Source organism: Oncorhynchus clarkii, chromosome 5 (assembly GCF_045791955.1).
Source record: "Oncorhynchus clarkii lewisi isolate Uvic-CL-2024 chromosome 5, UVic_Ocla_1.0, whole genome shotgun sequence".
Taxonomy (NCBI): Eukaryota; Metazoa; Chordata; class Actinopteri; order Salmoniformes; family Salmonidae; genus Oncorhynchus; species Oncorhynchus clarkii.
Genome location: NC_092151.1, coordinates 13,365,261 through 13,496,977, shown reverse-complemented (window position 1 = coordinate 13,496,977; position 131,717 = coordinate 13,365,261). Strand labels below are relative to the sequence as shown.

The window sequence follows — 131,717 nt, the reverse complement described above, 5'->3', positions numbered from 1 at the left end:
AATCCAGGGTTTATTTACATCATTGATTTCAACACACTCATACATTGTCAGCCGTCCAGACAGACATATCCAGGGTGACAGCCAGTCCAGGTCAGGAGGGTCGAATCCAAACATCACCAAGAGTTTCATAAGCCTCAAAGCTGAGAGATGAACCACCTGCACAGTGTGAGGATCGAAGACCAGGTGGACGCATACCTGTGTGTGTGTGTGTGTGTGTGTGTGTATAGACCTCTTTTAGTGCTTGCATACCGGTGTGTTCACATGTGTGTTTTGTCTATGTACTTGTGGATAAAGGCTTGGGTGCAGCACACTAAGAATCTACAGACTTTATTTTCTGGGCCACAATTTAACAACCTCGCAGCGTTGTGTCACAACCACTTGTTTTCTATGTAAATGTTCCACCCACACAAAAAGCTAATTCCTTCTCCTCTGTTTTACATCACAATACAAGTACAACAACAAAACAAATGGGTGTGAAATTACCATAGAAACCACTGACTGACAAGTCTGGTCGGTGGTGCTACCAGTCAAAGGACGTATTCGTGACAGGCACAATAACCCCCCTCCCCAAAAGAAACAAAAAACGCCCTCAATCAAATGATTTCAACACGGTTTGTGAGATGGAGCGGTTAGGAACCAGTCAGGAAACAGGCTGTTATGTTTAGGATGTGGAAAAGAGGGCCTTTCAGTCTCCCTGATGCTGACCTTGGTTTGAGTGGCACTCTTCATGTGTAGATAAGGTACTGGAGTATTTTTGTGTAGATAAGGTATTGGGGCCTGAAAAACAGCGACCTGGCTCTACGTATTTTAATGGGTTGTGACTCACTGACACCGCCCCCAGTCAAAGGGGAATAAAGCAACCCAAGTGTGAACACACACAGGAACTTTATTCACACACACAGGAACTTTATTCACACACACACACACACACACACACACTGAGGAAGATGAACATGGGATGTACATTGGGAAAGGTAGTGGAATGATTGTTTCTGTCCATTACAGAACCACTGAGGTAATGAATACACACATACCAAATGAATACACCAGGGAAAGAATGCACAGATATATTACTGCTTTATTCTGTAAGCTTATGTATGTCAAATGACTGTATAGATTGCATATGCCACCTGCAGAGTATTACACAACACAGTAAACTCAGAGGGTCAACATACAATAGGCAATAGTAGTAACTAACTATGAAGAACAATGTACAAATGTCACACAACTCACTTTGGGCACGCACACCATCCCACACGTCCAAAGATATGAGTGAGTCCAGTTGTTGATGGGCAGAGACAGAGATGTTGCTCTCTACCACTGCTTGAGGATGACTGACAGTACTGACAGTGTGACCTGCAGAGTCAAGAGGACAGGCAGATGTCCAGCCCACTAGTAACCTCCCTAGCAACCTACTGTATCAGGGCACAGGACACATAGGTCAGGGTGAGTTTGAGAGGCAGGTTTATGGTTCCCCTGAGACTCTCAGGCTCCGGTCCTAGAGGATGGGCAGTGGAGTGTGCAGCTCAGGGTTGTGAGGTGCTGCTAACAGTCATAGGCAGGGAATTTGTAACAGCCACCCCTAGAACTGTTGGAGCTAGGAAAACAACATTTCACTACACCCTCAATAACATCTGCAAAATATGTGTATGCGACCATTGTGTCCATTGCTTAGGAGGAGAGAGGAGAGCAGGCCCAGCGGTGGCAGGTCCCCAACAGGCCCAGCGGCGGCAGCTCCCCAACTGAGGCAGGCCAGGCCCCAGCAGTGGAGAGCAGGAACAGAGGTGGTTCCCCCACAGAAGTGGGCTGTGCCCCAGCAGTGGAGAGCAGGAACGGAGGTGGTTCCCCCACAGAGGTGGGCTGTGCCCCAGCAGTGGAGAGCAGGCACGCGATGTGCTCTCAGTGCAGGAACCAGAGGAGGGCCCAGGGCAAGCCTTGGAGCAGGCACCAACGGAAGATCCAGGGTCAGGGCCAGATTAGGAGGCAGTGCTGGTAAATCCAGGGCAGATGGTGGATCAGCTTGGACCCCAGGAGCAGGAATGGGTCGTGCCTCTGGGACAGGTCACAGGGTGATGTCTTAGTGGTCACCCCAGTAGATTTGGCTGGTGATGATCTGGTGGTGGTGAGAAATAGGGTCCAGTCAGCAATATAGGCTCACTATCGTGTGGCGATGCTGCAGGAATCTCATAGGCCGCCCAAGTTGGGGAGAGGGTTCCCCCAGACTCCTCGACAGCGGAGGGAGGATCGGGAATGATATCTGGTGTGGGCTCAGTCTCCGTAGCAGGTGACTCCTCAGGACCAGAGGGGGCCGAGGTCCCTGCCCGGTCTCAATTGCAGCCGTGTCTGACCACATAGACAATATAGTCACACCTAATAGTCACAGTCACACCTGGCAACGGTTCCGGGGCAGATGAGACAATAATAACCAGTAGTACAATAATAACAGGACTGTATCTAATAGCCAGTAGTACAATAATAACAACAGGACTGTATCTAATAACCAGTAGTACAATAATAACTACAGGACTGTATCTAATAGCCAGTAGTACAATAATAACAGGACTGTATCTAATAACCAGTAGTACAATAATAACAGGACTGTATCTAATAACCAGTAGTACAATAATAACAGGACTGTATCTAATAACCAGTAGTACAATAATAACAGGACTGTATCTAATAGCCAGTAGTACAATAATAACAACAGTATAACCATACAGTGAGGCTATACAAATAGGCAACATAAATAGCAATTATTACACATAGAAAGTACACTAAAAGGTAATAATAGCCAATACTAACAACAACTTCAGCATATAACATTGTAATAGCTACATAGTGAAATTCAAATCAAAGCTAAACAACAACAACAACTTACTTTGTGTGCACGCATCCCATGTACATAACTCCTCCCATGATCACACGTCAAGCTCAGGGGAATATTTACACACTTTGAAGAGCATTCAACGGTCCCGACTGGCCAGTGCTGAGCTAGATATGAGCATCTGACCAATCACAGGATGCATGGGCAAAATGTGGGGTGCATGGGGACAGTCTGATTGGCTGAAGCCATGAGCTGGAGGTGATAAAAATCTCTCACGTGAGGGGGAGAACTAGACTAGATAGTGCCAGCCAGACATAAACAGCAACACACACGCTGAAAATTAGTCCCACAGCGCCCTTGGCAGGGAAATTCTGTAAGAGGGCCTCTCTGTGCAGATAAGGTACTGGGGCCTCTCTGCGTCGATAAGGTATTGGGGACTCTCTGCGTCGATAAGGTTCTGGGGACTCTCTGCGTCGATAAGGTTCTGGGGACTCTCTGCGTCGATAAGGTACTGTGTCCTGGAGAGGGAGAGAGAATGCAAAACTAAACGCATGCTCTTCAACCGATCACTGCCCACACCCGCCCGCCCGTCTAGCATCACTACTCTGGATGGTTCTGACTTAGAATATGTGGACAACTACAAATACCTAGGTGTCTGGTTAGACTATTAACTCTCTTTCCAGGCTCATATTAAGCATCTCCAATCCAAAATTAAATCTAGAATCGGCTTCCTATTTCACAAGAAAGCATCCTTCACTCATGCTGTCAAACATACCCTCGTAAAACTGACTATCCTACTGATCCTTGACTTCTGCGATGTCATTTACAAAATAGCCTCACACTCTACTCAGCAAATTGGATGTAGTCTATCACATTGTCACCAAAGCCCCATATACTACCCACCACTACGACCTGTATGCTCTTGTTGGCTGGCCCTCGCTTCATATTCTCCACTGGCCCCAGGTCATCTTTAAGTCTTTGCTAGGTAAAGCCCCGCCTTATCTCAGTTCACTGGTCACAATAGCAGCACCCACCCGTAGCACGCACTCCAGCAGGTATATTTCCTCCTTTGGCCGCCTTTCCTTCCAGTTCTCTGCAGCCAATGACTGGAACGAATTGCAAAAATCACTGAAGCTGGAGACTTATATCTCCCTCACTAACTTCAAGCATCAGCTGTCAGAGCAGCTTACCAATCATTGCACCTGTACATAACCCATCTGTAAATAGCCCACCCAACTACCTCATCCCCATATTATTATTTGTTTTGCTCCTTTGCACTCCAGTATCTCTACTTGCACATTCATCTTCTGCACATCTATCACTCCAGTGTTTAATTGCTAAATTGTAATTATTTCGCCACTATGGCCTATTTATTGCCTTACCTTACTACATTTGCACACACTGTATATAGACTTTTCTATTGTGTTATTGACTGTATGTTTGTTTATTCCATGTGTAACTCTATGTTGTTGTTTGTGTTGCACTGCTTTGCTCTATCTTGGCCAGGTAGCAGTTGAAAATGAGAACTTGTTCTCAACTGGCCTACCTGGTTAAATAAAATGTGAAATAAAATAATAAAACAAATTAAAAAAGGAGAAAGGGAGGGATAGAGAGAGAGATGGAAGGAGGAAGGGAGGGATAGAGAGAGAGATGGAGGGAGGGAGAGAGGGATAGAGAGAGAGATGGAAGGAGGGAGAGAGGGATAGAGAGAGAGATGGAAGGAGGGAGAGAGGGATAGAGAGAGAGATGGAAGGAGGAAGAGAGGGATAGAGAGAGAGATGGAAGGAGGAAGAGAGGGATAGAGAGAGAGAGATGGAAGGAGGAAGGGAGGGATAGAGAGAGAGATGGAAGGAGGAAGGAAGGGAGGGATAGAGAGAGAGATGGGAGGGAGAGAGGGATAGAGAGAGAGATGAAAGGAGGGAGAGAGGGGATGTGTCCCCCCGTGAAGCTGTTAGGCTCGACTGTGAAGGACTGAAGGCCCCACAATTCCCAATGAGTCCCTCATTAAGTCTCACTTCAGGGAAGAAAACACATTCGCGGAGTAGGAAAACTATTCTAAGATGGAAACAGCCTCACAGCAAGCTCCAAAATTAACTCCTTAAAATATGTATCTTCATTGAATCACCTTCAATTTCTAAACACCCCGACCAGTCTTGCATCAGTAACGGTGGTTCTATGATATTGTTCAGAGGTGCACTGATGTGGAAAATATGTGGCGCTCCCGCCAAGACAACCGAGCAACCGTTTCTTCACCGGAATTTCAGAGGTCACTTAAAATACCATCGGCAGATACCGGAGATAACTCAGGATCATTAAGGAAGCTCTGGCGTATTGTAAGCAACGTTTGCTCCATCTTAATTTATGTGATGTGCTCCTGACCATAAAAGTATTGTTCTAGAGAAGTGAGTGCTCTATCGAGTGTTGATCCCTTTTTTACAATGTTGACGCTGGGATAGGTCACTGGGCTTATCGAAGACTCAATAGGAACTCAAGTAAACTGTGTGAGTACATGTGTGTATGTATCAGTGGAGGCTTCTGAAGGGAGGACGGCTCATAATAATGGCTGGTACGGCGCAAATGAAATGGCATCAAACACAAAGAAACCATGTGTTTGATATCATTCCACTTATACAGCTCCAGCCATTACCACAAGCCTGTCCTCTCCAATTAAGGTGCCACCAACCTGCAGTGGTATGTATGTTACACAAACCTGCATGTGTACATGCATGACCTTCTATATTCCTGTCTGAGTATTATTCACTCATAGTTGTGTTCATATGAAAGGGTATATAGCATCTATGTATGAAAATGTCCACATGCCATCTCAGTATCTCTATTTATTAGGGATCCCCAGGAGTCTGCAAAGCTGTCATCAAGACAAAGGGTGTCTGCTTTGAAGAATCTCACATATAAAATATAATTTGATTTGTTTAACGCTTTTTTGGTGACTAAAAGCAGACCTCTTGGTCTCTGTTGGGTTTCAGATTCTGCCAACATTTTCTTCCTGTGGTGCTATCCTCATGCCACAGAATCAACAACAAAGCTTAATTCACTCAGTCATTCACAGACTGAGTTAATACATTATTCCATTTGTTTATTTCATGGTTTATGTCTTCACTATTATTCTACAATGTAGAAAATATTAAAATTAAAATAAAAAACTTGAATGAATAGGTGTGTCCAAACTTTTGACTGGTTCTGTACGTGTGTGTCGTGTGCGTTCCATAAGGTACTCTATATATTTTAAAATCTGGATTTTACTGCTTGCATCAGTTACCTGATGTGGAATAGAGTTCCATGTAGTCATGGCTCCATGTAGTACTGTGCGCTCCCCATGTCTGTTCTGGACTTGGGGATTGTGAAGAGACCTCTGGTGGCATGTCTTGTGGGGTATGCATGGGTGTCCATGCCCCCCCTTGCATTCAGCTTGTCAACAATTCTTACAAAAACAAGTAGTGATGAAGTCAATCACCAGTCTCAACGTCAACAGTGAAGAGGCATCTCCGGGATGCTGGCCTTCTAGGCAGAGCTGCAAAGAAAAAGCGATATCTCAGACTGGCCAATAAAAATAAAATATTAAGATAGGCAAAAGAACACAGACACTGGACAGAGGAACTCTGCCTAGAAGGCCAGCGTCCCAGAGTCGCCTCTTCACTGTTGACGTTGAGACTGTTGTTTTTCAGGTCTATTTAATGAAGCTGCCAGTTGAGGACTTGTGAGGCGTCTGTTTCTCAAACTAGACACTCTAATGTACTTGTCCTCTTGCTCAGTTGTGTACCGGGGCCTCCCATTCCTCTTTCTATTCTGGTTAGGGCCAGTTTGTGCTGTTCTGTGAACGGAGTAGTACACAGCGTTGTACGAGATCTTCAGTTTCTTGGATTTTTTTTTGCGTGGAATAGCCTTCATTTCTCATAACAAGAATAGACTGACAAGTTTCAGAAGTAAGTACTTTGTTTCTGGTCATTTAGAGCCTGTAATCGACCCCAGAAATGCTGATGCTCCAGATACTCAACTAGTCTAAAGAAGGCTAGTATTATTTTTTAATCAGAACAACAGTTTACAGCTGTGCTAACAAATTTACAAAAGGGTTTTCTAATGATCAATTAGCCTTAAAAATTATAAACTTGGATTAGCTAACACAACGTGCCTTTGGAACACAGGAGTGATGGTTGCTGATAATGGGCCTCTGTACGCCTATGTAGATATTCCATTTTTTTTTTTTAATCTGCCGTTTCCAGCTACAATAGTCATTGACAAGGATTGGCCCCCTTTTTTCCATTTTCACCTAAAATGACATACCCAAATCAAACTGCCTGTAGCCTAGGCCCTGAAGCAAGGATATGCATATTCTTGGTACCATTTGAAAGGAAACACTTTGAAGTTTGTGGAAATGTGAAATTAATGTAGGAGAATATAACATGGTAAAAGATAATACAAAGAAAGAAAAAAACTGTTTTTTTGTATTTTCTTTGTACCATCATCTTTGAAATGCAAGAGAAAGGCCATAATGTATTATTTCAGGTAGTGTCTGTCTGCATGTACAGTATATGCAGAGTATATAGGTCCCATTTGGCTGAGTTGGTAGAGCATAGCTCTTGCAATGCCAGGGGTTGTGGGTTCGATTCCCATGGGGGACGAGTACAAACAATTATGAAGATGTGCATTCAGAAAGTCTTCAGACCCCTTGAATTTTTCCATATTTTGTTTCGTTACAGCCTTATTCTAAAATTTATTAAATTGTATTTTCCCCTAATTAATCTACACACAATGACGCAAAAACAGGTTTTATAAATTTTTGCAAATGTACTAAAAATAAAAAACTGAAATATCACATTTATATAAGTATTGAGACCCTTTACTAAGTACTTTGTTGAAGAACCTTCGCCAGCGATTATAGCCTCACGTCTTATTGGTTATTACCCTACAAGCATGGCATACCTATATTTGGGGAGTTTCTCCCATTCTTCTCTGCAAATCCTCTCAACCTTAGTCAGGTTGAATGGGGAGCGTCGCTGCACAGCTATTTTCAGGTCTCTCCAGAGATGTTTGATCGGGTTCAAATCCGGGCTCTGGCTGGGCCACTCAAGGACATTCAGAGACTTGTCCCGAATCCACTCCTGCGTTGTCTTGGCTGTGTGCTTAGGGTCGTTGGAAGGTGAACCATCGCCCTAGTCTGAGGTCCTGAACGCTCTGGAGCAGGTTTTCATCAAGGATCTCTCTGTACTTTGCTCTGTTCATCTTTCCCTCGATCCTGACTAGTCTCCCAGTCCCTGCCTCTGAAAAACATCCCCACCGCATGATGCTGCCACCACCATGCTTCACAGTAGGTTTCCTCCAGACGTGATACTTGGCATTCAGGCCAAAGAGTTCATGCCAATCTTGCTTTCACCAGACCAGGGAATCTTGTTTCTCATGGTCTGAGTCCTTTAGGTGCCTTTTGGCAAACTCCAAGCGGACTGTTATGTGCCTTTTGCTGAGGAGTGGCTTCCGTTTGGCCACTCTACCATAAAGGCCTGATTGGTGGAGGGCTGCAGATGTTTGTTCTTCTGGAAGGTTCTCCCATCTCCACAGAGGAACACTGGAGCTCTGTCAGAGTGACCATCGGGTTCTTGGTCACCTCCCTGACCAAGACCCTTCTCCCCGGATAGCTCAGTTAGACCAGGCGGCCAGCTCTAGGAAAAGTCTTGGTAGTTCCAAACATCTTCCATTTAAGAATGATTGAGGCCATTGTGTTGTTGGGGACCTTCAATGTTGCATACATTTTTTGGTACCCTACCCCAGATCTGTGCCTCGACACAATCCTGTCTCAGAGCTTTATGGAAAATTCCTTCGACCTCATAGCTTGGTTTTTGCTCTGAAATGCACTGTCAACTGTGTGACTTTATATAGACAGGTGTGCGCTTTTCCAAATCATGTTCAATAAATTGAATTTACCACAGGTGGTCTCCAATCAAGTTGTAGAAACATCTCAAGGATGATCAACGGAAACAGGAAGCACCTGAGCAGAATTTCGAATCTCATGGTAAAGGGTCTGGGGACAATAAAAGGCCACTCTAAAACTATGCACAGTTGTGTCACACAACGCAGATGTCTCAAGTTGAGGGAGCGTGCAATTGCCATGCTGACTACAGGAATGTCCACCAGAGATGTTGCCAGATAATTGAATGTGAATTTCTCTACCAAATGTCATTAGAGATTTTGGCGGTACTTCCAACTGGCCTCACAACCGCAGACCACATGTATGGTGTTGTGTGGGCAAGCGGTTTGCTGATGTCAGTGTTGTGAACATGGTGGCTGTGGGGTTATGGGCAGGCATAAGCTACGGATAATTGCATTTATCGATGGCAATTTGAATGCACAGTGATACCGTGATGAGATCCTGAGGACCATTGTTGTGCCATCCATCCGCCACTATCACCTCATGTTTCAGCATGATAATGCACGGCCCATTGTGGCAAGGATCTGTACACAATTTCTGGAAGCTGAATATGTCCCAGCTCTTCCATGGCCTGCATACTCACCAGACATGTCACCCATTGAGCATGTTTGGGATGCTCTGGATTGATGTGTACGACAGATTATTCCAGTTCCCGTCAATATCCAGCAACCTCAAACAGTCATTGAAGAGGAGTGGGACAACATTCCACTGGCCACAATCAACAGCCTGGTAACTATATGGGAAGGAGATGTCACGCAGCATGAGGCAAATGGTGGTTCTGATCAGCACCCCAAAAACTTTTAAGGTACTTCTGACCAACAGATGCATGCATATCTGTATAGATCCATAGATTGAGGCCTAATGAATTTATTTCAATTGACAGATATCCTTATATGAAGTGTAACTCAGTAAAATCTTTGAAATTGTTGCATATTGCGTTTATATTTTTGTTCAGAATACATGAGTCAGTGTGTGAGTACGTGTGTCAGCATGTAAATGGTTGAGTCTGTGTCTCCATGTAACAGCATAGTTGGGGAACACAGGTGCTGTCTGGCACACACAAGGCTTTCTGTATTCACAAAAATCTCTACCATGAGAGGCTAATGCATCAAAGCTCTTCCACAGTAACTAGGGAAATGTCTGGATTCACAGCGCCTCAGAACGGGACTTGACTGGAAATCTGTAGCAGCAGCAGACGAAGCAACCACAGGTTGCAGGTTTTAAAACACAATTACTGTTCAAATGGGAATTTACTCAAGTTTATACCAGATTAATTCAAAGCCCAAATCGCTTGCAGCCAATAGGATAGCTGCTGTACCATTTCACCAGGTTGACCTGAAGATCCGCAGAGGGCAGCAATAAGGGCAACAATGTCCAATCCAAGCACATTAGTATTTATAGCGGTAAGGCTAAATTCACATCATGCAGGGATGTCACCTTCCTGAAACCTGAAGTACTACCATGGTTCTGATGGGACGCTAGCAGTGAAGAATTATTCTTCAGTAATGTCCATAGCTTTGTGGAGTTCATTGTGTTTTTGAGAACGCTGGTTCAAATCTCAGGTTCGCCATGGCAGTGGTGAATCACCTTCTCCAGCTGATGACACCTGCCTTGTCCAACCACACCTAGAGGTCCTCCTCCTCATAGCCTTCCAGGTGGGACTAGGACACGAGCACCTGAGGGTACAATGGAAGCCTTCATTTAGCCTCTGTCCTCCAATCCTTTCCCAATGAGAGTTTTTTTTTAAGTGATATGACACTGCAAGTTAAACTGTAGGCTATACATACCTTCACCCATCTTAATGTAAGCGATGAAAGCTGAGGGGTGGTGAAAAAGCTTCCTTAAGTCCCCAACTTTCCCACCCCTTGCACGGCCATAGACTCCCTATTGTGGGGTGAAAGTGCCCAGGTGTGCTCCTGCAGCTGGTTCATTAGTTAAATGGACATTCCATCAAGCGTTTAAGTGGCATGGTACAAGATGAACGACCACATTGGAAAAAGAATGAGTTTGAAGAGCAAGATGGAGGAGGACAGAACAGTGACAAGGTAATGGAAAGGATTGTCAAGTGGGCTACCCATGGATGCCAGTATCCTGTAAAGGGTTAACTCTGCAATGGTCAAGCTCAAGGACCCAGATGTATAACCTGCATTGTGGCCATATTGTTTTCTCAGTAAAGTAAGGTGAGGTGTACCTTGTTTACTTGGAGGTGTACCTGTGGAAGTATTTCAAGGCCCACGTTCAAACTCAGTGCCTCTTTGCTTGACACCATGGGAAAATCAAAAGAAATCAGCCAAGACCAGAAAAAAATGGTAGACCTCCACAAGTCTGGTTCATCCTTGGGAGCAATTTCCAAACGCCTGAAGGTACCACGTTCATCTGTACAAACAATAGTACGCAAGTATAAACACCATGGGACCAGACAGCCATCATACCGCTCAGGTAGGAGACGCGTTCTGTCTCCTAGAGATGTACAAAAGTATCTATATCCACAGTAAAACGTGTCCTATATTGACATAACCTGAAAGGCTGTTCAGCAAGGAAGAAGCCACTGCTCCAAAACTGCCATAAAAAAGCCAGACTACGGTTTGCAACTGCACATGGGGACAAAGATCGTACTTTTTAGAGAAATGTCCTCTGGTCTGATGAAACAAAAATTTAACTGTTTGGTTAGAATGACCATCGTTATGTTTGGAGGGAAAAGGGGGAGGCTTGCAAGCCGAAAAACACCATCCCAACCGTGAAGCACAGGGGTGGCAGCATCATGTTGTGGGGGTGCTTTGCTGCAGGAGGGACTGATGCACTTCACAAAATAGATGGCATCATGAGGATGGACAATTATGTGGATATATTGAAGCAACATCTCAAGACATCAGTCAGGAAGTTAAAGCTTGGTCGCAAATGGGTCTTCCAAATGGACAATGACCCCAAGCATACTTCCAAAGTTGTGGCAAAATGGCTTCAGGACAACAAAGTCAAGGTATTGGAGTGGCCATCACAAAGCCCTGACCTCAATCCTATAGAACATTTTTGGGCAGAACTGAAAAAGTGTGTGCGAGCAAACCTGACTCAGTTACACCAGCTGTGTCAGGAGGAATGGGCCAAAATTCACCCAACTTATTGTGAGAAGTTTGTGGAAGGCTATCCAAAACATTTGACCCAAGTTAAACAATTGAAAGGCAATGCTACCAAATACTAATTGAGTGTATGCAAACTTCTGACCCACTGGGAATGTAATGAAAGAAATAAATAATAAATAATTCTCTCTACTATTATTCTGACATTTCATATTCTTAAAATAAGGTGGTGATCTTAACTGACCTAAGACAGGGAATATTTACTAGGGTTAAATGTCAGGAATTGTAAAAAACTGAGTTTAAATGTATTTGGCTAAGGTGTATGTAAACTTTCGACTTCAACTGTATACTGCTCCCCATTCACTCTTACTGGACTAAATACACACAAAACACAAACAAACACAGACACACCAAAAGGTTAAAGGACTTAAAGGGTTGGAGCTGATGGTGAGGTTGGTCAACAGAGGACGTTATGTTAGAGGGAGGGAGAGATGAAAGAGGAGTATCTACTTACCGGAGTCTGCCTCTGTGGGTTTGGCTGAGAGGGCAACATGGAGCTCTGAAGCACTCATTAGCATGAGAGAGAGAGATTGAGAGTGGGATGCAGATAGAGAGAGAAAGCACCTACACAGGGGAACATAGAGCTATCCTCTACTACTGATCAACAAACATACCAGCACATAATATAAACCTTCCAAAACCTCAGTTACCAACTGCATATAATGTAACGTATAATGGGCTCCCGATCGAAGCAGTGGTCTAAGGCACTGCATCTCAGTGCTAGAGGCGTCACTACAGACCCTGGTTTGATTCCAGACTGTATCACAGTGGTCTAAGGCACTGCATCTCAGTGCTAGAGGTGTCACTACAGACCCTGGTTTGATTCCAGACTGTATCACAGTGGTTTAAGGCACTGCATCGCAGTGCTAGAGGTGTCACTACAGACCCTGGTTTGATTCCAGACTGTATCACAGTGGTCTAAGGCACTGCATCTCAGTGCTAGAGGTGTCACTACAGACCCTGATTCCATTCCAGGCTGTATCACAACCGGCCATGATTGGGAGTTCCATAGGGCGGCACACAATTGGCCCAGCGTCGTCCGGGTTTGGCCGGGGTAGGCCGTCATTGTAAATAAGAATTTGTTCTTAACTGACTTGCCTAGTTAAATAAAGGTTAAATAAAATTTATAAAAACATACTTAGTATGTTCAGCTTAAAAATATATCATGTTTTGGATGGAGTAATTCAAACAATGTCAAGGATGACATGAAAACAGTAAGCATATACACTGGTATATTAAACACAGAAACATGTATTTCTGTCCAGCATGTTGAAGTCCTTCACTACCTCGCAGCCCAACTTGGCACCGAGGGAGAGGGCAAACGTGAAGCTGTTGTTCCGCGCATCAGCAGGGGCAGCCAGGCATCGGTGGGCATCGTCCTCCCACCGTCGGTTGGTTTGTTTGTTTAGTATTTCAGAGAGAGGGCCAGCGCCCCACCTACAGTCCAGTACGGAACACAGATGTCCCATTCACTCGCCGGGGGATTAAAAAGCAGAGAGTTTGTTAACACCAAACACTCGCTTTCCTTTGAGGGCACTGCTAAGCTCAATGTCTCTCTGTATGGCCTTGGGACTTCTCATTAGGGGAGAAGAGCAAGCACCTTTGACTGGGGCTACAGACGACTTCCTTGGATCAAAACATTGGAATGTGTCTCAGAGACACTCATACACATACACACGACCCCCCACTCGTTCCCAGGCTCTGGTGGGGTTTCTAGGTCGAGGGTCCTGAGGAGTATGTGTGTGGTGGGAGGATTGTAAGAGGGGACTGTGCTGATGGCATCACTCCTGCTGTAGTTCCCCTGCTAACTGCCTTGTAAACGCTGTTGCCTTAGTTCAATATGCCACCTGGGGAGGCCTCAGGACGAGGCAGATATGGACTTTGATGTATGTTTCACATGAACTTGTCTTCTCAGCCATCACATTTAATATGCCAAAATCAATGAACGGCTAGATGGATGGGTAGGGGGATTGATGTCACCGATGTACTCCAACCAACATGCTACCGGCAAGTTTCACATCTTCTACACACAAAAGCCTCACAATGTGGCCCAGGGGGTAACAGCTTACCTGCACCAGTGCTACTGGACTGGCCAAGTGGTCATGTTTACATGGAATATTCATTTCACATTTGCTTTTTAAATGTTTGGCTGCCTAAGCCTGTGATGAAGCCTGTTCCAAAATGGACATACCAGTTGGACTGGGTCCTCGCAGTGCCAAGCTGTGTGGTGCCCTCTCTGTTTGCCCGCTGACACCCACGTCAACCATCCCATCCGGAGGAAAGCTAAATGTTTGTGTGGCGCTGCGATACACGCCAAGACACGGTAAAGGTACAAGGCTAGGTTGACCACAGGACGTCCAGAGCATTCCGCGAGGAAACACGCAGCGAGAGGCCTTTACCTTTCAACAGGAAAAATAACACTCTGGTGTAGCTCTGTGTAACAACATACAGTTAAAAGAGGGCAACCTTGTTTTCCCATTAGAAACAATAGTTGTTTAAATGTAAATGTTTTCTTTATTAGACTGCCAAGCCAGCTTGAATTGCGCTCGGACATAAATTAATTTTGAAGAGATCGATTTTGGCTAGCGTCTTCGCTGTTCACTCAGATTGGTGAACAACAGCATAAAGTGTAATCTCATGTTCCACTTTCTCAAGACAGCTGCCGCTATAGGGGAGAATTTAATGCACAGGCAAGTTTGGCTGCGATTTTATGGGTTTCAAATTGTGGTAACCAAAAGAAAATACTTCTCCTCCATCTTTAGGACAGATGTTTGGCCCCAGATCAGCCTTGAAGTTTGGCCTAGTTCAGCCTTGATGTTTGGCCCAGTTCAGCCTAGATCAGTGTCATGCAAGATCTACTCTAGCGATGTGCAGTTTCAGCACAAGTATTATTATTTTTTAACACTTTTTCAGTTCACTTAGAGATTTGAAAATGCTCCCACCAGACAGCCATTTAAATATTCAAGTCATACACATCAACAGTACATGTTGTCTACAGATAGTATTTCCAACCACAACCTGCTGGTCTGAGGTGGCTTGAAAGGTCTCACGGTCACTGTTTCCTCTTAAATTAGCTGAAATGCATAATATTTCTCCCTGATGAACAAAGTATCTTTCGGTGGCCATTTTGTCTTCGTTGTCAGGGTGGGCCTTGAAAATCTTTATTTGACCCCTCTGGGATTTCCGCAGCAGATATTTTACGCCAGACAAATGTACAGACAGTCACGAGCTTATTTAGGATTTTTGTTCAGTCAGCCCGCGTCCTGAGTATATGTATTGAAGTTGGTTGATGAACAGATCTTCCTGTTTCTATTCAATCTAGTCTCTGCAGAAGGTGGGGGAGGAAGTGATTTCAGACTTCCTTTCTCTCCTGAGGAACGGCTAGACGGGAGAGAAGGTCAAATAAGCAGGCGGGCGAAGTTAAGATGATACAAAGATGCTATTTCTAGGTTGGGCTTATTTTATCTTCCTCAAATCAACACTAATAGTGAGTAATATCACAGTAATATCAGTAATATAATACAATTCCCTCTCCATGCACGTAATCGATCAAACGGGCCTATACATCTAACTTAGTATACTGGTGTAAGATTATTTAATGAGTTGTTATTTAAAACCAGCTTCCCTGTAGGCTATTCTGATTGGATAGTGCAGTGCCTACCGGGTAACTCTACTGATGTCATCTACTATAACTCAACTAATTCATGTATTGCTGATCCAGTCACACTGAATCATTCAGTCAGAATGACACAAAACCCTCCAACTACACTAGCATAAATCATTGGACTTAATGAGAATAACTACAAGGATCGTATAAAGCTTTTTGGTTTTAAAGAGGCAATTCTAAAATCATCAGGCGGTTTTGGAATGACAATTTAAACACTGGTAGGGCACTCCCCAATTTTTCCATTGTTCCATATTGAATATAATCATCAAAGGAAGACTTAAGTGACCAGCATTGGGCTTTTATTGTGGAATCTCGTAACAATTTACGAGGCGTAATTACCATTGTTTTCTAATTATGAAATAAATAAAGGAGGCATGGTGGAGGCATTAAACTGGTGGCAGAGGCTTCATAAAAATGTTCTCCATGTTGTCACTTGGTTGACATACCCCTCCCTTAGTTCAAAGCTCTGGTTCAAAGACTCAACATAAGCTCAAGGAACGATCATTAGTGTGTGTGTGTGTGTGTGTGTGTGTGTGTGTGTATGAGAGAGAGAAAGAAAATTAAAGCATACTTAGGGGGGTTTGTTTTGAAAGGCCTATCCTCACTCAATGGTGCATTGTGGGTACTGAGGGTGCAGGGGAAAAGGTAGCATTGTGGTGAAAAAGGAGGGAAAAGTTTACATCATCCTGCTTGAGACGTTACTGCAGTTAGGATGGGTCTGTGAGAGAGAGGAAAAAAACAGCAGGAGGGAGGACCTCTTGATACTGTTTGATGGAAAACCTGTTAAGGGCTGTGGTTTACTAAATGGTTCCCAGCAGCATCCAGGGCATGGAAAGCACGTGTGGAGCAATGATCTGAGGTCCTCTTTGTCCTGCTGGACAATTCCACAGGGCAAGGCATTGTGAGTGCTCAACTTTTGTTGAACCAGAGGAGGATGGCAACTCCCCCCCTCAAACATCTCGTTCCTGCAAGGGTTTCTTCCTTATTTTCCATAGCAAAGATAACCTAGATTGTTAGGGTTTCATATGCTTATCACTATAGGAGCTGGGTGGAATAAGATCAAATCTAAAAAAAATAAAGGTATGGGAGAAATATAGTGCCACTTGCAAAATGTGCAATGTACAGTACTTATGAATGCTGTTCACAGAGTGCCCGTCATTGAATCCTGAATACATTCTGTCTAGAAAACCAGCCCATCCCTTCTAAACAGCTTTGAGTCTATGATAAAGTACCATAACATGTCACAACACTCAAAACGTCACCGAGCCCACTGTATCTAAGTGACATAATAAGGAGTGGACTTGAGTTAGACTAATCACTAAACGAAGATGCAATTTGTGTTGTTGGTTTGTTTACAGACTCACTCTGCGGTCATTAGGACAGTTGCTATGGTGATGCCACTGGCACTTTGCTTGAATTCCCCAGGAGGAGTAGAGAACATTATTTTTTTTCATAAAATGACAGAAGACATTAGCACAGACGTTTCTCCTCAAATGTGCTATGTAAACCAACAGAGATCTATGCTTCACGTCATGACCATTTCATTTCCAGTAGGGTGTAACACACATACTACCTACTCATTGCTACTTATTCTTGGGTATTGGTAGATTGTAAAAAAATATATATGTAAAAAGATGACTGTGGGTAAAATAAGAACATTAGTCTATACATTTACGAGTGCACCTGTTGTTTATAAATGTGTCTGTTTTCTGCATTTCGCAGCTATAGTTTACAACATTTTGGCCTGCAGTAGGGTGGATTTGGGACTGGCAGTTACCATGGTCCCGTAATTCTCAGATCCCCTTTGCTTCCAGTCATTAGTGACACCTGGTGTTGTCATCTGGAATGATGTCACTCAGTAACAAGATGTACCCAAACACAACCAAAATCTGTAACAGACATAGGCCTCACTGTATTTCATCATTCACAAAATGCATTTGCAACTAAATGTATGAACATAGAAAAAAATAATGGTACAGGTCTCCCACCTGTACCATGTACATATTAGTAATTTAGCAGATGCTCTTATCCAGAGCAATTTACAGTAGTGAGTGCATCCATTTTTTATACTTTTTTCCCCATACTGATCCCCCTTGGGAATCGAACCCACAATCCTGGCATTGCAAGTGCTTTGCTCTACCAACTGAGCTACACGGTACCACACAGACAGACATAATTACCAAAGCACTTCAATCATGGCATGTGATATTAATTGTACAGAGTTACTGTATATCCCAGCTAGAACAAAATGTTCAAAAACAAACTTACACAGAACAGCAAGAAAACATTGTGGTAACTTTCTGTGAATCAAATTTATTTGGGATGGCTCTTTGCCTCTACCAGCCTTTTCCTCACACGGGGAACAGAAGAAAACCATTGAAGGTGGTTTGTAGGTCATAACCAATGACATGTGTCCTGCTAATTAAGAAAGCATAGATCTGTTCCCCAAACTCAACAACACGGTTGGTCACCCATCACCCCCGCCAGGAGCACTGTGATCATACACACCAGCAACGGCAACTCCGTCCTTCATCACACATTCATTATGTGGTCATTGTGTTTGAAGCAGCTTAAGGTAAAGCAATAGATTCCTCTCACTGGTGCTCTGAAGTTGCCTATCTCAGTGGGAAGAATTGAGAGATTAGGATTGGCATGCATACGTGTCCACACACTCACAAACATACACAAAGGTTAGCGGAGACTGCATTTATGGTAAACGCTGCAATGAGACGAGCTTCAATGCCATACAACTCTCCTTCTGTGGCCTCCAACTGCTCTTAAATGCAAGTAAAACTAAATATATGCTCTTCACCCGATCGCTGCCTGCACCCGCCCGCCCGTCTAGCATCAGTACTCTGGACGGTTCTGATGTAGGTATTTGTAGTTGTCCACATATTCTAGGTGTCTGGTTAGACTGTAAACTCTCCTTCCAGACTCACATCAAAGCATCTCCAATCCAAAATTAAATCTAGAATCGGCTTCCCATTTCGCAACAAAGCATCCTTCACTCACGCTGCCAAACATATCCTCGTAAAACTGACCATCCTACCGATCCTCGACTTCGGCAATGTCATTTACAAAATAGCCTCCAACACTCTACTCAGCAGATTGGATGCAGTCTATCACAGTGCCATCAATTTTGTCACCAAAGCCCCATATACTACCCACCACTGCGACCTGTATGCTCTCGTTGGCTGGCCCACGCTTCATATTCGTCACCAAACCCACTGGTTCCAGGTCATCTATAAGTCTTTGCTAGGTAAAGCCCCGCCTTATCTCAGCTCACTGGTCACCATAGCAGCACCCACCCATAGCACACGCTCCAGAAGGTATATCTCACTGGTCACCTTCAAAGCCAATTCCTCCTTTAGCCTCCTTTCCTTCCAGTTCTCTACTGCCAATGACTGGAACGAATTACAAAAATCATTGAAGCTGGAGTCTTGGAGCAGTTTACAGATTATTGCACCTGTACATAGCCCATCTGTAAATAGCCCACCCAACTACCTCATCCCCATTTTTTTTGTTGCTCATTTGCACCCCAGTATCTCTACTTTCACATTCATCTTCTGCTCATCTATCACTCTAGTGTTTAATTGCTAAATTGTTATTACTTCACCACTATGGCCTATTTAATGCCTTACCTCCCTAATCTTACTTCATTTGCACACACTTTATATAGACTTTTCTATTATGTTATTGACTGTACGTTTGTTTATCCCATGTGTAACTCTGTGTTGTTTGTGTCGCACTACTTTGCTTTATCTTGGCCAGGTCGCAGTTGTAAATGAGAACTTGTTCTCAACTGGCCTACCTGGTTAAATAAAAGTTAAATAAAATGTCAGCTCAATCTGAAATGAACTGACATTTCTATCACGCAAGCTAACATGTCAGTGATACAGACTGCATTGAGCCCTTATATAAAATGTGTGAGACAATCAATAGGGTTTGACTCTAAATAGATTTTTGTATGAATTAAATAAATACTACTGATGATTCCTTGTTCCTTTAGTGGTAGTATGCTTTTATATACATATGTAACTGGGATACATACAATACACTCACATTGATTATTTTTCTTCAGCTGGTCCATCTCGTTCACTTGAACTGTAATGAAATGAACACCAATGGTTGAAAACTATTCAAACTTATTCTGACTACTTCTCAGCAAACCCAAAATGACTACATTATCCTACCCTTAGTCTCTCTCTGCAGGGATACCAACTTGGAATCCAACAGCTTCAGCTTCAATTCCAGAACTACAAAAATATAAAGTACATCAATCTATTGTCATGCCCTGACAGTAGAGAGCTTTTTATGTCTCTATTTTGGTTTGGTCAGGGTGTGATTTGGGTGGGCATTCTATGTTCATTTTTCTATGTTTTGTATTTTTTTGTTTTGGCTGGGTATGGTTCTCAATCAGGGACAGCTGTCTATCGTTGTCTCCGATTGGGAACCATACTTAGGCAGCCCTTTTTCCCACCTGTTTTTGTGGGAAGTTGTCTTTGTTTGTTGGCACTATAGCCTTTAGCTGCACGGTTGTTTTTTTGGATTGTTTATTGTTTTTTTGTCAGAGTCATAATAATAAAAGGAATATGTACGCTCACCACGCTGCACCTTGGTCCAGTTCATTCGACAGCCGTGACATCTATTCTAAGACCAATCCCCATTGATAACAACAATTCATCACTTTGAAGTCATAGCCACATTGGTACCTGATATTCAATTTGACATTACCTGCATTGTCATTCTTTAGATGTTATTCTTCATGCTTTGTGTCCTCGGTGGCTTCCATGTCTGCCATCTTAATCTGCATCGCAATGATGTCTTCCAGGGAGATTGTTTTTCCTGCTCGGTTCGTCAATGGATCGATTAGGACACCCATGTTGTCGAGGGATTCACTAAGGATTTAATTTCCATTGTTGTCCTATGCCTGCACAACATTGGGCCCAATGACTCAGACAAGAGAGCCCAGTCACACAACTACCAAGAGAAGGTTGATGTTTATTGTCAGGAGTCTGTCCTGGAGGAAGAACTGAGTGATTTCCCCTTTGATAGGTGAGCTGCAAAGTCAAAATTGGCTATATTGTAAAAATGAATTAAATGTAAGGTTACACTCTTAGGAAAAACGGTTCTTCGGCTATTCCCACAGGCGAACCCTTTTTGGTTCTTGGTAGAACTCTCTACATTGAACCCAAAAGGGTTCTATCTGGAACCAAAAAGGGTTCTCCTATGGGGATAGCCAAAGAACATTTGAGGTTGTAGATAGAACCTTTTTTCTAAGAGTGTACGTTTAAAATCAAACTATACGACTTTGTGGTTGTGCCAGCTAGTGACCACTCTGCAGCGCTGCCGCCAGAACAAGTTTCATAACGAAAAAATGCTAACCTGCACACCAAGACTGCCATTCCGCTATCTGTGTTTTCTTCGCTGTTGCTGTGCCTCAGCTTTTACAGTCCAAGTTCCTGTTTATCATAGATATTTGTCTGAAATTATCTCAGAGTAGTAAGGAAGTATCAGCCCTATTCATCTTTACAGGCAAAATGTCATGTTTTATCAGCTTCATTGGGTTACTGACTAATCATGTTTGAACCGTTGATCCTTTATTGAAGTTTTAGTACGTTTGTTTTTCACTGGATTTTTGATTGTGAGTACAATAAAATCAACATAAAGAGATCATATGAAGGAAAACAGAAGAAAACGGAATACATTTACAGAGGTTTTCAGGGGAGTGTGCTTAGTCCCCTGACGGATCAACACAGGGGCCCATCAGGGGTGTGTGCTTAGTCCCCTGAAGGCCACCCCCAGGTGGTGAAGGTAGGCAACAACACGTCCGCCACGCTGACCATCAACACAGGGGCCCATCAGGGGTGTGTGCTTAGTCGTACTCCCCGTTCACCCACAACTGCGTGGCCATGCACATCACTGACAACGAGACAGCCTATGGTGAGTTCAGACCTGGTAGTGTGGTGCCAGGACAACACATCACTAAGGATCCATCAGGACCAAACACACCAACACAGTTATGAAGAAGGCATGACAACACCTCAAATCATGAAGACGGCCCTCCAATCCTCAAAAGGTTCTACAGCTACACCATTGGGAGCATCTTGACTGGCTGCATCACCGCCTGGTATGGCAACTGCTTAGCATCTGACCGCAAATGCTACAGAGGTTAGTGCGGATGGCCCATTACATCACTGGGGCCGAGCTCCCTGCCATCCAGGACCTCTATACCAAACGTGTCAGAGGAATTCTCAAAGACTCCAGCCACCCAAGTCATAGACTGTTCTCTCTGCCACCACACGGCAAATCGGTACCAACGCACCAAGTCTGAAAGTAACAAGACCATGAACAGCTTCTACCCCCAAGCCATTAGACCTCAATAGTTAGTTGACCAAATAGCTACACTTACAATCTGTATCGCCCTTTTTCACTAACTCTGACTCATCACACACACCGCTGCTACTGCTTGCAATCTGTCATTTTATTCCTAGCTATATGTACATACAGTTGAAGTCGGAAGTTTACAAACACTTAGGTTGGAGTCATTAAAACTCGTTTTTCAACCACTCCACAAATTTCTTGTTAACAAACTATAGTTTTGGCAAGTCGGTTAGGACATCTTCTTTGTGCATGACACAAGTAATTTATCCATCAATTGTTTACAGAGATTATTTCACCGTATCACAATTCTAGTGGGTCAGAAGTTTACCTACACTAAGTTGACTGTGCCTTAAACAGCTTGAAAAATTCCAGAAAATTATGTAATGGCTTTAGAAGCTTCTGATCGGCTAATTGACATCATTTGAGTCAATTGGAGGTGTACCTGAGGATGCATTTCAATTCCTACGTTCAAACTCAGTGCCTCTTTGCTTGACATCATGGGAAAATCAAAAGAAATCAGCTAAAACAATTGTAGACCTCCACAAGTCTGGTTCATCCTTGGGAGCAATCCAAACGCCTGAAGGTACCACGTTCATCTGTACAAACAATAGTACGCAAGTATAAACACCATGGGACCACGCAGCCGTCATACCGCTCAGGAAGGAGACGCGTTCTGTCTCCTAGAGATAAAAGTACTTTGGTGTGAAAAATTAAAATCAATCCCAGAACAGCAGCAAAGGACCTTGTGAAGATACTGGAGGAAACATGTACAAAAGTATCTATATCCACAGTAAAACGTGTCCTATATTGACATAACCTGAAAGGCCGTTCAGCAAGGAAGCTCCAAAACCGCCATAAAAATGCCAGACTACGGTTTGCAAGTACACATGGGGACAAAGATCGTACTTTTGGAGAAATGTCCTCGGTCTGATGAAACAAAAATAGAACGTTTTGGCCATAATGACCAGCATTATGTTTGGAGGAAAAAGGGCTTGCAAGCCGAAGAACAACATCCCAACCGTGAAGCACGGGGGTGGCAGCATCATGTTGTGGAGGTGCTTTGCTGCAGGAGGGACTGGTGCACTTAACAAAATAGATGGCATCAAGAGGAAGGACAATTGTGGATATATTGAAGCAACATCTCAAGACATCAGTCTTGATGAAGTTAAAGCTTGGTCGCTAATGGGTCTTCCAAATGGATAATGACCCCAAGCATACTTCCAACGTTGTGGCAAAATGGCTTAAAGGACAACAAAGTCAAGGTATTGGAGTGGCCATCACAAAGCCCTGACCTCAATCCTACAGAACATTTTTGGGCAGAATGTGTGTGTGAGCAAGGAGGCCTACAAACCTGAGTCAGTTACACCAGCTCTGTCAGGAGGAATGTGACAAAATTCACCCAACTTATTGTGGGAAGCTTGTGGAAGGTTACCCAAAACGTCAGACCGAGGTTGAAATTGTTTAAGGCAATGCTACCAAATACTAATTGAGGGTATGTAAACTTCTGACCCACTGGGAATGTGATGAAAGAAATAAAAGCTGAAATAAATTATTCTCTCTACTATTATTCTGACACATCACATTCTTAAAATAAAGTGGTGATCCTAACTGACCTAAGACAGAGAATTTTTACTAGGATTAAATGTCAGGAATTGTGAAAAACTGAGTTTAAATGTATTTGGCTAAGGTGTATGTAAACTTCCGACTTCAACTGTATCTACCTCAATTACCTCGTACCCCTGCACATCGACTCATTACCCCTTGTAATTTAGCCAAGTTACTCATTGTGTATCTATTAGTTTTTCTCGATTACTTAAAACACAAAAACTGGTTCCATTAGCACAAAAACACATACCCTTACGTCATTACCAAAAACGCACACACATTTCCCCTAACCATAAACACTATTCACCCATTTCCACACGTTTCAATATTCAAAACGCTTTCTGCAAAACCTTACACAAAGGTGGCCAAATAAATCATTAATTGTACTATATTCAGCAAACACGTGCTCTCAATATAATTTACTCAAGTCATCACAACCTAAACTCAAAGAGCACACCTTTCTCCAGGTGCACACACTAATCCTCAAAATGATTAACACACCAATCAGAAATAGGGCCTAGAGACATGTCCATGTGCTTTGGAACAATGGATCCTAACAATGCCGAAGTTGAAAGACAACAGAGGAAGACAACAACAACAAGTAATCTCAGATGAAATCCATGCCACCCTAGTTCATCATGTGCTCATACATGTGAGGACTACGACAGAAGCTGGACAGCTAGTGGAACCCAACCTAACCCATTACACGGTTGCATCCATTGTCCGTACTTTCAGAAGGGAAAACAGGTAATTTGCCTTGTTGTTACTGTGATACATGTAATGTTGTAGTGCATATAGACTGAATCTCCACTTTGTTCTCAGGGTAGTTTTTTACCACAGTACTGGATGAACATAGGTCAGTAATGGTCAAATTAAATGTTTTGCAGAACTGAGAGGTGGCCATCTATTGGAGGTTGGCGGAGACTTCTCACAGCTGAGCAGGAGACTGCCCTGGGGAATATGGTGATTATTGGTAATAACGTCCTCTGTTAGAGGTCAATTCAAACCCAAATAGTTGAAGACCAGGTAGTGTTCCAAGGAATTGACAGCATCAGCATTTCCACCATTGACCGGATCATTCAGAAGAACCACATAAGGACAACCGTGTGCCTTTTGAAAGGAATTCAAATTGTTAAGGAGCAACGATTCCAATATGTGCGGGTAATTGCTATACTGTAGACTTTTTACAGTATGTTGAGTATGGATCATCTATCCAGCATATCAATACAGTACTGTATAGTAATGTGATACTGTAACTGCAGTACACAATCTTTCATTCCAGTACAGTTGTACACTACAGTAGTGTATTTGTAGTACAGTAAAAACAAATGTTTTACTTCTGTAGAGAATCTTTGAGCTGGATACCATGGCAGACCCACAGGAGTACACCTTTATCGACGAGGTAGGGTTCAACCTAACAAAAGGCCACCGTGCTATCCTACAAGTTCCTTGCCAGGAGGCAACGTCAACCTATGTGCAGCCATCAGCAATCGTGGCGTCCTCCACCGCCATGTCAAAGTGGGTCCATGCAACACGGCACAACTCCTTCAATTTCTAGATCAGCTGCACAATAACATTCCTCAACAGGAAGGGGAGCCAGGGCAACCAGAGCAAGCCCAAGATGTTGTAATTTGGGATTAAGGGAGTTTCCATTGGTCTGCTCTGGTTGGCGCCTTGTTCAATGACCACCCCAGGTTCACAGTTCTTATTTTGCCAGCATATTCCTCATTTCTCTCAGCATGGCGGTGGAGAATGTATGACAGCAACCCCTATGCACAGCAAAACCTCCTGGACGTAATGGTGGACACCTGTGGTGATGTCTGTGGAGTCTATCCAGGGTTTTCTAAGGCACACAAGGGCATTTTTTCCCACGCTGCCTGGCAAGAGAAAACAATGTGTGACGTTGATGAGATATTATGGCCGGACCCAGACCTGAGACGCTGAGTAACCTGTACATTTGGAAATAAAGCTTTTGGAAATTGCGTATTTTACTGTGCATGGACTCTTCCTTACATGTTTCGTCAGTGTGACATTTCAAAGGTCAGGTTTTTGACCAAAACAGCATATCCAGTAGTATTCCCTTATCCACTAATGTAAGAGGTATTTATTACAGTACTGTTTAAAGTTCTCTCGCCAGGGTGTTCCTGAAAGGGTTATCTGGATAGTCAGTGCTGTGACTTTAAAGTTTCAAATTATTTCTCTGAAAAGCTATTCTAAACATTTTGGTAGCAGTGTTTTGAATGAATCCCTCCAGTGTGTAACTAACACAGTCATGTAGTCTGCGTTTGACAGCTTGTGTGTGTTGTCTGAGGGCAAAGTTTGAATTGGGACCCAGAAGTTAGATGTTTGTACCGTTGGGTGAGTTAAAATTGTGTGTGAAGATTTGAGAAAATGGTGAGTAGTTCCAGGAATTGTGTTTAAGCTATTATTATGCATTTTCCTTATAACATGAACCTTTAAAGATATACTCTTGCACGTATTAAACCCATATGTGTATGCATCCTTCCTTACATATCATCTAGAATTATACTGAAAAATATAAAAACGCCACAATTTTAAAGATTTTACTGAGTTACAGTTCATATGAGGAAAACAGTCAATTGAAATAAATGCATTAGGCCCTAATCTATGGATGTCACATGACTGGGAATACAGATCTGCATCTGCTGGTCACAGATACATACATTTATTTTAGATTTTTTTTAAATGGGCCTCACAATGGATCTCCTCACTGTATTTTTGTGCATTGAAATTGCCATCGATAAAATGCAATTGTGTTCATTATCCGTAGCTTGCCAGTATCATAACCCCACCGACACCATAAGACACTGTTCACAACGTTGACATCAGCAAACTGCTCGCCCACACGACGCGGTTGTGAGGCCGGTTGGACATACTGCAAAATTCTCTAAAACAACGTTTTAGATTTAAGGGGTCTCCAACACCATAACATTGCCACCTGCAACAGATGACAGATGCAAAATTGTAACCATATGTTTTTACAAGCTGAATGGCCATGATGTGCTAAACCATTTTGACAGCAAAGCAGAATTAAAGAGAGAGGTGGTTAACAGTGCAGTCTTATTGTTCTCAGCCACACTTACTGTACAACCAAGCAAGGCTGCTTTGCACTTCACCATGACATCACTTCCCTGCCATTGACAGAGTGGAAAAAAATGACTACATCAGCTCAATAAAACATAGGGTTAAATATGATCATTGCATTCTAAGTAAATATATCACATTAACCTCAGGGCTTTTGGATAAAGGGAAACTTTGAAAAACTATTAAAAATAAAATGTCATGGAAATTCATGATACTTACCACAAGTAAGTGTTTGAGGTCATGTAAATAGTAAAGTGTGTTGCATGCGCAAATGACACAACGGCCCTTTGTTGCTCGTTTTATTGCAATGTGTAGATTAGATTTCTTGTGAAAATTACACATGCAAATTGTTATGAACTCTTAAACTTGGGGTAAGGCCACACACAACTTGAGATCAGAGTTCAAAGCCTGTACTAGTAAATGAGGTAACTCTAGAACCATATATGGAAGAGCAGTTCGTTTTGGGAATAGAGGAATAGTTTCCGGTTTGAATCCCAGGGCTCATGAAGAACCTGGGAGAGTAAGCTGACAATGGGAGGGTTGCTGGCATCAGAACCTCAGGTGCCACTGACTGTCATTGTGCCCTTTAAGCAAGGCACTTAACCCCAAACCTGCTCTGCAGCTGCCTCTGTGCTGCTTCCAGCCTTGTGTGTGTGTGTGTGTGTGTGTGTGTGTGTGGTCCGGGTGTAAGGAATAAAAATAAAAGACCGCAAAAATGACTATTTTCTGATAATAAAGTCTCCCATCTTTAAATGATCTAACATTCAGGTGTGCATGTGTTAAAGCATGTAGTCTACAATGTAATGATATTATAACCAACACAGCCCTTTCCCTGTGCTGCTTTCTCACAAAATAAATATATACATTCTTGAGTTCATTTTCCTTGCCCTTTTCACAAAGTTATTTCAGTACAATGTGTCAGTACAAGACGTTTAACGTTTAACTCCATCTTGAAATGAATTCCCACACAGGCAAGTACGGTTCAGACATTTCCCAAGAAGGATCAAAGACATACCCTCATTATTGACACTAATGCAGTTGGCAGTCTGTCCCACTAAATTAAGATGCCATTGATTGATGCTTATCATTAGACACAGCTGGAGAGAAAAGTGTGTTAATCTAAATATTGCCACAGTTGGACTCCCAGATGATAATCTTGGTAAGTGTACACACAAACACTGCTGAGGCTTGCCAGCATGAAAATAAACACAATGGTTGAGGGGAGATATAGAATGGTAAGAATTACTGGGGAATTTTCTGTTGGAACTTTCCCCTAGTCTCTTTTTACAACCTTCTCAGAATTACTTGATTCACATGCTCAAACAGCAGCTTGATATATTTTGGTCCACACAGTTAGCAGACCAGTTTTATAGCAATTAAATGAAAATGGAACACCCATAAGTAATTCTTATTGTGGGCAAACACCTCATTTTGTTCCCAAAATAACATTCTGGCTTCCCTGCTGAACCAAAGCTTTACCCCCTCTGTCTGCCACAAGCCCAGGATATACACCGTCGGAAATTTGAGACAAAATATCCACAGGAAAGTCCTACTAAACCAACTTTTCAAAATGCTGATACTGACGGTTTTGTCTCCATCATCGGAGCCTTGCGTTGTAAATACATGCACAAGACGTGGTTAACAATAGCAGAGCTTGTGCACCTGTTTACATTGCGTGTGCATGTGCCTCACATCAGTACCAGCGTTTTTAAAAGTTGGTTTAATAATGTTTCCCTGTGGATATTTTGTCTTAAATTTTCGATTGCATAAGGACGAACCAAGCGTATGTAACGGATGTGAAACGGCTAGCTTAGTTAGCGGTGGTGGACGCTAAATAGCGTTTCAATCGGTGACGTCACATGCTCTGAGACCTTGAAGTAGTAGTTCCCCTTGCTCTGCAAGTGCCGCAGCTTTTGTGGAACGATGGGTAACGATGCTTCGTGGGTGACTGTTGTTGATGTGTGCAGAGGGTCCCTGGTTCGCGCCCGGGTATGGGCGAGGGGACGGTCTAAAGTTATACTGTTACACATAGAGTAGAGTATGTTCAAATGTGATTATATTCAACATTCTGACCTGCGGAGATCGTGAGAGAATGTGTTCTGGGAAGTTTATGCCTCTGTGTCAGACTGAATAGTGTTTGCAAATATATACAGTTTCAAAATGCTAATGTAGTTGCATGTCAACATTGGTAAACTGAGGCGCTTCTTCCATTTGCTGCACTGCCACACTCTAATCTCCTCCATCAGCAGGCTGTCTTTCTGAGCCGCTCTATTCAATTACCTGTTGTACCTCTCCATACCGTGGTCCCCCATCTCTGTCAGGGAGTTAAGGAACTACATTTGGGTGCACAGCATCCTTGGATGGTTTACCTGAAAATAGAAAGTAGTGGTTTATATCTCTCCAAAAGACAGGAGCTCAGAAGCATTGGATGGCAATGTAATTAGATAAAAGTATGTAATACTAATTTGGTAATGACATTTGACTTAAGATGAAAAATACTTACTTTGTCCATTTATTACAATAGATGTTTGTCTTTGTCCCTTAACATCTCCCAATCTATTATAATCTGAGGATGGATGTAGGCAAACAACAACGCTTTCCGTGAAGTGCACACTTGTTCACTCCCAATCGTGACGCAGCCGTCATACCACTCAGGAAGGAAACGCGTTGTCTACTAGAGATGAACATATTTTGGAGCGAAAAGTGCGAATCAATCCCAGAACAGCAAAGGACCTTGTGAAGATGCTGGAGGACACAGGTACAAAAGTATCTATATCCACAGTGAAACGAGTCCTATATCGACATAACCTGAAAGGCCGCTCAGCAAGGAAGAAGCCACTGCTCCAAAACCACCATAAACAAACTAGACTACGGGTTGCAAGTACACATGGGGACAAAGATGGTACTTTTTGGAGAAATGTCTGATGAAACAAAAATATAACTGTTTGGCCATAATGACCATTGTTATGTTTGGAGGGAAAAGGGGGAGGCTTGCAAGCCAAGGAACACCATCCCAACCGTGAAGCACAAGGGTAGCAGCATCATGTTGTGGGGGTGATTTGCTGCAGGAGGGACTGGTGCACTTCACAAAATAGATAGCATCATGAGGATGGACAATTATGCGGATATATTGAAGCAACATCAAGACATCAGTCAGTAAGTTAAAGCTTGGTCGCAAATGGGTCTTCCAAATGGACAATGACCCCAAGCATACTTCCAAAGTTGTGGCAAAATGGCTTAAGGTCAACAAAGTCAAGCTATTGGAGTGGCCATCACAAAGCCCTGACCTCAATACTATAGAACATTTGTGGGCAGAACTGAAAAAGCATGTGTGAGCAAGGAGGCCTACAAACCTGACTACGTTACACCAGCTCTCTCTCAGGAGGAATGGGCCAAAATTCACCCAACTTATTGTGGTAAGCTTGTGGAAGGCTACCCGAAAAGATTGACCCAGGTTAAACAATTTAAAAGGAAATTCTACCAAATACTAATTAAGTGTTCGTAAACTTCTGACCCACTGGGAATGTGATGAAGGAATAAAAGCTTAAATAAATCACTACTATTATTCTGATATTTCACATTCTTAAAATAAAGTGGTGATCTTAACTGACCTAAGACAGGGAATTTTTACTAGGATTATATGTGAGGAATTGTGAAAAACTGAGTTTAAAAATGTATTTGGCAAATGTGTATGTAAACTTCCGACTTCAATTGTAGCTGCTACTGTATTTTTATTTTCAAAATAAACGTTTCCATACCCCCATATCACACACTCCCAAACAAAAAATAATTAAATGTGTACAATTAATTGGTTAGAGGTCTCAATTACATTCATTTGTATCCCCTGTAGCTTTAGAATCATGGTAACGTTGTTTCCCTTTTTAGTCACGTCTTTGGTCACGTGAGTCATCTAAAAACATCCTAATAATTGGTTGACAAATAGTGCCTTCTACCATGTAGGTGATGGCTGCATGGTGCAGTTGGTGAGAAGCAACTTGAAGGCGACTTCATCAGAAACCGCTTGACCTGTGATCATTTTTTTATCCCTATAATGCACGTGTCAAACTCATTCTACTGAGGGCAGTGTTTCTGAGAGATTTCGCTCCACCGTTATACTTGGACTGATGAATTAAGGTCACTAATTAGAAAGGAACTCCTTATCTGGTTGTCAAGGTCTTAATTGAAAGGGAAACAATACTAAAACTTGCAGACACTCGGCCCTCCAAGGAATGAGTTTGACACCCCTGGCCTAGACAAAATTGATCTAGTCTAACGCACCCAACATGTTCACAGTCAATTTACCGTGTAAAATAAGGGTAAATAAAGACATTGACAGCTTTTTTTAACAGGCTCTCAAAACACTAAGAGGAAAGCAGATAAGACAAAACACATTCACGTTACCTGTAATTAAGCGTGCACTGAAATTATTCGAATTTGCTGTTGGTAGCCAACCATCTTTATTCATAGCAGTGGTCCACTTTCTTTCGGAAATCTAAAAACTTGAATTGTTTATAGTTTGTTGCAGGTCTCAACGAACACCCGTAAACACAGCAACACGACCCTTTCGAGGACAACATCTTGATATTCAAAGTTTAATTCATTTTATCACAGTAGCTGGCGTTCTCTACAACTGTTTGACGGTGCTCACTACAACCAAAATAACAAAAATATGCCTGGGCCGCCACACAAAGGTCTGGTAAAGGTCAAGGGTCCAAGATTCCACCCGATTAGACAATCACCCCATTAAAAGGAAATCATTTTACCAATCACACCTTTTAATGGGGTGATTGTCGTCTGATCGGGTGAAGATTTAAAAGGGTCTACAGCGCATGAGCAGTGTGTCACTGTTTCCTGGTTTTGACAATGTAGATACAGTCAAAACTGACCAGAATTGACTTTTCGTAGCAGGTTAGAATTTACGCGGCAGGTTGGGATAATTAACGTAGCAGGTTAGGAACATTTGATTAAGGTTAGCAAAAAATACATTTTATAAAACTTTATAGACGTCAATTTGACAAACGCATCTAGCCATTTCTTCCCACCAACAGCTAAATACTTTTTCTTAAAAAAAAATATATATATATGTTCATTTGCACAAACAACGTTGCACAGAGGCGGTATGCGCAAAGTCAAGTTAAATATATATATATATATTTTTTTATAAAGGTCAAAGTTGAAAGTTGATAGGAGAACCACGTGGGTGGAAGATACGCGCGAAAGAGTAATCTCAAAAACAAATGTGACAGAGTTCTAATCTTGCTAGCTTGGAAGTTAAATTCAATAACATGTTCGCGTGTTATTAAAGTAAAATTGCTAGGTTATTCAGTTCTGGACAGAGTGAACAAGCTTATGTTACACGAATACCTTATTTGTTGCAGTTGTCTTTTTTTTGCCGGGACATTATAGCTAGCTGGCTAGATTATTTTGCTAACGTTAATTCCATTGTAACGTGCTAGCTATTTTACAGTTCAAGACGATTTTTCTCATATTTAGGGGAGAAAGAGCGAAGGCTGCCTCGAAATTGCAACAATTGTATTTAGTTCGTTTTGTTAAAATACGCGTAAGCTAGCTAGCTAACTAACAAAGTAATGGCAGAAAGACCCGAGGACCTCAATCTGCCCAATGCTGTCATCACGCGCATCATCAAGGAGGCGGTGAGTGCGCACATTTTCTACAGATTTTTGTTTCAATAGGAGCATACTGGTAAATCAACAATGGGATAAATGCCTGCCATTCCCATGACCTTTACGAAGCTACATGGCATATACACTCAATGGCCAGTTTATTAGATACACCCATCTAGTACCGGGCCGGACCTCTCTGTAGTCATGAAGGGATGCACCTGGTCAGCAACCATGTTTAGATGCGCTTTGGTGTTCAAACGTTGCTCAATTGGTATCGCGGGACCTAACGTGTGCCAGGAAAACATTCCCCACACCAACGTGTGCCAGGAAAACATTCCCCACACCATTACACCACCGTTGACACCAAGCAGGATGTGGCCATGGACACATGCTTACGCCAAATCCTGACTCTGCCATCAGCATAACACAACAAGGACCGGGATTCGTGGGAGCTTTTTAAGTTTTCCACGCATCAATTGTTCAGTGTTGGTGATTGTGTGCCCACTAGAGCTGGTTCTTTTTTTTTAGTTGATAGGAGTGGAACCCGATCTGGACATCTGCTGCAATAGCCCATCCGTGACAAGGACCAACGAATTGTGCGTTCTGAGATGCCATTCTGCACACCACTGTTGTATTGCATTTTAATTTTAATTTTGACTGTTTTTGGCCCAACTGTTAGCGTGCACGATTCTTGCCATTCTCCTTTGACCTCTCATAAACAAGTTGTTTTCTCCCACGACTGCTGCTGACTGGGTGTTTTTTGTTTGTTGCACCATTCTCAGTAAAAGCCCAGCCGTTTCTGAGATACTGTAACCAGCGGGCCTGGCACCGATCATTCCACACTCAGTTAAAGCGAACAGTAACTGGATGCCTGTCTGCCTGCTTTTATATAGCAAGCCACAGCCACGTGACTCACTGTGTAGGATGAACCATTTTTGTGAACGGGTGGTGTACCTAACGTGTGTGTGTGTGTGTGTGTGTGTGTAAATAAATTCTGTATCATAAAACAACCATGGATGGAGTAGCTAGTGTTTTTGTGGGTACCTACAATGTTGTTATAGTCATTCTGAACCTAGCCTATACCAAAATCTCAGTCTTGTGTGTTTATAGCCCTTGATCATGACTCAGTTCCACATTACACAAGTCATTGGACCAAGGCGTCTTCTGTACGGGGGAGTTTTGTTAAGAGCCCCGACGCTCTGAACATTAACACGCATAAGGACCGTATCTTTCATATCAGCAAGTAAAAATAAAATAAAAAGGTTAAATTAATACACCTATTTATAGGGTCTGTGTTCCCACACGGCCATATCTCCATGTTAGTGTTTGTTTACGGAAAACGGACGGAAGACAGTTGACTATCTGTGTGAACACGTGGTGTCAGTCTTCTGTTTAATCACTGAAAAATACTCTCAGCTGCAACTGTGTTAAAACGGTACACACTGTGTGTTTTGTTTTTTTGTAAATAATTTTGATGTGATATGAAAGTAGAGGGATATATGCTTTTAGAACCGTACTGCAATTAAATCAATTCACCTTTAGCTGGGGTATTTGTGAGGTTTTCACAGCCAATTCAACCCTTTTTAAACAACATTTTTTTAAGGTCGTTGGACTATAAGGAGCAACGTAAGGCTCCTTTCAGTCCACTTTCGGCTCGTGTGTATAGTGACAACTCATGCTTGCAAATGACAACACTGCCAGCTAATATAGTAACACTACTCTCACTATTTTATTGTAAATAGCTCCCAGATGGGGTGAACGTGTCAAAAGAAGCCAGGCGAGCCATATCTCAAGCTGCCAGTGTATTCGTCCTCTATGCAACATCTTGGTAAGAGAAACTACACGTGCGGTGCAACAGGTTTATGCAATAAACGCTTATTAATTGGCCATTTTATAATACATACCTCCATACAGTCAAGTGCTTTCAGCACCTGGAATATATACATATAAAGGTATCTTTCTGAGTGCAACAAATAATATTAATTGAACCCCCCCCCCCCCTTTGCCAACAGTGCAAACAACTTTGCCATGAAAGCCAAACGGAAAACTCTAAACGCAACAGATGTGATGTCTGCGATGGAGGAGATGGAGTTTGAACGCTTCCTGCAGCCTCTACGTGAATCTTTGGAGGGTAAATGTTCAAATGATCAGCACCGATCAACATTGAATTTCTTAACAGCCTGTGTGTTTTGGAGACATTGGCCGTGTTTGAGCGCATCAATTATAATCGGTCGCTAATCATCGACTGAGCAGACGGACAGATCTACACTAAATAACAACTTATTATGATTTGTAGATTGGTCTGTCTGCTCAACAGCAACTGATCAGTATTGACACTCTCAAACATGGCCATTGGCTGGCTTGGCCTGAAAATGGCCCAGCAATGCATTGTGGTCAGTTCTTGCAGAGTGCTTGATGCATTTTAGCCTATTGGAACAATGTTCTGAATTAATGGGGACACTTCTTGTTGTATTACATTTTGTTTTGATTAGAGAACCTGACACATTTTCCCATTTTAATTGTGACTGCCACCACAGAGTAGCAGAGGTTGCTGGGTGTAGGCCCAGCTGTCCCATTTAAACCTCATTTATCTAATTTCCCCTTCATTGGAACAATGCACTTTTCTTCCTATTATGGGGTGGATATTTATAGCACTCTATAAAGCTATGGAAAATTGTGGCCAGTTGACTACAATTGTCCACCTTGCTAACCACTGACTTATTAAGTGAATGCTGTTTTTATAACAATGTTCCAATACAGCTTACAAGAAGGGCCAGAAGGGGAAGAAAGAGGCATCGGAACAAAAACGCAAAGATGCAAAGGAGAAAAAGAACGATGTGGAGGAGAACGACAAGAGCAGGGAGGAAGAAGAGGAGGAGGAAGAGCGCATGGATGAAGACCAGGAAGCAGAGAATGAGGTTGAAGAGGAAGAAGTTGAGAATTGATAACTGACTTATTCTTCATGTAGTAGAGCACTGATCAGAACACAGATGTGAAGGCAGGGGCCCTGTTTGAGTACTTGGAAAAGGCACACTAATATGTAAATATAATAGTCTCTTGGTTTGACCATTTTTAAAATGCATGAACATGTTCCATCCAGCAACAGATACTCTTCTACACAGCATTCACAGATTCAGTTGTCAGATCAGTGATTTTATTTTGATGAAGGGTGTTTTTTTCGAGGTAAACAAATAGTGCCTTGGCATTAATGTAATAGTTCTATTCTGTTGTCTTCCAGCCACTGGCTCACTCTGAATAAAGGGAGTAGTATTTAGACCAACAACCATCTCCATCAGTTATTTGCTGGAATAAAGCACAATGCAAACTTGCTGTATTCTGATCAGAAAGGCCTTATACCACAGTTCTAAGACCATTATTGATATAATTTGTTGATGTACTAATTATCCCAATGTAGATTTGATAGCAACGAAGTTACTCGTATTTGGTAGACTTGGTGTCGACTGACTCTCTCCGTCCTCACTGAACTCATAGATTTGTGTACCTGACATCCAAATATTAGTCTTTGGGTCTATGAGATCAGCCATGCTTGACCTTAAAAGAATGATGCAGAGAATGTAAAAAATGTGCATAGGCTGTGTGGTTGTTGGTCATGACTCAAACTCTGGCTTTGAAATTAATGATTTGGTCTGTCTGGAATCTTGGGAGATGACAAACTAGGATTAAGGCTTTCAAAATCAGCCATGCAAGTAACTATCATGTCCGTGTCAGGCTACAGATTACCAAAAGTGAGCTATTATATGTTGTAGGTGAATAACTTTTCTTTTGAACAGAAGGCCTCCAGTGAAGACTGTTTTCAGGGGATTAACTGTGTACTTTTGTAGTGTTGGATACACTGTTTTTTCAATAAAGATTTTTGTATAAACCACTGAATGCTTTTCCATTAACTGCAAAATTACTTGTGAAGTTAGCTCATCAAAAAACACTTCCCGGTGTCCACTACCCTTGCCACCGCTGCTGAAAAACTGGGGCAGGGGTGTCAAACCTACTCCATGGAAGGCCTAGTGTCTGCAAGTTGACTCACCGAAAAAGGCTACCATTCTTGGGTATTATTTCCATTACCTTCTACAGATGCTGACAAGTGTACTCTAATCCAGATTTTTGTGACTCAGTTTGGGTTAGACCAATGGTGATTTGCACTGGATAGGCTACTATGACAAGAAGAATATTAGCAGCACTGAAATATGTTTTCTATCAGTGGGAAAGACACGCCGCACCAGGCACACACAGCCCACATTGGGCAGGCAGGCTCCAAACTTCTATACGAAATTGAAAACGATACTAGTTTAATATTAAGTCTAGCTATTTCTCTTTCTCTCCCCTTGAGAATAGAAAAGTAGCCTGTTTGAATGTCATCTTCCTCTACCCTCCCACTTTTCCCCTGCATCCCATAGCAAAGTTCTGACAGGTCCCTTTAGTTTTCATTTTGCAATAAACCTACACAAATAGGAAATTACAACAAAAAAGTAGCTGAGCACCTGACTTTGCCATTCATTTATGTAGTAAAACAGAGTAGAACTTGAGGTAGTGATGAATAACATTTGTTTTCATTAGGGAGCGGCAACTAGAAACAAATGCCTAATTGTTATAAATTGGACTCAACTAAATCATTGGTGACTGACTCAAATCAAACACAGGGGACTTGGGACACTAAGTGGACAATTTTAGAAATATTGGTGCCCAATTTTCTACACTTCAGTGCACTCCACTTATAATTAAATGTCCCACAGTTCCAATCATTGGGGTAAACACAGATTAAATTCTTAAAAGGGACAATTCTCACAAATTACAAAATTACTTTCCTTGAAGCAGATTTATGCTTGACCTGACAATGTGGTCCAGAGGCTCAGTACAGAGGGTGTGAAGCAATTTGGAAGCCTCCAGAGACTTGTGGTCAAATCAAATGCTGTACACCTCCCCAAATGTAACAAATACAGAGGGGCACCCGAATAGCTCCACATTGATGGTAGGTGGGGGCAAGTAGTGTGAACACCCTGATTCCTGCAGAGGCCACAGTGCAGTAAATGCTGTCTGGTCAATGCAGATGCCAGGAATTCCATAAACCATCCAAACCCTCACGTATCTTAAATTTGTGTAGCGCAGGTTACCTTAAGATGTGGACAAGCACAGAAGGGACATTAACCACTAACTTCCATTTAATTTGTGCCATAGACTAGAATTTGGGCATTTGCTTATAGTGCCAGGTTTTTAAAGCAGACTGCTCACAGGGCCAGAAACCATATTCCCCTATATTTAGAAGTGGCCCACCACTGCTACATTGTTGCCAATACAGCACAAACGATTTAAGGGTGTAAAATATTTATGTTGAGACAGGATTTTAAATACTTTGAGGCCATTTTGCCACTGCTTAGTACCCTTGCCTAAAACCCCTAGGGTATGACAGATTCAGTTATTTCACCAGGTAGACCACTACACTGACCTGGATGTAAAGTGGTGAGGGCACTTTGTGTGCAGCAAAAAAAATCCATACTAGGGGGAAATGCAGGTTAAGTAAAGGTTACCTAAATGATCAGTCAAAAATAAGTTTGTGAACCTAAACGCACAGCCAATTTCTTAAAAGGCAATCCAATGTGCGCAAATGAGAACACTATTGCAGTTAGCCATGACAGCCTTAATCGAACACTTTAAACACCTAAATATTGCACATGGTGCAAAAAACAGCTTTAAGTAGAAATATTAAAATTTAATTACATTTTTGCTCGATTATAGTGGCCACTAACTACAAATGCACAAGGCTACATGTGTGCAAAAATAACATTCAGAGTAGAACATGTGAACACCCCTAACTCACAAGTTGGACAATATATTGTCTGCACATTGTACAATTTGCCTGTGGACATGTTCGACAGTGTGCCAGCAGCAGAGCATGATACCCTTCGTTGGCATAACCTCTTACAGGCATAGACTTTGCATCGCTTTAGCCACTGTATTGAAAAAAAAAGTGTTATATTCTTCACCTCCAGTGGCATCCTGCTTAAGCCAGGCCCAGCTTCACTTGTTAAACCAGCAATGCCCAATTAGGAAAATTAACCAAATACACCCGTTTAGATAGGTAGTTAGCATTTAATTGCTTACTGGACCCTGGCAACAGGTTCTCACGTTACTGTACTGGTTGATACTATTGTACTCGGCTAGATTACTAAGGCCAGCTCATCTAACATTACTGTTGCTGTTTATCTATTAACCAACTCATTTTAACACCATAACTGATTAAATTGATTTTAATCTATCACCTACCTCTACTGTTCATGGGACACACTGCTGTAAGAACTGGCAAACTGCCTTCCAACCCCCCCCAAAACGTCACCAGCTCTACACCAATTACGTAGGGTACCCATTTTGGATTCAAAACATCAAATTTCACTTGAAGGCACTTTAGTTTGCATCCATGAACGGTGATTTTTTTTGCCTACAATTACAGCCCTAGACAACCAGGTGGAGTGCCTTAAGTTACCTCAATTCATCAAGAACAAGGGAGGAAATTAACCTGCAGGCACTCAACCCACTGTGGAACACATTGCACCTGTGCCCCCAGAGAAGCCAATCTGTCCTTTGGGTGAACTCTTTATGTATAATTCAAGGTCAAACATTAGCAGCTGTTAACCAGCAAATAGAAACACTGCCCAACACGAGTTCACAAAACACATATAGTGTGTAAATAGCAGGCTGACAGAAAGGTAAATAACTGACAACCATAAAATAAGACAAAATGAATATTAATGTTTATTTATTTATCCATTTGATTCTTTACTCAGATGGGCACTCCACCTTGCCACTGTTGATGTCATCAATGACATCATGGGGAGGACGGCCATCGATGGTGCAACCCACAGACTGGGCAGTCCCCAGAATCTCCTTGATAGTTCCTGAGAAAATAAAGACATTAGGACCAGCAGGGGACAATAGTTTCTATTGTATGAATAGGGGCAACTTTGTTCCAGGCCTTTCGGCACAGAGCTTCCCACTGTCTGGGCAGCCCTGTTTCCTAGAGCTGGGTTTATCTTCGCCTCCACTGGACTACACTCAGTCACACAGACAGGCAAAGTGGCGGGAGGCGGAATCATAACAGGTGATTCAGTGACCCTGAGAAGATGGGGGCTCTTACCAGAAAGCTCCCTGGCAATGGAGCGGGGCCTCATCGTGCGGGCAACTGTCACAATCTCATCGAAGGTCACGCTACCGCTGTGCTTGACTGGAAACAAAGACAGCATGCTTAGATGCGTATACTGGATCTATGAATCATTGCTGGTTGTAAAAACAGATGGGACAGCTATGTTACTAGATAAGTGGTCCTTTCGGGACAGTTGTTCCAGGCCTTTCGGCACAGAGTTACCCACTGTCTGGGCAGCCCTGTTTCCTAGAGCTGGGTCCATCTTAGCCTCCACTGGACTACACTCAGTCACTCAGAAAGACTGGCAAAGTGGCGGGAGGCTGGAATGTGCCCCCACTACAGGTTAAATTGAAAGCCACATGTTTGAAGTGGCATTAGACACAGGAAAAGGCACAGGGCAACTTACTGTTCTTGACCTTCTTCCGGTCACGAGGGGGCTCCTTTAGGGCCTTGATGATCAACGCTGAAGCAGAGGGCACCACCTCGATCTACAATAGAGCAAGAAATCATGTCAATAACAGATGATCGATAAACATTCAGTGGCCAAACCATTTTCAGGGACTACATTTGGGAATAGACTTGGTACGTACCGCTGCCTGCCTGTTCACAATGGTCAGCTTGACAGTGATCCTCAGGCCCTTCCAATCTCCGGTGGCCTTGGCGATATCGTCACCAACCTTCTTAGGAGACTAAATGCCGAAACAAGGAATGTACAGATTTAAAATAACAGAAAAGGCATCAAGAGTCAAACTGCTCAATAGTGACAATTCAGAGGCAAATTACAATATTGGCAATTGTTCCAGGCCTTTCGGCACAGAGATGCCCACCGTCTGGGCAGCCCTGTTTCCTAGAGCTGGGTCCATCTCTGCCTCCACTGGACTACACTCAGTCACTCAGACAGACTGGCAAAGTGGCGGGAGGCTGATCTGTAGACAATGGGTAATCAAACCACACCAATCATATTAAATTGGGAGGAATGTAACACTTACCAGACCCAGGGGTCCAATCTTTGGGGCCAGCGCTGAGGTGGCACCAACTTCTCCTCCTGTGCATCGCATGTAGACTGCAAGGGATAAAACAGGATAAACTGGTTATTTTTGAGGGGGGAAGAAACATCCTTAAGGCATGAGTTATAGCCCCATGCTGGTTCACCAGACAATAGTTACAGAATTCACAAATGACAGAAACCTCCGTTAGTATGAGGGCACCATTGTTCCAGGCCTTTCGGCACAAAGTTGCCCACCGCCAGGGCAGCCCTGTTTCCTAGAACTGGGTCCATCTCTGCCTCCACTGGACTACACTCAGTCACTCAGACAGACTGGTAAAGTGGCGGGAGGCTGAATCCTAATAGCGGGCAATTCATTGACTGTCCCAATGCTTAAGGTATGTTATAGAATTTGCCTCTGGGGTGCCAATGAACGAAAAAAATACCCCACCACACGTATTGAATACGGTAAATACTGGATTTCTACCATCTAATGCATTAATGTGTAAGTGGCAAATATGACAAGATACATTTGTGGACCACAATCAGAATAAGGTCAATGCATCCGAGTACAATAAACGTTACCTATTGAAATTCTGCTGTCAACGCCAAATGCCTATAAACAACAAGTACCCTTGTAGGTCCGTGCAAACGTTTACATAACTAGGCCACCCAGGCAGAAATTTACAAAAGACCTGCCTTAAATCCCTCAGTCAAAATGCGTCACCTGCTAGGTTGCTACATTTGATTTGCATACCAAATTTAAAGTGGCAAAACAGATTGTAGTTGCTTTAAAACGTTATATGCGAGCCTGTAGTCTATCCAGCCCATGTCACACGTCTTTCAAATTAATGGGGATTTGATAATTTTGGTAGCCAAACTAAAATATTTAATTTCAATATCCTTCACTTAACAATTTAGACGCGTCAGAAAGTGTTACTTGCAACCACGTGGTGGCAGCTACTTGGCTAGGCCAACATCATGGATATGAAATGGGCTATCGTTGGTTACATAGCGGTAACACAAAAATAGTTTCTCAACAGAATATGTTCGTTAGAACGCTTCACGAACATATGTCATTTAGCATTTACATTCAAGAGATATTAGCTGTTCATCCTAACTAACGTTACCATTTCATCAGCTCATTGCTGCCCCTGCATGGACGCGCCAGACAGAAGTCGACTCCATTTTGCCATTTTGGATCTCATCTGAAACAACAATTTTACAGTAGATGCCACACATACCAACTTTAGTCTCATTGGGGTCGAATTTAGGAGGCATGGTGCTGCAGTAGAAGTTGAGCTCAGTTCAGCTTGAGTTGGTGAGGGTGTCGGATGAACCCGGATTCGGGACGACCGATTACTGTTGCACCTTCACCGCTAAAGTGATAAAGGAAAGAACGAAAATAGGGTGCGTGACATTTTATAGACCGAGAATAACGCGAGACTTGGCCGAAATGACGCGCTGTCATGTCTGTACGTCATTCACACAGTTGATGAGCAGAGGCACCCGTTTAGACAACAATCACCCGTTGGTCAGTACTATACGGAATACTTGGGACGTCTCTACCCTAAACCATGCGTTTACTCTTACTGCTGGCTGAGATATTAGCCTTACTACTTGCAAAAAGAATGAAAGAAGTCCTGGATGCAATCATTGATGAAACACAGTCTGGATTTATGAGGAACAGACATATTTCTAACAATGTCAGCCTAGTATTAGACATACTTGACTACTCAAACGTAATAACTGAGGATAGCTTCCTATTATTTTTTTTATTTTTATAAAGCATTTGACACAGTAGAGCATCAGTTCCTCTTCCACTCCCTTGAGAGACTTGGCTTTGGGGATTTTTTTCTGTAAGGCTATTAAGACTCTCTATGCAAATGGTAACAGCTCTATCAAATTGAAATATGGCACCTCGCCTAGATTTGAGTTAAAGAGAGGAATTAGGCAAGGTTGCCCTATCTCTCTGTACCTGTTTTAATTAATCACCCAACTTCTTGCAAATTCTTTAATAATAGTCCTATACAAGATATTTCCATAGCTGGTAAATAAATTATTGTAAGCCAGCTGGCTGACGATACTACATTTTTTCTGAAAGATGCTAACCAAATTCCCATATCGATCAATGTGATACAATCCTTTTCCAAAAGGATTTTAACCCTCTTAACTAAATTTTAACCCTCTCATTAAAAAACCCCAGAAGAAGCTAAATCAATGGCTACAGAGGGACTTATCTTTAAAAGATAATAACCAAGGCTGAAGGTACCTCTAGACTAACATATGGCGCTCTATCTCTATATCTTGACAGTAAAATAAACAAGGAGATAGACCAGATGCTTTTCAACTTTCTGTGGAGAAACCGTACCCATTACATTAGGAAACTGTTTCAATGAATACTTATGAGAATGGTGGGCTGAATTTTCTGAACTTTACTACCTTAAATAATACTTTTATTAAGATCAATTGGATAAAACAATTCCTAAGAAGACCCACTTCTATCTGTAATTTTATTCCTCATCATGTCTTCTCTACTTTTGGTGGCCTTAACTTCATGTTGTTTTCCAATTATAATATTGACAAAGTTCCAGTGAAATGTTCTGCTTTTCATCGGCAGGTTTTCTTGTCATGGTCCTTATAATTTATTGTCACGACTTCTGCCGAAGTCGATTCTTCTCCTTGTTCGGGCGGTGTTCGGCGGTCGACGTCACTCAGTCACAACACACGTGCCTGGCTGCAAAAGTGCACTGTGAGCAGCAGGCTGCGGCAGCAGGCCACCTGGTAGAACGGTTTCGACGAGCCTAGGCCAATGGAATATAGTTGGTCACGTATGTTTGATCTTGAACAGAATTTACAACATCAATCAACACGTCTCAATCAAAATTGTACAGCCAGAAGAACAGAAAATAGTGGGAGTCTGTACCTGAACAAATGTCAAATCATATTTTTCGCTGTATTGGCCAGTCAAATTGAGTAACGTTATTGTGTATTCTACGTAATGACGCAGTTTTACGTTATCACGCAATGACATCACAACGTAATTTAGCAACTTTTAGCAACAAATCAACCTGCCTCTAAATTGGCAACACTGCTCCAGTCTAGTAGGTGGCGGTAATGCAAGAAATTTGGTGCCAATCGCCGTTAAACCTCATAGAAGAAGAAGGTGTTTCCACTCACTACCAAGAAAGCCTAGTGGTCGGCAGTGGGAGAAGATGGAACGAGATGGATTTTGGACGACATTATGCACATTTTCTCATCGACGAAACATTTGATCTCAATACAATTTTCTGTTCCCAAAACTAAAATATGTTATCCACAGAGTGGACTATGTTTTGTTGAATTTACCCTTTGCCAAAGTTTTACAAAATTGTGTTATTTAGGAGTGACAAGTCGAATTGTGTTATTGCACACGCGCACTTCACAGAGTATACATTCCCTAACGGAAATATGCACATAGAAATATGTTTACTAGAACATGCCAATAGGATGTCGCTAGGCTCTGCCCACCTCCTTGCTTGTTTTGCTCACTATTTGTTCCAATTTGAAACGACGGGCTGTGGTCTATCTTGGTTTAGTTATACAAATCTTTGCCCTTATCATAATTAATCCGATTTGTAACCCTTACCATTTAAAATGTCAACTTCAGTGGCATAGGGACGTCTGAAGGACTCCGGATAGCACGGACCCTGGACCAATGACGCATTGTTCTGGCTTCTGTGTGGGCTCTTAGACCGCACACTGCATCTCAGTGCTAGAGGCATCACTACAGACACCCTGGTTCGAATCCAGGCTGTATCACAACCGGTCGTGATTGGGAGTTTCATAGGGAGGCGCTTGTCAGGGTTTCTAAATTCCCGTTCAAAGCCACTGCGAAGTCGGCTCAAAACAAAAATGACTTAATTACTATTATTCTGTGTTTTCCCAAAACGCTTATATGCCTTCCCAATGAAAAATAGATAGACAATTCAAAAATGTATTTAATGTAAAAGAGATCTATGATTATGGACGATGCACCATATTGCCAAAATGACGGAGCGATGCAGATTACTGTTCGATTTGAGAGGGGCGCGCCTCTCCCCGTTTTGGCCCGGTAACGTGACCAGCCTATGCCCGGTGCCCAGCGGTTCTGCAGAATCGAATCCGCCCATTGGGCAGGACTCATTTTGACAACGGGAACACTAAACAAAAACAGACAAACAGAAGAACCATCAAATAAAAACAGCAAACTATGTCTCTATCGGAATATTGACCTGCGTACTCAACGTTATATTCAGACTCCAACTCGGATTTATCCCAAAACTAGTCGTTTCTAGTTAAAGGTTTGTCCAAAATGACTAAGCCGAAAGCTAACGTTAGTTAGCCAGTTAAATCATACATTAGACAACTGTGGTAACTTGTTAGCTATCTAAGGCTAGCTTACTTTAAGCAGCTAGCATACATCATTGGAAGAATTTGCTCTGTCAACCGGATTGTTGCTAGCTAAATTAGCTAGCTATACCATACAGAGGCATTCAGCTGGTTAAACTAGCTAGCTAGTAGTCCTTCTAACCTTTAGATACGACAACTGTAATGTTTTGTTGATACAGTAGCGTATTTTGGCAACATCACATTTTTTGTGATTTTGTTGGTTTGTGTGTTTCTGTGTCTTTATATTGTTCTTAGGCCTAATTTATGTATTGACAATAACTCATAAACGAGAGTAAGCTGAAAACGGGTTATGTGAACCTTAACAATGTATTTTTCTGTTCTACAGTATTGGTGAGACTGATTTCTCCACACTGGTCATTTCAAACCTCAAGCCATCTGCCCGGAGTTCAATACCCGAGAGGGGGCACAAATTCAGCCTCATACAGACAGACAGATATATAGACAGACAGACTGGCAGAAGGACAGACAGGCATCAGGATGCCTCTGTTCTTCAGAAAGAGGAAGCCCAGTGAGGACTCCAAGAAGCGTCTGGAGTATCAACTGTGCCTGGTAAGGAGCTTTATCTCTCTGTGTATGTGAGTAATCCGGGTATTGAAGTCAGCAGCACTTTTGGTTTTCATGCTCCCCCTCTTGACAGGGTCTGATTCCGACCTGGGTCACCAGGGTCTGAATTTACAAAGTGTCTCACAGTAGGGGTGCTGATTTATGATCAGGTCCCCCATGTCTTGTTCATTATGATCTAAAAAGCTGAACTGTTTCAAGTTGTTTTATAAAAACTTGAAAGGGGGAGGTGCCTTTACAAGCCTCTCTGGGTTTTCTACCTCTCCTGCACATGCTCTGTTAATTTTTCTTTAAAATTCTTATCATATTGTTCTGTTTTCTCTTGTGTGCAAATAAATAAAATAAAACTGATCCAAGGTCAGTACTCATACATTGTGAATATAGGCCCTGGTAAGTGGACTCTCTAACTTGGAGGGAGAAAAGAACTAGCAGTACTGCATTCCTTGAGGCCTAGATCCAAATATCACCAAAATAGGGTTTTGAATGCACATCAAACATAATAACAGTAGCTGGACAAAAGGAATGCATACAAAAAGGGAATGTCCAAACTGCCGAAGACGATGTGGGTCAAAAAAATATATTTTATCACCTTAAAATTGATTGAACAATCAATCACCTTTGGGGAGGCAAAACAATGAGTGGACATGCCCTCTTCTATGCACCAGATCAGAATACCCTCCTTGATCCATACTGACATCTTGCATTGACATCTTATTTGTTTTGGCAGTCTAAAGAAGTAGGGGCTGGTGACATTCTGGACATCTCCGCTTGTGAGCTCACAGAGGTAAGTGTGATGTAGGTCTACAAATTTGCATAGATGTGTAGTATAGCAGGTATTAATGATAAATTAACGCTCAAGTCATGTTGTAAATGGAGGACAGGAGAATGTAAGAATCTTTTTGTGGGCTATCTTGTAGTCTAGTCAACACTAAAACTTCCACGTGTGCCTTTAAGTATACCAAGTTCTTCAAAGTAAAATCTAATATCTGAAATAACAGCAGTACTATCAGCATCATGTAGCTATTAAAAAACATTGATCGTCTAGTTGACATGAAGAGGAAAATATATGTCTGGTGTCCCCTCTGCTCAGGTTCCAACCAGTGCGTTTTCCATATGCAAGGTGCTACAGAAGAAGGTAAGACTACCAATTATATGTGGAAGTCTGGGTCGATAAAGGAACTTGATTAATTTAATTTAATATCACTTTCTGAATTTACTGAATGGAATTTACCTAATCTCAAGCTTGTAGGTTACAAAGTGCAGAAGTGTTGCTCTTTAGAACACTGGTAAGCCAATAACATCCCTGTGTGTCTCTTTGATCTACCAAGGTCTTCATTCTCCATGGAAACCAGCTGAAGTCCATGGTGCCCAAAGGCTGTTGCATCAACTTTCTGGTCACACTAAAGGTTTGAAGACAAAACATTGCATTGGACAAAGTAGGCATTACCTAGCCTGTATAGGACACATTAGGCCTAAGCATTGCATAAGACACTGCACATTGCACAAGACAAAAACATCACTAAAGAAGCGAGGTATGGACATTGGGAGCATTACATTAGACACTGGTAGTATTAGATAGGGCAAGACATGTACTGGATGAGCACAAAGCACAAATCAAACACATACAGTCATTACATTGGGAAAAAAAAACATTAGAAATTCCATTCAGTCTTTTTCAAAATGAATACCTGTTATTAGTTGATCACTATGTACATTTAGTGATATTACGAGTTGAAGGCACTAGTATTTTTTTGTTGACTAGATTTACATTTGATGAGTTGTGTTTGACCTAATAAGCATAAGGGGTTAGTTAGTCAATGACTTAACCATAATTACCTGCATGATTCAGCAAACATTCAATCGGATGACTCCTTCCAACGAGGTACATCCTTACCCTTCCCGCTCTCCCTGTCCATTTCTCATAGGTGTTGGATTTGCATGAGAACATGCTGACCGCCCTCCCTGACGATATAGGGCAACTGGCATCCCTGCAGGTCAGATCATCATTATACATATAATAGCCTTTCAAGCTAGAATCCTTAAATGAAACATTAAGAAATTGTGCTCCCATCCCCTGTTTTGCTAAAAAGCTGAGTGATGGTGCTGGAGAAATGTAACCACTCTCACAGTCATAGACAGGGCTATGGATGCAAGGAATGACCATCCATGACTATCAAATGTATAGTTTTAACCATCATTTGAGGCTATTCAGTGTTTGTTTACATTTACGTTGCTGACAAACATTGGAGTTAAACAAGCTTATATTTTGTGTTCCGATGGGGTACGACAGTTGAACTAAACTAATGAGGCATTTAGAAGTTATTCTTTAAGAATCAATGAGTATATATCATTAATATTTAAGTCCAAAAATGGATGTAGCCATTAAGGATTCTATCTTTAATAACAGAAGGATATCAATGGAAACATACTGTACCTAAATGGATGCTCCACCCGCTGCCATTTTGAATCCTCCACTTAGGTGCTGAATATAGAAAATAACCAGATCAAGGCCCTGCCGGACTCCATTGGGAATCTCAGACTTCTGCAGACCCTCAATGTGAAAGGTTTGTTTACCTTTGGTCTGAATGGGGTAGCCTTCCAGGGGAAGCCAACTTAGGAAGTATATTTTATTCAGGAAAAGGATGCATGGATTTTGACTTAGTTTGAATAGGATATGGATTTGTTGGTGTATGTGTCTGTCGGTATGGCATTGTGTGTGTGTTTGTAAAGTACTTTATCTTCTTCCATAGGTAATTGTCTAAGTCAGCTGCCTACCTCTGTGGGCCGTATGAGCAGCCTGCGCACACTTGACCTGAGTGAGAACAGTGTGAGGGAGTTACCCCGGGACCTGGCTCTGGCACGCACTCTAGAGGTGTGTGTGTGTACTCGTACATTGCCAGAAGGAATGTTGCTTAATTGTAATTATAGGTCGACCGGTTATGATTTTTTTCAACGTCGATACCGATTATTGGAGGACCAAAAAAAAGCCGATACCGATTAATCGGCTGATTTAAAAACATTTTTTGTAATGTTTTTTTTTTTTTGTTGTTTTTTTTGTAATAATGACAATTACAACAATACTGAATGAACACTTATTTTAATCTATTTAGCCTCAAATAAATAATAAAATATGTTCAATTTGGTTTAAATAGTGCAAAAACAAAGTGTTGGAGAAGAAACTAAAAGTGCAATATGTGCCATGTAAAAAAGCTAACATTTAAGTTCCTTGCTCAGAACATGAGAACAAATGAAAGCTGGTGGTTCCTTTTAACATGAGACTTCAATAGTCCAAGGTAAGAGGTTTTAGGTTGTAGTTAATAAAGTATTTATAGGACTATTTCTCTCTATACCATTTTTGTATTTGATATACCTTTGACTATTGGATGTTCTTATAGGCACTTTAGTATTGCCAGTGTAACAGTATAGCTTCCGTCCCTCTCCTCGCCCCTACCTGTGTTCGAACCAGGAACACATCGACAACAGCCACCCTCGAAGCAGCGTTACCCATGCAGCGCAAGGGGAACAACTACTCCAAGTCTCAGAGCGAGTGACGTTTGAAACGCTATTAGCGCGCACCCCGCTAACTAGCTAGCCATTTCACATCGGTTACACCAGCCTAATCTCGGGAGTTGATAGGCTTGAAGTCATAAACAGCGCAATGCTTGAAGCACAGCGAAGAGCTGCTGGCATAACGCACAAAAGTGCTGTTTGAATGAATGCTTACGAGCCTGCTGCTGCCTACCACCGCTCAATCAGACTGCTCTATCAAATATCAAATCATAGACTTAATAATAACACACAGAAATACGAGCCTTTGGTCATTAATATGGTCGAATCCGGAAACTATCATTTCGAAAACAAAACTTTTATTATTTCAGTGAAATACGGAACCGTTCCGTATTTTATCTAACGGGTGGCATCCCTAAGTCTAAATATTGCTGTTACATTGTACAACCTTCAATGTTATGTCATAATTACGTAAAGTTCTGGCAAATTAGTTCGCAACGAGCCAGGCGGCCCAAACTGTTGCATATACCCTGACTCTGCGTGCAATGAACGCAAGAGAAGTGACACAATTTCACCTGGTTAATATTGCCTGCTAACCTGGATTTATTTTAGCCAAATATGCAGGTTTAAAAATATATACTTCTGTGTATTGATTTTAAGAAAGGCGTTGGTGTTTATGGTTAGGTACAGTCGTGCAACGATTGTGCTTTTTTTCGCAAATGCGCTTTTGTTAAATCATCCCCCGTTTGGCAAAGTTGGCTGTCTTTGTTAGGAAGAAATAGTCTTCACACAGTTCGCAACGGGCTAGGCAGCCCAAACTGCTGAATATACCCTGACTCTGTTGCAAGAGAAGTGACACAATTGATCTAGTTAAACGAAATTCATGTTAGCAGGCAATATTAACTCAATATGCAGGTTTAAAAATATACTTGTGTATTGATTTTAAGAAAGGCATTGATGTTTATGGTTAGGTACACATTGGAGCAACGACAGTCCTTGTTCGCGAATGCGCACCGCATCGTTTATATGCAACGCAGGACACGCTAGATAAACTAGTAATATCAACAACCATGTGTAGTTAAATAGTGATTATGATGAATTGTTTTTTACAAGATAAGTTTAATGCTAGCTAGCAACTTACTTTGGCTTCTTACTGCATTCGTGTAACAGGCAGGCTCCTCGTGGAGTGCAATGAGAGGCAGGGGGTTATAGCATTTAACTAGTTAACTGTAAGGTTGCAAGATTGAATCCCCGAGCTGACAAGGTAAAAATCTGTCGTTCTGCCCCTGAACAAGGCAGTTAACCCACCGCTCCTAGGCTGTCATTGAAAATAAGAATGTGTTCTTTAACTGACTTGCCTAGTTAAATAAAGGTGTAAAAAAATTAATAATAATAATACAAACAAAAAAATCTGACCAAATCGGTGTCCAAAAATACAGATTTCCGATTGTTTTGAAAACTTGAAATCGGCCCTAATTAATCGGCCATTCCGATTAATCGGCCAACCTCTATTTGTAATAACACTAATTTACATGCTGTATGCTGTTAACAACCGGTCTGTGTTTTCTCACACCAGAGCCTGACCCTGGACGCTGCTCTCATGTCCTACCCCCCTGCCTCGGTGTGCACCACGGGGACTGAGGACATCCAACGGTTCCTCTGCACTGGTGAGTTAGAAAAGTACTATTAGTATAGTGTTACTCAGACAATTTTGGTGGAATTGCAATGTAGACATATGGTCCCTACTGTACTATAAAACAGTGCAGTTATTCCATAATTTCAGGACTTCTGATTCAGACACCCCAAACAAACTTGCTCAGTTTCCAAGAAAATGGCAACAGAACATGACATAAGTATAAGGAAGTCCCTAGTCAGGCAAGAGGAAATTCAGTCAATACTCTCACTTCTACACACTCATTTACACACTTTGTCTCATCTGTGTGTGTGTGTGTGTGTTTTGACAGAGCTGGGGGAGGAGTACTGCCCCTCGTCTCAGTTCCTGCTGCCCGTGCTGGAGAGTGACTCAGGGAATCAGAGACCGGACGATGTGGACAGCCTGGAGGGGGCCTGGCAGGTGAGTGCGGGCCTGGGCTGTCACCTTGCAACCATCTTAGTTCTGTGGAGCAACAAGGGCCATTTTTAGAGAGGAACATACACCAACCTTTCACAGAGCAATGAAGGAGCTCTCTCTTTCATTCTTTTACAAACACGCACATATGAAAGCACGCACACACACCACGAGATGGACCCACACACCATGACAATCTCAATGTAATGATTTATTTTGATTATTGTCATAACTGTCTGACTGATTACACTGCTTGTTTCCCTGTCTCCATTTGCAGAGTAAGTTCAATGACTTTGAGAAGAGAAAGGTACTGTAGGAGACTTTTTAATCACATTTTATCGTCACTCAATGGTTGGTGACTCAGAGTTAATGACAGTCTCTATCACTTTCTTTCTTTGTCTCTCACACACACACACGCACACACACAGGAGCAGAAGCACCAGGAGAAACTGGCATTTGAGCGTCAGCTGGAACAGAAGCAGAAGGAGCATCACCAGCTCATCCTCATGAACAACTCCCACAAGGAGAACATCCTGCTGTCTGTCAGACAGGTGACTGCTGGGCTCACACACACACACACACACACACGCACCACACAGACACACAATCTCTAATATAGCAACCATCACAGTCATTGTAAAGACCCTTCGAAAGCCCAAAATAGTCTTTAGCGTTCAGTGGCAACCTTCATTAGAACTTAATTTAGTATAAGACTACATATTCCTTACTACAGTGTTATTCAGAGTCGGGGTCTTGACCCCTAATGGTGTGGCACAACAATATATACAGATAAGATACAAGATATACAGTGCCTTCGGAAAGTATTCGGACTCCTTGACTTTTCCCACATTTTGTTTCGTTATAACCTTATTCTGAAATGGATTAAATAAAACTTTCTTCATCAATCTACACACAATACCCCATAAACACAAAGCGAAAACAGGTTTTTAGAAGGGTTTGCAAATATATGTAAATAAGGTATTTCTGTTTTTTATTTTTAATAAGTATTCAGACCCTTTGCTATGAGACTCAAAATTGAGCTCAGGTGCATCCTGTTTCCATTGATCATCCTTGAGATGTTTCTACGACTTGATTGGAATCCACTTGTGGTAAATTCAGTTGATTGGACATGATTTGGAAAGGCACACACCTGTCTATATAAGGTCCCACAGTTGACAGTGCATGTCAGAGCAAAAACCAAGCCATGAGGTCAAAGGAATTGTCCGTAGAGCTCCGAGACAGGATTGTGTCCAGGCACAGATCTGGAGCATCTTTGCAGCACTCCACCAATCAGTCCTTTATGGTAGAGTGGCCAGACAGAAGCCACTCCTCAGTAAAAGGCACATGACAGCCCGCTTGGAGTTTGCCAAAAGGAACCTAAAGACTCTCAGACCATGAGAAACAAGATTCTCTGGTCTGATGAAACCAAAAAAACTCTTTGGCCTGAATACCAAGCATCACGTCTGGAGGAAACCTGGTACCATCCCTATGGTGAAGCATGGTGGTGGCAGCATCATTTTGTGGGGATGTTTTTCAGCGGCAAGGACTGGTCAGGATCGAGGCAAAGATGAACGGAGCAAATTACAGGGAGATCCTTGATGAAAACCTGCTCCAGAGCACTCAGGACCTCGGACTGGGGCGAAGGTTCAACTTCCAACAGGACAATGACCTTAAGCACACAGCCAAGAGTGTCTTCAGGACAAGTCTCTGAATGTCCTTGAATGGCCCAGCCAGAGCCCGGACTTGAACGCGATCGAACATCTCTGGAGAGACCTGAAAATAGCTGTGCAGCAATGCTCTCCATCCAACCTGACAGAGCTTGAGAAGATCTGCAGAGAAGAATGGAAGAAAGTCCCCAAATACAGGTGTGCCAAGCTTGTAGTGTCATACCCAAGAAGACTCAAGACTGTAATCGCTGCCAAAGGTGCTTCAACAAAGTACTGTTGTGTCTGAGTACTTATGTAAGTTTGATATTGCAGTTCATAAATTAGCAAAAATGTCTATAAACCAGTTTTTGCTTTGACATTATAGGGTATTGTGTGTAGATTGATGAGGGGGGAAAAAACAAATACATTTTATGATAAGGCTGTAACTTGACAAAGTGGAAAAAGTTAAGGGGTCTGAATACTTTCCGAAGGCACTGTTTATTGAGTAAATGTATTTATTGGTTTCTTTACATTTTGATAAGAGATGTTATTTGTTGACGTAAAATCGAATTGTACCGATTTTTAAGATTGTGTCATTAGATTTGGGTTGAAGTCGCAAGAAATTCTTGGGGGAAAAAATGGGGTCCCCAGAACTCTAGCAGAAGAAATGGGTTCCCTGCTGAAAAAGTGTCAATATCACTGCCCTATTACTATATGTCAGAGAATGTTGAGTTGAGCTGGCCAATCCTTTACTCCCTGCCTCGGCACTTTTCTTCCCCTCTACAGGTCATACCTTGATGAAGGCATTTGCTGAAACGTGTTGGGTTTAATAATGTTTTTGTTTTTTTTCAAAGCAGACTTCCATTGTCCTATTAAAAGTTGACATACAATAATTGATTTATTTGGTGCATTTCCCCAGATATTATTTATTTTTGCTGTCACAGTACACAGCAGCGCCTCTGTAGCACTTCGGGGTAATGTGCCTTGCTCAAGGGCACAACGGCGGTAAGTAGTCATGTCTTCTCCCCCTCTCCAGGAACAGGAGCGTCTGGAGCTAGGCGTGTCAGTGCAGCAGAGGTTCCAGGAGGTTGAGAGGCAGAGGATTCTGGGTAAGGTCCGCCAGGCCGAGACGGGCATCGCTAACCGCATCAACAACCTGCTACTGGACAACAAACGGTGAGGACTAGCGAGAGAGAGCGAGGAGGAGGGGGAGGGGGGTGCGCACGTTTGCCAGGTTTACTCGTAATAAAAGTGGACAATGAGATGCAGAAAAAGGAGACGTGTTCAAGATTAAAAAAATAATGGATGATGACATTTGTTGACATGTATCATTAATCTTGATCTTGTGGTCTTGGTCTTGAGACCACATAAATGCAGTCTGGGTCTCCGTCTCAGTTAATGGTCTCAAACAAGACCATGTTGTTGGTACTAAACTTTACCCAATACATATTTTTGTCAGTGTTCTGTGGCTAAATAGGGGTGACATAGCACACAATTGCCAGGGTACCTTGGTTCACTAATGTGGCAGCTGGGCACTAAGATCTGCATCCAAATGGCACCCTATTCCCTATGTAGTGTACAACTTTTGACCAAGAAAAGTGCACTATATAGGGTGCCATTTGGACTGCAACTTGGGTCTTGAGGCTGGGCGTGGGTCTCAAGCGCTCTAGGCTTAACTCCCATCTCTGATTGACTGTGTGTTTGTGTGTGTCTTTTCAGACAAAGAAAGAGTTCAGAGTTTCTCCAACAGTTGGAGCAGGACCGGTAAGTGGGAGAGAGCCTTTCTTATCGATCCACCCTTACTGGATCAATCCATCTATGATCCTAGAAGCTAAAAAGATTACAGCTCTTTCGCTGACTGAGGTACTCAACGATCTGACTCATATTCCAAATAGAATGACTATTTACGAACAGTGCCAAATGGAAGCTGCAGGCCAGAATTTCCTTCTAGAATACCTATTAAAATTTTTAAAAATATTACAACGGAATACTGCTGAAAAAGAATTGTTCCATTGTGAGATGTCTTTCTTTCCATTATTCTGTGCAGGATACGGATGGAGCATCTGACGGCCATCACACAAGAAGAGACCAACTCACTCAGGAAGAGAGAGGTAGCAGGTGAGCATGGGAAATGTTGTCTCCAAGAAAAAGTCCAGAGCAAGTTTAGAAGGAGGGCAATGTGGATTGAAGCTATAACCTCTGAACGGATTGCAGTTAGCATAAGGAATGGGGTCTCTCAAAGTCTTATCTTTGTTTTTCTTTTGTCTCCTCTCTCTCTTGTCTCTCTTTCTTTCTCCAGTGGCCATGCAGAAGATGCTGTCAGAGAGCTGCTCTATGCGTCTGATGCAGGAAGCCAGTGACTCACGCAGACAGAGTCTGGTCTCTGAGGCCTGCAGGAGGTCAGTACACACAGACACACACAAGTTTGTTTTACTATCCTTGTGGGGACCAAACAATTGATTCCCTTTCAAAAATCTATTTTACTAACCCTAACTCTTAATTCTAATCCTAACCCTAAACATAACCCCAGTCTAAAATAGCTTTTTTTCCTTGTGGGGACTAGCGAAATTCTAGTCAGAATTGTTCTTGTTTTACTGTCCTTGAGGACTTCTGGTCCCCATAAGGATAGTAAAACCAAAGCACGCACACACACACCACATGCTTTATCAATGAGATATTGTTTGGTGTAGTTCTCTTTGAGCACTTTATTTTTGTAGGAGGTTCCTGATTAGAAACGCATTTCCACCTTGCTTCCTCTCTCCTCTCGTCGTAGTCTGGAGAGTCAGGACAGGAAGTTCGATCAGGTGCTTTCGCTCCAGCAGCTAGACAAATCCAAAGCCATCGCTTGTATCCTACAGGAGGTAAAATATATATTTACTGCTATGTGCATCACAAACAGATAGATAGTAAACAAAGATGTACAATGTTTTCACAAGCTAGTGAGAATGTCTAGTGTTACATGAAACACTTGGTACTGACATCGCACTTTGGTAAGGTTGGATCATACGTTGGAAAGAGTATAGAAACAGGTAGCCGACTAAACTCAACTCCACGATTTAGAGTTGAGCGTTGACTGGTGGTGGTCAGGCTGGACATTGTCCTGTGTAAATGCAGGCTATTCTTTGGGTGCTGAAAGTTTTTGATAAAACAACATCATTCTATGTGATGTTAAATCTCTAGTTTGCCCACACAAGTCGCCACTCAACTCCATTGTAAATCGTGGAAAACAAGGAAACCCAGCCCAGTTGAAATAGCTGATATTAGTTACTCTCTGTGGCCCTCTACAGGAGAAGATGCAGAAGGCAGCCTTCCAGGCACTGCAGCTGCAGAAGGACAGTGTGCACGGCTACATCCAACAACAGGTACCTGTGGTAACACACCGTCACATGCATTCCGTATGAATTCACTGTCATTCGATATACACACATTAAGTGTCATTTTATATAACATTCAGTATCTTTCAATATTACACACATTCAATGTTTATATCATTAACAGGAATACTACACACTATTCAACAACTCTGGCAATACTGAGGTGTATTAGTCCTGTGTTAGATCTATAGACCCTGGACAACATTATTATTTATTTGTAATCATTTTTGGACATCTCCACTATGACGTCTGTATCATTCAATCACACACGTTGAATATTAAGGTTTAGACAAACTTTAGGCTGTAGAAACCAACTGGGAGTGCAGGCTTTTGTTCCAGCCCATCACTAATTAACAGCTGATCCCTCCCAGCCTTTTCTGTTGTTTTTATGTTTGGGGAAGACTGCTTGTCTGAAGGTAGAATCATGCGGTTTCCATTAATCCCAGTGCTTTTTGCATTACATGCCATCATCCCCCTACCGAGTTTGCTGCCGGAGCCTCCAGCTCACCTCCCTGTTATGTTCATATGTTTCTAGATCAGGCTAATAGAAGGAGAGTTAATGCAGCTGACTAAACTGGAGGTTAAGAGACACAATCTGGACGCTGAGAACCTGCAGGTATGTCATAGATATAAGCAAATAGTTTGACATCACTGACATGTAGCCTAGCGGTTAAGAGCGTTGCTGGTTGCTGGTTCGAATCCCTGATCCGACTACGTGAAAATCTGTCGATGCCCTTAAGTAAAGCACTTAACCCAAATTGCTTCTGTAAGTCGCTCTATTTTACATACACTACAAAACTAGATCCCCCTCGCTTCTATCCTGTCCCTACCCCGGCTTCTATCCGGTCCCTACCCCGGCTTCTATCCGGTCCCTACCCCGGCTTCTATCCGGTCCCTACCCCGGCTTCTATCCGGTCCCTACCCCGGCTTCTATCCGGTCCCTACCCCGGCTTCTATCCGGTCCCTACCCCGGCTTCTATCCGGTCCCTACCCCGGCTTCTATCCTGTCCCTACCCCGGCTTCTATCCTGTCCCTACCCCGGCTTCTATCCTGTCCCTACCCCGGCTTCTATCCGGTCCCTACCCCGGCTTCTATCCGGTCCCTACCCCGGCTTCTATCCTGTCCGTACCCCGGCTTCTATCCTGTCCGTACCCCGGCTTCTATCCTGTCCGTACCCCGGCTTCTATCCTGTCCGTACCCCGGCTTCTATCCTGTCCGTACCCCGGCTTCTATCCTGTCCGTACCCCGGCTTCTATCCTGTCCGTACCCCGGCTTCTATCCGGTCCCTACCCCGGCTTCTATCCTGTCCCTACCCCGGCTTCTATCCGGTCCCTACCCAGGCTTCTATCCGGTCCCTACCCCGGCTTCTATCCTGTCCCTACCCCGGCTTCTATCCTGTCCCTACCCCGGCTTCTATCCTGTCCCTACCCCGGCTTCTATCCTGTCCGTACCCCGGCTTCTATCCTGTCCCTACCCCGGCTTCTATCCTGTCCCTACCCCGGCTTCTATCCTGTCCCTACCCCGGCTTCTATCCGGTCCGTACCCCGGCTTCTATCCTGTCCCTACCCCGGCTTCTATCCTGTCCCTACCCCGGCTTCTATCCTGTCCCTACCCCGGCTTCTATCCTGTCCCTACCCCGGCTTCTATCCGGTCCGTACCCCGGCTTCTATCCTGTCCCTACCCCGGCTTCTATCCTGTCCCTACCCCGGCTTCTATCCTGTCCGTACCCCGGCTTCTATCCTGTCCCTACCCCGGCTTCTATCTGGTCCGTACCCCGGCTTCTATCCTGTCCCTACCCCGGCTTCTATCCTGTCCCTACCCCGGCTTCTATCTGGTCCGTACCCCGGCTTCTATCCTGTCCCTACCCCGGCTTCTATCCTGTCCCTACCCCGGCTTCTATCTGGTCCGTACCCCGGCTTCTATCCTGTCCGTACCCCGGCTTCTATCTGGTCCGTACCCCGGCTTCTATCCTGTCCCTACCCCGGCTTCTATCCGGTCCCTACCCCGGCTTCTATCCTGTCCGTACCCCGGCTTCTATCTGGTCCGTACCCCGGCTTCTATCCTGTCCCTACCCCGGCTTCTATCTGGTCCGTACCCCGGCTTCTATCCTGTCCCTACCCCGGCTTCTATCTGGTCCGTACCCCGGCTTCTATCCTGTCCGTACCCCGGCTTCTATCCTGTCCCTACCCCGGCTTCTATCTGGTCCGTACCCCGGCTTCTATCCTGTCCCTACCCCGGCTTCTATCTGGTCCGTACCCCGGCTTCTATCCTGTCCCTACCCCGGCTTCTATCTGGTCCCTACCCCGGCTTCTATCTGGTCCGTACCCCGGCTTCTATCCTGTCCCTACCCCGGCTTCTATCTGGTCCGTACCCCGGCTTCTATCCGGTCCCTACCCCGGCTTCTATCCTGTCCCTACCCCGGCTTCTATCCTGTCCGTACCCCGGCTTCTATCCTGTCCCTACCCCGGCTTCTATCCTGTCCCTACCCCGGCTTCTATCCTGTCCGTACCCCGGCTTCTATCCTGTCCCTACCCCGGCTTCTATCCTGTCCCTACCCCGGCTTCTATCCTGTCCCTACCCCGGCTTCTATCTGGTCCCTACCCCGGCTTCTATCCTGTCCCTACCCCGGCTTCTATCCTGTCCCTACCCCGGCTTCTTTTCTTGAATATTCTACCTTGGTTTAGCCCCTCCATGTCATTCTGCCATGAGTACATTTCATGCCTCTTATTTGAAGAGGACAGGGTGTGGGCATTGAGCATGGATAAGATATTACACAGCATTATGCATGACGGTATGTGATTAATTATTCGTATAGATTGGGATTATTATACAAATATTCTCTTATTTTCTCTGGTGAACTCTATTAGGCAGGTTAGTGAGGTTTAGACAAACTTGCATGAGGAACTGCCAGTGCTCTCCTCTGACGTGTGTGTGTGTGTGTGTGTGTGTGTGTGTGTGTGCGTGCGCGCGCGCAGGAGGTGCTGTGGGAGCAGCGATTGGCTCTCAGTGACCTGCTGCAGCAGCTGCTGAAGGAGAAGGACCAGCGAGAGGTGGAGCTGAGACAGGTCCTCCAGGAGATGGAGCTGAAGAGTGACTCCAACCAGCAGAACTACTGGCTGATCCAGTACCAGAGGCTGCTGGACGCCAAGCCTCTGTTGCTACGCATGCAGGTAGCTACACTACTTTATACCACCTGTGTGGCTGTTGGTAGAGCATGCACTTGCAGCACCAGGATTGTGGGTTCGATTCCCGCTGGGGCAGCCCATTCAATAAAGTCGTGTAGTATCTGCTAAATGGCATATGTTATTTTTATATTACCAAAAATTATACACGGAATAAATTCCAAAGCATTGAGTTTTTTAATGAAGAATAATGTCCCTGGATAATTTTTTGAATGTTGTCCCCCTCCTCAAAGATATTGAATTGACCTAAACTCTTCTCTCTCTGTCTCAGGAGGTTGGTGTGGAGAGTGACCTTGTCAGTCTGCTGTGTAAGCTGTCAGCCCAGCACTATCTCCCCATCATGGCCCACCACAGAGTCACTTCCGAGGCCCTGCGCCACATGACCACCAAAGACCTCCGCAAGGTGTGTAAAAATGAAGTTTGTGTCATGGAATCAACACAGACATGGCAATTCCATAACATGTTTTAAAGGTGCTACACATAGGATATTTCTGCATAGTAATTTCAGAAAATGTCCATAATATATCTGTAGTTATAGTGGAATGATAGTGTTTCACAGTATTCCTTACCTGCCAGTGTTGTGATTGGCTGTGATATTTGCCTATTGATTTCTCCTGCCGGAGTGGCATCTGTTGTCAAACTGGGAAAAATGTTCTGACTTTGAGGCTGTGTTATCTAGTGGAATTGGTCATTTCCTGGTTGCTAAAATTCTACACTGTTCTTTCAGTTTGTGAGAAAACGATCACAGAATAGTGTAGGGAGTCATTGTACCATCTAAATCGCTGTGAAACATATTTTAATAACAAAAAACGTGTTTAAAGCTGGTGGACTAAAACTGAAAGCAACTTTTGGTTTTGGTTCACCAGCTTCAAAGAGCTGTAAAAACACTTTTTTTGTTATTTAAAAGATATTACACTGCGATTTAGGTCGTACACTTCAGTGCTTGTTCTCTCAAATTAAAGTTGAGTGAAAAGTGTAGAATTTTGAAACATTTTCTGGAGAAAAAAAGAATGTGTCGCACCTAATGTCAGTGTGTTCATATGATTGTGTGTGTGTGTGTCCCCCCCCCTCTGCTTTTCTCCCAGCTGGGAATCAATGAGATGGGTATCCAGAAGGCTCTTCTCAACTGGGCCAGGGAGCAGCCCACCACGCCTTCTGAAGGTACGCACACTCTGCTTTAAACAAGTCACCTACTGCACTAGTGGGTGATAGAATGTGCTACAAATGCATTTTTTATCCATTACTGTGTCACCTAATTCTCTCCCTCTCCCCCAGGGGCCTGCAAGGCCGATCCTCAGGAAGAAGAAGCTGTCCCGTCACCATCTTCTCTGCCCAGCGCCCCCGGCGAGACACCCACCTCCACCCCTCCACTGACCCCCATCAACCCCTCAGCCCCCAGCCTCATAGACGGCCCGGGTAGCTCAGAGTGTGTGGTGTGCATGGAGACAGGGGTAAGCAGGCAGACATTCAGACACTCCAGTTATTGTATTCTGTCTCCCTCTCATTGTGTGTCTCTCTCTCAGTCTCAGGTAATCTTCCTGCCCTGTGGCCACGTGTGCTGTTGCCAGATGTGCAGCGATGCCCTCCAGACCTGCCCGTTGTGTCGCAGCAACATCGCCCAGCACCTACGCCTCTACCACGGCTAAAGGGACCTTCTTTCCAACCCTCTGAGGCCTCAATGTGGCCTTGGAGAGCCACAAGCACTCTACCTGCAGGCTTTTGTTCCAGCACTCACTTCGTCTTATGCCTGGCAATATCTGCAACTCTTATCATACAAGTCTAGGAAATAGCCTGTTCTCATCTTTAACTCTGTCAACCAAGTCACTTTTTTTAATTCACATTTTGTGACCCAAAAGGGACAAGGTCAATCAATGACTGTTAGGTGTGGTGGGGGGGTAGATGTCTTGCCTTAGTGAAATATGTCTGAGGGACTGTACCTTTGCTCACTCCTCTCTTCATAGTTGAAATAGTGGTTGGCCACCCTTTAAAATGCATCATCATACATATCCATGTGCATCCATCCAATGGTAACCAATGACACTTTTCTGATCTCTCTCTCTTTCTCCATTCAAGTGCTCTTATAGTCAGTCATTTGTAAACATAGCATGCTACAGGTTATAGGAAACAATTATTGTACGGAATGATACCATCAAACAATCTGAGTGTTAAAAATATGCTGAATATGAAGACATTTAATGATATTCAATTCGAAATTGTAATGTTGTGATGTAAGTGTTATGTTCCTTTGCTGGTTATGTGATCACTTTCAACTTGTGTGTGTATTCAGCTTCTGAATGTGTTCTCTTGGTTGGTTCAATAGACGCTATCATACTCTCTCCTAGCATTTGCCACAGTAGATCACCTATATGTACTGTCAATGGCTTTTCACGCACTGAGCCGAGCTGAACTGGGCTGGGCCCGGTTTCCCAAAATCATCTTGTGGCTAAGTGAATCGTAAGAACCTTCGTAGGAGCGTTGTTTCCCAAAACCATCGTTACTAAAGATGCACATAACGCGTGTTATTTAACGGTAGCCTCAGACCACTTGTAGAACAGCTAAGTGCGTCGTAATTTTGTTTTGCCCTTTCAGTTTTTACACGATCTACGAATGTTTACCTGTGACCGCCGATAACTACAAATACAAAGGTTCCAATGTCTTTGCAATTGTTACATACAAGCGAATGATACAAATTAAAACCGAGATGTGTTGGCTACATAGGCCAATATGTAAATCAATTTCATGTTAATTCCACCGAGTTATATTTTGCTCATTTTAGTGCTGTCTAATTTTCCTCTATTGAATGTATAACGTGCGCACTGATGTTTCAAAGCTACGACTGTGCATTATTATAGGATAGCCTCAACATTGGAATAAACCGTCTCAACATTTGCAGCCATATGGTGATATCTCGGAGCTGATCCGTCGTCGTATTGTGGAACAATTTGAATGGAGAAAGCTGATCCAAGGGCAGCACTGCCTTTGTTTCGACACCACCAGTCTAAAAAAAAATGCTCCAACGACGCACTTAGTGAATGTTCCCAATGTAGTGCTTTGGGAAACATGAGATTTCTTCGGTCGTTATAGGAACGATCCATCGTTAAAAACATTCGTAAGCTTAAATTGCATCGCTATCGGGAAAACCCGGGTCCTGGTCTGGTTAGGCGTCTACCATGTCATAAGAAAATCTCTGGTTAGGTTTGGCAAACTTGTGTGAAAAGAGTATCAGTGTCAGGTACATGATCACTTAAAGCTGCTCTAGAATGTAAATATATACAGAAAAATGTATAGAATATATCCTTTAATTTGTATGCAGTCAAATATAGTTACACTGCATACAATAGCATGTTATACACACACCTGTTTAATATTTACTTATTGCATAGATTGATATACACTATTGGAAGGAAACTGAACAAACGAAATGGGCAGATAAAATATCATATGTGGGTGTCATTTGATGCAGTGGGCATAGCCTGGCACCTAGCCTCGATGGAAACTATATCGCTAATTTAAGATTATCACATGGTCAGGCTTCCAGCCTCAGATTTATGCCTGCATCGCTCTCGGTCTTCTATGCATTAAATGCTGAACTTTCTAGATGTTAAACCACTTCAGTCTATTTCATGTATACTTCTTTCATTCCAGTGTTGGTAAGTATGGGTTGTCATCACTTAGGTAACACTCCGTATCCTGCTATAATGACCATAGGAATTCATGCATTAAAAGAAGGCATGTTCATGTAGCCTTGCTTATATTGAATTATTTCATGCCATGCATGTCACTTTATGACAATGTTATTGCAGGATACGTGGAGTAACGGTTACCGCCACTTCTCTTCACTGGTAGTTTGATGGAAAAACCCTATGCAAATAAAATCTGCTCTACCATTTTCTTGGTTTGTGATTTGACAGTGCATTATCTTAGTCGCTTAATGCACTGACATTTATTGAATAAAATGTAAACTACATTTTGATAGTACGCTGGCTGCAAATCAAACATGCGAAAGTTCGTTTTGATCATTTAATTCAGACATGAATTCCTGAACTACAAGACAAAAAACAAATGTTTTATGAAGTTGTAGGGATGAGGCTTGTAAAACATTTTTTTTATAGCTGCCCAGAACATACGGTGTTATACTGTCCAAGAAAATCTCACTTTCAAAAGTTAATATTGTTAACTCAAACCAAAATAAGGTGTAGTCTAAAGGCACTGCATCTTAGTGCTAGAGGCATCATTACAGACCCTGGTTCAATTCCAGGCTGTATCACAACTGGCCGTGATTGAGAGTCCCAATTGGCCCAGCGTCGTTAGGGTTTAGCCAGGGTAGGCCGTTTAAATAAAAATGTTTTTTTTAAATGAATAAACATGGTATAAAACAAATGTGGACATTAATAGATGCATTTGTATAGCTTCCAAAATCTTTTTTTTTAAACAATGGTGGGGGAGATACAACTTCCAACTACTTTGATTGGTCAATTTGGACTGCGAGAGGCTGTACTTGACAAGACATTTCCTCAATAAGAACCATGAGAGATGATGGTGTTGGGCCATTATCTGAGCCAGTCTAAGCCTTAGAAGGTGTTTCTTCTCTGGATGTACTTGGTGTGTCTTCAGCCTTGTTTTCTAGGCCTTCCGAATTGATGGACTCTTCCTCCACTTGAGCCTCAGACCACAAGGACCTAACAATAGAGGTCCAGGCTGTCTGAGTAACTCCACTGTCCTCTTGTTCTTGTATTGATCCATCTCTTTATCATCATCATAATCATCATCCCTCATATTTTACTCCACAGCTTTTGTCCATTTCTCCTCCTCTTCTACCTTTTCTTCTTCCTCTGGATTGTGGTCTGTTAGCAGATCCAGGGTGACACTCTGTAGGATGGGGAGCGTTAACACAACATATTTTCCTTGTTTACATTAACAACATGCTCAATGTCATACTCTGGATTCAAATTACTGGTGCAGGACAACCCATGGTGTTAGAAGGATTATCATGGGCACCACCCGTAAACAGCGATTATCAACTGTTGGTGCAGCCTCACTATCTGCAGGGCAATGTGAAATGGAAACACCAGGTATTGGTTGCACTGTACCTTGATGGTGCTAAGCATGACTCCTAGGACATCACTTCCTTGGTATGACTGGTGCAGGCCGAACTCCCCTCTCAGAGAATGGAACACTCCATTCATCACTCTCTTCACCTGGAGGGAACACACGTAAACCATTGAAACAATCACTGATCAGAGAGAGGTAGAAATGAGAGCAATATAGAAGGTGGAAGTCAATTTCTCTTGGTGTTGCTCATTGGAGTAGTTTGTTAGAGCAAAGGTAGATTTTTAATTTAAACACCCACCCACCCAAAGTCTGCTTTCTCTACTCCTGTATTTCTGGGGACATTTTAGTTTTTGCCCAAGCACTAAACACCTGATTCCACTAATTAAAGGTTTGATGAGGTGATTAGTGGAATCAGGTGTACAGTGCTAGGGACAAACTAAAATGTTGGGTCCCCAGGACCAGGATTAAGAAACACTACTCCAATCATGTACAGACTAGTCTGAGGTGAATGTTGGAACACTCACCTGTTCTGCCATTGCATCTTGATTGGGCTGCTGGGCATGCCTCTTCTCCTGCTCAACCAATAGCATTTCTAGCTGCTTCCTGGTGGTTTCTGCCCTGCTCTGTGCTGCCATATACTGAGAGCGAGATAGCATTGGAATTCAACTGTTTGAATCATTTACATTTGCTCATGTTTAGGGAGTGTGTACACTCAGTATGTCCTTCACCTGTTCCTGTAGTTCTGACAGTGTCCTGGCCAGAATGTCTCTCTGCTGTGTGATTTCTGCTAGCTCATGGCTATGTAGTTCCTTCTCATACCCACCCTGCTGCCCGTCCACATCCAGAACCACCTTTAGATAAACACACGTTTAAAGCCTGCAGGTTTAATGCTTTACATAATGTTAAGCATTATTATATGCAAATCATTATTCATAATAATGTTGTGTATGTAGCAACATTTCAACTGATATGGCTGGTATTTAGTCAGAGAGAGAGAGAAAATACCTGTTTCCCCTGATCTACTTCTCCTCTCCTGGCCCTCAAGTGGTCAGTTTCCTTCTGGCTGCTTCTCCTCGCCTCCTCAGACAGACGCTGATGCTCACACTGCCACCTCCTCTTCCTCTCCGACAGCATCTGACAGAGACCGACAGTGTTACAAGATCAAGACCAAAGTCTAATTCCCTTTCTCTTCTGTGAAGTGTGATGGGGACTCCGACAGAGGTTATACCTCTTCCCACTCAATGAATTAAAAACATTGGATTAGTATGAATGAGGAGGAGTGAGTGAAAGGGAGCACACTTTGGGAACAAGGGGTATATTCAGAATTGGGTAAGTGTACTATATTCTATTGAAGAAATGTCAGGGGATTCTTTTTTATACCAAACAGTTATTAGAAGAATACTGGCACCATGTGGGACAGTGGTATTGCAGCCTGATAATACCCATTGGTCCAGCCTGCTCGTCTCCACAGACACACACCTTGTCCAGGTTGCCTTTCCCAGCCCTCAGGTCCTGTAGCTCCTCCTCCGTGTTGGTGATTGTCAGCTGCATCTCTTTACGTTTCAGTTTCTCTGTATGCCACTGGGCCTGCACCCTCCCCTCCCCCTTCCTTAGCCCTGTACGCACACACACACCTCTTTAGTTAGCATGGTGTAATGACCCAATAAAACATTCCCAAAAGTTTAAACCCTGCCCACCCAGCACGCTGGACACAACTCAAAAGATATTCAAAATTGTGTAGTCTCTCAAATAAACAGATCCAAGTGCAGTGGTTCTGCCAGTCCTGTACCTTCTACTAGTCTCTCTAATGAGCTGAACTGAGTACAGTGGCTGTCCCTGTCTTGCAGGACTTGGCTGAGCTGGGTCTGCAGGTCAGAGACAGAGCGCTGCAGAGAGGACGACTCCAGCTGAAGCTTGGAGACCAGGGTGGAGGAGGCGGCTAGGTACTCTGTCAGGTGCGGCTGAGATGGAGAGAGGTGGGGGGAGGGACTTAAGTGTGTGTGCATATGAGACTCTCCTGCGCTGTGTGAGTGTAGTAAGTTTCCTCTGCTCTTTCCTACCTTGTCCTGCTCTGCCTCCAGCAGGCTGGTCTGGTCCTGTTGGTTGCTGGTCTTCAGCACGTCTTTCCTCTGTTCCAACAGTAAACCACTCTGCTCCATACACCTGTCACACACACCATCTTGTTTATAGCTCAGGATGTCTACAGATTCACATTCTATCTTCCCGTTGTTTTATTTGCTTGGAAATACTGTGTAACCTTACCCTAGCATTCACAGTAGCTAAGAAATGCATTGCCATTAATTGGAAGGCTGGTTATCCTCCCACAATGGGAAGGTAGAAATGCCATGACCCACTACATTTGATTTATTACCAGATTAAGAGTATACCAGGTGACTTTCATAAGGTGTGGAGGCCTTGTATTGAATACCGTAAGACAAAAGGAGTCGGTATTAAAAACATACCCATGTCAGGGTGGATACCTCTTTAGGCCGCTCTGTCCTGGCCCCGGGGGTCTACCGTCCTGTGGATTGTCACTCTGGCTCTGGCCTAGTACACATGTTTCACTAAGATCCTGAAGTGTGGGTGTGTTAGGTTTGGGGTGCTGCAGGGCGGTGGACCCCTAGGGACAAACTTCTATTGGTGTAAGTAATGAGAGTTCTACATTATCCTCATGAGATGAATCATATGGAGGCGGAGGTGTTGATGTGTGTACATGTAAACTATGAGTATGTTTATTTTTTTCAACTTTGGTTTCCAAACCTTTTCCTTGGCAAATTATAAATACATTGACTGTGATATGTATGAATTGTAATATATTTCCTGTTAAAATAAAATATTTTTATACAGTACCAGTAAAAAGTTTGTACACACCTACCCAGGATTTAAAAAATATATATATATTCTACATTCTAGAATAATAACACATATGGAATAATGTACTAACCAAAAAAAAGTGTTTGAAAAATCTAAAATATATTTTGATTTGTTAAAGTAGCCACCCTTTGCCTTGGTGACAGCTTTGCACACTCTTGGCATTCTCTCAACCAGCTTCATGACGTAGTCACCTGTAATGCATTGCAATTAATAGGTGTGCTTTGTTAAAAGTAACATTTGTGGAATTTCTTTCCTTCTTAATGTGTTTCAGCCAATTAGTTGTGTTGTCACAAGGTAGGGGTGTTATACAGAAAAAATACCAAGTCCATATTATGGAACAGCTCAAATAAGCGAAGAGGAACTACAGTCCATCATTACTTCAGGACATAAAGGTCAGTCAATCAATCCGTAAAATGTCAAGAACTTTGCAAATTTCTTCAAGTGCAGTCACAAAAACCATCAAGCGCTATGATGAAACTGGCTCTCATGTGAACCGCCACAGGAAAGGAAGACCCAGAGTTAATCAGCTGCAAAGGATAACTTCATTAAAGTTAACTGCCTCAGAAATTGCAGCCCAAATAAATGCTTCACAGAGTTCAAGTAACAGACATCTCAACATCAATTGTTCAGAGGAGACTGCATGAATCAGGCCATGGTCAAATTGCTGCAAAGAAACCACTACTAAAGGACCCCAATAAGAAGAAGAGACTTGCTTGGGCCAAGAAACACGAGCAATGGACATTAGACGGGTGGAAATCTGTCCTTTGGTCTGATGAGTCAAAATATTAGATTTTTGGATCCAACCGCCGTGTCTTTGTGAGACACAGAGTAGGTGAACGGATGATTTCCACATGTGTGGTTCCCACTGTGAAGCATGGAGGAGGAGGTGTGATGGTGCTTTGCTGGTGACACTGTCTGTGATTTATTTAGAATTCAAGGCAAATGTAACCAGCATGGCTACCACAACATTCTGCAGTGATACGCATCCGGTTTGCGCTAAATAGGTCTATCATTTGTTTTTCAACGGGACAATGTTCCAACACACCTCCAGGCTGTGTAAGGGCCATTTGACCAATAAGGAGAGTGATAAGTGCTGCATCAGATGACCTGGCCTCCACAATCAACCGACCTCAACCCAATTGAGATGGTTTGGGATGAGTTGGACTGCAGAGTGAAGGAAAAGCAGCCAACAAGTGATCAGAATGTGGGAACTGCTTCAAGACTGTTAAAAAAACATTCCTCGTGAAGCTGGTTGAAAGAATGCAAAGAGTGTAAAAAGTTGTCATCAAGGCAAAGGGTGGCTACTTTGAAGAACCTCAAATATAAAATATATTTTGATTTGTTTAACACTCTTTTGGTTACTACATGATTCCACGTGTTATTTCATAGTTTTCATGTCTTCACTATTATTCTACAATGTAGAAAATAGTAACACTAAAAGAAAAACCCTTGAATGAGTAGGTGTAAACTTTTGACTGGTACTGTGTATATATATATATATATTTTAATCTACAGAACTCATTGAACAAGCACACACACACACACAGTACTGTACACTCAAACCTCTGGTTCTGCTCGAGGAGTTCTCTGATCTTCCAGTTCTGCTCCTCCACTCGGGTGCTCTTCTCCAGAACCTCCTTCTTTAGAAACAAGTTCTCCTGTGGAACCCAAATGGAGAAGTTATGCCGTTCCATGCAATGGTCAATGCCTATCAGGTAATTGCTTTCACCCGTCCTACTTTTCCCCACACCAGTGCAGTTGAAGGACAGTAGACCAGGACAAGAATACTTTTCCCCACACCAGTGCAGTTGAAGGACAGTAGACCAGGACAAGAATACTTTTCCCCACACCAGTGCAGTTGAAGGACAGTAGACCAGGACAAGAATACTTTTCCCCACACCAGTGCAGTTGAAGGACAGTAGACCAGGACAAGAATACTTTTCCCCACACCAGTGCAGTTGAAGGACAGTAGACCAGGACAAGAATACTTTTCCCCACACCAGGTGCAGTTGAAGGACAGTAGACCAGGACAAGAATACTTTTCCCCACACCAGTGCAGTTGAAGGACAGTAGACCAGGACAAGAATACTTTTCCCCACACCAGTGCAGTTGAAGGACAGTAGACCAGGACAAGAATCCTTTTTTTCAGACCAGTGCAGAATGAGGGAGAGCAGAAAAGGAGGAGGACACTGTAGATTAGTGGGACAGATGACTGACCTGGGTGATTCTCTGGATGTTGTGCAGGATCATGGCTGTTTCCATGGACACCGAGGACAGACCCAGAGAGTTGCCGCCACCATGCTTCTGGAGCTCATCCACCTGGTATAAAATATGTTAACATGACTTAAAACTGTTACAATGCTTTGTTACTTGTTATGAGCCCTTATAATGTCTCAGTTTGACAGGATCATTATGAGATTAAAAGAAATGATGAGGTCATACGCAAAACAATGCAATACAAGAAAGTGTTACCAGAACTACAAACAAGTCCACTGCTGACCTTGGAGACCAACAGATTGATTTTATCTGCCATTTTCCCCACAGCCTGTCCGATCTCAGTGTTGTGCTGTCGCACCTCTGTCATCAACAAGGAAGGGACATCACTAGGTGCTAGACGGGTCAAATGTTGTTTTAGATAAAAGCTTGCAAACATATTACAATAGTATGTCTGCTATACTGCACTTAGACAAGGTGACAGTGAAAATTGTATTTTCATTACCCTGGTATGAAACTGCATGATGAGGGTGGAACTGACCAAGGTAGGACGGACCAAAGGCAGACTGAAAGGATGGGTATGGCTGTGAGGGAGGGGGGGTAAGCATATTGTATAATTTCAAATTTCCCCTTTGGAGATCAATATTGGTTATTCAATTCAAATTCAATACCTGGAAGTCATGACTGCTCCCACCACAGTCCACAGCCTGTGGGACCACTGTCTCCATAAACACTGGTTGCTGGGCAGCAGTTGGCACAACGACCTCAGGCACTGAAACAGAAAATAGAACCCTGAATATAAGCAAATGACTGGTGGATCTACCAAACATATGGACGTAAATGGACACTGAACTAGAGGTCTTACCTGCATGGACAGGGGATGCAGCTGACATCTGGGCGGGCTGGGGGAACAGACAGTGATGTGAAGGGTGAGATTCACTTGGGTCCTGCAGGGTGACACAGATACAGACACAGAAGAATATTAACAGGTCAGTGGCACTGTCATGGGTGTCAAACATGACAACGGTTTGTAGGTTGTACTCCTTTTCCAGCATACCTGGCAAACAGGTTCCAAAATAAAAGCATTGACTTGGTCAAAAACTGGAATTGTGGGAATGCACAATTCTATACAGAACAGAAGGTGCACACACACACACACACACACACACACTATGGAGCCCACCTCTGTCTTGGAGTCACTGTGGTCTGGCTGAGCGGAGATGGCTCCTGTTGGGAAGGGCAGCATGGGCTGACCCATCTTGGCCATATGAGAGATCAACTTGGCTTTGGCTGTATCCGACAGCTGTATGTAAGATAATACGGTTTGAGAGAGATTGTGTCTGATTGACTGTGAGTGAGTGAGTGAGTGAGTGAGCGAGCATGTGTACGCAATTGTGAGTGAAAATGTGTGTGTGAAAGCATGCAAAGAAGTTAAACTAAATGAAAATAACACTCACCATCAGTTGCTCATTTATTGAATTGGATTTCACATTCAGAGGCTTTCCCCTGTTGGCAGAAAAGTCAAATAGTTAACCTGACATCTGACCCCCAAATAAAAAAAGCCTCCTAACTCCCCCACTGAGGAACAGTGAAGGTAGTGGTACATACCTGGGCTCTGCTGGGATAGAGCTGGGGGGCTGAGACTGAGGGGACATTCCAAAGCCCAGACTGTCCACACTTGGGGAGGTAGAGTTGGTGGTTAATCCCCCACTCTGTCGCTCCGACCCACTGTCCTTAGCAAACTTCACCTAAATACATCCCACAGAGTTAGAACATCTAGACAGCCATCTTTAGCCAATTACGCCCTCTAGCTTCGGTACACAAACAGTTCCACATGGCTACAGTGAGATACTGTTTGACGTTTGAAACTGAATGTGTGAGTGTGTGTGTGCCCACCCGGCGGATCTCCACATTGTAGACCAGTGTGCTGGAGGAGGGGACGTGGTTGGGGATGCCCTTTGACCCATAGCCTAGGGTGGGGGGCACAATATGGAGGCGACGCCCAGTTTTCTGCATCCCTAACATCCCGTCCTCCAATCCCTAAAGAGAGAGAGATAGGAGAGAGAGAGAGAGAGAGAAACATTCGTTTTTTTCTGTAAGCATGAAGTTGCCTCACTATGTGTGGTGTTGTCATATTGCTGAGTTGACCACTACACCAGTGGAGGCTGGTGGAAAGAGGTATAGGAGGATGGGCTCATTTTAATGGCTGTAATGGAATAAATGGAACGGGGTCAAACAGGTGGTTTCCATACGTTCCATATATTCCATTCCAGCCATTACATTGAGCCAGTCTTCCTATAGCTCCTCCCACCAGCCTGCTCTACAACCTACCTTAATGGCTTTGCCGGTGCCAAGTTTCACTCTCAGCAGCTTGTCTTTGCCCACGTTGGAGTCAAACATCTGACACACAGAAAACAATATAATACATTCAGCTGAATGGTGATCAAATTGGCATTGACATGCACTGTGAAGAGGATAAGTGAGTGAGTGAGAGAAAGAGAGAAATAGGACAGTCACACAAAACACATTCACTGAAAAATATATATATATATATATATATATTGTTTTAAAATCCATGTCATTTAGACTCTCCAGACAATAGTAAACAATGTGGGAGGGAGTTCAGCCATGTAAAGGGTGAAGTGTTCAAGGAAGAGAAAAGTGGGTGGGAACAACAATGTTCTATTAAACTTCCCTGCAAAGAAGAAAATCTAAAGATTTAACTAGGCCTCGTCTACTCCTCTCTGATAAAACATTTACTAGGGTCAGCCTTATCTGGGCCTCTTGAAAGCACAGAGACATTCCCAACAGAGGTGAGACGGATTTTTCCAAACTCTATTGCTTGCCTCATATGTTTAAGGCCCTGTGATATACACAGCTATTTTTTTTATTATGAATTATATACATTATGGCCGCTGATTCATGATAACTCGATCATAACCCAAAATATAAGGTTGCTTTACTCCATTGTTTGTAAGCTATGTCATAAACATACATTAATGTACAGCTTCAAATTGTCTAGAAACTATCATGTTGACCTCGTCCTTTTGTTTTTTTTCCCATATAGTAGATATCATTTGGTGGTTAAATTTATCCAGCCCCATCCCTCTGTTCTATAGCATTTTGTGGTTTTGTCAATGAAGACCCATAATATGAATATCTAGGGATGTGCACAATGTTGCTCTGTAAAGGTAAAACCATGCTTTACAATTGGTTAGGATCCATGTGTCACAATTTGTTACGATCACATAGGGATCGCAATATCGTACCATGTTGACTCAAACTGAAATGATCTCGAACTGACTGATAATGGTTTCACCTTTGGTCTCGGTTTAGATATGGCCGCCTCCGGCAGTCTGCTGTCTGAGGAGCACTTCCTGTGCTCTACGTGTCTGGATGTGTTCACTGAGCCAGTAGCCATTCCATGTGGACAAGTTCTGCATGGCCTGTATCAAAGAGTACTGGGATACTAGTGACCCTTGCCGGTGACAGGAAACCGGAGCTTTGCATCAATACTCTCATTTCTGAGATGGCTACTCAGTTCAGGAAGTCAGTTCAAGGGAAAGCCACCAACCTAGACCAAGGATCTCACCCAAGGCCCAGCCCAAAGCCCTGCTCAACCTCAACGCTCAAGGCCCTGAAGTCCTGCCTGGTGTCTGACATCTTTCCGTGAGACTCACTTGGAGCCTCAGAGAGTCACCGGTTTAAAGAGACAAGCTGATCAACCCTGTGGAGAACCTGGAAGACAGGATGCGTAAGAAGCACGAGAGACTCCTGGATCTGTTCTGTTGAAGTGACCAGACATGTCTGCATGTGTTTTGCTTGAAAACAGACCACATGACACTGTCCCTCTAGAGAAGAGTATAGAGACAACATGGCTAAACTAGGAAAGGTTATGGCAGAGGTAGACCAGAAGATGCTTACAAGATAGAGTAAGGTTGAGGAGATCAAACTCAGATCTCAGCAAGAGAAATGGAAAGAGAGAGACAACGTGCAGATCTTCACTGCTCTGGTGCGTTCCATTGAGAGAAGCCAGGTAGAAATCATTGATTGAGGTGATTAAGGAGCTGGAGCAGGAAATCGCTGAGCTACACACTGAGGGCCACCTTCAACTCCTCCAGAGCTTCCCATCCCTGTGCAGCCCTCCACCCACCAAGGACTGGTCTGAGATCAGTGTTCACAGTGATCTCTGAGGAGAGCTGTGTCTCAGCTGGAGGAGACACTTATGAGTGAAGTGAAGAGGTTTGGTGATGTTGAGCTGGAGGGGATTCAGCAGTAGATGTGACCCTGGACCCTGATACAGCACCTCCTTACCTCATTCTGTCTAAGATGGGAAGCAAATGAAAAACAGAAGCAAAGAACATGATCTCCCAAACCACCCAGAGAGGTTTGATTATTTTGTCAATGTCCTTGGAATTGAGGGCTTCTCTTCAGGGAGATTTTACTATGAATGTTATGGTTACAGGCAATACTGAGTAGGATTTAGGAGTAGCCAGTGAGTCTGTCATCAGGAAGAGGGATATACCATTAAGGCCTCAGAATGGATACTGGACTATGCAGAGGTATGGGTGTGAGTACAAAGCCAGTGACACCTACCCTGTCCCCATCTTTCTGAGAGACACACCACAGAAGGCAGGGGTGTTTATGGATTGTGAGGAGGGTCATGTCTCCTTTTATGATGTGGGGGCCTGGTCTCATATCTACTCTTTCACTGACTGCAAATCCATACCGTGGCCCAAATCCTAATGGTGAAATCTTCCCTCTCATCATCTCTACATTCAAAGTCACGGACTCTTAAATTCCCAAATTGTACAATGGAGTGGTTATTCTCATTATTATCAGCATTTGTCAGTCTGTTTGACATGATGAGTATAGGACCATACTAGGCTAAGCTACTGGTCAGAATGTTTGAGTCATAATTTCTGCCAACACGATGCTCATTAGGTAAACTAATGAGCACCGTGCGAGGAAGGATGCATTGTGAAAATATAGGATCCAGCAAGGATTGTTTTAAGATATGGTTCTTCTGTTGCAGTCATGCGCAATGTTCTTGGTTGGTCATCAATCATTAAGATAATTGAAAGGAACATGCTTATTTTATTTCAGAATATACATAATTTAATACGGCCAAGTTCTATTCACAACGGTATTCAGTTGGTTAAGAGACAGACATTCCGTAAATACTAGGAATAGATTGTCCACCATCTATGCGTTATCCAGACAGAAAAGAGATATAGGCAAAATAACATTTCGATTTAGAGCCATAAAGAAATTGAATAAATTAACTGAGCAAACCAGAAACCTTTCAATATATAAATTTAAACATTATTTTAAAACGATTTAAATATAATACATATAAATGTTGTGGGACTATAGTAGATGAAGAATCAATATTTTTTTAGATTGAGTATTTATTGGGTCATTATGTTAGTATATTATGTATGTTTGTAATAGTGTGTTATATGTAGAAATGTGATCGTATTATAAATGGTATTTTAATGTTAAGGACTCTTGGAAGATTAGTCCAAATGGGGACTAAAAGAGATCCTAATAAATCAAATCAAAAGCACCTAGAATGTCAGTATATTGTCAATGTTTGAATATATTCTGATCTTTTGTATTTAAAAAATAAATAAATTATAAAGCCACAAATCAAATTGCCCAATGCTCTGAGCTTTTCTGAGCCTTTATTCATTTTGTCACAAGCAGTTCATTTTGTCAGAACCAGTTGATTTTCTCCAAATACAGCACAATTATTTTGGCTGTATTCTGAGTTATTTGTCACCTGTCCGATGTTGTGGTTCTGTAGAAGCCAGCCTGTGAAGGCCACCTCTACCGTGTCACCATAGTCCACTGCCTGTCCCTCTCCTAACAGCAGGTCCTGGGTCAGTAGTGTATCTACAGTGGTCTCACTGTTCCATCTGGCCACACACAGCTGTAATGGTGGGTAAAGATTAAACATTAAAAAAGTCTATGGATTTTTACTGTGTGCAAATAACTCAATAAAACAACTATCCATGCATCTACCCATCTGTTTCTCCAGAGCCATTTATAGAGATCTATATACACAGTGTACAAATCATTATGCACACATGAATCCAGGTGACAGCTAAGATCCCTTATTGATGTCACTTGTTAAATCCTCTTCAAGTCAGTGTAGATGAAGGAGAGGAGACATGTTAAAGAAGGATTTTTAAGCCTTGAGACAAGTGCCTTTGAACGGGGTATGGTTGTAGGTGCCAGACGCACCGATTTGTGTCAACAATTGCAATGCTGCTGCGTTTTTCATGCTCAACAGTTTCCTGTGAATGGTCCACCACTCAAAGGACATCCAGCCAACTTGACACAATTGTGGGAAGCATTGGAGTCAACATGGGCCAGCATCCCTGTGGAATGCTTTCGACACCTTGTAGAGTTCATGCCCTGACGAATTGACGCTGTTTTGAGGGTCAAAGGGGGGGTGCAACTCAATATTAGGAAAGCGTTCGTAATGTTTTGTACACTCCGTGTATATCTGTCCAGTATGAGAAAAAATAATAATTCCGTCATTCACCTCTTTGCAAAAGTCCACTCCAGCTTTCTCAGACTCAAACATCAGGGACCAGTTGTGCCTCAGGTCATCGTAGAATGTTCCATAGTTACCTGGCTGAACCTGAGAAGTCAAATCAGACATAGCCTAGTTAAACACACCACACAGTTAAAACTGATATAGTCTAGTTAAAACACACCACACAGTTAAAACTGATACAGTCTAGTTAAACACACCACACAGTTAAACCTGATATAGTCTAGTTAAAACACACCACACAGTTTAACCTGATATAGTCTAGTTAAAACACACCACACAGTTAAAACTGATATAGTCTAGTTAAACACACCACACAGTTAAAACTGATATAGTCTAGATAAAACACACCACACAGTTAAAACTGATATAGTCTAGTTAAACACACCACACAGTTAAACCTGATATAGTCTAGTTAAAACACACCCCACAGTTAAAACTGATATAGTCTAGTTAAAACTGATATAGTCTAGATAAAACACACCACACAGTTAAAACTGATATAGTCTAGTTAAACACACCACAGTTAAAACTGATATAGTCTAGTTAAAACTGATATAGTCTAGTTAAAACACACCACACAGTTAAAACTGATATAGTCTAGTTAAACACACCACACAGTTAAAACTGATTTAGACTAGTTAAAACTGATATAGTCTAGATAAAACACACCACACAGTTAAAACTGATATAGTCTAGTTAAACACACCACACAGTTAAAACTGATATAGTCTAGTTAAAACACACCACACAGTTAAAACTGATATAGTCTAGTTAAACACACCACACAGTTAAACCTGATATAGTCTAGTTAAAACACACCACACAGTTAAACCTGATATAGTCTAGTTAAAACACACCACACAGTTAAAACTGATATAGTCTAGTTAAACACACCACACAGTTAAAACTGATATAGTCTAGTTAAAACTGATATAGTCTAGTTAAAACTGATATAGTCTAGTTAAAACTGATATAGTCTAGTTAAACACACCACACAGTTAAAACTGATATAGTCTAGTTAAAACACACCACACAGTTAAAACTGATATAGTCTACATAAAACACACCACACAGTTAAAACTGATATAGTCTACATAAAACACACCACACAGTTAAAACTGATATAGTCTACATAAAACACACCACACAGTTAAAACTGATATAGTCTAGTTAAAACTGATATAGTCTAGTTAAAACTGATATAGTCTAGTTAAAACTGATATAGTCTAGTTAAAACTGATATAGTCTAGGTAAAACACACCACATCGTTAAAACTGATATAGTCTAGTTAAAACTGATATAATCTAGGTAAAACACACCACACAGTTAAAACTACACAAGCATGTACACATCATGGGAAGATGTACTACTCACTGTGAAGATGAATCCTAGATGGATCTTGGCAGTTGTGATTGGTTTCTGTTGGCTGCCATAAAGCAGGATCATGTACTGAAGAAAACAATCAAGACGAGAGGAAGCAGACAGACAAATTACTTGGCAAACACAAACGTGATGTGTGCATGAACAGAATAAACTTGGGTCCCACTTTACAATAACATTTATTTATGTGGTAGTTACAAAGGCAGATTTACATTATGTTTTACACAACCCTTTTATACAAAAGTTTGTATCACTGCCATAGATTTATTACTGTATCAAGACAAATTAAAACAATTTATCATGAGCCTTTTTCACTCTACACTAAAACAGCCTAGAGTATCTCAAAATCATACAATTAACTGAGTCACATATTTCTTATTAAGTGGTTAGAGCAGAATACAAGACCCTTCATTAATTGAGTTGGAAAATCATATGATTAAATATAAACAGTGCATGACTTGGGGCGGAGCTCACAAGCACCTCAAATGTTCTACTGCTTGAGTTCCAGCACCTCTTACAGAATATTCACTTTAAAAACATTGCAGAGCTCCAGCACCTAAATAAAAACAGCACTCAAAATGAGTACCAGCACCCATTTCAGTCCAAGCACTGAATGTAAAGAGATGGAGACTTCCTCTTCACATCACCTGGAGTTTGTTTATTCTTAATGGAAACCAGTTTTACATATCCTTCAAAGCTCAAGTACCTCTCTGGTTGGATGATTTCCCAGGATAGCAGCTCCCACCTTCCCCTGTTTTGTGTACTGGCCATTCACACTGCAAACACAAAACCACGACGACAAGGTCAAACAGGACCTGTGAACACAATAACAAACACACGCATATTCTCTCACGCACGCACCACCTCAAGCACACTAATAATGGACATACTCACATACACATTCAACTCTGAGACATATCAACTCTATCTAGTGATATGGATTTCAGGTGCTTGTTGGTGGACATACTCACAAGCGGAATGCATGAACAGCAGTAGCCAAAAGGACAGAAGGAGTTGGTGCAGGCTTTTGAGGAGATGGGCCTTTGAAAACGCACACAGAGTTAACAAAAACCACGCAGACCATATTCAAACACTTCCATAACGTGAACTTTTGCACCAATCCATTAATGGATGTATTGGAAGAATTGCATTAGCGTTTACACGTGGTCTGAAGTCTGTTTAAACTGTACAAGCCACAATACTGAAGAAATGCATCCTTCCTGCTGTCTAGAGGAGTCATAACCTCCCTCTATCCAATCATGTCGGATCAGTGTTTACGTCAAAGGGAGGAAGGACAGAATGGATTTCACCAGTGTTTAAACAGGACCTCAGATGTATCTTACTCAGAGCGGTGGGGGTTTTCTTCGGCTGTTTGGGGGCTCTGAACTGGAAGGACTCGTTGCCCTGACTGGCAGCCTGATCCAGATCAAAGAGAGAGGCTAGCTTTGCTCTGTCAACACACAAACACAACGATACTGTATATGGGTAATTCCAAAATATCAGAATTGCACTGAGACTGATTTTTCACTTTAAAAATGTATGCCAAACAAAAACCGTTGAATTAAAAAGTTTAACAAACCACACAACTATACACAAGGAATACTTTTAACAATTTACACAGAACATTTTACAGAAACACATTTACTGGAAGAACTAGGCAGATGCAAAGTTTGGTAACAGTTTGTTTTTTTATGCGTCCAGGTATTTCCAAAACTCTGTTAAATCCATGTAGTGTCTTCATGTACAGTGTCTTCATGTACAGTGTCTTCATGTACAGTGTCTTCATGTACAGTGTCTTCAGAAAGTATTCACATCCCTTTTCACATTTAGTCGTGTCACAGCCTGAATTTCATTTATTACATTTAGAAGAAAAACATTGTCACTGGCCTACACACAATAGGCCATAATGGCAAAGTGGAATGATGTTTTCCAAATGAATAAAAAGTTTGAGTCAATAACAACGTCTTGAGTCAATAAGATATCAACCCCTTTGTCATGGCAAGCCTAGAATTCAGGATTAAGAACTTGCTTAACAAGTCATAATAAATTGCATGGACTCACTGTGTGAAATAATAGTGTTTGACATGATTTTTTAATGACTACCTCATCTCTGTACCCTACACATCAAACTATCTGCAAGGTCCCTCAGTCAAGCAGTAAGGTTTTCCAATGCCTCGCAAACAAAGGCACCTATTGGTAATGGCAAAAAACAAACATTAAATATCCCTTTGAGCATGGTGAAGTTATTAATTACACTTTGGATGGTGTATCAATGCACCCAGTCACTACAAAGATACAGGAGTCCTTCCTAACTCAGTTGCTTGAGAGGAAGGAAACCGCTCAGGGATTTCACCATGAGGCCAATGGTGACTTTAAAACAGGTAGAGGTTACTCCACAGTACTAACCTAATTGACAGAGTGAAAAGACAGACATCTGTACAAAACATGCATCCTGTTTGCAATAAGACACTAAAGTAAAAGTGCAGAGAATTTGGCAAAGAAATTAACTTTATGTCCTGAATACAAAGGGTTATTTTTTGGGCAAATCCAACAACACGTCACTGAGTACTAGTTCATATTTTCAAGCATTGTGGTGGCTGCATCATGTTGGGTCATGTGTATGCTTGTCATCGGCAAGGACTATGGAATAGAGCTAAGCACAGGCAAAATCCTAGAGGAAAACCGGGTTCAGTCTGCTTTCCAACAGACACTGGGAGACAAATTCACCTTTCAGCATGACAAGGACTTAAAACACAAGGCCAAATACAGACTGGAGTTGCTTACCAAGACGACATTGAATGTTCCTGAGTGGACTAGTTACAGTTCTGACTTAAATCGTCTTGAAAATCTATGGCAAGACTTGAAAATGGCTGTCTAGCAATGATTTTTATTTAACTAGGCATGTCAGTTACGAACAAATTCTTATTTACAACGATGGCCTACCCCGGCCAAACCCGAACAACACTGGGCCAATTGTGCGCTGTGATTGGGACTCCCAATCACGTCCGGATGTGACGCCTCTTGCACTGAGATGCAGTGTCTTAAACCACTGCACCACTCGGGAGCCCAACTTGACAGAGCTTGAAGATTTTGAAAATAATAATGTGCAAATGTTGTACAATTAAGGTGTGCAAAGCAATTAAGGTGTCACAGCTGTTAAATCCATTTTAATCCCACTTTGTAACAACAATATGTGAAAAACGTCAAGGGGTGTGAATACTTTCTGAAGGCCCTGTGTGTGTGTATTATTATTTTTTACATTTAGTATTTTACCCCCTTTTCTCCCCAATTTTGTGATATCCAATTGTGATCTTGTCTCATTGCTGCAACTCCCCAATGGGCAAGAGAGAGGCGAAGGTCGAGTCATGCGTCCTCCGAAGCATGACCCCGCCTAACTGCACTACTTAACACCCGCCCGCTTAACCTAGAAGCCAGCCGCACCAATGTGTTGGAGGAAACACTGTTCAACTGACAGCCGAAGTCAGCCTATAAGGCACCTGGCCCGCCACAAGGAGTAGCTAAAGCGAGATGAGTCAAGTAAAGCCCCCCCGGCCAAACCCGGACGCTGGGCCAATTGTGCGCAACCCTACGGGACTCCCGGTCACTGCCAGTTATGACACAGACTGGGATCGAACCCGGGTCTGTAGTTATGCCTCAAGCACTGCCTTATACCACTGCGCCACTCAGGATGTCTGTATGTGTATTTTCAGTAACAGAATTTCAAGGCACAAGGCAATGTTTGTTAAACTTACAGAAGGCAGAATAATTTCACCAAAACTAAATAGAAGTGTTGATATTAGTTGGCAGGGGTCTTCACTTCAACATTGTGTTTTGATGCATTTCTAACACCTTTTCAGACTTTTTCCTGGTACATGTTTTCTGAGACCCCTTTTCCATCTGTTTGACCAAAAATCAAAGTTTTCCTAATTCCATTTTTTTGGGATGGATAATGGTTGAAAATGCAAACTTCTCAAAATGAGTCTCGTAGCTTTAATTTGACATTCTCCCATGAACTTCACATGTTGGTGCTCATGGACATGTTGGTGCTCATGGGCCCATTAAGACACGCTGGTGCTCATGGACATGCTGGTGCTCATGGGTCCATTAAGACATGCTGGTGCTCATGGACATGCTGGTGCTCATGGGTCCATTAAGACATGCTGGTGCTCATGGGTTCATTAAGACATGCTGGTGCTCATGGACATGCTGGTGCTCATGGGCCCATTAAGACATGCTGGTGCTCATGGACATGCTGGTGCTCATGGGTCCATTAAGACATGCTGGTGCTCATGGACATGCTGGTGCTCATGGGTTCATTAAGACATGCTGGTGCTCATGGACATGCTGGTGCTCATGGGTCCATTAAGACATGCTGGTGCTCATGGGTTCATTAAGACATGCTGATGCTCATAGGTCCATTAAGACATGCTGGTGCTCATGGGTCCATTAAGTCATGTTGGTGCTCATGGGTCCATTAAGACATGCTGGTGCTCATGGGTTCCATTAAGACATGCTGGTGCTCATGGGTTCATTAAGACATGCTGGTGCCCATGGGTCCATTAAGACATGCTGGTGCTAATGGGTTCATTAAGACATGCTGGTGCTCATGGGTCCATTAAGTCATGTTGGTGCTCATGGGTTCATTTACATGGAAATTACCATATGTGTATGGCAACAATACATACAAGTTTTAGTGTGCATGTATGGGAACTTACACAAGCATGAGTATGTTTTGATCACTTCATCACAATGCTTAGCTTGGAATGACACAATCTAGTCGAAACAATGCAATCCACTCACAGCCCAATGAAGAGGTAGCAGAGACAATGATGGCATCAACACAGGGTTAAATACTTGTATCATGATTTGTATCATCACCATTCAGTCACTTAGTATCTGTTTGGATGTAAACAATTCTATCACAGCTTGCCTATCATCCTAACCTTACTTCCCGGGGTAGAGAGAAGAGACAGTATAGCTTTCTAGTTGTTTGCTTAGGTGATTGATTCAATTCGCTCACATGACATTTTGATTAGAAGCCAATATTATCCAGAGCAACATAAAATATAATAGACAGTCAGTGCCCAGTATGAATGTTTGCATGAAAGTTAAGTTGAACAAGTATTTTCTGGTATAATGTGATGTGCTACCAGACAATAGGCTACAAATGAACATGATCTCTACAATGCAAAACATTTTCCACATATTCCAAAGACTAGAAAAGAGAAAAACACGACTTACATTCTTCAAAATAGAACCTTTCCTTGCCCTCTGTGCTAAATGCAATATAAAGTGCATTACTAGCAGGGAATATCAGACCCACATTACATAAACACGACATCCCCAGCCAAGCCTATCCACTCTCTATTGAGATCAGCATCCCATGACATAAACACGACATCCCCAGCCAAGCCTATCCACTCTCTATAGAGATCAGCATCCCATGACATAAACACGACATCCCCAGGCAAGCCTATCCACTCTCTATAGAGATCAGCATCCCATGACATAAACACAACATCCCCAGGCAAGCCTATCCACTCTCTATAGAGATCAGCATCCCATGACATAAACACGACATCCCCAGGCAAGCCTATCCACTCTCTATAGAGATCAGCATCCCATGACATAAACACGACATCCCCAGGCAAGCCTATCCACTCTCTATAGAGATCAGCATCCCATGACATCTATTTAACCCACCCTTGGTGGCCACTTCCTCAAGAAAGCTAAAACATATTTTTAACTACAGCAGCACTCAAAGCAGTGAACCGTTGGTTAAATAAACTCAACACTCAACCAATAGACAAGCAGCCAGTCCCCCCATGTTTACTTACAGGATAGGTTCTCTCTAGTCTCACACTCCAGACCTCTGTGCACAATAGCCTAGGGATGAGGTTAGGTTCTCTCTCAAAGAACACATGTACACAGAACATACTGACCCATGGAACTCCCACCAAAGGTAGTCAGTATGCCACACATGGTCGCCAGTTTGTAGCTTCTGACAGAGGCCCTGTGCCAGATGAAGAAGACACCGAGAAGGGGAGGGCAGGTAGGAGAGGAGCTGGCTGGCAAACAGATTGTGTGCCCTGCCAGATCTCTCTCTGATCCTCTCCTCTCGGTTCCATACAGTTATGACAAGGGACCATTTAGCAGTACGGTCCATGCTGCTATGGTGCCATACCAGAAAACATTGCGAGAAAGCATAGGTGGTCTAATTGGTATATTCCCATTCATTGTTTTCCCTACCATTGCATAGGTGGGACAGGCTTCTCAGCCTAGCTCTGTCACATCCCAAGTAAGCGATAATCAACCAGGGGCTATGAGTTAATTATTTTCCAGAGTCCCTTGTTGATTATCCCTTACACAATCCATTGGTTTAAATTGAATAGTTTTTGTTTTAAAAGGAGGCCCTAGATGTTGATGTGGCGGCTTTTATTGCACTCCTCTTGGAAATATTTGAAGGGAAACATTGTTGACACTTCTTGGAAGAACACACATAGGCAAGTAGTAACAAACATTATACACCACATATTTCAGTGGAGGTTTGTTTAGCCTACCCAAGCTATGAGGCTCTCACACATTCCACCAAATTAATTTCCCCAAAATCAATAATGCCACCTTTGACTAAGTCCATAGGGCACCCCTGTTTCAACATAGCCACTCCAGACTCACAAATTATAGTTAAGATTTATCCAATGCACGTGGTTAAGGACTGCAAAACAATTTGGGAGGAAGATGAGATAAATATTTAAATCACTATTTAATTCTATATTATTTTTAGGCTTGCTGCACTACTTTTCAATTATTTGAATTATTTTCATGCATCCCTAAATATAGTCTGTAGCCTAATAAATGTTGATACTGTTAGTTACATTGTAACACATTGTTTAAAAAAAAGAAACAACGTTTACAATGAAAAAAACATTACTTTTCCCTCTTCTCAGTGTATGAAGAATGATCCAATCAAAAGACAATGCGCTTCGCAAGCAAATAAAAAAACAACTGCACATGCGTTTACTTTTTCTCTGTAAACTCACCCGCCTTTAGGCAACAGAAAATCCCCTTCTTGATAACCACAAAACATGTCTAGAAGTCTGTGTCGTACCCTTCGAATAGAAAAATACAGGGGGTATTTTATGTCTAGCGAAACATCACACACAAACAGCACGTTCAAGTGATACACTTCAAATATGCCTCCATCCTTCATTTCATGTAGAATGGCCTCAGCTGACTAGTCAACTTACTGTCGTAAAACGGCCCAGTAACCAATCAAAACTCAAGCTCTGCAGTCGTAAAGCGCAAACACAACAACACGCTGGAGGAAATGTAGTCCTAGTCGAAGAAAGGAGTTTTTCAGTATTATTAGATTCACTTTCGAGATTGTCAAAGACCCCTAGGATAATCTGTTATAGCTACCGTAGGTGAGCATCTTGAACTGAGCAGGGCTGTTATCCGGCTTTTATGGATGTATTTCGTGAACGAGGGATCTGTCACGTATCCACTAGTTAGTTAACTAGCCACTGGTACTGCTCGAGAGGCTAACTAGCCCATTCAAATAGACTGTAAGCCATCTTGGGCTCCATTCTCGAGAGCTAGAGGTTAGCTAATTAACTAAATGAAACTAACAGTTAGGTGAAATTGATGGCAGATAATTCTGCTATCTCTTTCAGCCCTTTGTCGGAACCTACGACCCTGCTCGCATTGGGTTTACAGTAGCAGGTTGGCATTTATTGTCAGGAATCTTGACCTGGAGGAAGCTCTGCAGGGGAGTGGGTATAATTTGTGGAACGTTCCAACAGGGATCTGTTTCAAAAACTTCGTAAATAACAAGGTTGCCAACAAACAACGCATACAAAGTAGCATGATCAATTCACCTAGCTAACTAGCTGCCGAATAGGCATCAACTCACACGTAGCTTATTCTTAACGTTTATCCATAGGCTACCAGAGTGAGGACAGACATTTTTTGGATAAACGTGGTGAGTGAAAAACGTAATGAAGTAGTCCACTCCATACCCTGTATCTTATTCTGCCGCTATACAACTTTGTATGTGTTGTTTGTTGTCAACCTTGTTATTTACGAAGTTTTTGGAACGTTCCACAAATTATACCCACCCCTCTGCAGAGTGGTCACTAGCTAGTCATAAAATCTGATTTTAAACCTAACCTTAACCACAATCCTAGCCCTAAGACCAAAAACACTTTTTTGTTTCGATGCATTTGTATGAATTTGCAGCTGGCCCATCTAGCCAAAATCGCTCAGTTCTGCCTCCAGGGCAAGATTCATGACAATAAACGTCAACCTGCTTTACAGTAGCTCAGTCTCGGCCAAGAGGTCTGGACCTTTACGGCACTGGAGGTAGTGTAGTAAACTTTACCTGTAGTCACATGGTGGTCCTGATAAACTCCAGCTGAGTTTTGTAACAGTAACTAATTCTGCAGATAGCCATGTGCCGAGTCTGATTGTAACTAAGGCTGTGTAAACAGATAACCTTGGGTGCAACTAACATATGCATTTGTCAATACCTAAGTAAATTGCCAAAAGAGTCCAGACAGACTAAAGACAGCTAGCTAATTTTCAAGGATGTCAATATCATATCAAGTGTCCATTGTGTAGGCCATCAATGGGATGCTTCTTTAAGTTAGCTATTCTGTGTGTCTTGACACACTACTGTTACAGTAGGTCCAACATGTCGGATTAGTGTGTACAGCCTGCTATATTGGAAGAATCATCATTTAAGTGCCCATCTTTATCCACAGTGAGAATGTCAGCCCCAAAGCTGTTGATTCTATATGGGAGCCAGACGGGCACTGCCCAGGACACGGCCGAGCGGATTGGACGTCAGGCGCAAAGGAGGCGAATGCAAGTCAAAGCGGAGGCTCTTGACAGTTACAATGTGGTCAGTTAGCAAGCGAGATAAGAGAGCCACACAGTGCCTAAATAATTCAAACATACAGCACTACTACTATGAAAAATAAGTATTCTCCATTGAATCTGCTTGCCTTGTTAAAGCTGAATACACTGAATATACAAAACATTATTATTTATTTTTTCCACCTTTATTTAACCAGGTAGGCTAGTTGAGAACAAGTTCTCATTTGCAACTGCGACCTGGTCAAGATAAAGCATAGCAGTGTGAACAGACAACACAGAGTTACACATGGAGTAAACAATTAATAAGTCAATAACACAGTAGTAAAAAAAAAGAGAGTCTATATACATTGTGTGCAAAAGGCATGAGGAGGTAGGCAAATAATTACAATTTTGCAGATTAACACTGGAGTGATAAATGATCAGATGGTCATGTACAGGTAGAGAGAGATATTGGTGTGCAAAAGAGCAGAAAAGTACATAAATATAAACAGTATGGGGATGAGGTAGGTAAAATTGGGTGGGCTATTTACCGATAGACTATGTACAGCGGCAGCGATCGGTTAGCTGCTCAGATAGCAGATTTTTGAAGTTGGTGAGGGAGATAAAAGTCTCCAACTTCAGCGATTTTTGCAATTCGTTCCAGTCACAGGCAGCAGAGAACTGGAACGAAAGGCGGCCAAATGAGGTGTTGGCTTTAGGGATGATCAGTGAGATACACCTGCTGGAGCGCGTGCTACGTACGGGTGGGTGTTGCCATCGTGACCAGGGAACTGAGATAAGGCGGAGCTTTACCTAGCATGGACTTGTAGATGACTGGAGCCAGTGGGTCTGGCGACAAATATGTAGCGAGGGCCAGCCGACTAGAGCATACAGGTCGCAGTGGTGGGTGGTATAAGGTGCTTTAGTAACAAAACGGATGGCACTGTGATAAACTGCATCCAGTTTGCTGAGTAGAGTATTGGAAGCTATTTTGTAGATGACATCGCCGAAGTCGAGGATCGGTAGGATAGTCAGTTTTACTAGCGTAAGTTTGGCGGCGTGAGTGAAGGAGGCTTTGTTGCGGAATAGAAAGCCGACTCTAGATTTGATTTTAGATTGGAGATGTTTGATATGAGTCTGGAAGGAGAGTTTACAGTCTAGCCAGACACCTAGGTACTTATAGATGTCCACATATTCTAGGTCGGAACCATCCAGGGTGGTGATGCTAGTCGGGCGTGCGGGTGCAGGCAGCGAACGGTTGAAAAGCATGCATTTGGTTTTACTAGCGTTTAAGAGCAGTTGGAGGCCACGGAAGGAGTGTTGTATGGCATTGAAGCTCGTTTGGAGGTTAGATAGCACAGTGTCCAAGGACGGGCCGGAAGTATACAGAATGGTGTCGTCTGCGTAGAGGTGGATCAGGGAATCGCCCGCAGCAAGAGCAACATCATTGATATATACAGAGAAAAGATTCGGCCTGAGAATTGAACCCTGTGGCACCCCCATAGAGACTGCCAGAGGACCGGACAGCATGCCCTCCGATTTGACACACTGAACTCTGTCTGCAAAGTAGTTGGTGAACCAGGCAAGGCAGTCATTAGAAAAACCGAGGCTACTGAGTCTGCCGATAAGAATATGGTGATTGACAGAGTCGAAAGCCTTAGTACCTTGAGCGTGGCTGAGGTGCACCCGTGACCGGTTCGGAAACCAGATTGCACAGCGGAGAAGGTACGGTGGGATTCGAGATGGTCAGTGACCTGTTTGTTGACTTGGCTTTCGAAGACCTTAGATAGGCTCTTTCCGTGACAGACTGACCAGGTGAATCCAGGTGAAAGCTATGATCCCTTATTGATGTCACTTGCACTTGTTAAATTAATTTCAATCAGTGTAGATGAAGGGGAGGAGATGGGTTGAATAAGGATTTTTAAGCCTTGAGACAATTGAGACATGGATTGTGTATGTGTACTATTCAGAGGGTGAATGGGCAAGACCAAAAAAATTGAAGTGCCTTTGAACGGGGTATGGTAGTAGGTGCCAGGCGTGCCGGTTTGTGTCAAGAACTGAAGATCTACTGGGTCTTCCATGAACAAAAGTTTCCCGTGTGTATCAAGAATTGTCTATTACCCAAAGGACATCCAGCCAACGTGACACAACTGTGGGAAACATTGGAGTCAACATGGGTGAGAATCCCTGTGGAACGACAAATTTAGGCTGTTCTGGGGGGGGGGTGCAACTCAATATAAGGAAAGTGTTCCTAATGTTTGGTATTCTCAGTATATAGCTATGATATTTCTGAGGCTGAGCTATGTGCTTTAAATAGGATTTGTTAAGTTGACAAGGTTAGAGCTCAGCTCAATTAAAGAGGGTGTTGTATTTGGCATGCATCTGAGGGTTGTGTTTCTTCAACAGGCTAACCTCATCTCTGAGTCCCTGGTTGTATTCGTGTGTTCCACCACTGGCCAAGGAGATCCACCAGACAACATGAAGGTATCAGATAATAGTGCCCAAACTGTGTGTGTCTGTGGTAAAAGCTGCTGTGTCTCTATGCTTCTCTCTAAATTTGCACTTAATAATATATGGCATTTGGCAGACACTTTCATCCAAAGTGACTTGGACGTTTTTATGTATCACTTTTTCTTCACTTCCTTTGCAGAATTTCTGGCGGTTCGTGTTTAGGAAGTCTCTCCCCGCTGGATCTCTGTGTCGCCTAGACTGTGCCGTGCTGGGCTTGGGTGATTCCTCCTATCCCAAGTGAGGGCTTTAGTCAAAAACGCAACCACATAAATAATTTGAAATCCCTTTGTCTATACATGCACACCATTGAAATCTATTTACGATGGTAGTGAGTTACCAACCCAAACATGGATCACGTCACGCATGTCAATGACTGGAAGAGAGATTAAGTGAAATTTGATTAATGAATCAAAACTTCCCCATTGTTTTTCTATGTGGACTTCTACGTGATGTCACTTCCCGCATTGACTCAATTTAAATGGAAATGGTACCCTGTATGAGGCACTATCTGGAAAATAACATACCCTAGCTTTGAATAATACAATTTGATTTTCACTTGTAGGTTCAACTTTGTGGCGAAGAAGCTTCACAAGCGCCTTATGCAGCTGGGGGCCAGTGTGCTGCTGCCTGTGGGACTGGCAGATGACCAGCACGACCTGGGGTGAGAGACCGTTGCATGGGGTTCCTCAGGGATCTGTCTTTGGCCCGTTAAGTCTTTCCTCTATTGGTTTTATATACTCTGTATTCTTCATAATGCCATGTTAGCTCAATATTGTAACCTGTAAAGTCAGTACATTATATCACTTAATTCTCGTAACTTTTGTTGACCGTTTGGACTGTTCAACCATTGTGTTCAACAGCGCAGATGGGGTGATTGACCCCTGGCTCACGTCATTCTGGGAGAGGGCGCAAGCTCTATATCCAACACCTGCAGGCCAGAGTCTTATCAGTGTGGATGAACCGTAAGTCTCCTTTACTTGACTGTTGACAAATCAATGTGTCTAATATTATGTCTGAATATGCCCAACTCCCATGATGTACTGTAACTGTACCCTTACCGTTGTTCGTTTTACAGACTCCCTCCGAGGTACGTTTTCAGATTTCTGGATGACGTCACTGAGAATAGGGCGGATAGGCGAAGAGTGCCAGAGCCGCCGATCTCGCCCTCTCAGACACACACCTTTCCAGGCAGGGTGGTGTCCAATAAAAGGGTTACGCACGCCTCCCACTTTCAGGATGTTCGACACATTGAGTTTGACATCACAGGCTCAGATATTGAGTGAGTGCTCTAATGTACTGTGCCTTAAGAAATTGCTACCATGTTTATTGACCGATTTCTTGAAATGTAACTGTCTAAAATGTATTTTGTGATGGTGAACCGTCTTGCTCTGAGGTTGTTAAACTGTGCTTAAAAAGGATTTGACTTTAGATGATAATGTTTAACTGGTTGACTGAAGTGTGTGTGTCATTGGCAGGTTCACTGCTGGGGATGTGGTGATGATGAGACCTTGTAACACCCCTGAGGACGTGGAGCAGTTCTGTCAGCTCCTGAGACTGGACCCTGATCGCCAGTTCACCCTCAGCCCCACAAACTGCGACACAGGTTTGTGCTTGTCATATTTGACTGCCTGTATCGGTGTACGTGAGAGACGGTCACATCCATACACCTAAGCTCCCACTTCTATACACCATACTTAAACCACATAATGTCCCTCTTTTACCCCCTCACCCTCTCCCCTGTCTCCCCAGGATCGGTCCCAGCCCGCCTGGCCCAACCTTGCACGGTTCGGCATCTGGTGGAGAGCTTCCTGGACATAGCGGCAGTGCCTCGTCGCTCCTTCTTCGAGCTCCTCGCCACCTTTGCCACTAATGAGCTGGAGCGGGAGAAGCTGTCTGAGTTTAACTCTGCCCAGGGCCAGGACGAGCTGCATGCCTACTGCAACAGGCCGCGACGCACCGCCTTGGAGGTTAGAGGGACCTGTAATGATGTGATTATGCTGCCACTTGGGGGCACAGGATGGAAGTTCAGTTGATCCCACTTCTTACAACAATAATCAATATTATGTTCAATAGATTTGGTGAGCCAGGTCAAAGGTCAATACGACAGGGCTGCGTCCAGATTCCCACTCCCTGTGTGTGTTTGTGGGGTCGTGTGTGTGTGCGTGCATGGTCCTCAGGTGTTGACCGACTTCCCCCACACGACAGCAGAGCTGAGTGTAGACTACCTACTGGACCTGTTCCCTGAGATTCAGCCTCGCTCCTTCTCCATTGCCTCCTCCCTGCTGGTGAGGTTACAGCACTGAAAGGCCCCATGTCAGGGTTGGGCAATGATGTTCCCCAAGGGCTGTTGTGGGTGCAGGCTTTTATTCCAGCCAAAGCACTAATGCACCGGATTCAACTGATTGTCTTCAACCAAGACTTTGTTAGTTGAATTACTGTTATTTTTTTGGCTGGAGCAAAAACCTGCACCTACACTGGCCCTTGGACCATTCTGTTTTCTCTCCACACAGGCCCATCCCAACAGGATCCAGATACTGCTAGCTGTGGTGCACTACAAAACCAAGATGCACCTGCCACGCAAGGGTCTGTGTTCCTCCTGGCTAGCCTCACTGGACCCCACACAAGGTCTGTTAGCACTGTCTACTACATGGTTTTAGCAATGGTGGCACTCTAATGCAGTATGCAGGTAGCTAGTAGCTACTGAACGTTCAGTGTTTTGCCAAGCACATTTTGGGTAAATAAAGTCTTGTAAATTGAATTTGAATTAATATCAAATTCAATTAGAAGAAATGGTATTAACACAGTAGCTATATCAGCTGTCATATCAGTCAATTTGTTGACTCTTCCAATTTGCAGGGGATGTTTATGTGCCTTTGTGGGTGAAGAAGGGGAGTATGAAGTTCCCTAAGGACCCCTACTCCCCTGTGATCATGGTTGGGCCTGGAACGGGAGTGGCTCCTTTCAGGTCTGCTCTGCAGGAGAGGATAGCCCAGGGCAAGACTGGTGAGTTACCCTTAGATTGGCTTTACCCTCCACTCACCACTCCTGTACCGTGTTATTTTAGATTTAGTCTTAGTCATTTCATCCTTAGTTTTAGTTAATATCAATCGACTAAAACTCTGGAAGATTTCAGTCTACTTTTAGTCACATTTTTACTGGTAACTGCACATTAAGATAGCCTTGTCCAACTAGGCCTACTTTCCTTCATATAGCTGGCACATACAGTGGGGCAAAAAGTATTTAGTCAGCCACCAATTGTGCAAGTTCTCCCACTTAAAAAGATGAGAGGCCTGTATTTTCATCATAGGTACATTTCAACTATGACAGACAAAATGAGAAAAAAAATCCAGAAAATCACTTTGTAGGATTTTTAATGAATTTATTTGCAAATTATGGTGGAAAACTTTTGTAGGTGACCAAATACTTATTTATCTCAATACTTTGTTATATACCCTTTGTTGGCAATGACAGAGGTCAAACGTTTTCTGTAAGTCTTCACAAGGTTTTGACACACTGTTGCTGGTATTTTGGCCCGTTCCTCCATGCAGATCTCTTCTAGAGCAGTGATGTTTTGTGGCTGTTGCTGGGCAACACAGACTTTCAACTCCCTCCAAAGATTTTCTATGCGGTTGAGATCTGGAGACTGGCTAGGCCACTCCAGGACCTTGAAATGCTTCTTACGAAGCCACTCCTTCGTTGCCCGGGCGGTGTGTAGGATCATTGTCATGCTGAGTGTATCTATGATGAAAATTACAGGCCTCATGTTTTTAAGTGGGAGAACTTGCACAATTGGTGGATGACTAAATACTTTTTTGCCCCACTGTAGCTATTGAGGCAGATTGTAACCAATGCAAGCCATGATTTACCATATAGGTTACAAAGCCTTGGCTACAGGTTAAACAATTTAGGCCTACAGCTCTGATTTGCTCCCCATCCTAGCCTTGTGATGGGGTACATAAGTGACAAAGGGGGAGAATCTGACCTTTCTAACAATGCCAGAAGTATTACTGTATGTCAAATATTCAGCAAATAGCATGAGTATTTCCAATCGGAAAAAAGCAACTGCACTCTCAGTAGTGGACCGCGAGAACGGAAATACTGATGAATAACGGTGCACATGGTAATAGGCTATATGAAAGTAAGAGAGAGTAAGGATTTTTTCTAGTTGAGGTTTGTTACAATGGAGTGTCCTGGCTGCCTGCGCATCAGGTCAAAAGATTGATGAGTGACTGAAGTGACCTCATGGGAGTTGTGTGGGAGATCAGGCATATCAGCTCAATAAGCCAATAGCTAGGTTTCATGTGAATATTAAGAAATCTGCATAACGAAAATATGCATATTTTCCCACCAGTGGTGTTTCCACCAAACATACGTAGTGCACACAAAATGTACTTTTTCATATAACGAATAAAAATCTAAAGTTCAATGTATTTGCATCGCATTTTCAACTCTACCGATAGTTTTGTCACAAAAAAAAACTATTGAGTTAAATAGTAAATGTGTCTACTCTGGTTTTGGCATCTGCGCTCTAGCCTTTTGTGACTAGGGGGCAGTATTTTCATTTTTGGAAAAATAACGTTCCCGTAGTAACCGGGATATTTTGTCAGGACAAGATGCTAGAATATGCATATAATTGACAGCTTAGGATAGAAAACACTCTAAAGTTTCCAAAACTGTAAAAATATTGTCTGTGAGTATAACATAACTGATGTTGCGGGCGAAAGCCTGAGAGAAATCCAATCCGGAAGTGCCTCATGTTTTGAAAGCGCTGCGTTCCAATGCGTCCCTATTGAGCAGTGAATGGGCTATCAACCAGATTACTTTTTCTCCGTATTCCCCAAGGTGTCTACAGCATTGTGACGTAGTTTTATGCATTTATGTTGAAGAATACCCGTAAGCGGCTACATTGCGCAACTGGTCACCTGATGGCTCCCAGAGTGATTCTCGTGTAAACCGAGCTATTTCGCCTACAAAAATAATATTTTTGGAAAAAAGTAACATTGGCTATCTAACTGGGAGTCTCGTGAGTGAAAACATCCGAAGCTCATCAAAGGTAAACTATTTAATTTGATTGCTTTTCTGATTTCCGTGACCAAGTTACCTGCTGCTAGCTGGACAAAATGCTATGCTCGATAAACTTACACAAATGCTTGTCTAGCTTTGGCTGTAAAGCATATTTTGAAAATCTGAGATGACAGGGTGATTAACAAAAGACTAAGTTGTGTCTCAATATATTTCACTTGTGATTTTCAGGAATAGGAATATTTTCTAGGAATATTTATGTCCATTGCGTTATGCTAATTAGTGTCAGTCGATGATTACGCTCCCTCATGCGGGATGGGTAGTTACTAGAGGCTAGCCAACAGCTTGCAGATACAGTTCGGGTTGGCTAGTCAACATGATGAGATTATTATAGATAATAGCGAGAATATGTTTATTTGTTAAACGGCAATCAAGCATCGATCATCTTGTCACCAGAATAAGACCCTCGATATATAGGGCGGAAGATAACCTAGCGGTTAAGAGCATTTGGGGCCACTAACCGAAAGGAAACTGGATTAAATCTCTGCACTGACTAGGTGTAAAAATGTGAAAAATGTGTCTGTGCCCTTGAGCAAGGCACTTAACCCTAATTGCCCCTGTAAATCGCTGCTAAATGACTAAAATGTAAAAAATATATATTTATTTGAAAGGAGCATCAAAATCACTGTATAATTTGACCAACCTGTAAAGCTACTTTATTGAATGTGTAGCCTAATAACATGCATGTTTTCCAGATGAGTCGTAGTGAGAGGACTACACAACATTTCCTGAGTCCAAGTTTACTTATGATATGATGGTTATTATTTCAATATTTTTGCTTAAAGGCATTTCCACCGCCATTTCTCGCATAATACATTTTACCAACACAAAAAAAATCCCACCTTGTTAACGAACAAATTATCTGTCGGCATTTATAAAATTGTACGGAAACTTCCAGCACAGCTTTCGTGATTAAATTCCTACCGTATTAAAAAGATTAATCTCATAAAAACATGGTTACTGGGAGGATTGCATTATACCGGTATACCTTTTCATCCATGTTGATTGGACAACATCGATGAAAAGGTTCACGTCACATTAACTGTCCATTAGTCTCGTGGAATTCTCGTCTCGTTACATTTGTTTGTCGGTTTAAATTAAGTTATTTAATGGTTATCGTTTTTTTCAGGGCATCTCGATATGTTCATTAGTTTGTCAGGAAAAATTGGTGGTTGGCGAAATGTTTTTTTGTTAATGAAATTAACATTACTCCTCTATCACAACACTGTACATTTACTGAATTAAATATGGCCCCAATTCCGAACCAATCCTTTCTAGCAGGGGAGAAGAACTGCCCCCTCTCTCAGCGACTGGAACGAGCTGCATAAAAAATACTCAAACTGGACAGTTTATCTCTTCATTCAATCATGGACAGTCTTACTGACAGTTGTGGCTGCTTCGTATGATGTATTGTTGTCTCAACCTTCTTGTCTTTGATCATGTTTGTACCATGTTTTGTGCTGCTGCCGCCATGTTGTGTTGCTGCCATGCTATGTTGTTGTCTTAGGTCTCTCTTTCTGTAGTGTTGTGATGTTTTGTCCTATATTATTGTTTTTAATCCCAGCCCCCGTCCCTGCAGGATGCATTTTGCCTTTTGTAGGCCATCATTGTGAATAATAATTTATTCTTAATTGACTTGAATAGTTAAATAAAATAAAATACACATTTGAATCCACGGTAGTTCAAGGCAGACCGCGGTACTGCAGGCATTGTTAGCAGAAAACAGGATCCCCCATTATAGTGAATCACCACGAATATTGCCATTTTTCCAATCTTCGTATAGATTTAAAAAATACATGTTTCACAGACGATCATGGTATCAATAGTTACTTCTAATACACTAGATGTACACTACCGTTCAAAAGTTTGGGGTCACTTAAAAATGTCCTTGTTTTTGGTCCATTAAAATAGCATCAAATTGATCAGAAATACAGTGTAGACATTGTTCATGTTGTAAACGACTATTGTAGCTGGAAACGGCTGATATTTTTTTTTTAAATGGAATATCTACATGGGTGAACATAGATAGGCCCATTATCAGCAACCAACACTCCTGTGTTCCAATGGCAGGTTGTGTTAGTTCATCCAAGTTGATCATTTTAAAAGGCTAATTTCAGCTGTGCTAAAATACTTTCAAAAGGGTTTTCTAATGATCAATTAGCCTTTTTAAAATGATAAACTTGGATGAGCTAACACAACGTGCCATTGGAACACAGGAGTGATGGTTGCTGATAATGGGCCTCTTAACGCCTATGTAGATATTCCATAGAAAATCGGCCGTTTCCAGCTACAATAGTCATTTACAACATTAACAATGTCTACACTGTATTTCTGATAAATGTTGTTATTTTAATGGACCAAAAATGTGCTTTTCTTTCAAAAACAAGGACATTTCGAATTGACCCCAAACTTTGAAACGGTAGTGTATGTCCTTCAACCTATTTTTTTATTTAAAAATCGCACAGAGAAGTTAAGGATAATTTACAGTGCCTTAAGAAAGTATTCATACACCTTGACATATTCCACATTTTGTTATAGCCTGAATTCAAAATGTATTAAAAATATATTTTTTCCTTACCCATCCACACACTCCATAATGGCAAAGTAAAAATATATATTTTAGGATTCTTTGCAAATATATTAAATGAAATACAGAAATATCTCATTTGCATAAGTATTCACACCAGAGTCAGTACTTTGTAGAAGCACCTTTGGCAGCAATTACATCTGTGAGTGTTTCTGGGAAAGTCTCTAAGATCTTTCCACACCTGGATTGTGTAACATTTACCCATTTATTATTTTCAAATTTCTTCAAGCTCTGCCAAATTGGTTGTTGATCATTGCTTGACAACCATTTTCAGGTCTAGCCATAGATTTAAGTCCAAACGGTAACTCAGGAACATTCACGGTCTTCTTTGTAAGCAACTCGTGTAGATTTGCCCTTGTGTTATAGGTTATTGTCCCGCTGAAATGTGGATTAATCTCCCAGTGTCTGGTGGAAAGCAGACTGAACAAGGTTTTCCTCTAGGATTTTGTCTGTGGTTAGCTCCATTCAGTTTATTTTTTATCCTCAATGCGAGGGGGCAGCACCTTGAGCCTGCAACGTCACTTCCTGGAGTAGCTCAAACTACGCATGTTGTCTCCATGAGATGCAGTCTTGGCAAGCTAAAAACCGACTTCCTGGGCTTCAAATGTGCTGTTGACTCTTCACATAGGAGTGAATGGTGTCATGTCATCGATGGCCTTGTCAATGATTTATAGTGATAGCTTTCTCCCCACTCTCGTCAATAATTTCCTGTATGAGTCAGTCAATGTGTGTTCTACCTAGTAACAGACATGTGTACCTTTGTTGCTATACTTGTTCCCTTCTGTTTGTATACCGGTTAGTAAACTGAATCCTGTTTCTCCTCTTGTATATCAGCCAATGTGCTGTATTTTGGCTGCCGGTCCCAGTCTAAGGATTTCTACTGCAGCTCAGAATGGGAGGAGATGGAGAAAGCAGGGCAGCTGACACTCTTCACAGCTTTCTCCAGGGATCAGGTAGGTAGACCAGGCTTCACACACACACACACACACACACACACACACACACACTTCACTCTAATGGATGGGTATGTTTCTGTGTGATTTTTGCAGGAAGACAAGATTTATGTGCAACAGCGTGTGCAGGAGCAAGCTGAGCTGCTATGGGACCTGATCGCCAATAAGAACGGCTACTTTTACATCGCAGGGTGAGTATACTTCAACGTGCTGAAATGTGTGCTACATTGATAACATGCTGCTTGGTAAATGTGTGGGCATCTTACCCTGGTCATGTTCAGTAAACGCAAAATGGAATGAAATACAGAGCCGAATGTTTTCCCAATCAAAATGTGCATGGTGTGCCCTAATGAGCACAGCCCTAATGAGCACAGCCCTAATGAGCACAGCCCCAATGAGCACAGCCCCAATGAGCACAGCCCCAATGAGCACAGCCCCAGATTAGGTCTTTACTGATGCATATCTTCTATCATTCGTATCCAGCAACGCCAAACAGATGCCGACGGCAGTGTGTGACGCCCTGAAGGAGGGCTTTCAGAGCCAAGGGGGCGTGTCCTCTGCCGAGGCGGACGAGATGCTGGTCGCCATGGAGAGGGCAGGCCGATTCCAAAGCGAGACCTGGTCCTGATCACATGGCTACAGAGTGGTGCTATTCAAACGCAGCAAGCTTTATCAGTATACTGCTCCAAGTGCTTTCATTTGACAATCAGTGGTGACTTCACTGCAGAGGAAATCAACACCATACCACTTCTGTACCATGGTTTAGGTATCAGCTTAGAAAATAGTGTCAAATATTACTAGATATTATACTACTGCAACACTGCATAGCGCTATTAAATGTTTCCAAAGTGTATTTGACTAAGTCTGACATTCATTACTTTGATTGCCATGCACTTAATGAAAAACAATATGATATGTACATACTATCTGTAAAATTGCAGCTAATAAATAGATGCAAAAAAAAAAGTTTAAGTTGAGACACTGAAGGTCCTAACATTTGAATTGTCCCAAATATAGGGTCCCTTTAGTGGACCAATTGAGATAGAATATATACATTGATCTGACCATTATCTATCTTGATGTAAATAAAGGTATCAAAACATACCTTTGTTGTAGAAACTACTAGACCAAAGATTCATCACACCCCCACAACCAGTAACATAAACCACAAAACAATGAGATTTCCTGAAAAGTTTAATTTGACATTCAAACACTCATGGGAAACATACAGTACTTAAATCAGTATTTGCCACGTCTTACAAACAGCCAATCTATGTATTCTTGGTACTGTGAATAAATGACAAACGGGTATGTGGAGGGATTATATGCCAGTGATGGGAAACTCTGTTCCTGATTTGTTGCTCGATCTAATTCCGACTTGGGAAAACAGATGTGACCAGATACTCTGAGCATTCAGTGACATTAATTAATTGTGCGTTAGGCAAAAATGAGAACCTGGGTCATTTACAATAAGGTACGTGAACTTGACCAAATACGTTTTTGTGTAGTTTCCATTGCAAAACTGTGTACCCTACAAAACATGACCCTGAAAAGAATTGCTCATCCCTGTCCTATGTGAACTCAAGTGCTGTAACTCATGTCCTCCAGTAAAGAATTGACTCAGAGTGGCATTTGCATTTCTGAGCCTTACCTGATATGCCCCCATACAGTACATCCATAATTCCTAAGGGTGATCCCAGAATCAGTCACAATTATCCTTTAGTAAATTACACTGACGATTCATAAAACCGCTACCTGATGTATTTACACAGAGTGGGTCATATATACGCCATTAGACAAACACGCCTACACACTAAGCTGGACTGTCCAACTTTCAGTGGACAGGACGGTCCCATGGCTTGAGCATGGGCAGCAGCATTTTGGCATTGGCACCCATCCTCCACACCTCTACTCCCGTCCGTCTCCATCTCTGTCCCTATCGGAGGGCCAGCTGGTGGACCTGGTAGATCTCGTCAGGAAAGTTCATCTGTTGCTCTTCACAGACGATAGTGAGGCCTGCCCGGGTCACCAGGCTCTTCACCAGAGCCAGTTCCCGGCACACGCTGCTGTCGACGTCGTCTGGGATCACGCCCTCATAGGCCACGTTGTCCTTGATGACAATTAGTCCCTCAGGGCGGAGGCCGCCGCGGCAACGGTGCAGGAACTCCACCAGGTGGTCGTCAGTCAGGTGGCCTGAGGTGAGGGGAAGGAGGGAAGGGCGGCTAGCTCTAGCTTAACAGTCTGTTTTTATTGCATAATGTTGTACACATTTGCAGCTGAAAGCTGAATTGCAATATGCCTGAGTAAAATAAATACAGAACCTACTGTATTACAAAGCTAATCAAAATAAAAAAAAATGATTAAGTCTGAGAATTAAGCAAGTTAAACATAGAGCTGTCTTACAGTATGTCAGTTAACCCCCAATTTTTTTTTGAATTGTGAGTTGAGAGGACTCACCAATGACCCACTGGATCCAGATGACGTCGTAGCGTCTGTCCTGTGGGATAAAGTCCTGCAGGCCGAGGCAGAAGTAGTTCTCCACCCGTTTGCTGTCGTCGCCCAGGTAGACCTTAGCCTGGTCCAGGAACTCCTGAGTCACGTCCACCAAGTCCACAGTGTTGAAGAGGGGCAGCAGCAGTCGCTTGGTGATGCGCCCTATTCCGGCGCCACAGTCCAGGGCGCAGCCATTGCCGGTCTTCCCTTCACCCTGCTTTTAGTGCCAGGAGGAAGAGGTTAGAGTGGGTTTCTTGACATGTCAGCACCAGATAACTGCATAAGAAGTACGCCAATGCTCTATACTTGGCCCATCATTTTTCTGAAACGTTTTAAGCCATGTTCCCCCCCATTAGGTTTCGTTATGTGTGCAAACAAAGTATGCATGCAAATAAATAGCCTAACATGATGCGCTTTAAGTGTTTCTACAGAGAAGTTTGGAAACGGTTTCTTACGCCAAGGAATTTCTGCAGGAACTTCTTGGAGCCGTCAATGTCAATGTTAGAGATCTTGCCGTAGCCTCCTAGCATGCCATCCACGGTGGGCGCCACTTCTCTCCAGTAGTTTTCAGCCTTGGAGTAGAAAACGGTCTCATTCTGCACACCGTCACCCATCCTATCTGAAGAACCCAAGGGGCTGAGGTAAGTAGGACTGCCCACATATGCATCATTATAAACTGGGTGGTTCGAGCCCTGAATGCTGTGGTATATCAGACCGTATTCCATAGGTATGATTATTTTTTATTTTTTTTTACATTGGTAACCAGTTTATAATACCAATAAGGCAGGCACCTCTGGTGTTTCTGGTATATTGCCAATATACCACGGCTAAGGGCTGTATCCAGGCACTCACATGTTGCGTCGTGCATAAGAACAACACTTAGTAGAGGTATATAGGCCATATGCCTTATTGGTTCATTATAAAGTTGATTATTATGACTAAAGCTAAAGTCACACAGAGTGAAAGAATAACAAAGCAACTAGTAGGTCTGACCCATGACTTTGGAGAAGGTTATTTAGTTATTTCTCCTTATTGCGAGCAATGCAGGGAACATGCCACATCTAGGTTGACTTCTAGTTAGTAAGTTTCTGGCTACCTGACCATCAGATTTTTTGCCTTAGTAGGGCCTGCACCTTGTGTTACGTTGGTTGAAGCAGTGCCTACTCCCCTCCCAGGCTTCTTCACTCCTCTCCGAGACGCCGACTTGATGTTATTCATGATGGTATGATTAGCTGATGTCTTGTATTCTCTCCAGCATGTGTCCCCGGGAAACCCTAGGAGACACGTTTAACCTTACTCCCAAGTCCTAGTGATGACGTGAGAGGTCTGCATTTATCCTCACCTGTCACACACACACACAGAGAGTAGCCAAATGTGGCCCAACTTGGCCCCAGTTCAGCACTCATCTTGTGACCAGGGTTATTGTGGGGCATGGCAGAGAATTAACCAAGTACACTACATGGCCAAAAGTATGTGGACACCTGCTCATCAAACATCTCATTACAAAATCATGGGCATTAATATGGTGTTGGTCCCCCCTTTGCTGTTATAACAGCCTCCACTCTTCTGGGAAGGCTTTCCACTAGATGTTGGAACATTGCAGCAGGGACTTCCATTCAGGCACAACAGCAGTAGTGCGGTCAGGCACTGATGTTGGGCAATTAGGCCTGGCTTGCAGTCAGCATTCCAATTCATCCCAAAGGTGTTCGATGGGGTTGAGGTCAGTTCTTTGTGCACAAATCATTGTCGTGCTGAAACTGGAAAGGACCTTCCCCAAACTGTTACCACAAAGATGGAAGCACAGAATAGTCTAGAATGTCATAGTATGCTGTAACGTTAAGAATTCCCTTCACTGGAACAAAGGGGCCTAGCCCGAACCATGAAAAATATCCCCAGACCAATATTCCTCCTCCACCAAGCTTTACAGTTGGCACTATGCATTATGGCAGGTAGCGTTCTCCTGGCATTGGCCAAACACAGATTCATCCGTCGGACTGCCAGATGGTGAAGCATGATTCATCACTCCAGAGATCGCGTTTCCACTGCTTCAGAGTTCAATGGCAGAGAGCTTTACACCCCTCCAGCAAATGCTTGACATTGTGCATAGTGATCTTAGGCTTGTGTGAGGCTGCTCGGCCATGGAAACCCAGATTCTGACAAACAGTTATTGTGCTCCTAGACCATGACTGCCCAACCCTCTTCCTGGAGATCTACTGTCCTGTTGTTTTCAGTCCAACCCTAATTTAGCATATCTGATTCAGTTAGTTAAGGTCTTGTTGAGCAACTAATTAGTAGAATCAGGTGTGTTAAATTACGGTTGGACTGAAATCCCACAGGACCGTAGAGCTCCAGGAAGAGGGTTGAGCAGCCCTGTCCTAGACGTTTCCACTTCACAATAACAGCACTTGCAGTTGACCAGGCAGCTCTAGCAGGGCAGGAATTTGACGAACTGACTGACTTGTTGGAAAGGTGGCATCCTATGACGGTGCCATGTTGAAAGTCGGGCAATTCTACTGCCAATGTTTGTCTATGGAGATTAATGGTGGTGTGCTCGATTTTATACACCCTTTAGCAACGGGTGTGTATGATATATCCACTCATTTGAAGGGGTGTCCACATACTTTTTGCCAAGTAGTGTAGCTCGCTGGTCTAACTGGGAGGGCGACCCTCCGCAGATCAGGCCAGGGTCTATGATCAAACCAACCGTAACAAAATGTACAAGGCAGACACGACTAGTGACATGCACCAATATTGAAGAAAGCATACTCGGTTGAAAACAAATCTAACTAGTAACCAATGTGCACGTTGACAATGAACATGGGGGTCAGGTAGCCAGAAACTGACATGTTAGCTAGCCGGGAGCTAGCTTGTTTGTTGAAGTGCAATGCCAATGGTTTTCTAGTTTGGCTATCTGGGAGGTTAGCAAGCAAAGTGGTTATGACAGCAAGGCACTTTACTTTAAGGATCTATTTTTGGAAGCAGACAGTTGTCAAGGACTGATAACCACTGACTTAGCCATCAATGATGAAAAGTAGCTAGCACGTAGTAGCTTTAGCTAGCTACCGGTAGGTAGCATGTTGAATCAGTGCGTTGACAAGGCTGTAAAGTTGAATGCGCCCAACATCTGACCCCAATCAAAACTAATCTTTACAAACTGGGATGCGGCAATTTACCTTCACGTACGTCTTAGTCCTAAATCACCAAACACCTCGATCATGTCACAAATCAAGTGCCAACGTGCTTTTTTCTGCTTGCCGAAAGCATCCCTGTACACCACACTGCCAAACGCCTTGCAGTCCACGCAATTTCCTTATTTGGTTTGCGCTTGTGGCATGAGATAGTTCACTGTCTCCACTCAGTGGTTTATCGAGGAATTACAGATAATCTATGTGTTGGGCTACAGTATGTGTGTGCATCAGCAGAGATCATAATTCATGAGAATTTGGTTGTGTCGTGAAGAAGTTGGGTTTGTCTGGCCTGTCTCGCCTTACCCTTCTCTCCCTAGTCCCCCCATTACCCTCTCAGATGGTCATCTCTCCCTCTATCAGTCATTACATCCATATCTTATTTCTACTATAACTGTTTACTTCTCTTCTGCTTCTATTCCACCTTTCTCTTTCTGTCTCCCGCTATTCTCACCCTTTTCTCCACCCATTCCCTCTGGTCCATTTCGCTGTTGTCTATGCTCTCCACCACCCCTCTCCACTTTATATCAGTGGAGAGGGGTGGTGGAGAGCATAGACAACAGCGAAATCCCCTCTCTTTCTCTCTCTTGGTTTCTCTCTCTCTCGCTCGCTTTCTCTCTTGCTCTCTTGATCTTGCTCTTTCGCTCTTTCTCTCTCTCTCTCGCTTGCTTTCTTTCTTTTTCTGCCTCTCAATTAAATTCAAAGGGCTTTATTGGCATGGGAAATGTTTACATTGCTCAAGCAAGTGAAATAAACAATTCACTTTCTTTCTCTTTCTATCCCTTTCTCTCTCTGAATTTCCTCTGTCTTGGTCCTCACTCTCTCCGTCACTCCCCCTGCCTCTCTCAATTGAATTTCAATTCAAGGGGGCTTTATTGGCATGAAATCTGTGTTTATTGCCAATTTTAACTGCACACTTGTTGTTTGTGAACATTGATTTTGTAATGTCATATGTTTTCCCCCCAACACGCTTTCCATAAATTTCTATAGCAGACTGTCATGCCAAATTGAGTCAAAACTTTTTTGAAATCAACAAAGCATGAGAAGAAGACTTTGCTTTTGTTTTGTTTGTTTGTCAATGGGTGTGCAGGGTGTATACATGGTCTGTCGTACATCTATTCATCTATCCATCTATCTCTCTTTCTGCTTCTCTCTGTTTTTGCTCTCTCTCTCTCTCTCTCTCTGTCCTCCTCACCAGCTGTTGGCGGTGCTCACTGATGACTCAGTGCAATGCTTGCCTGTCAGGAAGTTGGACAGCCCCAAGTCAGTCGATATCTAATCTGATCTGCTCTCTCTGTCTCTGCCTGACACTCTCCCTGCTCATTAGAATTACAAAGCAGCAGCAGGGAAATGGAGAGGAAATCAACACTTTTATCAGATAGTCCTTAGTCAGCAATGCCAGCCTGAGAATCCCTTCCCTACCTTCATCTCTCCACGCTTTTCTCTACCTCCACCATCTCTCCGTCTGCTCTCTCGACAGACTTCCTCTTCAAATAATTGTCCTTTCTTGTGTCCTTCTGTGTCTCCTGTTGTCTCGCGGTGTCTGTCTTCGACTTGATTGTTTGCATCTTCCATGTAATTTTATAGGTGGATGCTAGTATATTTCTGTACTGTACATCCTGAATTAAATTGAAATTATGTGACTTATTGAAGTTGTGTGACGAAGATTTAGGTCTGGGCAGATCAACATGCTAACAGATCAATCTCAATGTGAGATTCTGCGATCCCTTCCTGTCCTTGCCTCCTCAACAGTACTGGAAGAGAAGGTCCAAGGTCCCACCTCTCTTTCTATGCATTTTGAAAAGGAGGTGAAGAGAGAGGATGCAAGGAATCGAGGAAAGATGAATTGAGAAAGAGTACTTTAACAAGGAACTTCTCCAAGGTCACCATCTTTAGAATGCTAGTAGTGGGATTGGGAGGTGACAGATGGAGAGAAGGGGGTTGGGTAGGGGGTAGCTGATGGGTAAGCTGGTGCTCACTAGGGGTTGAGGTCAGTCGGCAACACTCATCATCCTAATCACATCCGGACCTTCGCCTCATCCCCCCACCATCCACATAAGCACAAGGTCACAGCCTTGCCGGGCCATCATCTACATACCGTACATGCTTACAAACGCACACTCGCTTACACAGGAAACACTTCCATACGAAGCCGCCACTTCACAGGGCAGATGCATACCAACATGCCAAGACTGCTAAGTCCCTGTCCCACAACTTGCTGAGTTCATGTGATTGATGTTAAGGTAGATTTTTTGCCATTGGGTAGATCTCATCAAGAGCTTTCTATTACTACAGAATACACATTTTTCCCCAGGTGTCATATGCCCCATTGTGACTCACTCAACCCTCGATTTGAGGATTGGAATCCAAAATGTAAGTATTTTGTTTTTGTTGATAAATAAATCAACAATAATTAGGTATAAATCACAGTATTTCTAGTTGCACACTTATTTCAAATCCATTCTTGTCTGTAGTATACTCCGTAGTTAGACAAATTTTGGGCTCAGACTGTATTTAAATATTACAACAGGCAAAATAAATTCCAACCCAAGGGTATTACCAATATCACAGAGCCAAATTTACATGAGAAAAATACTAGACTCCCATATATAACACGAGAAGTATATCTGAAATATAAACCAAAGTGCTGCCTTATGGTTTACGTGACTATCAAAGCAGTGTGAAATACGTGTGAAATGCAGAGGCCTCATCAATATAGGTGACACTTATTTGTGTCTCCTCCATATAAAAATCTCATTACACTGAGCTTTGACAGATCTACAGTCTCGTTGCTTGAGATCTGGAAGACGTTCAATTAGAGGGAAGCAGGAAAACTCTGAGCCAATCAAACTTAATGGCAAAGAAGTCTGTCTGCCAATAAAGGGCCTGTTCGGGAGGGTGAAACGTTACAGAACGTTCAGAAAGAAATGCATATGAACAGATAGGATTGACTGACATTGTGCCATATCTATTACAGTTCTTTCTGCAACATTCTCAATATTTCAACTCTGAATACAGCCCAGGTTAGTATGGCAACCCAACAATAACGTTATCTTAATGTTGTAATAAGGCCATGACCTAATTCTGAGATATGAATATTTTAGAAATGTTTTGCCAACATTATGGTTGCAGTACATAACTGTGGTCTTCCTAGGTGTCATTTATTGTACAATATTGTGGGACTGTCATCTAAATGTTCTCTGAAGGCATTTCGGTAACTCCAAGAAGACGATCTAAACTGGTTAAATCCAAAATCTACAAGATTTTCTGCTGTTCAACGGTAATTTGATTCTTGAAGAATATAACTTATGAATGAATGCCTTAGAGTTTCGTACGACTGTATTATCCTAACATAATCCAGTACCTAAGTCTGTTCTAGTCCATTGTCTTGTAGCTGGGCTAAATTCATAAATCTTACTGATGTCTGTCAGTCAAAGTCCAACACCCTAGCTGCTACTCCAAGAGGTCTGCATTACCTGGGACCGTTTTCATGAAGTGCCTCGGAGTAGGAGTGCTGGTCTAGGATCAGTTTAGCATTTTAGATTATAATTAATAAGATTATATGGACAGGAGGGACCTTATCCTAGGTCACCACTCCTATTGTGAGAAGCTTTATGAATACAGGCCTAGGTCTATCAGACGAGGATGTCCCAACTACCGACCAGCCCTAAATCTGATTGGTCCCTCTGAAGGGTTATGTTGTGTCACTGTTACTGTGAAGGGGACTGCTTCTAGCAACACCTGACACACATGAACTGAAGTGAGCTACACAGAAATGTTGCTGCACCTCTTTGAATTGAGAGCTTGATGTGGAATATCTTTTCTTAATTTTGTGGCATTTTGAAATAATAAAACCAAACACAATTCCATTCAGTATCAGAATTCTTAGTTCATTATTATCTCACAAGGATACCTGTATGTTCTATGTGAAGACATAATATCAATGAAATGAAATGCATAGGAATCTGCATCAATTCACTAGCTGATGCCGCAGTGAAGACCTCATTGAGATTCTACCATAGCTCTTTTAAAAAAACAGCACTGTCCAGGCTGGAGTTAGACTCTTTCAAGCTATGTGATTGTGACACATTTGACTTTGTGACAAGGAAGAGGATGAATTGTAAACAACAACAAAAAAAAGAGGGATATGGATGGAACTTTTGAGAGCAGAAAATGACATAAAGTAGATCAGAGAACACTACAGGCTTATATCTTTAATAGATAATAACAACCTATCTGCTTTCTTCCAGGCTATCGCTAGATGGCAATGTTGTGCTTCATGCAGTTGGTATTCTCGGTCCATGCATCCCTGGTGTCTACTAGAGCTTAATCTAGAGTTAGTGCACTGAATGTTGAATTTGGGACAGTTCAAACATTGGAGGCTTGTGGGAGGGGCTATAGGAGGACGGGCTCATTGTACTGGTTGGAATGGAGTTAATGGAACGGTATCAACCACATCAAACATATGGAAACCACATGTTTGACTCCGTTCCACTATTCCATTCCAACCAGTACGATTAGCCCTTCCTCCTTCCACCAGCCTCCACTGATTGTAAACTGGTAATACTGTCTTCTCCCATTGAAAAAGAAGAACTGAACCATTTATTGTGTACATCTAAAAGTCACTTTAGTGTCTGTAGCCTATTGAATATAGACCTATGCTTACATGTGTCAAATAGGTTTTAAGACTCCAAAACCTATTTCCTAAATGTATCGATTTGCATGCTTTTGGTAGGCTACATTAAACATTCCCCTCTTGTCCCACTGAAGAATGAAAAAGTCTATGAACACGATCACTTTCAGTTTTCAACCTTCACATTTTTACAAGATTTTCAATCCACCCACAATAGCCATCAGAGGGCAAAGGTCAACATCATTAGTAGTTGTCCGTGGTTCATTGAAACTTAGGAGTGTATATTAGTACTATCTATTATTCTCGGTAATGAAAGTGCTTGTGTTCTACCCCTAGATTGCTGTAAGGCCATTGTAGTGAACAAGTCACCGGTGGGGGAACAACAAGTGCTTATCAAATCAATGTGAGGAGAATTGCACTTTGGCAAATGGGCCAGGTGAGGGCACTGAAACGTAGCACTGCCCTCCTAAGTGATTTTCTAACTTTCAGAAGTTTTAGTCATAACCACCATAACTGTGAGATATTACACATTTTCCATGTTGGCTAGACATGGCTAAATCCCTTTTGGACCAAATTTAAATGCTAATTTAGGCACCACTTTGGATGCACTGTTGACATTTTTACCTGGAGGACTTTGAAAGGACATGGATATTCATTCGGACCACTATACAGCTTATTTATCTAAGATGTGTAAGGGGCATACACTAGAAAGGCTAAAAGTCTACCACACAACAGAGGAGGCTCATCCAGGGAGGAAGAGTAGGATGGCCTTCCTCATAAAAAAAGTCAAATGTGTATCTGTCATACAGTGCCTTCAGAAAGTATTAACACCCCTTGACTTTTCCCACATTTTATTGTGTTACAGCCTGAATTTAAAATGGATTAAATTGATATTTTGGTCTACACACAATACCCCATAATGTCAAAGTGGAATTTGTACAAATTAATAAAACATAAAAAACTTAAAGGTCTTAACGATTCAACCCATTTGTTATGACAAGCCTAAATAAGTTCAGGAGTCAAAATGTGCTTAACAAGTCACATAATAAGTTGCATGGACTCCCTCTGTGTGCAATTATAGTGTTTAACAGGACTTTTTTTAATGACTACCACATCTCTGTACCCCAAACATACAATTATCTGTAAGGTCCCGCAGTCGAGCAGTGAATTTCAAACACAGATTCAACCACAATGACCAGGGAGGTTTTCCAATGCCTCCCTTTGAGCATGGTGAAGTTATTAATTACACTTTGGATGGTGTATCAATACATCAAATCACTACAAAGATACAGGAGTCCTTACTAACTCAGTGGCCAGAGAGGAACGAAATTGTGATTTTAAAACAGTTACAGAGATTAATAACAATGTCAAGAGAAAACTGAGGATGGATAAACAACATTGTAAGTCTGTACAGAATAAAAAATATTCCTAACATGCATCCTGTTTGCAACAAGGCACTAAAGTAATACTGCAAAAAATATGGGAAAGAAATTAACTTTATGTCCTGAATACAAAGCGTTGTATTTAGGGCAAATCCAACACAACACATCATTGAGTACCACTCTGCATATTTTCAAGCATGATGGTGGCTGCATCATGTTATAGGTATGCTTGTCATCTGCAAGGACTGGGAAGTTTTTTTTTAGGATATAAAGAAATGGAATAGAGCTAAGCACAGGCAAAATCCTAGAAGAAAATGTGGTTCAGTCTGCTTTCCAACAGACACTGGGAGACAAATTCACCTTTCATTCACCTTTCAGCAGGACAATAACCTAAAACACAAGGCCAAATATACACTGGAGTTGCTTACCAAGATGACATTGAATATTCCTGAGTGACCTAATTACAGTTCTGACTTAGATCAGCTTGAAAATCCATGGCAAGACTTGAAAATGGCTGTCTAGCAATAATCAACAATCAATACATTTGCAGAAATTTCTAAAAACTATTTTCAGTTTGTCATCATTGGGTATTGTATGTAGATAGTTGAAAAATAGATATCTAATCCATTTTGAATTCAGGCTGTAACACAACAAAATGTGGAATAAGTCAAGCAGTGTGAATGCTTTCTGAAGGAACTGTATGTCATAGGCTATGTATACATTTTCTGATATCATAGCATATGAATGATAATAAGCTACTGCTGGGGATGTGAATGTGAATGGGAGTTGTGTCTGCATTTTTTTCCACACTTCGTCTTTATCATTGATGTATGATGGAAATATCACTCTGTCATAAGCAATTCCATGATTGCTTATTACCTAGTTTTCCAACTTTTGACTAGCTTCAGAGTGCCATGCTTTACATTGGAAAGGCGTATTAGAATGCTGCCGTGGAACAAGGCCTACCCTGAAGACAGTGTAATATGCAAATGGGGGCCAGTTACCTGCAACATGGGCTCCCGAGTGGTGCAGCGGTCTCAGGCGTCACTACAGACCCTGGTTCGATTCCAGGCTGTATCACAATCGGCCATGATTGAGAGTCCCAAAGGGTGGCGCACAATTGGCCCAGTGCCGTTAGGGTTTGGCCGGGGTAGACCGTCATTGTAAATAAGAATTTGTTCTTAACTGACTTGCCTAGTTAAATAAAGGTTCAATTTAAAAAATGTAAACATAAAAAATGTAATTGTATTTTTTATTGAACCTTTATTTAACTATTTCTACTTAAATCAATGATTGGTTCAATGGGGGAACTCATGTTCACAATCACCCAACTGTCCCCTTGCTACGGGTGTGTGTGTGCTCCTACGTGTGTTTGTGTGTGTGTGTGCTCCTACATGTGTGTGTGTGTGTGCTCTTACATGTGTGCTCCTACGTGTGTGTGTGCTCCTACGTGTGTGCTCCTACGTGTGTGTGTGTGCTCCTACATGTGTGTGTGTGCTCCTACATGTGTGTGTGTGCTCCTACATGTGTGCTCCTACATGTGTGTGTACTCCTACGTGTGTGTGCGTATTTGTGCCCCTACGTGTGTGTGCTCCTACGTGTGTGTACTCCTACGTGTGTGTGCGTATTTGTGCCCCTACGTGTGTGTGCTCCTACGTGTGTGTACTCCTACGTGTGTGTGCTCCTACGTGTGTGTGCGTGTGTGTGCTCCTACGTGTGTTTGTGCTCCTACGTGTGCCTGTGTGTGCTCCTAGGTGTGCCTGTGTGTGCTCCTACGTGTGTGTGCTCCTACGTGTGTGTGTGTGTGTGTGCTCCTACGTGTGCCTGTGTGTGCTCCTACGTGTGCCTGTGTGTGCTCCTACGTGTGTGTGTGTGTGTGTGCTCCTACGTGTGCCTGTGTGTGCTCCTACGTGTGTGTGCTCCTACGTGTGTGTGCTCCTACGTGTGTGTGTGCTCCTACGTGTGTGTGTGCTCCTACGTGTGTGTGCTCCTGCGTGTGTGTGTGCTCCTACGTGTGTGTGTGTGTGTGTGTGTGTGTGTGCTCCTACGTGTGTGTGCTCCTACGTGTGTGCTCCTACATGTGTGTGTGCTCCTATGTGTGTGTGCTCCTACGTGTGTGTGTGCTCCTACATGTGTGTGTGCTCCTACATGTGTGTGCTCCTACATGTGTGTGCTCCTACGTGTGTGTGTGCTCCTACGTGTGTGTGCTCCTACGTGTGTGTGCTCCTCTTATGAAGCTAGAGGGGGAGTGTGTGTTCCTCTTATGAAGCTAGAGGGGGAGTGAGCACTCCTCTTATGACGTAGAGGGGGAGTGTGTGCTCCTCTTATGAAGCTAGAGGGGGAGTGTGTGCGCTCCTCTTATGACGTAGAGGGGGAATGTGTGCTCTTCTTATGAAGCTAGAGGGGGAGTGTGTGCTCATCTTATGATGTAGAGCGGGAGTGTGCGCTCCTCTTATGACGTAGAGGGGGAATGTGTGCTCCTCTTATGAAGCTAGAGGGGGAGTGTGTTCTCCTCTTATAACGCGAGAGGGGGAGTGTGTGCTCGTCTTATGACGTAGAGGGGGAGTGTGTGCTCCTCTTATGACGCGAGAGGGGGAGTGTGTGCTCGTCTTATGACGTAGAGGGGGAGTGTGTGCTTCTCTTATGAAGCTAGAGGGGGAGTGTGTGCTCCTCTTATGAAGCTAGAGGGGGAGTGTGTTCGCTCCTCTTATGACGCTTTATGGGGAGTGTGTGCTTGTCTTATGACGTAGAGGGGAAGTGTGTTCGCTCCTCATGATGCTAGAGGGGGAGTGTGTTCGCTCCTCTTATGATGCTAGAGGGGGAGTGTGTTCGCTCCTCTTATGATGCTAGAGGGGGAGTGTGTTCGCTCCTCTTATGATGCTAGAGGGGGAGTGTGTTGCTCCTCTTATGATGCTAGAGGGGGAGTGTGTTCGCTCCTCTTATGATGCTAGAGGGGGAGTGTGTGCTCCTCTTATGATGTAGAGGGGGAGTGTGTTCGCTCCTCTTATGATGCTAGAGGGGGAGTGTGTTCGCTCCTTGTATGACGCTAGAGGGGGAGTGTGTGCTTGTCTTATGACGTAGAGGGGAAGTGTGTTCGCTCCTCATGATGCTAGAGGGGGAGTGTGTTTGCTCCTCTTATGATGCTAGAGGGGGAGTGTGTTCGCTCCTCTTATGATGCTAGAGGGGGAGTGTGTTCGCTCCTCTTATGATGCTAGAGGGGGAGTGTGTTCGCTCCTCTTATGATGCTAGAGGGGGAGTGTGTTCGCTCCTCTTATGATGCTAGAGGGGGAGTGTGTTCGCTCCTCTTATGATGCTAGAGGGGGAGTATGTGCTCCTCTTATGATGCGAGAGGAGGAGTGCGTTCGCTCCTCTTATGACGCGAGAGGAGGTGTGTGGGTTCCGTAGTAGGTGTAGTAATATAGAATATAATATATTATAAGTCATTTAGCAGATGCTTTTATCCAAAGCAACTTACAGTCATGCGTGTATACATTTTACGTATGGCTGGTCCCGGGAATTGAACCCACTATCCTGGCGTTGCATGCTCTACCAACTGAGTATATTTATGTGTGTGGGTTTGTGTGCTCTTCTTTTTATGTGTGTCAAAAGTAGGACATGTGTGCTCAACCAGCCACTGGCAAGGGAAGGCAATGGAGAGGGTACGGTGTCTGTGTGTGTGTGTGTGTGTGTGTGTGTGTGTGTGTGTGTGTGTGTGTGTGTGTGTGTGTGTGTGTGTGTGTGTGTGTGTGTGTGTGTGTGTGTGTGTGTGTGTGTGTGTGTGTGTGTGTGTGTGTGTGCGTGCGTGCGTGTTAGTGATGGGCGGGTTGATTTATAACCCGCAGTCCCATCGGTTGTATCTGCGTGCTTGGCGGGTGTAGGGTCATGATACATTGTGTGGATGAAGGGCGGGTGGGTGGAGGTCAGGTTGATTAAAGAGAAAACAATACATGTGCAATTCAGATCTCTATAGGCTACATTTGAGGTTTTTCTTTCATTATTTTTAGGCTATCTGGCATTAGTGCATGAGCCTAAAGGCGTCTGCATGCTTACCAGCCCAAACAGGAAGAGTTCATACATATATTATCCCACCATTTTGTGATGTTTTTGTTTGTTTTGGACTTCAGTGAGGTTTCAATTTCGGCTGTTTGGGCACACAATTTTTTTTATGGAGGCAAGCCAAGCAAGCCGAAGTTCAGAGCCGAAGTCTACGCCCCTTCGTCGGTGATTGGTCAACAGTAAGGATTCTTCAATAAAGTCTTTGTTGTCATTCAACGAGAAACGACTCGTTTTCATGCACATTTTTTTATTGAAAAATACTGCACTAAACGTCTTAGTTGCGCGACTAAAATTGTGCGACTAAGATCTCTTCGTCAAAAGTGTAAAAATGACAGATTTCTTGAGTTATCTTATATTAATTCGGACTATTTAGAGGAAGTTCATACTGGTTACGGTGTCTCAAAATGGACAAACAGTACTATTTCTGCTTTTAAGGAGTATGCGTGCACACTCGTTCGGGTCGGCTAGGCACCAGCCGAACTGAAGCATGCTGACGCCTTTAGTTTTATGCCCTGTTATCATTGTGAAGTATTTCATTAAGCCATACATCATCTTCACAGTCTTGTGAAGCTACTGAATGGAGAAGTGTAGTGTTTGGAGGAGAACATGTCTCATCAGAGATTGCATTTGTTTTGAGATATTTCAAAAAATGACTTTTTCATTCAAGGCAGGATAATGATAATGATAATAAAACATGTTGGTTTTCCACAACTTGTTTCTATAACTTTGTAGCAAGTCAAATTGGCTTGCATTGCAGAGCAGCTAGCTAGCCTAGTAATTATACTAAAAAAACAAAGGTAATTTCCATCACAATAAACTTAAACGGGAGGCGACAGTCATATAATATAATTGGCATAACAGCCAATGTATATGATTTAACATTACTATTAAAATAGTACTAACGTATAGGAATAGGTCATTGTTAACAAGTTGCTAGCTATCCCATAAAGCCATGACTGAAAACCACCACATTCATCTTCTTCTGTGGTTTGGTAACTTCCTGTTCTTTGATGGACTCTGGCTGGACTGAAGACGACGCAAAGTTTGAAAAATGTCAAAGTATGCTGCATCAGTCTCACAACGGAGCCTTCAACCGCAAGGGGGCGTTGCGTTTCCACTCCGCTGTGGACGTTCCCATTGAAATGCATGACATCTGGCACAATATAATGGAGGGCTAATCTGTAATGTGAACGAGGCTTTAGAGCCTAACTTTACCTACTCCAAATAGCCTACACGCCAATCACCAAATGCTTTTGGGAACAGGCAGAAAAAGTTCATGTTGATCCACTGAGGCAAAAAGGACAATGTATGAATTTAATTTGAAAAGAGAAGAGCTGTATAATGAAGAGTTTAAAATAAAGAGAAGGGAGGGCCTGAAAAGTAATGTTTAGAAAAGATTTGGTGAAGTGGTAAAAGAGGATGATAGCAATGCCTCTGTTATGTGTGATGATTGTCAGGCGCTATACAAATTTGACAGTCACAAGACTGCATCTTCAAATAGGCTTGCATTTTCTCCCTGGTCCCTAAACGTTTTTGCTGCCTGAAGGAAACAGAGATGACAGAGAAATTGAAGCATTCATTCTATCATTTATGACATTATTCTGGTGAACAATGGTTTATTTAGTCTTCTAGGCCAACATATAATGAATGACAGAAGAGAAGCTGCATGTATCTAATTATAGACATGTTGACTAACAAATATCCTGCCAAAATCTTGGAAACTATAAGCAGAAACATTAGGCAAAACAATATCCTGCACCCACTGTCAAAAAAATGGCCACTGTTTCTGACTATAGCCTACAGCGCATTTTCTATATTTGCAGCTTAGGTCGGGTATGGGCCTCAGATTTCCACTTTATCACAAAGTCGGGCGGTTGCGGATGGGTTATTAGCAATTGCGGATGGGTGCAGGTGAAGAAACAGCTAACCCTCACACCACTAATGTGTGTGTGTGTGTGTGTGTGTGTGTGTGTGTGTGTGTGTGTGTGTGTGTGTGTGTGTGTGTGTGTGTGTGTGTGTGTGTGTGTGTGTGTGTGTGTGTGTGTGTGTGTGTGTGTGTGTGTGTGTGTGTGTGTGTGTGTGAGAGTGACAGAGAAAGAGAGAGAAATAAAGAGATATGGGAGAGGAACAAAATAGACATTAACCGAAATAGAAATCCTCTCTTTATACATCTAGTCTGTTTGGATAACAACAACATATTAATTTTGATTGATTGAGTTTATAAGATAATAAGAACTCAACATTATATCAAACTGTTCTCCACATCAGATATTTTTCTAAGCATAACACTTCTAATGACTGTTGATGGCCTATGCTATGTCACTATGACAGGGTTACAGTATGTAGGCCTCCTCATGGGGTTTCAAGGAAACAAATGCTTCAAGACAATTCAAAATGTTTCAAGACAATTCAAAATGCTCCAAAACCATTACAAATGTATATATTGCTGCATATTTACTTGGCCAGTCTATTTACTACATGCATAGACAATACACCCACATACATGAGAGAAGTATGAAAGTATCAAACATTTTAGCACTGCTCACACACAAGAAAGCTGGCAAATCACTGACACACTGCTACCCTCCCACACAAACAACATAGAATGAACAATGTAGCACACACACACAGGCACACACACAGTCTATCAATTTACAGCTGAGCACAAACAAATCAAGTCTGCAGCACATGGCATTTTGAGTCTAGAATGTTCCCTCTCTCTTCCCACACAATATAGAGCTGTTCCAGTTTGCCTCTGTAGGCTCTATACAGCTACAAGCTGACATTCTATGGCAGGATTTAAATAGACACAATTTTATCATCCACATAAGATGTTTTATTATCAGTGTATAAAAAGGGAGTGGGAGTAGAATAGCAAAATACATTGGCAGACATGTTCAGACATATTTATTTGTATATTGTTCAGTAACTGTTACTTTTATTGATTCCCTGTCATGAATCTGTCTATGCACTGTCATTACCATGACATAGCATTTCATAAGCAGTTATAACTGATATCAGGCTTTGACAACTGACGGTAACACTCAGTGTTGTTCATGATGCATCCATAACAATGTCATAACCGCATCATAAAGTGCCATAACACATGACAAAATGTGACTAAAAATGTTGTAAATTATTATTGTCATCTGAGATATGACTTATATAATTGCCTGTCATGACCTAGATGTTTTGTTGCATTATGGCATAGATTTAGCCGGTGGTAACTTGTAGAATAGACACTGACTGGAATGCTGTTTTAACCAATCAGCATTCAGGATTAGACCCACCCGTTGTATAATGAACTATGACATAGTGTCGTATGATATTGACTGTTGTCATATACTGCAGCAAAGTATGTGGAGTTCATGGCTCCATTGTAAAGCATTATGACTCATTTGAAAGTTGGATAAAGTGTTAATACAGTATATAGCATTATATCAGTAATGCCATGCTTATGACACAGTAAAGACAACTTATAGGGTAAGTAGCATAAACGTAACCACATGTAACATGTGGATTTGCATTATTATACACATCAAAAGTCCCAATACAAAGTTACACCTCACATTTCTATTTTACGAGTTATTACATAAAACCGATCAGAATTCTGAAGAATAACTAAGTCGTGTTGGAAAATTATTTTCCGGGGTGTGAAGTAATATAGAGGACCTGGCAAGCCAGCCTATTCCCTATAATGTAAACTGCAACAGAAATAACATCAAATGTATAACTTGAAATGAAAACAAATCGTTTGCTCTGATCACTACTGGTTTCAAGTAAATTTTCAGTCAACTTACAAGCAAATATTTTACGAATTTATTGTGATAAATCAACTTGTAAGGTTGCTAACCAACTAGTCTGCTAAAATTAGCCCTACCAGCCCGCTAACGTTACATTAACACCGAATGATTCAGCCAACACCTAGCTTACAGCTACATTAAAGTAAACCAAAGCTTTGAAATATGTAACTCCATCTAACCAGTTATCAAAGAATATTAGCAACAGTGCCTTCAAAAAGTATTTTGAATTTAAAATGGATTCAATTTAGATTTTTGTTGTCACTGTCCTACATAAAGAGTTAAAGAGTATGGATGACAGGAAGTTAGTTGGTGCAGTGTTGCTGGATTTCAGTCTGCTTTTGATGTAATTGATCACGAACTGTTACTAGGTCAACTCAAATGTTATGGTTTTAAGTCTGCAGCTCTATCCTGGATGGAAAGCTATCTCTCCAGGAGAAAGCAAAATTGTTATTTAATGGTAGCTTTTAAAACAGTAAAGATATACACTGTGGTGTTCCTCAAGGAAGTTGCCTAGGCCCACTTCTCTACTCTAACTTTACTAATGATTTACCTTCAGTAATGAACAAAGCAAGGGTGGTCATGTATGCTGATGACCCTACAATGTATTGTATTTAGTTCAAGATACATGCTTGCTGATGTGTCAATGAATATAACGCATATAGAGTAAGTGAAAAAAAGAAACTACTAGGCATCATTTTAGACACAGCTTTATCATGGTCAGAACACATAAATAATATTGTTGTTAAGATGGGTAAGGGAATTGCTGTTACAGGAAAATGTTCAGAGTATGTAACATCTAGCACTCTGAATCAGGTGATTAAATCCCTGGTCCTATCACACTTAGAGTACTGTCCAGTTCTATGGTCAATCCCTGGTCCTATCACACTTAGAGTACTGTCCAGTTATCTGCAGCAAAGAAAGATATCACTCAAAACAGGGCTGCCAGATTAGTTTATGAATATTATCCAAACGCATCAGAATCTCTCATGGCTTCACATTGAAAACAAATTACTATCCAGTCTTCTGATTTTCTTTAGGAATGTTATATTTTCAAAAAACTAAAAGTATTTTTCAGGCCAGTTAGTACATACTAGCAACACGCATAACCACCAAACCAGACAGGCAAATTTAGGGCAGCTAAGACAACCCAAGCCAAGAACAAATCACCTTAAATCTACAATTTTATATAGAGCCATAGCTGACATTGAATATCCCTTTGAGCATGGTGAAGTTATTAATTACACTTTGGATGGTGTATCAATACACTCAGTCACGACAAAGATACAGGCATCCTTCCCAACTCAGTTGCTGGAGAGGAAGGAAACTGCTCAGGGATTTCATCATGAGGCCAATGGTGACTTTAAAACAGTTACAGAGTTTAATGACTATGATAGGAGAAAACTGAGGATGGATCAACAACATTTTAGTTACTCCACAATACTAACCTAATTAATAGAGTGAAAACAAGGAAGCCTGTACAGCAGGTCATGAGTTGTGGACTCGTGACTTTCGAGTCACATGACTTGGACTCGAGCCTTATGACTCGATCTGACTTGATACCCTTCCCAAGCCCAAATATTAAAAATGATGCTATTAAAAAAAAGTGTGCAGCGCATCAACTCTTCATTTAACGGGTTACAGTTTGAATCGGACAGCAGCCAATCAAATTGTGCCAGCTGAGAAAAAGTTGTACGTGGCAGTGCAGAGGAACGTTGGGGGGTGAATTCAGATGGAGCCCTTGGAAAGATGATACCCAAAATAATTATTTTTGGATATAAAGACGACACTGTATCAACAAAAAACGGATTGCAACTTGCAAAACATGCAGGAAGAAAATTACAGTTGGAGGCGCAACAATTTCCAACTTTGTTTGACATTTGAAGCTGCACAAAGAATGGTAAGTCGTGGCTAATATAGCTGACAGCTTTATATTTTATTACTTTACTTGTCATGGTCGTCATAAAGAGGAGACCAAGGCGCAGCGTGGTAAGTGAACATAACTCTTTAATAAAGAGAGAACACTGAACAGAACTAAACAAAACAAACCGTGAAGCAATATGGCTAGTGCAGAACAGGCAACTAAACATAGAATAACAACACACAAACTATCCAAGGAATATGGCTACCTAAATAAGGTCCCCAATCAGAGACAACGATAAACAGCTGCTTCTGATTGAGAACGAATCTAGGTAACCATAGACATATAAACACCTAGACTAGAACACCCCATAAACATACAAAAACCCTAGACAATACGAAACTACACAAACCACCCTTGTCACACCCTGACCTAACCAAATAATAAAGAAAACAAAGATAACTAAGGTCAGGGCGTGACATTACTAGTGTATCATGTAGGCTAACCTAACGTTAAATCAATGAGCCTCCACACAGTCAGTCAGTGCAGGAACGTGATCATTGCACCCAAGATTTAGCTACAACTAGCTAGGCAGTCGGTAGCCTAAATCCTGCCTGATGTTACTGCTGTTCCTTTAACCATTGACATACGTTAGCCTACTGTAACCACACACAGAGAGAGAGAGAGAGAGAGAGAGAGAGAGAGAGAGAGTGTGTGTGTGTGTGTTAAGGTTGGGCGATTGTGTACAAGCCTACATCGCTCGATTGCGCCCTATAGCGATCCTCGATAGTCGATCACTATGGGGGGGGGGTCTTTCTCATGGCTACCCATGTATTTCCATGGAAATATAACATTTATTTGGAAAGTAATAAATTCATAGATATTTTTAAAAGCATTCATGATTTGCGTAAATGTCATATACTAACTATTACTCTTGTTAAAAATATGAAATGGTATTACATTTGGTGAAGAGCACATATTGACTTGTTTAGGACTCGGAACTCAAAGTTTAGGACTTGAGACTTGACTTGATACTTGATGGTCTTGACTTGAGACTTGACTCGGACTTGCATGTCTTGACTTGGGACTTGACTTGGGACTTGAGTGCTAAGACTTGAGACTTACTTGTGACTTGTAAAACAATGACTTGGTCCCACCTCTGCTGTACAGAATACAAATATTCCAAAACATGCATCCTGTTTGCAAAAAGGCACTAAAGTAGTAGTGCAAAAAATGTGGCAAAGCAATTAGCTTTTTGTCCTGAATTCAAAGTGTTATGTTTTTGGGCAAATGCAATACAACACATTACTGAGTACCACTCTCCATTTTTTCAAACAGAGTGGTGGCTGCATCATGTTATGGGTATGCATGTAATCAATAAAGACTGGGGAGTTTTTCAGGATAAAAAATCAACATAAGGGAGCTAAGCACAGGCAAAGTCCTAGAGGAAAACCTGGTTCAGTCTGTTTTTCACCGGACACCGGGAGATTAATTCACCTTTCAGCAGGACAGTAACCTAAAACACAAGGCCAAATCTACACTGGGGTTGCTTGCCAAGAAGATAGTGAATGTTTGTGAGTGTCCGAGTTACAGTTTTGACTTAAAGCTGCTTGAAAATCTATGGCAAGACCGGAAAATGGTTGTCTAGCAATGATCAACAACCAATTTGACACAGCTTGAAGAACTTTGAAAATAATAATTGGAAAATGTTGCACAATCCAGGTGTGGAAAAGCTCTTAGAGACTTACCCAGAAAGACTCACAGCTGAAATCACTGCCAAAGGTGCTTCTACAAAGTATTGACTCTAAATTAGCAAAACAATTCTAAAAACATGTTTTCACTTAGTTCATTATGGGGTTTTGTGTGGAGATGGGTGAGAGAGAAAAATCTATCAAGCTATAACACAACTAATGTGGAATAAGTCAAGGGGTATGAGTACTTTCTGAAGACACTGTATATGCAGTTTTCTTAGCCAGCAAGTTAGCCAGCCAGCTAACGTTAGCTATAAATTAGAGAGGCGAGCCAGCAACCGGAGGGTTGCCAGTTCAAATCCCGGGTCCCATCGGAAAAATCTGTTGGGAAGTGAGCTGGCAACCAGATGGTTGCTGGTAGAAAATCCTAGATGCCATTGCCTCCGTTGTGCCCTTGACAAAGGCACTTAAACCCCCACAACAACAGCTCCCCGGGCGTTCAGTGTAGCAGCCCCCACACCTCTCCAAAACATGCATGTGTGTCTTTCAGAAGGGTTAGGTTAAAAGCGTAAGTCCTTGGAACTTGTGTGCAATTGACCAATAAAGTTATCTTAATCTTAATTTGATTTGTATCTTAATTACATGCTAGCATGGTTAGTGACTAACATTAGCCAGCTTGAGCTAGCTAACTAGCATACAAACTCGGTAGCACAGAGTAGGTCCTCCAAATGATGTTAGTGCATTGTGGGTAGTTTAGAAGATATCCGGAAATAAGTTAATACATTTGCAATAACCCCAAAAACATAACTATGTTTGTACTTATAGCCAACCAGATCGGGACTACAACTAAGTTATTAAGTCTTTGACCACACTGTGTTGTTACTTTGGTGAGTAAAACATCATGCTACTTTCCCTTTAACGATCGAAAGCTCAATAGAAGTGTTGCTTTTCATGTTAATGGTCCAAAAAGCAATGGCTGTAGGCCTACCCACTACTCCACAGCCTTACCAGCTTATTTAAACCAACATAGTAACCCAACTCCATTCTTCAGAGTAGAAGACTGAGTGTGTGTGCCTGCGAAAACATGCGTGCGTGCACTTTGCCTGCCTGCCTGTGTGTGTGTGTGTGTGTGTGTCAGTCTCAGATCCACCCACGCACAGTGTCTGGGCAGGTCTGCGGCGCCTTGAGCTCGTTTGATGTGCAGCATTACCGTGACATTACATCATGGCTGAGTGGAGGGGGCACCTGGCCTTGGTGCTGTGGAATGGGGAGGAATAACAGGAAAGGAATGTGGTACCAAAGAGTGGGAGAGGGATTCAGAGGGTATTCGCTTGGCGGAGAGAAATTATATATGAATTAGTGGGGTGTGTGTGTGTGTGTGTGTGTGTGTGTGTGTGTGTGTGTGTGTGTGTGTGTGTGTGTGTGTATGTGTGTGTTGGTGTGTGTGTGGGTGTGTGTGTGGGTGTGTGTGTGTGTGTTTAAAGGCATGTGTGGCATTGTCTGGGTGTTTGAGTTACGTAAGTGTGCTTGTGTGTTTTGGGGATGATATGGGGTTGTGGGGGATAAATGTGTGTGTAGGCGTGTGTGTGTGTAAAGCCATGTGTCAGTGGAGGCTCCTCAGAGGATGAAGTGGAGGACCATCTTCCTAAGTGAATTTCATATTTTCACTTAGGAAGATGGTCCTCCACTGCGGAGTACACCACATCAGTCACTGGCTTTATCAATAAGTGCATCGAGGACGTCGTCCCCACAGTGACTGTACGTCAACCAGAAGCCATGGATTACAGGCGACATTTGCACTGAACTAAAGGGTAGAGCTGCCACTTTCAAGGTGCGGGACTCTAACCCGGAAGCTTACAAGAAATCCTGCTATGAACCATCAAACAGGCAAAGCGTCAATACGGGGCTAAGATTGAATCATACTACACCGGCTCCAACGCTCGTCTTATGTGGCAGGGCTTGCAAACTATTACAGATTACAAAGGGAAGCACAGCCGCGAGCTACCCAGTGACACAAGCCTACCAGATGAGGTAAATCACTTCTATGCAAGCAACACTGAGGCATGCATTTTTTATTTAATTTACCTTTATTTAACTAGGCAAGTCAGTTAAGAACAAATTCTTATTTTCAATGACGGCCTAGGAACAGTGGGTTAACTGCCTGTTCAGGGGCAGAACGACAGATTTGTACCTTGTCAGCTCGGGGGTTTGAACTTGCAACCTTCCGGTTACTAGTCCAACCACTAGGCTCTAACCACTAGGCTACCCTGCCGCATGAGAGCATCAGCTGTTCCAGACAACTGTGTGATCACGCACTCCGTAGCCGACATGAGTAAGACCTTTAAACAGGTCAACATACACAAGGCTGAGGGGCCAGACGGATTACCAGGACGTGCAGGTTGAGAGCTTCAAGTTCCTTGGTGTCCACAGCCACAACAAACTAGAATGGTCCAAGCACACCAAGACAGTCGTGAAGAGGGCACGACAAAGCCTATTCCCCCTCAGGAAACTAAAAAGATTTGGCATGGGTCTTGAGCATCCTGCCTGGTACGGAAATTGCTCGGCCTCCGACCGCAAGGCACTACAGGGGGTAGTACGTACGGCCCAGTACATCACTGGGGCTAAGCTGCCTGCCATCCAGGACCTCTACACCAGGCGGTGTCAGAGGAATGCCCTAAAAATTGTCAATACATTCATGTACATACTACCTCAATTGGCCCGACCAACCAGTGCTCCCGCACATTGGCTAACTGGGCTATCTGCATTGTGTCCTGCCACCCGCCACCCACCACCCGCCAACCCCTCTTTTACGCTACTGCCACTCTCTGTTCATCGTATATGCATAGTCACTTTAACCATATCTACATGTACATACTACCTCAATCAGCCTGACTAACCAGTGTCTGTATGTAGCCTCGCTACTTTTATAGCCTCGCTACTGTTATTTTTCACTGTCTTTTTACTGTGGTTTTATTTCTTTACTTACCTATTGTTCACCTAATACCTTTTTTTGCACTATTGGTTAGAGCCTGTAAGTAAGCATTTCACTGTAAGGTTTACACCTATTCTATTATTTATCCCTGCTGGTTAGAGCCTGTAAATAAGCATTTCACTGTAAGGTCTACACATGTTGTATTTGGCGCACGTGACAAATAAACTTTGATTTGATTTGAAATGTGTGTGTAGGGGGTGTGTGTGTGTGTGTGTGTGTGTGTGTGTGTGTGTGTGTGTGTGTGTGTGTGTGTGTGTGTGTGTGTGAAGGCATGTGTGTATGTGTCAGTGGAGGCTCCTCAGAGGAGGAAGTGGAGGACCATCTTCCTAAGTGAATTTCATATTTTCAATATATTCCCGTCACCAAAATAATTGATTAAAACACACTGTTTTGCAATGAAGGTCTACAGTAGCCTCAGCAACACTCTGTAGGGTAGCACCATGGTGTACCGGAGGACAGCTAGCTTCTGTTCTGCACTGGGTACATTAGCTTCAATACTAAACCTAGGAGGCTGTGGTTCTCACCCCCTTCCATAGACTTACACATTAATTATGACTTCTGGCTTATGTCCTCCAACCTATCAGACCTCTTGCAGCCTGAACTGACATGTTGTCCACCCAATCAAAGGATCGGAGAATTGAAAGCATAAGCTACAGCTAGCTAGTGTAGCACATGAAGATGTGTGAAACTTACTCCTCAACATTAAGTGTCCCGCTTGCGTCACATCATTAGCTAGGTTTTGAGGTGGCGCGATCGGCTAAGACATTTGAGGAAGGCGATCATGTGTGTTTATGAGACAGCGGTTGCGAGTTTGCACCAGGTATGGGCCGAATCGGGAGGAAATGGTACTCATTAAGAAACCAGCATGACATCCTTTACACTAGCAGTGCATAAAATGTGGTGAGTAGTTGACTAAAAGAAAGAGAAAATAATACTTAGTTAGGAGAAGCAAGAATTTCACTTTCACTTACTTAGCTAGCTTGCTCAAACACTTGGATCAAACAGAGAGGGATGCTATATTACCTAGCTGGCTATTGCCTATTCAACACTGGAACTCTTCCAAGATACGGTAAGCTTTAGGGTTTATTAATTTATTGCCACCGGGGCCCTCAAAATGTAACTGCTAAACTGCTTGCTAACTGCACACTGTACTGTATGATTGTAGAGAGTTAACTAACGTGTTAGTTCTAATAGCTATGTTGACTTGACGTTAGCTGATATGATGACAACAATGTAGGCTGTGTGTAGCGGATAGCAGTTATGATATGAAGGTTTTGCTGGTCACAGACAGCCAATGTTTTGTGCACTAAAGTCCAAAAGCGAAGGGAAAAGGTGAGAGGAGGAGACGGCATAGATGCAAGGAATTATCCAATGATCAAAGGAATCATGCTGTTTGTATGTGGCACTGATCACCACTGATGTGTGTGTGTAGGGGTGTGTGTGTGTCAGGGTTTGTATCACTATATTCACACTGTGGTACCTGAGTCTGAGCTGTACATCAGGCTAAAGACCAGGATGACCTTACAACAGCAGCCAATGCTACCGATGATCTAACTAATGGAAAACGAAAGGTGGAGCGACGATGGCTAGAAAACTGGTGACGTCGACCGCTGAACGCCGCCCGAACAAGGAGAGGGACCGACTTTAGCGGAAGTCGTGACAGTACCCCCTCCCTTGACGCGCGGCTCCAGCAGCACGCCGACACCGGCCTCGGGGACGACCCGGAGGGCGAGGTGCAGGGCGATCCGGACGAAGACGATGGAACTCCCGCAGCATAGAAGGGTCCAAAACATCCTCCACCTTGGACCCAGCATCTCTCCTCTGCACCGTACCCCTCCCAGTCCATGAAATACTGAAGGCCCCTCGCCCAACGCCTTGAATCCAGTATGGGGCGAACGGAGTACGCCAGGGCCCAGCACAACCTGATGGATGTCAACATGGGCGGTGTCCCAGGTCTCCTCCGCACGCCTGAACCAGGTGTCCACTGCAGGTGTCCACTCGGTCTGACTCTAATGCCAAGGCACCAGAACCGGCTGGTACCCCAGTACGCACTGGAAGGGGGAGAGGTTAGTAAAGGAATGGCGCAGCGAGTTCTGAGCGGGCACGAATGCCGCCCACTCCCCTGGCCGGTCCTGGCAATAGGACCGCAGAAACCTACCCACATCCTGGTTCACTCTCTCCACCTGCCCGTTACTCTCAGGGTGAAAACCCTGGCTGATCGAGACCCCCAGATGTTCCATGAACGCCCTCCAGACCCTCGAAGTGAACTGGGTACCCTGATCAGACACTATATCCTCAAGCACCCCGTAGTGCCTTGTGTAAACAAGTCCTCGATTTTCTTGATTATACATTAATACACTTCTTTTGGTTGCAAAATAAAGTCTTTAAAATAAAAGTGGTGCACTTTGATGTGAAAACGGACACTAAACACAACACAATTTAACAAAGCTCCTCTCAAAAACAAGACCTTGTTTTACGTGTGTAAACAAGGCCTCCACAGTCTGTAGGGCCGTAGGGAGACGGGGCAGAGGAAGGAGACAGCAGGACTTGGAAAAACGGTCCACAGGATCGTGGTGTTACCCTGTGAGGTGAGAAAATTGACCGACCCGTCGGGTGTAAGGGGTGTAGCTTACCTCTGGGCAGGTGCCTAGGAGCCTTACACTGGGCGCACACCGAGCAGGGGGAAACATAAACCCTCACGTCCTTAGCCAAGGTGGGCCACCAGTACTTCCCACTCAACGGCGCACCGTCCGACCGATGCCTGGATGACCAGAGGAGGGTGACGTGTGGGCCCAATAGATCAGCCGGTCACGGACAGCAGACGGAACGTACAGACGCCCAGCGGGACACTGGATGGAGACATCACGTAACGCCCGCTCAACGTCCGCGTCCAGCTCCCATACTACCGGTGCCACCAGGCAGGAGGCCGGAAGTATTGGGGTAGGATCCATGGGCCGCTCCTCTGTGTCATACAGCCGAGACAGTGTGTCTGCCTTAACATTCTGGGAACCTGGTCTGAAAGAAAGGGGGAAAACAAAACGGGTAAAAAACATGGCCCACCTTGCCTGAAGAGGATTCAGTCTCCTTGCTGCCCGGATGTACTCCAGGTTGCAGTGGTCAGTCCAGATGAGAAAAGGGTGTTGAACCCCCCCAAGCCAATGTCTCCACGCCTTCAACGCCTTGACCACAGCCAACAGCTCCCGGTCCCCCACATCATAGTTTCGCTCCGCCGGGCTGAGCTTCTTCGAGAAGAAAGCACAGGGGCGGAGCTTCGGTGGCGTTCCCGAGCGCTGAGAGAGCACGGCTCCTATCCCAGCCTCGGACACGTCCACCTTCAAAGAGGGATCCGGATGGGCCAGCACGGGAGCCGAGGTAAACAGAGCTGTAGGTGACCAAAAGCCCTGTCCGCCTCAGCCGACCACTGCAACCGCACTGGGCCCCCCTTCAGCAGTGAGGTAATGGGAGCAGCTACCTGAACAAAACCCGGATAAACCTCCGGTAGTAATTGGCAAACCCTAAAAAATGCTGCACCTCCTTTACATGGTGGGAGTCGGCCAATTACACATGGCTGAAATGCGGTTACTCTCCATCTCCTCCCCTGAGGTGGAAATGCGGTCGGACTGCTGGAAGAACAGGCATTTCTCAGCCTTGACATACAGGTCATGCTCCAACAGTCGACCAAGCACCTTGCGCACCAAGGACACATGCTCGGCGCGTGCAGTGGAGTATATCAGAATGTCATCGATATACACCACTACACCCTGCCCGTGCAGGTCCCTGAAAATCTTGTCCACAAAGGCTTGGAAGACTGACGGAGCATTAATCAACCCGTACGGCATGACGAGGTACTCATAATGCCCTGAGGTGGTACTGAACGCTGTCTTCCACTCGTTTCCCTCCCGGATAACCACCAGGTTGTAAGCGCTCCTGAGATCTAGTTTAGTGAAGAAGCTCGCCCCGTGCATTGACTCAATCGCTGTGGCTATGAGCGGTAGCGGGTAACTGTACTTCACAGTGATCTGGTTAAGGGCTCGATAGTCAATACACGGGCTCCCTCCTTCTTCTTCACAAAAAATAAACTCGAGGAGGCAGGTGAAGTGGAGGACCGAATGTACCCCTGACGCAGAGATTCCGAGACATATGTCTCCATAGCCGCTGTCTCTGCCTGTGACAGGGGATACATGTGACTCCTAGGAAGTGCGCCGTCTACAATCGCACAATCGCCCCGACGATGGGGTGGTAATTGAGTCGTCTTCTTCTTGGAGAAGGCGAGAGAGCAACTGCTTGCACGTGCATTACCACTCCACTGTCTCCCTGTCATGGCTTTTGTGTCATCAGTACTGATAACAACATGAGCAGCAGCTACGTTTGGCTACAGTGGAATTCCCGCGAGACAGTAACGGTTATTGTGATTGGATGTTAATTATTTGACTAGGCTACCTGTATTTGACATTGTGTTGTTATTTTGCTGAACACTAGATGGTTTAATTACATTTTTGGCAGTGAAACGAGGCTACTCAGGCGAGAAAAAAAACTCACCCAAATGTATAACCCTGTTGGAAAATATTAATGGACGGTTTAAAAATGTGAAGAAAAATAAATGTTACAAAAATTATCTTTAAAAAAATATGCGCGTACCCCTAGGGCCAGATTTGGAATACCCGGTCTAGAGCAAATGCATTCTTTCTATGTAAGGAAGTCTATCTGCAATGTTTTGTTTCAACCTGCTGGACCCAGCCCTAGCTGTGTGTAAGACCGGTGTCTGGTTCATTTTGTGTGTGTCTATGTGAAAGCAATACAGAGAATGGGAGGTAGCATGAGTTTGTGTGCATGTTCGTGTTTACAGGATTAAATAGGACAGAGTGTTACACAATATTTCAACCCCGCCCTCAACCCAGCGTGCATGTCTAACCCATTTCTCTCTCAAACACACACTCCCTCTCTCCTCCTCTTCCTTCTCTCTCTCTCTCCCTCTCTCTTCCTCTGTCTCTCTCTCAGGCTGGAGGCTCATGTTTTCTAGGTCACAGGCGGAGGCGGGCTGAGGACTTGCTCCACTCTCCTGTCTGCTCTAATCTGCCCAGCACACTCTGATTACAGCCCAAACAATGATAGAGGGAGAGGGAGAGGGGGAGAGGGAGAGGGAGATAGAGAGAGAGCGAGAAAGAGGGACAGATAGAGGGACAGTTAGTGTGAGAATGAGGGACAAGAGGAGGAGACAGAGTAAAATGGAGAGAAGTTAAGAGAAGGTGAAGACAGAGAGAGTGGGGGAGACAAAAATAAAAAGACTAGCATTTGTATTTCAACAGGAAAATGACCCAACAGATCTACAGGCTGTGTGAGGGCTATTTGACAAAGAAGGAGAGTGATAGAGTGTTGCATCAGATGTCCTGGTCTCTACAATCACCCGACCTCAACCCAATTGAGATGGTTTGGGATGAGTTGGACCGCAGAGTGAAGGAATATCAGCCAACAAATTCTCAGCATATGTGGGAACTCCTTCTAGATTGTTGGAAAAGCATTCCAGGTGAAGCTGTCATCACGGCAAAGGGTGGCTACTTTGAAGAATCTCAAATATAAAATGTATTTTGTTTTGTTTAATACAGTTTTGGTTACTACATGATTCCATATGTGTTATTTCATAGTTTTGATGTCTTCACTATTATCCTACAATGTAGAAAATAGTAAAAATAAAGAAAAACCCTTGAATGAGTAGGTGTGTCCAAACTTTTGACTGGTACTGTATCTGAAGTCACCATTGGCTTCATTAACTTACTGAATTTATTCTCGTAATTGTAGGCCAGGCTACCAGCTGATAGATTATTTGAAATATGATTGTAACAGTAGGCCTACCTACACAATAATATCATATGGGGTTATTGACCACAATCGATTGAATGAATAATAAAAAGTGATGAATGAATTTGGCCATGGGGAGAGCACAGCGCATGGAAGAAAACATAGCGCTGCAGGAAGTGCTGCAGATTCATTCAAATACACTTGCCAAATTCTATAATGACAGGAATAGCAGGAAATTGTTTTAGAAAAGGCAATTTTTTTCGGAACCACAAACCCATGGTCTTCAGGACTGAGCCCCGATTGTTATGAAACTCTGGTGACGGCCCTGACGACAGAGTTCCAGTTCCCGCCAATATCCAGCAACTTCGCACAGCCATTGACGAGTGGGACAACATTCCACAGGCCACAATCAACAGCCTGATCAACTCTATGAGAAGGAGATGTGTTGCGCTGCATGAGGCAAATAGTGGTCACACCAGATGCTTACTGGTTTTCTCATCCACGCCCCTACCCTTTTTAAAATGTATCTGTGACCAACAGATGCATGTCTGTATTCCCAGTCGTGAAATCCATAGATTAGAGACTAATGAATTTGTTTCAATTGACTGATTCCCTCATATGAACTGTATGTAACTCAGTAAAATCTTTGAAATTGTTGCATGTAGCGTTTATATTTTTGTTCAGCATATTTTATTGTGCAATTCATGGAACCTATAGAACCTTTAGAACCACACCATAGGCTGTCTGTTAACCATGTGGAACCCATAGAACCATTAGAACCACACCATAAGCTGTCTGTTATTCACATGGAACCCATAGAACCATTAGAACCACACCATAAGCTGTCTGTTATTCACATGGAACCCATAGAACCATTAGAACTACACCATAGCCTGCCTGTTATTCACATGGAACCGGAAGTAGTGAAATCACTAGATCAAATCTTGTTACTTTCCAGCCATTGTGTGCTTGTTTTCAGAATGCAAGGTGCTACGCATTAGTTAACCTCCCATAGTCAGTGGAAGGTTAAAGTCAATGGCTTGTTCAAAGTCATGAAGATGACTGACTGTGTGCATGCCATAAAAAGAGAGGGAGGGATGAAGGGAGAGAGAGAAAGGAGTAAGGACATGGATAGGCAAACAAGAAGAAGATGAAAGAGCTAAACCTGGGAATGAAAGAGCTAAACCTGGGAACCTCCATCGGAAAACGATAAATAGAGAGATAGATGGTTGAAGAAGAGGAGAAAATGTGAGAGATAAATAATGAAGATAGTCAATGGAAAGAGAGTACTAAGGGAGTGGTAGAGAGAGCAATGAACGAGAGAAGAGTAAAAGACAGAGAGAGAGAGAGAGAGACAGAGACAGAGACAGAGAGAGAGAGAGAGAGACACAGAGAGAGAGAGAGAGAGAGACAGAGAGAGACAGAGAGAGAGACAGAGACAGAGACAGAGACAGAGACAGAGACAGAGACAGAGACAGAGACAGAGACAGAGACAGAGACAGAGACAGAGACAGAGAGAGAGAGAGAGAGAGAGAGAGAGAGAGAGAGACAGAGAGAGACAGAGACAGAGAGAGACAGAGAGAGACAGAGAGAGAGAGAGAGAGAGAGAGAGACAGAGACAGAGACAGAGACAGAGTCACTAAAACAATACAGAAATACACTACGGAAAAAGAAGGAACAGCATGTCAGAAATCAGCTCAATGTAATTGAAGAATCCATAGACTCTAACCACTTCTGGGAAAATTGGAAAACACTAAACAAACAACAACACGAAGAATTATCTATCCAAAATGGAGATGTATGGGTAAACCACTTCTCCAATCTTTTTGGCTCTATAACAAAGAATAAAGAGCAAAAACATATACATGATCAAATACAGATCTTAGAATCATCTATTAAAGACTACCAGAACCCACTGGATTCTCCAATTACATTGAATGAGTTACAGGACAAAATAAAAACCCTCCAACCCAAAAAGGCCTGTGGTGTATCCTCAATGAAATGATCAAATATACAGACGCCAAATTCCAATTGGCTATACTAAAACTCTTTAACATCATACTTAGCTCTGGCATCTTCCCCAATATTTGGAACCAAGGACTGATCACCCCAATCCACAAAAGTGGAGACAAATTTGACCCCAATAACTACCGTGGAATATGTGTCAACAGTAACCTTGGGAAAATCCTCTGCATTATTATTAACAGCAGACTCGTACATTTCCTCAATGAAAACAATGTACTGAGCAAATGTCAAATTGGCTTTTTACCAAATTACCGTACAACAGACCATGTATTCACCCTGCACACCCTAATTGACAACCAAACAAACCAAAACAAAGGCAAAGTCTTCTCATGCTTTGTTGATTTCAAAAAAGCCTTTGACTCAATCTGGCATGAGGGTCTGCTATACAAACTGATGGAAAGTGGTGTTGGGGGTAAAACATACGACATTATAAAATCCATGTACACAAACAACAAGTGTGCGGTTAAAATTGGCAAAAAACACACACATTTCTTCACACAGGGTCGTGGGGTTAGACAGGGATGCAGCTTAAGCCCCACCC

The 131,717-nt window shown here is 42.9% G+C and overlaps 6 protein-coding genes and 4 non-coding genes across 14 annotated transcripts; 3 read left to right on the top strand and 7 right to left on the bottom strand.

Moving 5' to 3' along the window:
- Positions 1-31,826: 31,826 nt before the first annotated feature.
- Positions 31,827-36,168, top strand: LOC139409851 (polymerase (DNA directed), epsilon 3 (p17 subunit)). The gene is made up of 4 exons (XM_071155239.1): positions 31,827-32,311; positions 34,024-34,109; positions 34,294-34,412; positions 35,042-36,168. Exons 1-4 carry the CDS (start codon positions 32,246-32,248, stop codon positions 35,224-35,226), a joined length of 456 nt encoding a protein of 151 aa, XP_071011340.1. The 5' UTR covers positions 31,827-32,245; the 3' UTR covers positions 35,227-36,168.
- A 2,852-nt stretch (positions 36,169-39,020) lies between these two features.
- LOC139408372 (ribosomal protein L12) lies at positions 39,021-41,840 on the bottom strand. Its single transcript, XM_071152164.1, has 6 exons — positions 41,661-41,840; positions 40,421-40,494; positions 40,022-40,120; positions 39,838-39,919; positions 39,426-39,512; positions 39,021-39,186 (listed from the first exon to the last, which is right to left on the bottom strand). The coding sequence occupies exons 1-6, from the start codon at positions 41,695-41,697 to the stop codon at positions 39,068-39,070; spliced, it is 498 nt and encodes a 165-aa protein (XP_071008265.1). The 5' UTR covers positions 41,698-41,840; the 3' UTR covers positions 39,021-39,067.
- LOC139410331 (small nucleolar RNA SNORA65) lies at positions 39,251-39,372 on the bottom strand. The gene has a single exon (XR_011634493.1). It is a non-coding gene; the product is annotated as a small nucleolar RNA SNORA65 (small nucleolar RNA).
- Positions 39,623-39,748, bottom strand: LOC139410329 (small nucleolar RNA SNORA65). Its single transcript, XR_011634491.1, has one exon. It is a non-coding gene; the product is annotated as a small nucleolar RNA SNORA65 (small nucleolar RNA).
- Positions 40,224-40,349, bottom strand: LOC139410330 (small nucleolar RNA SNORA65). The gene has a single exon (XR_011634492.1). It is a non-coding gene; the product is annotated as a small nucleolar RNA SNORA65 (small nucleolar RNA).
- On the bottom strand, positions 40,640-40,765 carry LOC139410332 (small nucleolar RNA SNORA65). Its single transcript, XR_011634494.1, has one exon. It is a non-coding gene; the product is annotated as a small nucleolar RNA SNORA65 (small nucleolar RNA).
- Positions 41,841-44,508: 2,668 nt separating the features above from the next.
- Positions 44,509-63,271, top strand: LOC139408371 (leucine rich repeat and sterile alpha motif containing 1). 2 transcript variants are annotated; one of them, XM_071152161.1, is made up of 24 exons: positions 44,509-44,738; positions 45,173-45,396; positions 46,136-46,192; positions 46,499-46,543; positions 46,737-46,814; positions 47,334-47,402; positions 47,888-47,972; positions 48,159-48,280; positions 50,492-50,582; positions 50,880-50,989; positions 51,261-51,290; positions 51,412-51,534; positions 53,666-53,805; positions 54,349-54,393; positions 54,677-54,747; positions 54,929-55,028; positions 55,403-55,490; positions 55,917-55,991; positions 56,539-56,619; positions 58,979-59,173; positions 59,457-59,588; positions 60,271-60,346; positions 60,461-60,636; positions 60,709-63,271. In XM_071152161.1, exons 2-24 carry the CDS (start codon positions 45,325-45,327, stop codon positions 60,829-60,831), a joined length of 2,184 nt encoding a protein of 727 aa, XP_071008262.1. In that variant the 5' UTR covers positions 44,509-44,738; positions 45,173-45,324; the 3' UTR covers positions 60,832-63,271. The 2 variants fall into 2 exon arrangements, with proteins under 2 accessions (XP_071008262.1, XP_071008264.1); XM_071152163.1 differs by having other exon boundaries at positions 44,518-44,738; positions 53,672-53,805.
- Positions 63,272-63,964: 693 nt separating this feature from the next.
- On the bottom strand, positions 63,965-84,361 carry LOC139409636 (FKBP prolyl isomerase family member 15a). Its single transcript, XM_071155057.1, has 25 exons — positions 84,314-84,361; positions 78,617-78,723; positions 78,245-78,314; positions 77,980-78,049; positions 77,268-77,342; positions 75,879-75,977; positions 75,111-75,260; positions 71,657-71,725; positions 71,222-71,365; positions 70,934-71,073; positions 70,783-70,831; positions 70,509-70,628; positions 70,191-70,272; positions 70,020-70,097; positions 69,612-69,721; positions 69,329-69,430; positions 68,675-68,769; positions 66,298-66,400; positions 66,027-66,249; positions 65,717-65,853; positions 65,243-65,371; positions 64,966-65,088; positions 64,762-64,875; positions 64,276-64,383; positions 63,965-64,054 (listed from the first exon to the last, which is right to left on the bottom strand). Exons 1-25 carry the CDS (start codon positions 84,358-84,360, stop codon positions 63,965-63,967), a joined length of 2,634 nt encoding a protein of 877 aa, XP_071011158.1. The 5' UTR covers position 84,361.
- Positions 84,362-84,554: 193 nt separating this feature from the next.
- Positions 84,555-98,884, top strand: LOC139408368 (NADPH dependent diflavin oxidoreductase 1). Its single transcript, XM_071152156.1, has 15 exons — positions 84,555-84,697; positions 86,036-86,175; positions 88,536-88,613; positions 88,780-88,877; positions 89,203-89,301; positions 89,501-89,602; positions 89,716-89,919; positions 90,116-90,243; positions 90,390-90,607; positions 90,818-90,925; positions 91,151-91,265; positions 91,497-91,643; positions 97,144-97,262; positions 97,359-97,453; positions 97,746-98,884. Exons 2-15 carry the CDS (start codon positions 86,041-86,043, stop codon positions 97,888-97,890), a joined length of 1,791 nt encoding a protein of 596 aa, XP_071008257.1. The 5' UTR covers positions 84,555-84,697; positions 86,036-86,040; the 3' UTR covers positions 97,891-98,884.
- On the bottom strand, positions 98,444-103,076 carry LOC139408369 (N-terminal Xaa-Pro-Lys N-methyltransferase 1). Of its 4 annotated transcripts, none has more exons than XM_071152157.1 (5): positions 102,929-103,076; positions 100,889-101,029; positions 100,211-100,374; positions 99,720-99,972; positions 98,444-99,455 (listed from the first exon to the last, which is right to left on the bottom strand). In XM_071152157.1, exons 2-5 carry the CDS (start codon positions 100,971-100,973, stop codon positions 99,199-99,201), a joined length of 759 nt encoding a protein of 252 aa, XP_071008258.1. In that variant the 5' UTR covers positions 100,974-101,029; positions 102,929-103,076; the 3' UTR covers positions 98,444-99,198. The 4 variants fall into 4 exon arrangements, with proteins under 4 accessions (XP_071008258.1, XP_071008259.1, XP_071008260.1 ...); XM_071152158.1 differs by having other exon boundaries at positions 99,720-99,969; XM_071152159.1 differs by lacking the exon at positions 100,889-101,029.
- Between the last annotated feature and the right edge of the window lie 28,641 nt (positions 103,077-131,717).

What these genes read in the sequence shown, in the direction of transcription:
- LOC139408368 (XM_071152156.1), top strand. Translation starts at nt 86,041, where the DNA reads ATGTCAGCCCCAAAGCTGTTGATTCTATATGGGAGCCAGACGGGCACT. An exon ending in CCATTGCCTCCTCCCTGCTG is followed by an intron (nt 90,926 to 91,150) that starts GTGAGGTTACAG and finishes CTCTCCACACAG; the next exon opens with GCCCATCCCAACAGGATCCA. An exon ending in CAGCTTTCTCCAGGGATCAG is followed by an intron (nt 97,263 to 97,358) that starts GTAGGTAGACCA and finishes TGATTTTTGCAG; the next exon opens with GAAGACAAGATTTATGTGCA.
- LOC139409851 (XM_071155239.1), top strand. Translation starts at nt 32,246, where the DNA reads ATGGCAGAAAGACCCGAGGACCTCAATCTGCCCAATGCTGTCATCACG. An exon ending in CGCGCATCATCAAGGAGGCG is followed by an intron (nt 32,312 to 34,023) that starts GTGAGTGCGCAC and finishes TATTGTAAATAG; the next exon opens with CTCCCAGATGGGGTGAACGT. An exon ending in GTCCTCTATGCAACATCTTG is followed by an intron (nt 34,110 to 34,293) that starts GTAAGAGAAACT and finishes CTTTGCCAACAG; the next exon opens with TGCAAACAACTTTGCCATGA.
- LOC139409636 (XM_071155057.1), bottom strand. Translation starts at nt 84,360, where the DNA reads ATGTTTTGTGGTTATCAAGAAGGGGATTTTCTGTTGCCTAAAGGCGG. An exon ending in TTTCTGTTGCCTAAAGGCGG is followed by an intron (nt 78,724 to 84,313) that starts GTGAGTTTACAG and finishes GTGTGTTGACAG; the next exon opens with AGCAAAGCTAGCCTCTCTCT. An exon ending in TGCATCCCCTGTCCATGCAG is followed by an intron (nt 70,098 to 70,190) that starts GTAAGACCTCTA and finishes TTTCTGTTTCAG; the next exon opens with TGCCTGAGGTCGTTGTGCCA.
- LOC139408369 (XM_071152157.1), bottom strand. Translation starts at nt 100,973, where the DNA reads ATGAATAACATCAAGTCGGCGTCTCGGAGAGGAGTGAAGAAGCCTGGG. An exon ending in TTCAACCAACGTAACACAAG is followed by an intron (nt 100,375 to 100,888) that starts GTGCAGGCCCTA and finishes TGGGTTCTTCAG; the next exon opens with ATAGGATGGGTGACGGTGTG. An exon ending in TCCTGCAGAAATTCCTTGGC is followed by an intron (nt 99,973 to 100,210) that starts GTAAGAAACCGT and finishes TGGCACTAAAAG; the next exon opens with CAGGGTGAAGGGAAGACCGG.
- LOC139408372 (XM_071152164.1), bottom strand. Translation starts at nt 41,697, where the DNA reads ATGCCTCCTAAATTCGACCCCAATGAGACTAAAGTTG. An exon ending in TTGTGAACAGGCAGGCAGCG is followed by an intron (nt 39,920 to 40,021) that starts GTACGTACCAAG and finishes GCTCTATTGTAG; the next exon opens with ATCGAGGTGGTGCCCTCTGC. An exon ending in CATTGCCAGGGAGCTTTCTG is followed by an intron (nt 39,187 to 39,425) that starts GTAAGAGCCCCC and finishes TTATTTTCTCAG; the next exon opens with GAACTATCAAGGAGATTCTG.
- LOC139408371 (XM_071152161.1), top strand. Translation starts at nt 45,325, where the DNA reads ATGCCTCTGTTCTTCAGAAAGAGGAAGCCCAGTGAGGACTCCAAGAAG. An exon ending in GCAAGGTGCTACAGAAGAAG is followed by an intron (nt 46,544 to 46,736) that starts GTAAGACTACCA and finishes TGATCTACCAAG; the next exon opens with GTCTTCATTCTCCATGGAAA. An exon ending in TCGCTTGTATCCTACAGGAG is followed by an intron (nt 55,491 to 55,916) that starts GTAAAATATATA and finishes GGCCCTCTACAG; the next exon opens with GAGAAGATGCAGAAGGCAGC.